Below are 141,846 nucleotides of genomic sequence, written 5' to 3'. Positions count from 1 at the left end.
GGACAGTTATGTCTCAGATTTAAGAGTGACAGGAAATCAGTTAGCCTGAATTTCTGTGACTTAAACCCACGATCACTATCTGCTGTTGTGTCAGGTGGAGCAGTACTTCAGCTATTTACAAATGACAAAGTATGGATCGAGCCTTTCGCAAAAAGTCTTGCTGGCAGCAAAATGCCTAAAAGCATGACTGCTGTATTCAATGGATTTTTAATCTTTCACAACACATAGGACTTAATAGTCTACATATTAAACACACTGCAAATGATTATTGACTGTGAGAGTGATGTATAGCAGTGATGTAAACATTTCAAAAACATGAATTAAAAAATATCTAATCTGATCTCTTGCATGCTGTATTCAATCTTGTATTCTTTTATCTTGTCTTGTATTAAAACTGCATTGTTGTATTTGATAAATGTTTCCAATAAACTAAATAAAAGCATAAGAACATGATTATACAAAATGATTAGCTTTCACTTTATTTTAATTCTATGTTCTACAACTAACAATGAAATATACTGAAAATAAAAGTTATCTGATTACAAAAATTAACGTTAGAAATAATTAATTTCTTATTTACAATGTTTATTATTTTATATAATATATATTTACTGTATATTACAATTTTTACACTGGAAAAAAATATGAAACCATTTTTTTTTCTCAGAAATCACTAGTAAATTTCACAAACAATTACAGAGAAACCCGAATCCACTAAAAAATTTTTTATAAATAAACGATCCAGTACAAGTAAGACATCTGAACTGGAACTTGTGAAATGTAGGCTTCTACAATAATCTTTGTTTTATTTACAACTTGGAAAATTAATTTTTGCAGTGTTGTCAGTAGAGCATATAAACTTACACTGTAAGAACAATTCAAATGGTAAACTATGAATACAGATTAGTTTGAATGCTGTTTTATGAAAGATCCATGGATAAGAGCAACACGTGCAGCACAAAAGAGGAACTGTGATTGTCATTACGTTTGCTTGTATGTGTACGATTATAGAGCTCCTTGTTTCAAGTCGTGTGAGTCCGGTTATCTGCTCGCTCCACAGCAAAAATGTTTGGTGGTCACCTCATTTTTAGAACCTATTTAGTGGGTATCCTTTGCCTCTCTCTGGTCTCTACGGACACTTGTCCTTCTGAAGGGATGCCTGGTTTTCCAGGTATCCCTGGATTTCCTGGACGTGATGGAAGGGAAGGGATAAAGGGAGAGAAAGGAGAACCTGGTAAGTTTTCCTTTTTTGATTTGAAATAAATAATTCAGAGTGTTTTAGTTTGTAGGAACCTGAACTTGTTCTATATTTTAAACATGCAAAAACGTTTTCGATTCTCTCACAAATTCGATTCCCGAACAAATGACTCTGATGAGTCGGTTCCTTTTAGTGAATCAAAATGGTACAGTGCAACCAGTGTTATGCAATTCCCAAATGACTCTATTGAGCAGCTGGTTCTTTTAATGAATCATACGAATTAATCAATCGTCACAAAGATACATGCATTGTATATTATATATGTTTATATTTTCTATATTTAATATTGTCTGCTATAGCCAATAATTAAGGCTATAATTAAGAACTGAATTGGATTTTAGACACCTGCAGCAAAAAAAACAAAAACAACAAAAAAAAAATGTGTGAACTATAGCTTTTTACCAAAACTCAGATCAAATAAGTAGTAAAACAACAAATTCAGTTTAAGAGAAGTGTGTTGTGTGTGATTGTGTGTAAGTTTTGTAGACGTATGTGTAGAGTAAAAAGCAACAATTCCCATATTACCAGTAAAACCAGCAATGACCAACATTGTGGGAATATTTGGGTGAGCCCAATAATGAAAACAAAAGGAGTAAATTAAATAACCTACTAATTAATAGTTAAAAATGCCAACCGATGTTGAGACAGTGTTAGGTTGTAGTAGTGCTGTACTTCTAACATGACATGTATCTAAACAGGAAAGCCTCTTAAACCTGATGAAACCATGAAAAAGGGGGCGACAGGGGTACCTGGATTCCAAGGAATTCCTGGAAAGAGAGGTCTCCAGGGGGATAACGGTGTAATGGGACCACCCGGCCCCACAGGAGAGCCAGGGGACAGAGGCAACTTTGACTCTCCTAGATCTCGTCTGCAGTCTGCTTTCAGTGTTGCCCGTGCCACAAGATCCCATCCTGATCCGAACTCTCTGATACGCTTCGGTACTATTATCACCAACATCAATGAAAATTTTAATACTGGAGAGAGCAAATTTGTATGTCAAATTCCTGGCACTTATTATTTTGTGTTTCATACATCGTCCTATGACAAACATCTGTGTGTAAACCTAATTCACGATGATAAGAAGCTGGCTGTTTTCTGTGATCACATACAAAAGGGCAACCAGCAGGTGAGCTCTGGTGGGCTAGCAGTTTATCTGAAAGAGAATGAGAAAGTCTGGCTGACGACAGGTGGCTATAACGGCCTGTTTGCAGAAGGTGAAAAAGCAGACAGTGTTTTCTCAGGTTTCCTGATTCATGCACACTGATTTATTGTTGCACTGTTTTTAAGTTGAGCGATGTTGATGCTTGTCAAACATGCTGTATGTCTTACTCATGGAAAACATTCTGAAAAGCTACTGATCAAATAAAATAATGCTTCAGTAAATCGTCTCAAGTTTTATGAATACACCCTATCATTCTTTTCAAAAGATCTGACACATAATCTTTTTTCAGAACCTGTCAACCTGTTAACAATTAGTAATAAGAACAGGTTTAGCAAATAAACATTATCTGATGATAGCAATTCAGTGTCTATGTAAGTAAGCTACGTCATATATCATCGAAAAAGGTTTTGTGATACAAACACTACCGTTTAATCATTCCATTATTATCAGTGTTGATAACAGTTGTGCTGCATATTTTGTGGAACCCATGATAGATTTTTCTCAGGATTCTCTGAAATCTTTTGTAACGTTATAAATGTGCAGTGTCACCTTTGATCAAAATAATGCATCCTTGCAAAGAAGGGAAAAATTTATTTCAAAACACCATCCGGTGTGCAGAAATTTGCTTCCTTTTTCAGTTTCTCAGAAAAGGGATATGGAACTTGCAAACATTAGCAAAATAAAACGTCAATAGCACAAATGAAAAAGGTTAATCTAAATCAAAATTATGATGAATATGTGTTTTTTTACTTTCCTTTATTGTGCAACGCTGCACTTCTCCTCTGAAACCAGGAAATCAAATCTGAGCTCTTCATGCAATCGGGAGAAAAACATTCAATGTGACTCTCATCTTCAAAGCCATCCATCTGTATTACCAACAACTTTCTTGGAAGATAAGATGGTAAGATAAATTATGAATCTTATTGTAATAAATCTGTATTTGGCTTCTATTTTCAAAAGTTCTTATTGAAGTACATCCTTTGAATTAAAGGAATATTTAAATGCTTGCTTATATCAGTCACTGGAGCAGAACTGAATTGTCCAATAACTTTTCCTTGAAATGGCACCTGTTTTAAACGTCTTTTTTTTTTTTTTTTTTTTTTAAACAGGCATTTATCTTCATGTCTGCACATACGGTGCTGCAGCTTTCTATTATGTTGTTGCTGGTGGCTTCCTCTGAGTCACAGACATGTGGAAGATCTGGAAGACCAGGTATTCCAGGAATTCCTGGTACCGATGGGAAGGATGGTTCAAAGGGAGAAAAAGGAGATCGAGGTATACTAATAGCATTTATTTTCTACATCCAAAAATTTTAATTAAAGTAAAAAATGTGTCTTCTGTTTCCCTCGACTGTCCTTAATAAAGGCAAAGAATCTAATAAATAAAATAAAAAGTCTTTTGACCCTTGTGCAGAAAATCTAATGCTTAACCCTTGCACTGGTGTTCTTTGGTAAAAAATGACCAGCCTTTTACAAATGGCTTGTAAATTGCCCATGATGCTATATTATTATTATAAAATCCTGGATTCACTTTTTTTGTCAACTTGATTTTTTTTTTATGTTCATTTTTGTAAGGGATTATTATTCATAGTCCTGCACTTATCTGAGCTTATGAACCTACGGAGTGAAAAAAATGCTTAATTTGTTGAATATACACTCAAAAACGAAGGTAGGTAAGCTCAAATCAATGAGGCCCTTATGACCTATTAGTTAAAAAAAAAAAAAAAGAAAAAAAAAGAAAAAAAAGAAAAGAAAACTAAACTAAAAGTGGATAAAATAATATGTCATAAGAAGAAATTCATATGCCATATCTCTTGTAGGCCAGTCATTTTGACCAGAAACACCAGACGCTTTTTACAAGATTTAAGAAGAAGGAGAAGAAAAGCATATTAATAAATAAAATAAAATGTATTTATTTATTGCTTTTGTTTGTTTGTTTGTCATACACTGTGTAAGCAAAATTGGTAAAGGAATAGTTGACCTAAAAATGAAAATTATTTAACATAAATGAAAAAAATAAATAATAATAATAATAATTTACTCACCCTCAAGTTATCCCAAACCTGTGTGAGTATCTCTCCTCTCAGATTATGACGAATGTTGGTTTCAGACAGTTTCTGGGACCCATCGGTTTCAACTGATTGTATGTCTATTTGGGAAGTAGAAAGATACTCATATGGGCTTGGAACAACTTGACGGTAAGTAAATGATAACAGTTTTTGTGGATTATCCCTTAAGTTTTAGTCTAATGTAAAAATATGAACTAGCTTTTTGTAGAAAAAGAAAATCCTGCCTGAGTCAAGATGACAACATGAAAGGTCTGCATGATTGCAGGTGAGGATGCAGTGCCGATAATTGGACCAAAAGGAGATCCTGGAATTCCTGGACTCCCAGGCAGGCCTGGTGAGAAGGGGGAGAAGGGACTACAAGGCCCACCAGGCCCAGTGGGACCGAAGGGAGACAGGGGAGATTTTACAGGGGTAGATACTCCAAACCAGTATTCTGTTTTCTCTTACAAAAAAAGTCCTCGGTCACAGAGAGTTCTTCAAGACAAAGTAATCGTCTTTGACATCCCACTGATCTCTGGGACAGGTGATGTCTTGAATAATGAGGGTTTCTTTGAGGTGGAAAAAGCTGGCATGTATTACATCAGTTACCACATTTCATCCAGTCAATCTGCCTGCCTAAAGATTCAGGTAGGGGAGGAGGAGAAGGTCAGGTTCTGCGATGCTCCTGGAATGATTATGGTAACTGCAGGATCTGTGGTACTGCCACTGAAAACAGGTGATACAGTGTCTGTACAGACAACTGCGGTGAGCTCTATCTTCAGCAGAGACACTGACTGCACCTTTACAGGCTTCTTGCTCTTCCCAATGATCGGATAAGATGATTTTATATAGCCGCAGCCTTGTTTTTACGCTTCCTTATTACAGTTGGCAGCCATCGCTTGGGAATATCTACTGTTATTGTTGATTAAAATTGTTGATGCCATCTTATATTGTTTCTTGACTTCTTTCACTATACTTTTACATTATTACTATTTTGATGAAATAAATGCAGCCTTGGTAAGCATTTGATAATAACTTCTTTCAAAACAATAAAAAGAAAAAAAAAGGGAAAGAAAATAACATACAAATGATATGTGTATATTCAGTATATATACAGACAGACAGACAGTGTTGGGGAGTAGGTACATACAGAGTTGTGCAATTTAATTACAAAATAAATGTAACTGTAATCTGTACTTGTGAAAATGTTAACAATTACAAAAGGGTTTACATCTTATTGAGGACATTTCATAGACTTCTGTTGATTTTCTGTCAAGCTTACCCAACCCTTTTCCCTAAACCCACCCCTCACAGGATCATGTGCAAAACACTAGATATAAATAAAAATAAAAACTAAGAAAATAAGAATAAAAACATATCTTGGCTGATTTATGAGCCTTTTTAACTGAGGACCAGTAAAATGTCCTCACTAGTGGATTGTCATGACTAAACCTTACAATAACATCAGAGGAATAATAAAAATATGTTTTCTTGGTTATCATCCATTGATAAATTGAGCCTTTTTTTAAGCATACATTTTTATTCAGGTTTGATTAAACTAAGAGTCTCATGCTGAGCACAAGTGCAATGTCTCGTCAGTCGTCAGTCTGTGCTATTTATTACAGAGCACTCATTGTTCTTGAGCTGAGTCCATCACACTTCAGGCTTTCTATAGAGAATGGAGCAGCTATGGCAACAGCCACTAACTGAGTGCAACAGCCATTCCCAAACATGCCACTGTGCTGCAAGAATGTCAAAAATCAGCAGGTACTAATATGCTCAGAAATCTAATTCACGGGAAGAAAACATGCCATGCATAAGGTGAGTTGACTTCGTTTAATTGGAGGACAAAGAGGACAAGGTAAAATCATTTTAAATTCTATAAAGGTTTTGAAATCAGCCAATAATTACTGTGAGTATATAGTGCACAATATCTCATTATAGAAAAGATTTAAGTGCGATTAAAATTACTGATTAAAAAAATTAAAACAAAACAAAACAACAACTTCTACAACAACAACAGTGTAGAATCCTTTTTACAAGTTCAAATATATTCAGTCTCACCAGTAACTCGAAGATGACTACTCATGAGAAGATGATCAGCAAGCAACAGAGACCAGCTCTAAGAATCCCACTGGGTCACCAACGTAGAACAGATATATTGCTCCTCAAAAACAGTCAAATGACGTTGAAACACCCACAAGCCTTTCCAATGCTGGGAGAACTTCCTTCTTTGGCAGGTAAGCAGTGAAACTTTTTGAGATTTGTTTAGCTTTCATTTAGAATTCCCAAAGAAATATGACCATAGTTAGGTCTATAACAGTAAGCAAGTGGCACATGGCAAGATAAACTAAAGCATACTTGAATCAGTGTCACTTACAAGAAGACAAATGCTGACAAATATTCTCCTCAGGCTTACTGCTGTATCCTGGTAAGCGGGAGAAGATGGTAACCACAACAGAAACTGAATTTGGACCCAAAACCTGCCCAAAGATAGAGCCAAAGAAGGTCCTACGGTGCAGCCTTACTCTAGATGGTATGGATCTCATTGGAATTTGGGAAAAATAACCAACTAGTATCTATTAGAAATGTTACAAACCAGCTGTTGTAAACGTACTGTACCTATATTGCAGATCTACGAGTGAAATATTAGCTATCGCTACATAACTGCTGTTTTATTCATTTCATTATTTAATAACTGATTTCCTTGGCAGACAAGATTAGAGGGCTTGATAGAGATATATATATATATATATATACACACACACACATAGTGCAGCCAATTACTCTAGACAAAACAGAACTAATTGAAATTCTGGAAAACAATGAATTAGCATTGATTTGGAAGGCTATACGCACCTTACCTATTTTGAAGATCTCTGAGCCAAATGTCTCTGTGTAATTGCAGGTGACCGGAGTTTCAGCACAACAAATAGAGAGGACTACCCTTATTACAAACCAGATGGCACTCCAATCGTGTGGCATGGAAAAGTCCCCGCAAGAGAAAACTGGACTGGCCAGGCACAGAGAGGTTCTCTTTACCAGCAGGACTTCCCTGCTCCAAAGAAAATCTATGTCAGGAGAAATCAGGTTGTACCTCATCCTGACAACCTGGGGATCAACACTTCAATGAGGCAAGACCACTGAACTCACTTCCATTCAGTTTTACTTAAAATCTTAAAAGAACATATATCAAAAGTAATGAATTGAAATCTTTGTTTTACAGAGCTGAATACAAAACCGTGCAGCAAGAGGCTTTCCCAGGCTGGGATGTCTCTGTGCACACGCGTACAGTGCCTGCCCGGCTCAAAAGAACAGCTGTAGATGACTGATGAAGACCAGAGAAAACCATCAAGGTGCATTTATACACTGGATGCAGAAATGACACAAACAGCTTCTTTAAACCACACATTTATGTTATGTTAACTTCTATGTCTTTCAACTGTACTACATGACATTTAATATCTTTAGAAATTCTAAGAAAACTGAATTTGTTTAAAACTTTTACATATGAAAATGTCTTATTATACAGTGCAGTTTAAAAGTTTGATGTCAGTTATATAAACGTATAAGTAAAACAATTGAAAGTGGGGCAAAACAAATCAAATTAAATATCACATACCGAAATACATGTTTTCTTCACAATAAAACAATATTGTGTGGTGCATCACCAAGTCTGTCTCAATTTCTGTTAAATAAAATTATTGGTTTTGAAATCAGCACAAAACAGATTTGATAAAAAAGTAGCATTTAATAAGGAAAGTAGGTTTCTTTTAAACAGTAGGACTGATAACTGCACACAAACATCTTGCTTTTGATGAAACATCCCGATTCTTGTTGGCACACAAAGTATTTCCACTTTGCAGTGTGTGCAGGTGCAGTGGGAACTGTATTAACTCAAGTCATTTCAGTTTTTAAATCACGAATGTCTACACACTCCTCTGGATTTACATGTCTTCTACACTCCACTTGTACGCTATTTCTTGGACAGCCTTCTTATCGGCAATCCTGCTGTACCGCTTCTGCTCAAAACCATTGGACCTAAAAGATCATAAGAAAAGTCATTTAAACCAATTTCTGGGTTGTGTTTATGATATTTCAAACCAGATATCATTCATCGAAACCTCTTACCTGTCAACTCCATCCCAGCGATAGCCTGGCATAAGGTTAAAACGATTCGGAGGTGGAGGTGGACCTTTATAACGAGGTTTTTCTGGTGAAAGATTGTAAAAATTAGTACTGTGGTATAATTATCGTATTATTATTAAAAGTAAGAGTCAAACACCAGGGATCGAATGTGGAAGCTTGGGCATTATTCCTCATATTTACCTTTGATTCCCTTTAATTGATTATTTTTCTCTTTCTTCTTGCGAAGCATGGCAGCCATCGGGTCTCCGTCCCTCTCTTGCTCCCTCAGCATCCGATCGAGGTCTTCATCGTCAATGTGTCTCGCTAGCGGCTTCTGAGCCTCCCGCATGGCATCTGTCACGTTCTGCTGCTGCATTTCACCCTGAACAAGCCTGAATGAGGACAGTGCAGTTGTCAAAGCTAGTGACAAGTAAATAAAATAACAAATATAATAGCTGCATTTGAACACCATTAAATGGAGCTCACCCTTTTCCCCATTGTGCATATTTTTCATCCTTCTCTGCTTTTTCTCCTGCTTTCTTGCTAAGCTCAACTCTCTCTGACTTCAGGTCGCGTATCCTACCCGACTTGTCTCGAAAGGTTGTCTCTGCGTTTCTTGACGCCGCTGAAAAAAGTAAAAACATTAATAATGCTCTTGCAATTAATGTTAGGAAATAAAACAACACTTTCGAACGCACAACATTATCAATTGCTTTTCAAGAGACCTTCAAGAGGCTGGTTGCGCTTTTCCTTTTTGCGAATTTCTTCCTGTTCTTTCCTCAAAATGTCAACAGAGACAAGCCCTGCAGCTCCACCAGACAGCATCCGAGGCGCCTGAAAATGATATTATCTATGCTTCAATTTCAATTTTATACACAAAAGGGGCATTTCTTAAAGCCAACACAACAACAAAAAAAAGACATTTATTTCAAAGTGTCAGAGACCCTTATAAATGGTCAGAATAAGACTAACATTAATAGTGAATGGCAGTTAAATAATTCAATGTTTTATTTTGAGATGAGTAATATTATACATTACTTGCCGTGCACTCAGTATAACCTGTTTAACTCACTGCCCAAAACAATAATTGAAGGCTAAAGCTTTTTCCGGATAAAACTGCTTGTTTTCAAACTATTTTAGTAACAAAAACTGGATAAATAAATAATATTAAATCAACCACAATTAATTCAGCTATTCCAGAAGATTTAAAATATGTATATTCTTAAGTAAAAAATTTTGAAGGATAAAAATGAAAAGTTACAAAAAATTATTTATTTCATGCAAAACTATTTTTTTTTCCAGTGTTTCCCACAGACTTGCATTCTATTTGAGGCAGCATATGCAAATTCATTAGCAGGAGGGCTCCCGCTCACAAACGCTGCTTTATCAGACATCACAGGCAAAATTAAATGAAAATGACATCCAACATTTTTTGGAGAAAGTCAGTTTCCGTCAGAAATACAGTGATATAAAAACACCATCGCCAGATTTCGATTTTGAAATGTGCAGTGCTTGTCGATGTAGTCAAAGCCTTTTCAGAAAATCTATTTGTGGTGGTAAGATTTAATATTGTGGCAGACGTCACACATAAATCAATGTATGGGAAACACTGTATTGAATTTAAATCACCCTGCACCTCCTTTAAAGTTTGCTAGGGTCCCCAGAAGGCCAAAGGCCCTGGTTGAAACAACTGACATAAAGGGCCCTCGAACATGAACCCTGAACTCACTGTCTGTCCATCAGGAGAGCGTGTCATCCGTGGTGGAGACAGGTCCGAATCCGACCCACGTCCCCCCTGTGGCCTCTTCCTGGGAGGAGAGAGATCAGAATCTGATCCTCTTCCACCCTGGCCTCTCTTTCTGGGTGGAGACAGGTCCAAGTCTGAGCTCCCTCGTCCACGAGGACGTCTGCGTGGAGGGGATTGATCGGAGTCTGAGCCTTTGCCTGTTCGTACTCGTCTCCTCGGAGGCGAAAGGTCATCCGAGGCGGCAGCTTTTGTCTTTTTTCTGTTCGGAGACTCTGAAAGAACAAATCACTTTTGAGCTACATAACTTTCCGTATAAATATGTTTTCTGATTTGTGGATATATTTTTGTACCTTTATCATGCAGCCTTTGAGGTCTGGGGGGTGTTCTCTTGTGGCTCGATCTTGGAGAGGAAGGTGATGAGGAATCATGCCGTCTGGTTTTGTTCTCGGCTCTGTGTCTCTGAGGTGAAAGATCTGGTGAGTCGTGTCGAGCTCTCTTAGGTGAGAGGTCAGGGGAATCGTGCCGCTCCCTCCGTACAGGAGAAGTCTCCGGCGAGTCATGTCGAACTCTAATAACTCTGTCAGGGTCCAAGCTAAACAAAGGAACATTTATTAGACTTTCTATGTTGCAGTAATGATAATAGAAAGAAAAAGAGCTAAAGAGGAAGGACAGTTTCTTTATACATTTTATCTGATGCAGGGTCCTGGGTTTCCTGGGGGTCGCTGTCTGTTGCTACAACATAAGACACAAATTTTATTAGATGCATTATTTTTAACAAGAAGTTCAACTGTCAAAATGAATCATTAAAAATGTTATAACTGTCACAAAACATTTCCATTTCAAATAATTGCTGTTCTGCATATTGATTAAAACATCATGACGTCTACAAAAAAAAAAAAAAAAAAAAATATTAAGCAGTACAAGTTTTTTAACATTTATAATAATAAGAAATATTTCTTGAGTGCCAAATCGGCATATTAGATAGATTTCTGAAAGATTATGTGAAGCTGAAGACTGGAGTAATACCACTGAAATTTCAGCTTTGACATCACAAGAATAAATCACATTTTAAAACAAAGATAGAAAAATTATTTTAAATTTTAATAATATTTCACCCTATTCATTTTCTACTGTAGGCCTATTCCTGGGGGAAAAATGCAGCCTTGGGGAGACTTCTTTTAAAAAATTAAGTACTCAGCTTCCTCTTTAGGTACACAAAATTTAGATCCAGTAGTTATTAAATTTGAAGACTTGACTAAAACTTGATTTAATTCTGACCCCTGACCCTGGTGAAAGACGAGTGATATCCACCATCTATGATAAAATACTCTCCCTTACTTCAACTCGAGTTGACTCGCTTAAACCTGGGAGCAGGATTTGTGGATTTGTTTTGGTTTCTGTTTTCTCTCATCAGACATTGTTTCATTATGGAACTGATGTAATACACTACGTCAGTAAAGAAATAAACATTATAAAAACTTATCAACCTCAAACCATTTAATGGTAGTGTGTCAAAAACACTATTTTACTATTCATAATACATGTTTTCCCATTAAAACCAGAGGATTTATTTATATATAAAAATAAAAAACACCATAAGTACACAAACACAGACATACAAGCACAAGCAAGTAAAAGAACTCAGAAAGTATTCACGTCTTGGTCTTACCTCCGATCACTTTCCACTTGCCGGTTCCGAATGCCTCGAGCTGCTTGATCTCTTCTGGCCGTTCATCTATCACTTCTGCAATCTAAAAAAAGAAAACATTCAAAACTGCTGCATAACCATGCATGAAACCCATTTTCAGAAACAAAAAGTAGTACCAAAATATTTATTTTCTTTTTTTCATGAACGCCAATGATCAGATTGTAATTCGGTATTTAGAAGTATTACAAAAACACCTGGTATGCATACTCAGTAGGATACTAGGATTTACACAATTAAACTGTTGTTTGTAGTAGGTTAAGGCTAAAAGCATGCTTTTACACACCACAGGCGCCTCTTCTTCGTCGTCTTTTTCTTCTTCATTCTGAGCTGCTAGTTGCCTCCAATCAATGTCGTCATCCACAATTTTCATCCTGTAGTTTAAAATAAATTAAATGGATGGAATTGAGCTCATTGTACACTTTTCTAACACTTAAGCAACCTTGTTGCAATTTTCTACTTTCTAAAATGCCGTGCATGAAGGCAACTCTGTAAGTAACTTAGTTGAGGCTCAGCCATAATAATGTCATTTGTTCTGTGGTAACGTTAGCTCTAACGTTAGATACAGCGCATTTCTGTTACGTGTGTCCGATTATATTTACCCTCTTCCCGTGGGTTTCGGCCGTTTCTTCTTAAGCTTCTTTTCTTTAGACTTCTTGCCAGCTTCTTCACTTGATAAATACCGTTTAAGGTAATCTGCTTTAGAGAGTGCAGCATTTTTGCTTAAGCCCGTGGAAGTAGCCATCTTGATTTTGTGTTACGTCTCTGAACGGACGCTGCTGAGGGACAAAAAGTGCGACGCAAATTAGAAATCAAAATGCTTTACCTTATTGTAAACCATAGACAGTAAAAGAAATCTGTAAACCAGGGCTGGTCTAGTGACGTGACGCTGACACTGACAAAAAGACGAAACACTGTAGCGGAGCTTTGTTTAAATTTGTAAATGTAAAAAAAAAAAATTCTAATTATTATTATTATTTAATAAACAAAACCAAAAAAAAAAAAAAAAGTATTCCCAAACTTCTTTATAAGCCATTTTTCGCGACTCTTTGAAAATCAACCCCTAGGCCTAGAATGATTTTATTAGCCTACTAACTTGCAATTATGATTATTTTCAACAAAGATTTTTCAACAAAGTATTCATTGGTGTAATACATATATTAAGTTCATTTCAGAATTCAATTTATCGTAACCCTCTTACAATATTTAGTTCGTTGTCTTTTTGCTTTTTATTGTTGTATCATTTTGCCCTATTGCAAAAATATGTTTTGTTTTGTAGTTTGCCAAGTGACATTCTCAGCTCTGCATTAAATGTGTCAACTTTTTGCATTACGAATCAGCAGCCAATTAAGTTAACAATACATTGAGCCTAAATATTAAAAACCTTAATATAGTAAAAGAGGGAGCTCTTTAGAACTTGTTATAGCATTTATGTCACACACACGTGGTAACTAACATTTCCAATAAATCTAATCAGTGAATACCTTTTAGATCAACATGATTTGAATTAGGTAACATTAGTATTTGTTGTTACAATTAGATGTTTGAACTTTGAATAGTTCCAAACGTCCGAATGTTCATCTCTGAATAGGTTCAGCTAATGATCATGTATTCCACCCTATTGATGAATCAGGAACTATATTTGGGTAATTCTAAGAATTCTCTTAATAAAGACAGCAAAACACGACTTGTTTTACCATCAGAAGAAAGCGGTTTGGCCAGGGGAGAACTCTCAAAACAACATCTTAAAATATTTGTATCATTCAATCAAGATATTTCGACACATCTGCCAACTTCTCTGATTTGTTACTTTTTGTGTCACAGATCTGTCTCACCTCCGATATATTTACATTTAAACTAAGAGTCTACTACTTATGTCTCTGTGTTTGATTCTCCTCAAGATTATAAAACATCTTCACATTCAGGGCAGCTAACTTAGATCTTAACACTCTTTAATCCTTTTTAGCTCTCTTTATGTACAAAAAAAAAAGTGGTTTATATTCATGTTGGAACAATTGACATAACGTTAAAATACATTTTAATAATAATGTTACTAAACTTAAATCTTAAAAACGTCTTCTTGTGTTTCTCATTATGAAAGTAAAGACTATTTAAGTTATATAAGTTATCAGCACCAGATATTTCTGCAAAGTTCTTCGGCCATTTCCTTCCAGAGTTTTATTTGCAAGTTCCCACATCCCAATTTATATTTGGCTTGTTGGATTAAAATTAAGATGCCTGCTTTTTTGTATTTTTATTTTTTTTCAGTCTCTGCAGTCTTTTTTAGTCTTAGTCTTGTTAGACCTGCTTGCATTCTGTTGGATTTAACTGACTATTTCTTACAACACTGGAGAAATAAAATAATGACAAACAGTTTTGAAGCAATGTAAGAATAAATATTAATGCAAAATTGTTTTGGTTAAAAAAAAGTATGTAAATATATAACTGAAAATAAAGAAAATAGATAGCCAGTGTTGTCTTGTCAAAGGTAAATTCTGTCCCTTTGTCTTTACATGGAAAATGTGGTGGGGGAAATAAATAATTATAAAATCAATTAATTCATATTGGACTGAAAAACAGTTTGCCATCCCAGATCAGAAGCACACCGCAGTGTTGCAAATAGTATCAGAGCAAACAAATCAAGCCAGTTTTTATTTTTATTAAATTTAACTTGGTTTTTGACTGATTGGCTGCGGCAATGTCATGACGTCTCTTTATAATGATGATTGACAGCGGGGAGGGCCAATGACGATTATCTGAGAAAGTGAAAGTAAAAGAGGAACATCCATAGAGGCAGCAAAGAAAATTAGAAAAGAGGGTTTTCGTCAGTCTGTTGATGGTATGCTTGGACGTGGCGTTTACCTCAGCCGGGATCTAGACAAGGCCCGTAGGTATCCTCTAAATATGCAAGAATACCAGAGAGTGGTTCTGAAAGTCAAAATCAATGTTGGGAGAGTGAAGAAGATTGACAAGCAGGGTCATCAAATGCAGAAAACGTGGCATGATCACGGGTTCGACACTGCCTGGCGCCCTCCCAAATGTGGCATGGTCCCAAATGGCCTTGAAGAAGACTGTGTTTGGGATCCACAACGGATTCAGGTCATTGAAATGATCTACCCATTTTTAGAAATTGTTTTACCCTGTCTGTTCTTTTTGTTGCTGATTCTAATTGAAATACTGACATAGAACTTACAAGAAGAAATTACAGGACTATGTAGCCAAAATGTTTTTCATTCTTCAAAGAAAAATAGTCAGTCAATATTCACTGTTTTCGTGTATTAAACTTTTTATGATCGCATATCCTCTGTATATCCTCTTTATGGATGAGGCATTTTAATGCAATTTCATATATGTCCATTGGGTGGCATGGTATATTAGGGCAACTGGTTAAAGAGACAACAGGTGTGTATTAGTAGTAGTGAAGCACTAAATACATTTTCAAAATGAACCCTGATTCCAACACGCAAATAGGCTTTTTATTGGGCACAAAATGCAAAGTAAATAGAATAGCTTGAATTTGAAAAAATAATAATAATTTTTGTATTTGCTGGTCTAGAGCAAGTTTTTATTGCTAGTGATCACAGTTTGTTTATTTATTTTTGCATGCTTGTATGCTTTTGCTGCAAATAAAAATAAATAAATAATGTCTGATTAATAATGTCTTATCTGATTAAATCTTATCAGGTTAGTTGTGTGAATTGTTCTTTAACCTGCCATGTTCAAAAATGTTATATCACAGCTGTGTAAATAGTTACTGATTAAGTTATGGATTTCCAGGCAAACTCGAATGACACTGAAACTGGGATTAAAAGGAAAATTGTGTATACTGTACTTCTTACTTTACTTATTTTCATTGCACTATTGCATTGTGAATTAATTAGAAATATTCATTTCATATCACTTTGGAAGTTCACATATTTTATAAAGTTAGTGCAAAACTGAAATCAATGCAGTTCCTGTTTTTATCGTACCCTGTTTACTGTATATTTATCAATATTTTATATTAGAGTCTTTCTGCTATCCGATGTTGGAATAAGCAAAAAGACAACATGGTTTTACCAAAAGAGCCTTAATCAGTTTTATAATTGTATAGTCCTTTAATTTCATAAAACTAAAATCAAATAATTGATCAACTTTACAGCAAAACTTTGCTAATTCTATGCATAAATTGTTTGATACAATCAATAATAGATAAGAGAAATTGAAGTTGAAGAAATTGAAGGAAATAGATAAAAGAATTAAAGAACGAGAGAGTGAAGTTCGGTGTTAGGAGAGTGAAGAAGATTGACTGTCAAAGCCATCCACTGCAGAAAACCTATTTGTTAATTATCTGGCTCTGGCTCAGTGTTCATCTTCAGTTCTCTCTTCACATCAGTTCAGTCAGTGTACTGTTTGAGTGCATGAATTACTCCGGGATATTGGTTTGTTTTAACTCAGAGGGAGTGTCAGCCATATTAAAAAAGTTAACAGCTTAAGTCATTTGTGGATTAATGCGTATTGGAGACGCGAACCGTTTAAAACGATTCAGTTCGATTTGGTGAACTGGTTCAAAAAGATCCGGTTACATCGAGTGATTCGTTCACGAACCGGATGTGACAAACTGTTTTGTTTTGAACTCTCTCTCACAACAGACACGGAAGAGAAGACAATGCTGAATAAAGTCGTAGTTTTTGCTATTTTTGGACCAAAATGTATTTTCAATGCTTCAAAAAATTCTGACTGACCCTTGGACTGAGAGCTCTCGGACTAAATCTAAAATATCTTAAACTGTGTTCCAAAGATAAACGGAGGTCTTACGGGTTTGGAACAACATGAGGGTAAGTTATTAATGACATAATTTTGAAAATTGGGCGAACTAACCCTTTAAGTCATTTGTGTATTAATGCTTATGAAGAAGCGAACCGTTTAAAACAATTCAGTTCGATTTGGTGAACTGGTTCAAAAAGATCCGGTTGCATCGAATGATTTGTTCACGAACCGGATATCACTAAGCTGCAGTTTATTGTAGTCCATGTGACATCACAGGGTCCATTAGAATTTGTTGAAGCATCGAAAATACATTTTGGTACAAAAATAACAAAAACTACCTCTTAATGCAGCATTGTCTTCTCTTCCGGGTCTGTTGTGAAGTCTCATAGACAGTAAAAGAAATGGACACAGCGACCCCATTGGAACTCAGCCCTGTTTTAGCGTTTTTTAAGCACTTCCGTTTCTGACGCGCAGACTCAAACGAAGCTTGACGACGTCAGCAACCTGTCTGACAGATGTAAATCTTCTAAGTGGCTGTGCGTGCAAACTGCCATCGTTAATCTTGCAGAGACGGCGAGCTTGAGCGGGGAATTCTTTGGCGTGAGTGAGCAGGAGTAAGTATTCTGATTAATTATTTTGTATAGTATTTTAAAATGTAACGCCAGTACTCCATATTACGTTAATTACGGTAATGCGACAGAGAGCCGAGTGGTTATGACGCAATCGTTAGCCTATTTTTTACAAAAACTGTTTATACAGGGCCATAATGTAACATAGAAGGTAATGGAGCCCTTTATACATTTTCGTGTATCTTTAGAAATAAATAATGGACAAACAGAGTCTTTAAATGCCTCAGATGTAAAGTTATTCGCTGTCAAAGTGACGCCAAAATGAATGGGAGTCAATGGGAATGCTAACGCAAGTGAAGTTCTGCTAAAAGATGGCAGCCCCCACCCGACTTCAACTTTCGGTCGACTTCCTTGCCCCTTGTGAAGTCTGTACTGTTCACTGCAGTGTAGTGATATCCGGTTCGCGAACGAATCACTTGATGTAACCGGATCTTTTTGAACCAGTTCACCAAATCGAATTGAATCATTTTAAACGGTTCGCATCTACAATACGCATTAATCCTCAATTAACTTAAGCTTTTAACTTTTTAATGCGTCTGACACTCCCTCTGAGTTAAAACAAACCAATATCCCGAAATAATTCATGTACTCAAACAGTACACTGACTGAACTGCTGTGAAGAGAGAACTGAAGATGAACACTGAGCCGAGCAGGCGGCAAGGAAGTCGACCGGAAGTTGAAGTCGGCTGCGTGCTGCCATCTTGTAGCAGAACTTCACTTGCGTTAGCATTCCCATTGACTCCCATTAATTTTGGGGTCACTTTGACAGTGAATAACTTTACATCTGAGGCGTTTAAAGACTCCGTTTGTCCATTATTTATTTCTAAAGATACACAACAATGTATAAAGGGCTCCATTACCTTCTATGTTACATTATGGACCCGTAGAAACAGTTTTTGTAAAAAATAGGCTAACGATTGCGTCATAACCACTCGACTCTCTGTCGCATTACCGTACAGACAGGAGGAGAAGCTCGCAGGCAATTAACTTAATATGGCGTACTGGCGTTACATTTTAAAATACTATACAAAATAATTAATCAGAATACTTACTCCTGCTCACTCACGCCAAAGAACTCCCCGCTCAAGCTCGCCGTCTCTGCAAGATTAACGATGGCAGCTTGCACGCACAGCCACTTAGAAGATTTACATCTGTCAGACAGGTTGCTGACATCGTCAAGCTTCGTTTGAGTCTGCGCATCAGAAACGGAAGTGCTAAAAAAACGCTAAAAATGGGCTTCAATTGTCTCAGTTGAGTTCCAATGGGGTCGCTGTGTCCATTTCTTTTACTGTCTATGGAGCCGAGCCAGATAACGAACCTGTTAAAGCTGACACACTCTTTACAGGAATGCTGTGGGCTGACAGAGAAATGAAACTTATTTTAAGTTGTTCCTCTAGAAGAAGAAATTTCAATATATTTTATTGCATACTTTTTTTTTTACTTTTCCACTCTTTATTCATTAATGGTAAAAACAAACAAGTTGAAAAGTGATTTATTTTTTATTTGAATTAAATTGTCTTTTAGGCACTTACAATTTTTAGATTGTAAAAATAAACATTACAAATCTATAACAATGTAAAGCTACTAATAAATAATGTTGCATTCATTTTCACGTTGTCACTTGTGATTACTCATGTAAAATCACCCTCCTCTGTGTGCATGAAGATGAACATAGACTTTAAAACTCTGATTAACTCAGCTCAACATATGTTGATTTGATCTTTTTGAGCTTCTCATCTGTGTATATGGTTCTTAACCGTGTCTGTTTTAGACTCAAACAGTCAAAGCTAGTTTCCGGTTTCCTCTAGTTTAGGTGGAGCATTTATAGGGAAACAGACCTGTAAAGTATAAATGAAACCAAAACTTGTTGTACTGTACATTTGAATTAGATTAGATTAGATCATTGGAGTTTAATTTTTTTTTAATGTAATAAACTGGGAGAGAAAGTTTCTTTTCAATTAGATTTTTAAATTATAATTTGAATGAAACATAGTATAAAATAAATAATTAATTTTATTTATTTCAAGTTCGATGCTTACTGTATTTGTGGCCCAGTTACATATGAGCTGCATACACATTTAGAAAAGACAAAAGGGGGGTTTCATCCGTCTTCTTGTGGCACGCTCAAGCCTCAGGCCTCCAAATATCCAAATATCCAAATGATACTAACAAATACTAACAAATACTAACATAAAATAATAATAATTATTATTATTTTTGTGCCTAAACATATTTCACTGTAGACCACTGCACATAATATTTATACTAAATGTATTGAGGTTTAATATGTTTTATGGTAATCTGTGTCACATTGCTGTCTTCTCTAAACCGATATACGCTTCATTCTTAAAGCTGCCTCTTGATTGTTGACTCCTCGTATTGATCATGATCATTGAAAACAACATTTATAAAAATATTTTCAGAAATATATATTTGCAAATAAACATACATTCTTTTACAATATAAAGAAATTACTATACCTTTCATTGGTCTTTTTGTTGTTGTTGTTGCTGCTGCTGTTAAAGGATTTTTATCATTTTATTATGTATTTATTTATTTATATGTATTGATATACATCTTATTGTTTATCTTATTGTTTATTTATTTATGTTTTGGTGTTGGTAATTATATTAAAAATTAAAAGAAAAGTAGTTGTATGAGTCATTTTTAATTAACAGTCCTTTTCAGCAAAAATGAAACTTAAATTACACTGGAGCTTTGTTCCGTAACCATAAAATCTCAGTGGAACACCTTTCATCATGGACACACCCTGACACATGTGCCATATATACTTGCTTTCAGCTGGAAGCAGTCAGCTTTAGAAGCAACATCAGAGGTAAGACACCACTTCATCTTTCTGGAAAGGCTATACTTTTGTTAGTCATAGTTTTTGTAAAGTTTAATAATATATCATATATGAATTACTTTTAATGCTATTTTGTTTCTCATTATGTCTTTCTTTGTAAATAAGTTTGTTAGTGATATTTGTGATTATTTAAACAAATGTTCTCATATTCCACCAAATGTACAGACAACAAACCATTATTCCTTCGTACTCACCTCCATCCCTTTTTCTGCTGCTTTATAACCAAACTTGAACATGAAAAGTAAATTTGTTATTTTTTGTCTTTAGGTTTAAACATGTGGGCAGAAAGTGACCTGTGTCCAGGTGTGCCGTGTCTTCAAAGCAGGACTGAGCCTGTGAATGGTAATGTATACCGAATGTACCATGGCACCACTGAAAGAGCAGCAGAACAGATCAAAATCTCTGGCTTTCAGCCATCTGCAGGTGGCATGCTGGGACGTGGTGTCTACCTCAGCAGAGATCTTAACAAGGCCAGCAGATACCCACTTGACAATCCACGTGAGAGAGTTGTTATCAGAGTGAAGGTCAATGTTGGGAGAGTGAAGAAGATTGACAAGCAACCTCATCCACTGCAGAAAACCTGGCATGATCACGGGTACGACACTGCCTGGTGTCCTCCGAACTGTGGCATGGTGAAAAGTGGTCTTGAAGAAGACTGTGTTTGGGATCCCAGAAGAATCACTATTATTGATGTAATTCCACCAAGCCTTCAAAGCGAGGAAAATCCAGTTGAAGGTAAAGACTACACAATGTTTTATGGTACATCTAAAGAAGAAGCAGAAAAAATAAAAGCTAATGGCTTTTGTCAATCTAATGACATTCTTGGGCCTGGAGTCTACCTCAGTCGAGATTCACAAAAGGCCTTTAAAGTCCCTACACATGTTCCTGAACAGCAGAGAAGTGTTCTGAGAGTGAAAGTTAATGTTGGGAAAGTGATACAGATTGATTATCTAGGTTATCTGATGCAAACAAATTGGCATGGTCAAGGTTATGACTCTGCCTGGACCATCCTAAATGGTCTTGAGCAAGACTGTGTTTGGGATCCAAGACGAATCACAGTCATTGATGTAATTCGTCCAAATTAAGGAGTATGTACTGTTTTTTTATGAGCAATGATAAACCTAGTATATGTTTTATAATGAAATATAATATTTTATTGAGAATGATCGTTATACTGTGCTGATGATGTCTTACAAGCAGTTCTGAGGCTGAAGTTAAAATCATTAAAAAAAGGCCTTTACTGTTCAAATTTTTGTTGTCTTGTAATGTTGAGTCATATACATAACTTTCTTACGTTTTCACTCATTGTTCATTAATGATAACAACAAACAAGATGAATAGTGATTTCTTTTGTATTTGATTCAAATTGTCTTTCAGGCACTTACAATGTTTAGATTGTAAAAATAACATTCAAAATCTATAACAATGTAAGACTACTTATAAATAATGTTACATTCATTTTCAATTCTTTTGATATAATTTGCTGTGAGTTGAATTATTCTTGTCTTTTTGTCTGTATTTAATTGTCACTTGTGATCGCTCATGTAAAATCACCCTCCTCTGTGTGCATGAAGATGAACCTAGACTTTAAAACTCTGATTAACTCGGCTCAACATGTGTTGATTTGATCTTTTTGAAAAACTCATCTGTGTATATTGTTCTTAACCGTGTCCAATTTAGACAAAAATAGTCACAGCTAGTTTCCGGTTTCCTCTAGTTTAGGTGGAGCATTTATAGGGAAACAGACCTGTAAAGTAAAAATGAAACTAAAACTTGTTCTACAGTACATTTGAATTAAATCTGGGTAGATATTCTTCTTGCTTCAAGCATAAGATAACTTAATTTTGATCACAATTTCTGAAAACAAGACTTAATATCTGAACTAATTTTCCTTTTTAATAAATGCATCTTGATTTTAGAATGTTTAGAAAACTGGACACATCAAAAATGCTGAATAAGAAGTAATTTTTGTGCAACATTTCTGAGATACAGTGCTTCTTTGAAACACTGTACTAATTTTGACTTGAATAAAATCACTCAATTTACATGTTTGCTACAACTTGAAAAACTATTTTAGATGACCATATTTAATTCAATGTATAGCCAAAACAGCTGTTCATTTTTTCACATTTAATCACTATTAAAACATCTAGTTTTCTAAGACTATGTTTAAATGTTTTTATGGTTAAAAGTCTGGTGATTTTCACTGCAATCAAAATCAGGCTGGACTAGGAATTTCCTCAGGATCAACGTCACATAAACATCTTTTCATTTAAATTCTAAATTCTGCATTTGTTCATGGAAAGGTAAAAGCAGCACTTTTATAGCACATTTAAAGTATACTTTATAAATACTATATATCTGTATACTATATCTAATATTTCTGATTATTAAGAATATTTACATAGACCTTTCAAAATAATGAACTAGAAAAGATATTACATTATAGATAATATTATGTCAACTACAGTTACATTTCTGTTTAATTGAATTTATTTCAAGTTCAATGCTTACTGTTTTTGTTGTCCAGTTACATGAAAGCTGCAAATACATTTAGAAAAGATGAGGTTTCATCTGTCTTCTTGTGGCACGCTCAGACCTCAGGCCTCCAAATATCCAAATGATACTAACATAATAATAAAAATTTCTGTGCCTAAATATGTAGACCACTGCACATAATTTTTTATACTAAATGTATTGAGGTTCAATATATTTTATAGTAATCTGTCTCACATTGCTGTCTTCTCTGACCCCATATGCGCTTCATTCTTAAAGCTGCCTCTTGTTAGTTTTACTTAGAGTTGACTCCTGGTGTTGATCATGATCACTGAACACAACATTTATAACAATTTTAAAGAATATATTTAAAATATCTTTGCAAATAAACATACAATCTTTTACAATATAAAGAACTTGCCTTTATAAATACATTTCATTGGTCTTTTTGTTGTTGTTGTTTAAGGATTTGTTTTGTAACAACTGAAATATAATGAATGAAATATAAAACATCTAAGTAAGTTGACGGCCATAGAGCTTCCTGATATAAACTAAAGAAAACTAAAAGGAAATAACAACAACAACTGTATATGATACTCTGTTTATCTTTATACCTCATCTATATTTTATTAACATGCAAATATTTATATTCTGGGCACAGAAATGCAAAGTTATTAGTTAAGAATAATTTTTATATTTCATTATACATTAAACATTTATTTAATAAGAGCATAATTTTACCACGGTACTTCTTCCCCCAAAAAATATATAGGTAGGCTATAATTCATAAACAACTTTTTTTTTTTTATGTTTTGGTGATGGTTATTATATAAAATTTAAAAGAAATGTAGTTGTATAAGTAATTTTTAATTAAGTGGGGCAAACAGTCTCTTTTAAGCAAAAATGAAACTTAAATTACACTGGAACTTTGTTCATAACGAAACGTTAAATCTCAGTGGAACACCTTTCATCGTGGACACACCCTGACACATGTGCCATATATACTTGCTTTCAGCAGGAAGCAGTCAGCTTTAGAAGCAACATCAGAGGTAAGACACCACTTCATCTTTCTGGAAATGCTGTGCATTTGTTGGTCATAGTGTTTTTAAAGCTCAATAATATATCTTAATATAAATTACTTTTAATGCTATTTTTTTCTCATTAGGTCTTTCTTTTCTAAGTCAGTTTTGCAAGTCATACAAATTCTGAGTTTTTATAATTTTTTTCGATTTGATTTGTCCAGGTGCAAACATGTGGGCTGAAGATGACTTGGGTCCAGGTGCTCCACCATGCCTTAATAGTTACATAGCACCAGTAGAGGGTAACATCTACAGAATGTATCATGGCACATCCAGGGAAAATGCTGAAAAAATCAAAGTCTCTGGTTTCAAGCAGTCTTCTGGTGGCATGCTTGGACGTGGTGTCTACCTCAGCCGAGATCTACAGAAGGCCTCCAGATACCCTCTGGAGCTCCCTGAGAGCAAGAGAGTGGTTCTGAGAGTGAAGGTCAATGTTGGGAGAGTGAAGAAGATTGACTGTCAAGGTCATCCACTGCAGAAAACCTGGCATGAACACGGGTACAACACTGCCTGGTGTCCTCCGAACTGTGGCATGGTGCCAAGTGGTCTTGAAGAAGACTGTGTCTGGGATCCACAACGTATCACAGTCATCGGTGAAATTCGCCCAAGAACACAAGGAGCTCAGGGTGCCTGTCAACAATATTACTGAAGTGTGCTTTCCCATGAAGTGTGAAATTAATAGTTATGAAATGGTTTTTTGAAAATGTTATTCCAGCTGTTGAATATAAACCACTCATGTGCTTTGAAATGATGATCATATTGTAATTAAATGAAATAAATGATGAACAAATTAAACATACTTCATAAACATATCCTTGAGTTATGTTTTCTTTAAATATATATATATATATATATATATATATATATATATATATATATATAACAAATGAATAAAGTTAAAGGACTATAAATATCTATAATAAACCAGAAAAATAAAAAATAAATCAAAGAGAATATTTCACGAGAACATGGCATTAACTTTCAATATCTGATTAAGCCACTTGAACGCAGGGCATGCATTTTCTAATAAAAATAAATCCAATTAAATTCACCTTTGCTTTTTAGACAGTAAATGATAACACTGACATATATTGCACACTGATCCTCTCCTCTCCAAAACTGAAGGCTTTGACCTTTTCATTCCCAGAAGAAATTCAAGCCAATCTATAAGTCAAACGGTTTACTATACCCTGTCAGTCTTGAACAACATGAATAACTTGATCTGCACTATACAGTTTGATGTGTTAATATTTTCTGTTTGAGCACATCAGATCAGCTGTATTTGTTTGTTAACCCGTGCAGTTCAGACATCCGCGGTCATAGCTGTGTAAATATCTGACTAGGTGGGGCATTTACAGGAAAACAGGCTTCTGTAGACAAAATGAAACTTACATTACATTGGAACTTTGTTTAAAAAAGAAAAAGATGGTTTTCATTTTAGTATAACTGAGCAGATCAAGTCAATTATCATTCCAAGTGTTTTATAAAGTTGAAATAGAGAGATGAATGCAGTTCCTGCTTTCTTTATAACAGTTTGATAAAGGTCATATCATACCCTGTTTACTTCAGACTTATCAATATACTGAGCTTTGAGAGAATTATAGAGGTGTTTGCTTTCCGGATCTTAGAGAAAACCAAAAGATGTCAGTTCCTATAAACAGTCTTTTAATCAATCTTATAATTGTACAATATTATAATTACATATTTAAAAAAAAGAGAGACTGGACACACCCTGAAAGATTACCTGCTTTCAGAAGGAAATAATCAGCTTCAGAAGCACGGTCAGAGGTAAGACACCACATTGTGTTTGTGGAATGTATTTGCTCTTTGGCTTTTATGATTATAAAACTTTTAAAAACTTCATTTTAGCAGCATAGTTAGTTACAGTTTTTTTTTTATTTGACACATTTCTCCAAAATCCGGTCACTGTTCTCAGAACAGTTTGCACAATGATCTGAAGACTTTTTAGTTGTCCTGTACAGATTGTAAGTTTTCATTCATTTCATACAATTACATTATCAATCATTATAGTTGTTCAAAACACTTGATGCAACTTTCAACATGGTTCTCCTCATTCATACATCATTGTAATAAATGACAGATGCTTGAATCATTAAACAAAATTAGAAAGTTATTGATGAAATAATCAACTCACATTTTTTTTTTAAATAAGTCAAAATAGATAAGGAAAAAAAAGATTCGCAAAAAAAAAAACACTATAGTAGTCCTACTGTAAAATGTCAACTGGAGTCTTCCTCACTGCACTTCTATGTTTTTACCAACCCTGTCTTGTGGATTTGGCCACATCATAATCATAATTGCACTCTGTGCTGTTGTTAGGAATTCTGAGTCTGCTGCACTGATTTTGCTGTCTGTCCTCCAAAAAAAATAAAAAAAATAAAAAAAAATAAATCACATTCAGTGTGGGCCAAGCCACCCAGCGAACATCATTCTGGGTCACTCTGAACCTCTCCTCCATGTCATGTCCAGGTTAAAGCCTGCCCCATCAAAAAATATGAATGGCTTTCATCAGCTTCCAGGTCCATCACCCTCTAAAAAGGGCATTTACTGTATTGTAGAAAAACAAATACAGTCACGGTGCGGTAAAGAAAGAACAGGGTCTGGGCCCAAATGCAGGGAAAATATCACTTTTTAATAAAAGAGAACAAAAAGGCCAACATGGCAAAAACAAAACACTGTGACAAGCAAAGATACAAGTACCAGGAACCACAGCATACACAAACAACGATTAATACAGCCAGACAGAGTGGTGTGTGAGACGAGAATATATAGTCCATGACAATAAGCAACAGCTGTGTGTGTGATTGAGAGACAGGTGTGCGGAGTGAAGGTAAATGAGTAGCAACTAAAACAATGATGAGGTAACAAGGTGGACGGGGTCAGAAAAAGACAGGAGAGAGCACATGGCACCAAACAAACGCAACACTCACAGAAAACAGTGACAGAAAGACAGAAGACTATGACAAATACTGATAACAAGGATATATAATTTTTGGGGATTTTTTTTCTCTCCCAACAACAGGAATCTTGAAACTGATCATACATGAAAATACTTAACAAATAAGTCTTAGTTGTTAAACATTTACTATTTATTCATCATTTTCCTTTAAAACTATGCTTCAAAAGTAATGCAACAGTTATTGAGCAGTTGTATCAATAGACAGTTAGATCATTGTAACAAAACAAATAGACACTCAATTCAGATGTAATGGGTGAGCTGCATTTTGAAATATTAATACTTTGATGTAAAATTGTGTCATTTTGAACCGGTGATTTAAGTTCAGTGGACAAAATCTCTGGTTCATGTGTATTGTATCCAAGCATTTGTGAAAAGTGTTTAGAAAAATTTGCATTTTGATCATCGGTTTGAATTATGTGTCTGGAGTTTTGAAAAATTACATAAAGTTTCTGTTATAAGTGCAAACATGATTGTAAAAAACTCTAATAATCCCTTACTTAATTAAACAACACAGAAAACCCTTACTTAATAAAACAACACAGAAAACATATTTTTTTCTATTTGTTTACACATTTATCACAATTACTTTCGCTATAATGGGGAAAATATACAAAGGGATGAAATATGAAAAAAGGGGACGGGTTAAAAAAGAGGTGTAAGTCTCAAAGGTTGTGGAGAGGTTAGAGAAAGGGGTGTAATGTGAGGGAAGAAGAGTTGAACAAGTAGAAAGAGATGTAGAGTGGAGGGTATTGATATAGTGGAAAGAGCAAGAGGACGACATGGACAGAGAAGACGTGGATAACAGGGTGGAATGAGAGGTAGAAGGTACAGACATTCAGCTGAATTTGGCATTCAAATAAATTTGACATTCAAACGAAATCAGGAAATAAATAATAGCCTTTCTTTGCAGAAGCTGGGAAGCAGATCTAAAGAGTTTATCAATACACTTCTATTATGAATATTGTGCTAATTGTTAATGCAGATTTGTAGTCCTCCTGAGAAAATGTTTGTTCTTTACATGTAAATGTCCCAAAAAAGGTTTCATAATTGAAGTTTGACAACATTCAGGTGGCCAATCAAGTTTATTTTGAATGGAACGAGACATGGTGGTCCTAACAACACCACCGGTCACAAAGGAAGAGGCCTGTGGAGATGTTGACCTTATCTCAACCTTTACACAATAATATGATGCAAGTACAGCAAGAATGTACCGTAGATAACATGCAGTGCAGAAGAAATTCTCTTCCAGATGTAAATGAAAGGTAAGATCAGTAATTTAGCATAACTCACATACAACAGCACAACACATGATTCTGATGGGATGCTTGGACGTGGTGTCTACCTCAGCTGAGATCTATAGAAGGCCTCCAGATACCTTCTGGAGCTCTTTGAGAACAAGAGAGAGTGAAAGTTGATGTTGGTAGAGTGAAGAAGGTCATCCACTGCAGAAAACCTGACATGATCACAGGTACGACACTGCCTGGTGTCCTCCGAACTGTGGCATGGTCCACAGTGGTCTTGAAGAAGACTGTGTCTGGGATCCAATGCTAATCACAGTCATTGGTGAAATACACCCAAATACACAAAGAGCACTTGGTTCCTGACAACAGTATTTACTGAAGTGTGCTTTTTTGAAGTTTGAAATTAATAGTTCTGGTTTAATTTTTTTTTTTTTTAAATATTATACCAGCTTATATTTAATAATTGAATTAGTATGTGACTTGACAAATGACTTGTATAGATATAAATATGTATCGTACACCAGCAAAATAAAACAAAGAGAGTATTTCAAGAGAACATGGCATTAACTTTCAATATCTGATTTAGCCATTTTCTTCTAAAAATAAATCAAATTAAACTTGCCTTTGCTTTTTAGACAGTAAATGATAACACTGACCTATATTACACTCTGATCCTCTCCAAAACTGAAGGCTTTGACCTTTTCATACCCATGAAGAAACTGAAGCCAATATAAGCTATATGTCGAACAGTTTCCACCGTGACACAGAGTGCTGATCATTTATCATCCCATACCCTGTCCGTCTTGAACAACAGCAATAACTTGATCTGTACTATACATTTTTCATTTTGTTGATGAATCATGAATGCAAAAAATATATATGCTAGGGACACCTTGTACATTACCCAGTAAATGGTTAGCCTGGGAAGGTGCATGTTTTATACAAAAGGCAATACAAACAAATTAATAGATCATACATAAGAGTATTTCATCATGAAAAGAGAATCTGTACACAATGAATTTCACATGGATATTCAAAACATAAACAACATATTGGTGTTAATAAATTAGATCTTTTTTACAAAAAACCAAAGGCATATCTTTTTCTGAGATCTAAAGCTTATTTTCTAGAATAGAGTCATATTTCTTCCTTCCTTTGAGACACCATGTTTTGCATGTAAAAAACAAGCAAACAAAACTTTGGAAGTGTCAAAGGCGTAACAGAATGTCAAGCAGGAAAATAAATATAGTAAAACATTTTGATGTTTTTTTTACTTTGTATTGGTATTAATAGTTCAGTCCAGATATGCTTACTTCCCCCCAGTTTGTTTTACAGCAAGTATTGTCTTACAGCAGAAATCAGTGTGCCAGATTGTTAAATTTAAAAGAAATTGTAGACATATTAACATGAAATTATAAAATAAAATCTGTGAAATGTCTTCAAGAGGAATTAAGACACAGTACAAATGCTATATTTTTTATATGTTTAATATTGCTAAAGTTCACACTGTTTCAAATAACAATTGTTGCGAAACAATAATTCAACAGTAAATCAAAATTGTTACATATTTTTAGCAGAATTGCAACTGCAGAACAGTTGAACAGAACAGAAGAATTTTAATAAATATTATCTGTTATATATAATTTCTAATGACTCTAAAGATTATAAAAAATATTACAAAACTTTACATTGAGAAAAAATATTACAGTGATAAATTCCAACTTCAAACAAGTATGGTGTTCAGCACAATCTGTTTCTAATGCCAATTAAAAAAAGGTTTACATGCAGTACCATGTCTTTACTTTTAGTAATATGATTAGCAGAATTTCATTAAATTTGTTAATTACAGTGCCTTTACCACATCTCAACATAACACACACACACAACATATATATAGATATATACATATACATATACAGACACACACACACACACACACACACACACACACACACACACACACACACACATATATATATATATATATATATATATATATACACATATACATGTATACATATACACACACACACACACACATATATATATATATATATATATATATATATATATATATATATATATATATATATATATATAATTAAAGTGTATATAAGTATCAATTAACTATTATTAAGTACTCAAGAATAATTACTTCCCTTTCCTTTGGCAAACATGATTTTTCATGAAGGGACATATGGATGCCTTACAGGACCAGCATTTCTCCATTGTGTGTTTATCCTCGGTTTGCATTCCACACCCTTTACATGACTTCAGATCTTTAACTTTCGGGTCCTGCGACTGGCTTTTCTGCTTTATGAGACTCTCCAGAGAACTCTTAGTACTGGAGTCTGTGCAATGGGCTATTCCAACCACAGTAATTCTCTTTGGGTCCCAAACACAGTCCTCCTCAAGTCCCACACCAGAGGAAGTGGCAGGCAACCAGGCTGTATCATATCCCTGCTGATGCCACGCGGTTATCAGGTTCAGGCTCTGCCCTTCAATCTTCTTCACTTTACCCACTCTCACTCGCAGCTTTAAAATGACTCTATCATTAGGAGCACATAATGGGTAACCCATTGCTTTGTTAATATTCCTACTACAGTAGACACCAGGGCCCAGAGTTCCCCCAGCAGAGGGCCGAAACCCTGTTGATATTATTGCTGGGGCATTGCTTTTGTGTGTCCCATGGTACATAATGTAGCCGTGGCTCTTTTTGGGCTCCTGACCTGGTTTAAGGTGCTTTGATTTATCACAGTATGTCTCCCATCCACTGAATTCCACTGGCATTTTGGCACTTACACAACTATTTGAGATTGCAATGATCTTTGGATGCTCCTTTATAAGACTGCAGTTCCTACAAAACACAGTTAACAATTATGAATTTAAAGCTGAATTAGCCTAAACCAGGGGTCCCAAATTCTGCTCCTGGCTATCGACTGTCCTGCAAAGTTCAGCTCCAACCCTAATCAAACACCCCTGAAGCAACTAATTAAGGTCTTCAGGATAACTTATTAAAAATTAAAGGCAGGTGTGTTTTATTAGAGTTGGAGCTAAACTTTGCAAGACAGTTGATCGACAGGAGCAGGGTTGGACACCAGTCAAAGCAACAGTCAAAACATAAAAATGGTCAAATATCCATTAGAAATGCCACGATAGACCAAGTTAAGATTAAAACATATTTTTAAGATTATTATACTGTGAAACCACATACTTATTTTCATCTTTTTTAATAAATGAAAAATAAATATAGCTACTGCTTTCGCATGATTTACAGTTTATCTCCATATGTGCATTTGGCATCAACAACACCTCAAGGTTTATTAGTCCCAGTAACTCGGAGGACGACATAGCATCGACATATTTAACATCTTCACTACGCAGACTATGTTTTAGCGGCTTTAAATTAATATACATAAAATGACGACGAAAATAAATTTACCAACCTTGAGAACGAGAATTCCACTTCCTTATTTATGTCTTTTCCAAGTGTGATATGAGCTGTATGCTAATCTGACGCGCAAACACTTTCACTTTCATTTCACTTTTCACTTAGTTACATAGTCAGGTTAGCCTATATAATAGCTACCTTTATATTATATTAAGTTAATTTTATACAAAATGTAAAGGAGCTGTAAGCGTCTATGACTTATCTCCTCTGAATCTGAACGATACTTATACATAATAACTGTAGATATCTGTATGTCTGATCGATGTGTCAGCCCTCTGGTCTCTCCAAACAGAGTTGCCAGGTCCCAGAAAAAATTCCAGCCCTAAGCATGACTTAAAACCAATGCGTAAATTTCGTCAAACAGTTGGGGTTATACTTGTAAGAACAATTTCAAGTTGTTGTGGTCGCACCGTGACACAGTCATGTCCCGTTGTAGACATTATTAGAGAGGGGGTTCAGCGAAAAATCGGCAGCTGTCAGCAGGAAGTGGCTGTCACTGGCAGCAGGAAGTGGCTGCCAATAAAACCGGATGGCAGCTGTCGCTAATACCCGGAAATTGGAGGAGGCTGCCGGCGGCGGCAACAAGACAAATAAATAATTATATACACTTATGATTATGTTTAATACTTTTTTAAATAAGTATAAAGGTCAGTATTGTATATTATTTGATTTAAAATATTGATCAAATATAAACAAAGAAATAAGATAATTTTGCTAAACGTTAATTTCCAGCTGAATGTTTATGCATGCATGTATCATTGTTTGTGTGAAATAAATGCACACAAACACATTTATATTTATTTATATATGAGAGTGGCACTTACTGGGTGTATGTTGTATATTTATTATAGGCTATATACACAAATGACTGAAAAGAGAGAAATCTCAGAGACCTTTATTTAAAATCATATTTTGCTGTTATATTTGTAGTATTTAAAGAAACAACTATATATATATATATATATATATATATATATATATATATATATATATATATATATATATAGTATAAAGTAGCTGTTAAATTTGTAACTGGGTTAGTAAGTTGTCAAAGTCAGTGCTTTATAATGTAAACAGTATAAAATATATCCAGTAAGCAAGCAGACTAAAATATCAATCAGAATCACTAACAACAATCCGGAGGTATTTTCAAGACTCTTAGATCAGAACTGATGAGGTATACGGAGTTACTCCTCCAGCATCTTGCACCAATCACTGTAAAACCCAGGATGGATGTGCATCTCTCCTCATTTTCCTCTTGTGGTCAAGTCAAGCATCGTTTATTTATATAGTGCTTTTAATAATACAGATCAAAGCAAAGCAACTTTACAATATTAAATAGGAAAATAGTGTGTCAGTCAATAATGCAGAAGGACATTAGTAAACTCAGTTTTTAGTCAGTTTAAAAGGCAGTTTATCATTGAATTCAGTGATGTCATCCTTCAGCTCGGTTCAGTTTAAATAGTATCTGTGGAATCGTTTGCAATCATGTCAATGATATCGCTGTAAATGAAGTGACCACAACGAAGCAAGCCAGAGGCGACAAGGAACCAAAACTCCACCGGTGACAAAATGGAGTAAAAACAAGGTCTTTACAGGGGATCTGTATCTGGGGCTCTAGTTGTCCTGGTCTCTGCTGTCTTTCAGGGCTGTAGAGGTCCTTTCTAGGTGCTGAGCCACCATCTGGTCTGGATATGTACTGGATCCGGGTGACTGCAGTGACCTCCGAATAAGAAAGAAACAGATTAATATAATTGAAGATGTTAATATCTATACGATGTTTGATAGGGAGCCAGTGCAGTGTTTACAGAACTGGGCTAATCCGGTCATACTTCCTGATTCTAGGAAGAACTCTAGCTGCTGCATTTTATTATTCATAAGAAAATGGTGACATTAATACCTAAATTGCTTTATTAACAGAAGACATGCATGCACAACCATATTAATGATTATTCCCATTGCATCTTGTCATCATGTACAGAGCAGTGGTTACATTTTCATGCATAATTTGCACACCTGGTAAGCAGTTGTTGTAATCCTCATCGCAGTGTCTGCAGGGTGTACATTTTGTTGAATTCCTGACATGGCTTAGACTTGTTCTCCATTTTGTTCCACCTGTATATTGAGATGAGGAGCATAAAAACAGCATTATTACAAAGATAAACATTCAGACATGGCAACTGAGAAATGTAATGTTATGGCACCTTTTTAAACCTCTAATCAAATATGTAAAAGAAAATACTCCATCAAGCCAGCTGGATTGTGCCCTCTTTCGAAAGGAGTCTGTATACAGTACAACAGACTTCTGAATTTGGAACAAACCAAAGACAGACTTAATAATGTAGCATCACCCTCCTCCAGGATCACGTAAAGAAGAATTTCCAACAGGACAGCATCTGGCAACTATTGGGTATTACAAAAAAAAAAAAAAAAAAAAAAAAAGGTGTCAGTGCCATGGTTTTTTCTCAAGATGCACATCAGTAATGTTTTTTTTTTTTTTTTTTTTTTTTTTCTAAATGCATGTTTACAAAAGCTACTTCAATGTTCTAAATTTAACTACAGCCTAATCCTGGCTTAATCCAAGCCCTGTCTGTGAAACTAGACCTAACAGTTATAAGGAATTATGAACCGGTCCATTATATTTTGTATAGATAATAAAAATGTAAAAAAATTAAAAATTGTTTTGCATTCACATGCTTACAACTTTAACTGGTACACAGAACAGTTCTGCGCATACTGCACATGCATAGTATTACACCTCATTAGTGCAAAAAATAAAAAAAAATAAAAGGATTCTTCTTTTAAGAACTCTTAAGTTAATGTATATCACACAATCTCCTGAAAGACTAAACATGCAAAAATATATGGTTAGTGTTGCACATTTATCTTCTATCATTCCAGTCAAACAACATTCTTTTATATTATTCAATAGACTGTTAACACGCTAACAAACGTTAATATTTAATGGTACGTCAAACGTAATTATTTGAAGTTAATGGTAGGCCCCTAACAAGGTACACAAACAACGTTGCTACCACTAATAACCAAAGTAGGCAAAATTACACTGTCGTTCACCAAGATAACAAAATAAAATCAAACTTACAACGCAATAAAAACATTAATTACTCCGATGACCAATTTCTGAATTTACCGTTTGATCAATAGCAACCATTACTGAAGCGTTTGGGTGCAGTAATATCTGATTGGTTGCGCTCACGTTGGTCGATACTGATTGGCTCCCACCGAATGGCAGGTCCCGCCTACCATCCGGCTGCCAGTTACTGCCTTCCGGCTGTCAATGGCAGCCACTTCCCGCTGCCAGCTGCCGATTTTTTATCTGAACCCCTGCTGACAGTGTTGCCAAATCCGCGCTTTCCCGTGGAATTGGGTTTCTTTGTCACTGTAACCGCGGGTCGTTTTTCATGTCGTGTTTTTATCCACCGGAACACGATTTTTACCCGGGGAACCCCTCGAACCCTTTGGCTAGTTTTGAGTAGCAATTGGGCTTGTTTTGTTGTGAGAACATACAATATAACATTATAAATAGTTATAGCCATTTACAGAAGACCATGTTAATGTTTTTAATTTATTTATACATTCGTGCGTTAGTATCGTTTAGCTGATTAGAGAATTAAATTAGTCTATAAGTTGTTCTATACCTTAAAGGAATAGTTCATCCAAAAATGAAAATTACCACATGATTTACTCACCCTCAAGCCATCCTAGGTGTATAATTTTTTTCTGTCTCACCTGCATTTCACAAGAGAAATGTGGTCCAGCAGATGACGTAGGATTTAGGCATAGTGTAAGCTTTGATGAGAATAGTCTCACAAGAACCAAGTTTTGTTTACATACAGTAAAAAACGTAGGGTTGTTTTTTAAACCTAACCATTGGGTTACACAATGTGTTGGGTTATCTTAAAATTTGTTGGGTCATTTTTTTTTCGTCTTTTGGTTTATTTTTAGTTATAACCCAACTGTTGGGTTTCCCGCTTCACTCCGGTTCAAATTTTAATTTTAATGGTGGACATCAGCGACAGCCTGCATTATTATGAAACGTTAATATAATCTGTTAATAATAAAATAAAATAAAATATGTTAATATAATCGTATGATGTATATAACTGTTATAACATTAAGTAATGTGTCTGATACTTAATTATTATTTTTTTATAGGCTACGTAAAAAAAAGCCTTTAGTCCGTTTGTTTCCCCCAGAGAATCAAATCGATTGTAAATGAATGCTATTCCTGTTGGTTCGCCAGCAAAAGATTAGCTCCAAAACTTTTTAAACAAGTATTACTTAAAGTTAATAAAAATGTCTGGTGAAATGTGAAAGTTTGACGAAATCATTAGAATTAAGCTAGAAAAGCCGCACGGACCATTTATTGGATCGGACCAGTCAAAGAAGCAGCTCGAGCAAGCTGAGCTCACACATCAGTCATGCAACAGACAACAGACTCCGTGAGAATCGTTTGAATGAACCTGCAATTTTCTGTTATAAAAGTTCAAAATCCAGACGAAAGAAAAGCGCGCAGTCGCGAGGCAATCCACTCTTTCAGCGAAAATTTATACCAGTGCCCCAAATTTACATAACGTTACTCCTACAACCAACTTTAAGAGGGGAGCGTAAAACAGAAGTCATATCCGTCTTAGTGCACCAGCACTAATTAATTGTACAGTAAACGTGTTTTAATGGTTTATTCATATTGAATATTGTTATGCATTTTTTAGAATATCCTATAATTATAGCAATTTCTCTAATGAAGCTAGATTGATTGACATGTTTTTTAAATGTGTTGTACTAACGTGAATTGTGTTTATATGTTTTAGACAATGGATTTTTTCGTGAAGGAAAAATTGCAACAATAGAATTTCTGCCTGTTAATTGAAACATTCAAGTAACCTATTTAAATTAATGATACATAAGACCTAATACTCTAATACTTAGACCTATGACTTCCAAAAATTATGATAAAAGACAAATGAGGTTAATGTGTACTGCTGCCGCATTCCATCCAACAAAGTTTCCTTTCATTTACAGTGTACTTTTGTTCCTCCCTACAAGTCCAAATCAGTTAAATGGTTAAAGGGTGGTAAAATTTACTCACATTAGCCGCAAATATTGCCACAAATTTTCTGGAGGGAGTGAAAACTGGTTTAGTCTGTCTCTAAGTGCAAATGATAGTAGCAGATCCCCACAAAGACTGTAAAAATGTAAACTGTAAGCTTAGTTTTTTTTTTACTTGTGCTTTCTCTGTACTTTTGTAATTTAAAGGCCTTCATGCAGAAATTGTCTTTAAAACCATTCCTGCCATCTGCACCATACCACACAAATGGAAAAATGGTGTGCACATCATACACGGAAATGAAGCGGTCCTTCATTGACATTCAACTTGTAAGTAAAAGCAACACTTAAAATTACAGTGCCCTGTGTAGTCAAGTCACCTTTATTTATTTACCTTTATGTAAGACACACGTTGTACAATACAAATCGTTCCAATAAGATATTTTGAAATACAAATTATGACAGAATTGTAATTTTTAGGTGAATTATCGCTTTAACCAATTTAAATTCACTATAGCTTTTAACTCATTTAAATTCACTCATTTGTAAAGTGAGTGTATCAATGAAATATCATCACAATGCATGTTAACTGAACTTTTTTTTAAATTCTTTTAAGGTTGGCACTAATTAGTGCTGTACTTGAATCATGAGACAAGCCAGAATCCACATGTCCTGGTGCTTGGTGACAAGGAAAACTCCTCCCAAGTTTTTATTATTTTAAACGGGGAGGCCATGGAACAGGAGATGATACTACAAGCAGTCGATCTGTGCTTCAAACTTTTCTTTGTACATGACATCTATTACCTAAAGCCCTCTGCTCCCATTTGAGAGTTTTTGGAACACACAGTCTTTAATAGTAAAAAACTTTTTTATTTTATTGATCATCAGTAGGTCCAGCAGTATATCTTTTATTATTATTACTTGATTTTATGATTAATATTGTAATATTTGCCAAGTATATGCTAACCCATACTCAGAATTGGTGCTCTGCATTTAACCCATCCAAGTGCACACACACACACAGCAGTGAGAAGTGAACACACACCCACAGCAGTGGGCAGCTATAGATCCAGCGTCCAGAGAGCAAGTGGGGGTTCAGTGCCTTGCTCAACGGCACTTCAGTCATGGGTATTGAGGGTGGAGGAGAGCGCTGTTCATTCACTCCCTCCACCTACAACTCCTGCCAGCACCAAGACTCAAACCTGCAACCTTCGGGTTACAGGTCCAACTCTCTAACCATTAGGCCACAGCTGTGAACTGTATTTGCACATTTGTGTGTTTTGATATGAATATGAATTGACACATTTGTACATCTTGAAAATGTCAGTTGTATTTTTACACATTCTTGTACATTTAAATAAAATATTTTAAAATATATTTGTAAATGTGTTATTTGCATATTAAAATAAAATCTGTAATTTACAACAAAGTAGTTTCAAAATATGGTTGTATTAAGTAATTTTTTATAAAAATACTGATGTTAATTAATATAAATAATTAAATAAACTGTTGAGTAACTTTTAACCCAACAGGATTTTAACCCAATGGGTTGGGTTGAAATAACCCACAGAAGGTGGGAAGGTGCTATACCAACCCATAGTTGGGTTACAGGTTAACATTTTTTAGTGTGCAGGAAAGGAATCCAGTTTTCTCTCAGCTTATATCGAAATCCTCTGACAATTAAAAAAATTATCTTTTTTCTTCGTGACCAGTGTTTTGTTTTGCTCATTCATCTGTGCTTCTGTTTTAGTCACTTCTCACCGGAGCTTACTCTAGGTCTATGTCCAACGTCATCCACCGGAACACCACTCTCTCATGAACGGGCATATGACAGTTAGCTGAAGCTATTGTTTATACATTTTTAAATATGAACATTTTTCTTACAGGAATTGATTTATTTCAGAAGCCCTTTTTACCCACCTCCCCCCCCCTCCCCCCCAATGTGGGGAACTTTTTTATGGTGGATGGATGCACTTTATTTTGCTACAAAATCTCGACCCCCATTCACTGATTTTAGCCATTTTGCCACTTCTAAACTATTTATTGACTTGCACTACTTAAAGGCCTTAATCTCTGAACTCGATTGCTCCAATGTATTTTATATAATAATAATAATAATAATAATAATTTATCAATCAAACAATCAATCACATGTGGGGGAATGAAGAGAGTGATACCATAACTTCTACAAAATTTCTAGAAACTTCTACAAAAATACCCTATACTGTGATCACAACTTCACATGTGTGCTTGAACATGAACATAACCTGTCATGTCAGGTCATTAATTTGCCTCCATCTGACACACCTGTAAATAGTTTGTGATAAGGTGTGGCATTTAAGGGAAAACAGTTCTGTGAAAAGAAACGGAACTTAAATTACATTTATTTTAAAAGAAAAACATTCTGAATGTCGCTATAACATCTTATGCTGTGGACACACCCTGCATGGTGTGTATATATACCTGCTTTCTGAAGAGTTGCCATCAACATTAGAATCAACATGAGTGGTAAGTCAAAGCTTTGTCTTTTAAAAAAGGTATTTTGTGCTTTCCTGGTCATTTTATTTATAAAGCCATTAAAAAAAAAAACCTTAAATGAGTTAGTTACACTTTATTAAAGGTGTCCTTGTTACAGTGTAATTACACATATAACTACTGAGTAATATTAATTAACTACATGTACTTACTATATGGTTAGGGTTAGGATATGGGTTTGATTTAGGGTTACTAGCATGTAATTATGCATAATTAATTGTTATTATAATATAAGTACATGCAACCTGTAATAAGGACACCTTAAAATAAAGTGTTATCAATGAGTTTGTATTGTACTGTATTTTAATTCTATTATCTATCTAAATTTTTGAGCTTGCATTGATATTTTAATGATAATGTGATTGTAGTTTATCCAGGTGCAAACATGTGGGTTGAAGATGACTTGGTTGGAGGAGCTCCACCACGCCTCCAGAGTGACAAAGCTCCAGCAGACAATAATGTCTATACAATGTATCATGGCACTTCCATGGAGGCTGCTGAAAAAATTAAACGTGAGGGTTTTCGTCCATCTGCTAATGGCATGCTTGGACCTGGTGTGTACCTCAGCCGAGATCTACAAAAGGCTTCCAGATACCCTTTACCTACACCACGCAGGGAGGGAGGGGGAGGGGAGGCTCATGCCGTTCCCCAAAAATTGGTCTACCCCCTAATCAGGGTGCCCATGCCAATGCATCTACTACCTGGGAGGCAGCAAGTGATTCTGAGAGTGAAGGTCAATGTAGGGAAAGTCATAAGGATTGACCGTCAAGGTCATCAACATCAACGTACCTGGCATGATGAGGGGTACGACACTGCCTGGTGCCCTCCAAACTGTGGCATGGTGCCAAGTGGTCTTGAAGAATTTTGTGTTTGGGATCCAAAACAAATCACAGTCATTGATGAAATTCGCCCAAATCAAGTGTGTGCATAACTGTTAATGAAGGCTGTTTTCCTATTTTTTAAATGTATGACTGCACATATGCTTTAAAATGTTAATCGTATACTATGCATTTTGTCCCTGAAGATGGGTATGAAAAAATTAAACATACTTCATGCACATATCTTTGAGTTATGTTTTATTTATTTAATATTTTAATCTTGAAATTATTAGTACGCCAACTTTTAAAGAAATTATTAGGATGCCATTAAAGCATTTTTCTTTCACACAAACATTAAACAGTGTGCAACTGTGCAAAATTAAACAAGTAAACTGTTAGGAAAAATCATATACACATGTATTTTCGTTGTGCTGGAAAAAAAAGCCTACAATGGGATTTATTTATTTATTTACACTAATGAAGTTAATTCAAATCATTTTAAGATGGAGTACAATTGTTTGACAACTTTATCAACAATTTTTGTACCCCTCAATAGCAGTCAAGAACCTTAAATATCCTTTAACTTATTGCACACAGGACAACTCCTCAGCAGTGCTTTGGCTAAACGTGTAAAAAGGTAAAAAAAAAAAAAAAAAAAGTAAATAAATACCTTCACAGAGGCAGCAACCAGCGCTTACTTTACAGTAAAGGCAGAGCAAGCAAGTAGATTGAACAACATTTCTTACGGAGAAATCTGCAGAAATACTTTATGTAGAGTCTGTAAATAGGATGCCGTAGCTGACTGTTTCTTAAAAGGTTACCCATAGCTGTATGATGCACAGAGGAACCAGAAGATTGAGCCGTGGATAACCCAGCAGAAACACACTGATGGCAGAGGAGGGCTCAATGCTGTCTGGAAGGCAAACACAAGTTTAGGTTTAGGCAGAGAAAGTATTCATGCTAGTTTTATATAGTGACACCATAGAGCTGCTTTACCTAATTCAACAAACAGAGTCTTCTGGATCTTGGTTACTTTACAAATGAAAGTTGTATTTTCAGTTAGAGTGATGCTCATAATAGTCAGCCTGAATCCGTATGGTTCAAGCTCTGAACTTGGGTTCAAGCATGATTCCAGAGATGTTGGTGTTTATGATGATCTCCTTTGGCCTTTAGACATGGAGAACTCATAGTCTGTGTGATAGTTGGGTCTGGGCTCCAGATCTGCAGTCCACTCTGAGGTCATTATCTTCCTTTTGGCATACTGTAATTACACTCTCTTCACCCTGACACAACACTGGCATCATCTGAACTGGAGATGAGAAATCATGAGTCCTGTTATTTAGACATTTGCATATTTGCATGATGCTTTGTAAACATAACTGTACAGAGAGGTCTTTTTTTTTCAGCTGTATGTGAGGTAATGTATTATTGATCGTGATACATGTTTGTATTCATAGAGAAGAATACTCTTAAATTGATATATTATATTATATTATATGTCATAATGGTATTAAATACTCTTTTAAGAAAATGAAGAATTAATTTTTCTTTCTTTTGTCAAGAAATAAATGAAATGAAGTTTGAAATATGTAAACCTAAAGTTATAATAGACATTATAACAGAATATAGGTTTTTAAATATATTTTTATAGAATAAAAACTGCAAATGGTTGCATTTTAAAAGCAACATTAGCCAAACACCTTCATAATTTTCTTACCTTCCAGAACAAGAATCCACCCAAACAAAGAGTTAAATGTGTTCATCGCAAAACTTTAGGTAGAAAAGAGGGAAAAGGAGAGTCATAAAACAGTTAAATATCCCAGAAAATAAACATTTTAACATATATAAATAAAGCATACACTGTCTGACTGTTGTATTAAAAAAATAATAATATTGTGTTTTTCCAGAGCATGTGGAGGTCTTCCTGTGAATCGCTGGTTAATTTATAATTTGCTTTGAAAGAACCAGCTACAGTCTCCACTAAATCTTGCCTGAAAAGGTTTGAAAAAAAACCTGCATTTTAAAATGTTTAGTCCCGACAGCCCTGTAGACCATCTATGAAACTGTGCTCTTCAGACAACAATGGTATTGCTGTAGCGCCACCTAACTGCCTCACAGAGCATTTCACCTAACAGCATGAAGCACTGCACTGCAGTGGACTGCAGCAGTCTCTCCCATCTGTGCTGCACTAATGCAACGTCTAAGAGCCAGGGGCGCGGCACAAGATCCCGGGACCCCCCCCCCCCCCCCCCCCCTGAAAATATATATCACAGACTTTTCAAGGGCCCTCCTCTCTTCCTTTCGACCCCTGGTAATCAGTACTGGTTTTATCCCCAGTCCGACGCCCCTGCTAAGACCACGACATATGAGAACATTATCATATGAGACAGATATCTGTTTGTCCATAATATGTCTATTCACCTATTTTCTGACAGGATGTACATGTAATATCATAAAACCTGATCTCTGTGTAATCCTCAATCACAGACCAAATCGTGTGTTGACTGAGCAGGCATGACATCATAGTTTCCATACATTTACCTTTCAGAGGCTTTATTTATGGTAGTGCTGTTTTAATCAAAGTCAGTGATGTTTTCATTGGGCCGGACAGCCTTTCCAGTGGTTCACAGCTCTATGGACAGTGAAGGAGTAGAAGGAGAGAGGATTAGAGAGAGAAGAGAAGGAAAACAGTTTGTCTCCCCCTTTCGAAGAACTAGAAAATGCTATTTACCAAATATTATGCAGATTTCCTGACATTTTGAAATGATTAATTTTGCCTTAAAGCTCTAAAGGAATTCCAAGTGTAATATCTATACATTTACAAGATGTTTCAGTATTTATGTTTGCTATTACACTACCCTTTAAAAGTTTGGGGTCCAATTTTTTAAATTGTTTTTAAATCTTGTGCTCACTAAGGATGCATTTAATTTATCAAAAACACATTAAAGCATTCATATTGTGAAATCTTGTTACAATTTAATTCACTGTTTTAAATTTGTATATATTTAAAAATGCAATTTATTACTGTAATGGAAAAGCTGAGTTTTTAAATTTGATGCTCAAGAAAAATGTATTATTATCAATGTCAATATGTGTGTATATATATATATATATATATATTTTGTTGTTGTTGTTGTTGTTGTTGTTGTTGTTGAGAAAACCATGATCAGTTCACATTCAGGATATTTCAATGATTAAAAAACTAAAAAACCAAACAAAAAAAAGCAGCCAACTTAAGTAACATAAATGTCTTCACTGTCACTTTTGATAGTGTAGTTTAATAGTGTAGTGTTGTATCTATGTTCTTGTAATGAACAGAGTAAAACTTTGACTGTACATCAGTTACTGAACAACACTTATACAGCATTTATTAGTTATATTAGTTATGGTCAATGTTAATTTTTTTTTTTTATTGATACATTTCAACATAAAATTACATATGTTAACATTTGTATTTCAAGTATTTTGAAATAAAATGACCTAAAAAATTCATATTTTTTAATTTACATTAAACAACAAAATAATTTAATGAAGATAAATAAATTATTGGTAAGTTCATGATACCTAATGCTGTTGATATGAAATGCCAATAATGAAAAACCTTTACTTTTTTATAACTAGTATATAAACATGTATCACTTTATGAAATAATTAAACATAAACACCGGCAGAATATAATAAAGAACATTCTTTCAATATTTGGAGTGGGCCATGATATCCAAAACATGATATATATTTAGGAGGACATATAAATATTGATCATATTATTCAAAATAAATATCTTTGCTTGTGCTTTTTGACCTACTATTTGACATTACTACATTATTCATTGAAGTAAATACGTCAGATCGGTCATTCCCTGGCAGCTGCCAATCATTTGCTTCTCTAATCTCTTACATTTTACTTTCAGTAAACACTGTGGGTTTGCTCTAGTGAACTATTTGTTTGTTGCTCTTTGCATTTAAAGTAGAGGACAAATTAGCATGTAAAAGGCCTTTATTGTCATTTTCTCAGATGGAGGCAGGTATATAATCAGAAGAAGACTGATGCACCTCAGACAAATGCAGTTTCTAGACAGGTGAATATCACACACCACAGTGTTTATTGTTGCATTACTTTCCATGGGAACAAATGATTATTTATTAAAGAGATTACAGAGAGTGGCATCTCTAGTGTTTCCTTAAGTGGCAATGTATGTTTTTTGAATAGCACTGACAGCTCATTGCTGAGGTTGAGAATTAATTCCACTGTTTTATTTTGAATTGTTAATTTGCCGCGGCTGATAACAAAGATGTTTTCCATTTGAAAGGATTTCAGAATAAGCCATGACAACCTGCACTTCACATCGAATGAAGAGATTAATTCAGCTCTACCATACAAATGTTGCTCATTAATGTATTGCTTTGGAGTCACTACAAAAAGATGAAAAATGCCTATTTAATTTTATTTAAATAACACGATAACAAAAATTACAACAAAGAATTTCATAATCATATTATAAATAGTATTGTAAGTAAGAATACATCCTAATCAGACTCTACTGCCATAAATAATGCTTTCATCATTATGTTATAATGCAAAAGCTTTTTTTTTTTTTGCACCTTACAATCGAAATTCCACCCAATTAACTTAAAAAAATTCAACTCAATTGTAGTAATTTTATAGAGTTTTCATTCATTCATTTTCTGAACCCATTGTTATGGCATATTTTCATCCTTGTGCAATTTACTGTAGTTTAAGGAAGCAATTCAGTTTTTATTTAGTGGGATGAAATGTTTACATTGCTTTGCAGTATGTACTGAATTATTAACAAAAAAGTATTCGGTTTTTAAAATACATGAATTGGCCTTCCACAGCATTTGCGTTAATGTTTTTACAAAAGTTAAAGTACTCCTATACAGCACTAAACTAGTGCACGATTGCAGTCGTTGGTAATATAAACTGTACTATATTTTACATTATATTAGCACATGAATATAGTCCTCACTTAATTATTGTTTGAGCATTCTGAAAAACAGTTCTGAAATTGCATGTTCTTTTACTGAGCACCAGAGGGAGGTGTAGGTCTAAGCCTTTAAGACGCGCACGCTACCCTAAATTTCATTTCAATTCATTTCCAGAACTAGAATCTGGGTGTTATCACACAAAGCTGATCAGTGATAGACAATACTGAACTATTCATAAGACTGTACTTTCTTTTACTTTTCATTGCTTCTGCTGCACAGTTGAACTCCTCCTGGAACTGTGATCCATAAATCGTCTTGGACGAATCAGCTAGACAAGAGCTGCAAGTTGGGCGCAACTTTGAATTCTGTGCTGGTTTGCGTCAGCTGACGTTCTCTAAATATCCTAGTTTAACCGGGACCAGGGTTTACTGTTAGGTGAAGTTAATACGACGAGTTTCAACGGAACAGATGAGGCTTTTAGAGACTTTTGTCAAAAGCGCATGGATGAGGAGGATAACCGCGCCAGGACGACAGGACAACAACTGAGCCAAGAAAATCCGCTCCCTCTTTAGTCTAGGCTGCAACTGGACAGAGACCTTAAATTGATGTTGATAAGATACGGTCACCCATTCTTCTTTAATCTCAGTGCTTTAAGCTGCTTTGTGTTCGATCAGCTGCCCACGCGCGCAGTTCAAAGCGCGTCTCGATGCGCGTAATTGTTTTACTCAATCGGTTTGAAGGGTTCGGTCCAGTGCGTGGTGACCGTCCGAACTGGACAATTGGACACTTAAATATCTTCAGTTTTCCTGTTACATCTTAATAAATGGGGAGCCTGGATAATTGTTCTCTAAGGGATTGTGCATTCTGTTAAACTCATACCGCACCACTTGTTTTGAAATCGGTAGACTACATCTTACACAAGATGTACATCATAAACATGATACTTTTGAAAGTGGTTCTTCCACTGATGTCCATCGTTTTGACACGAGGTAAGACAGACTCTTTCTTCTTCGTGTTCTTTAATGTATCTGTCTCAATTTGCTTAACTGTAACGGACTACTTTCTGCTATTTTTTAAAACAATCGATTTAGGCATTAATTAAAATAACTGTGTGCTATTCTTTAGAGGTCCACCATGCAGTTTATCATAGAACCGATATTAAAGAATACATTTTGTAGAAAATTGTAACTTGGTTAAAAATAAAACAAAACAGCCCTTTTGGTCAAACTGGTAGTTCGTCACTCTTCAATAGCGGTCAGTATTGTGTTCCTGACCAATACCAATTATTATTATGAGTCTTATAACCGATATGCAGAATCAGATTGTTGTTGTTGTATTCCTGCTTTTTGACACAGTATTATTTCAATAGCCCGTGTTTCCTGTAGAACGTACATGAATTGTTCATATGTCAGTAAAAATATCCATCCATGTAGGTCTTAACAGAGAACAACATAACGAATGGTTAAATATGTTGAAAGGTGGTTCTTAAAATTTCAGAATTATTTCACACTATCTCTTTATATTTACAGCTTTCAGCTTTTAGAGTTGAAATTATATCATAATTCATGTAGTGCAAAGGTCTGGTTGAGCATGAACTGCCATAATTATTTCCGTTCTGGCACTAAACAAGCTCTGTTGTGTTGAACTGGATTAATTTACCAATGTTGGTAACATCAGAATCATGTATTGTGATGTAACAGCGTAAGTCTGCAGAGTCTGCCTTTTTACAATCACATGGGCTGTCTGAGATGTCCTAGACATTTTGCTACATTTAAGAAACATCTGGTGAATTGTGATTGTTTTTTTTTTTTGGTTGTTGTTGTTGTTGTTTTTTTGTGAAAGTGAATGCAATCCGCTTGTGTTGTGGAATGAATCAACAGCTCAAGTGCAGTGTGCTGGATTTATTGCAGCAATATTTTTTGTGCTGTTTGTACTCATCTATTAATGTATATATCAGCACTGGAAAATTACATATTAAACATCTCTCTTATTTCTTCAAGTACATGAATCAACACACTTTTATATTAGGAAAACACAGACTACTTAACAACATGTTGTTGAAATGTTCACAATGTTGTTGTTGTGGCCTAATGTTCAGAGAGTCGGACTTGTAGCCCAAAGGTCACAAAGATGTAAGGCTCGGTACCGGCAGGGATTGTAGGTGGGGGGAGTGAATGACCTGCGCTGTCTTCCACACTGGAGCAAGGCATTTTAGTGGACTTTATAAAGGTTATTCAGCCCCAATATGTTTAAATGTAGTTGCAGTAAGAATTAAATCCTTATTCAAACACCCTTATCTAATCAACTGCAGTTAATGCCACAATATTAGGATAACAAATATTAATTTATATTTTGATTTATATGCGAAACATGCCACATGTGTCTTGGTCACAACAATATATATATATATATATATATATAAATTAAATTAAATTTATGCATTTAGCAGATGCTTTTATCCAAAGCGACTTACAGTGCATTCATGCTAACAATTTTTACCTATCATGTGTTCCCGGGGAAATCGAACCCCTAACCTTGCGCTTGATAATGCAATGCTCCACCAATTGAGCTACAGGAACAAAATAATATATATATATACACACACACAATCACCGGCCACTTTGTTAATTACACCTTTTCATTTGCTTGGTAACACAAATTGCTAATCAGCCAACCACATGGCAGCAACTCAAGGCATTAAGGCACCTAGATGGGGCGAAGGCGACTTGCTGAAGTTCAAACTGAGCATCAGAATGGGGAAGAAAGGGGATTTAAGTGACTTTGATCGTGGAATGGTTGTTGGTGCCAGAAGGGCATGTTTTTGGCAGATTTCAAGAGATGCAGCCTTATAAGTCTTATTTATTTATTACTTGAACAAGCCTTTAAAAAATGTGCTAGTGTTGAAGAGATGGCAAAATAGGTCAAAAATATTTGTATGTTTGCATGACACTTTTGGATGGACATTTGTCAGATTTTTGTGTGATTCCAACAATTTATGCCTAATATTTTTTTAATTACGTAAAATTAATTTGTAAAATATTTGTAAAGTCTTGAATTGCTGTGTGTTGAATTGCTGTGTCTGAAAAGGCTCTCATTTCATTTGCTACTTTTTCCTCGAGGAGATCCCTAAACAGAACATCAAACTTGAGTATGATTTCTGAACTGTTGTCAGTAACAACCACAGAAACTGGTTTCGTGTCATCTTGACTTAATGTCAGGACACAGCTAAGGAAACAGCAGGATGTTCGCAGCTGATGAAATTCTTAAGAACACTCTCAGATGATTTCAAAATTGATTAACAACATCAGAAATGTGACGTGTGTGAAGACTGCAAGTTTTTTCTTAAAACACCTGAAAAATAATTTTTAATAAAAATCACTTTTTTTCCACTTACTTTAGTATGAAAATATTTGCTAAAAACATAACTAAATGTAATATGTGAAAGGTCATGTAGAAAGTGCTCGACTATTTGAATAATGAACTTGCATATTTTAAATCCCTGTGAAATATAAATGCGTTCTTCCTTCTGCAGCTTTAATTAGAAGGAATTATTGAATAACTTGTCTGTGTGTGTGGCCTGTCTGATGTTAAGTGATGTCTGGTCCTGCTGTGGTTGATCCTGACCCACTTTCCCCTCTTACTATCAGTGCTCCCTCTTTAACTGCCACTGAGCACAGGATCCCACCATCTGTTATCCCCTGGCCCATTGCCATGGCAATACTGGGAGTCTTTTCTAAACGGGTAATGCCGTAGTCCGTGGGTAATGTAGTACAGGGCTGAACTTCAGCAACAGGTCATTGTAATAAAACCACAGCGTTGGCATAAGCCAGCTCAGTACATGTGACGCAGCCCTCTGAGCTTGAGTAATGATGAGCTGTGATTAAGTTGAGGGACTAATCACTAAAATGGTGAAAATACAAAGTTCTGTCATGAAACTCTAGATGGCACAGGCCGATAGGTCTAACCCAATCTGACAAAATGACATAATTTACGATCATTTATTTTTCTGTCAGCAGCCAATGAGCTTGCTGCTCAAACATTCAAAATACTCGATTAGTGTTCACTGTAGCAGATGCAGCACACTTCAGAAACCCTCCACCTTCCCCAGCTCCACCTGTATAGTTCTCTGCAGCAGCTGCGTAGCAGATCTATTCCACCAAGACCAAACACACTGACATTGCCGTGTAACAATGTTAAACTCTCAGAGAGTTGTCATGGCAGAACCGTACCGACCCACCAGATGCAAATGAGTAACATGGGAAAAAATTAATCAGAAATGGCATCGAATAAATCTGGAGTAAGAGTGTTCTGTGGTGGTGGGGATTTTGATTCATCTAAGTGACTTTGGAATCCATTCACCGATTGTCAGGGTTGGCAAGGGAGGAACTCAAGTGCAGACAGGGATCACAACACACAGGATTTATTTAATACAAAAAGGGGAAAACAAAACCCACGAGGGGGAAAACAGCTAAGGCGGAAACTAAACAACTTAACAGGACAGGATTGACATGACAAACAAACTCTTAACACTAACTACAAACAAACTCTTAACACTAACTACAACCAAACACTCACGGTAATACAAGGACTTCAGAGGTACAGCACAATCACAAATGTGGAACAATTTCAGTGGAACAATCACAATGAACCAACGCAAGACAGAGCACACTAGGAGATCTAAATAGGGGGAACAATTAAGACACGACAGGTGACACAGATAGGACAATCACGACAAGACTAGGATAACAAGGGGGGCGGGGCAAGGGAACGAGACAACACAAGCACATGGCCCAAAGACAAGGCCATGTGCTTGTACACAAAACACGGGTCTGCCATGATCCTGCCTCAAGACTAGGAAAAATCAAGGACACGAGGGCAGAATCATGACACCGATAATATTTGTTCAGGGTTGTTTAATGATTCATTCAGTTACCCTTTCTTCAGGTCACTGTTCTGTGATGAAATGAATGATAGAATGATAGAATGTTAGAATGAGTCAATGAATCGACTCATTCTAATTGATTCATCTTTCATGACTGAAACAAGTCTTAGTATCCTCTAATTTAATTTGTGTGTTTATAAATAAAAAAATCCATATAGAAGCCCTCCATAAGCATTCCAAGCAAGTTATTCTGTTTTTTTTCACTCAAAGTTAAGAAGTTTTTTTTTTTGGCATATGCAGCAAATGAATAAAAACGACTGAGTTTTTACTCTTTTAGAAGAGTTTTTTTATAACGTGCGGTCACATGTGGATTGAAAAAGTGTACAGGATCCTTAATTTTTCTTCTTCAAATGCTAGGTAAGATCAGCATTATTTTAGTGTTATTTATAGTAAAATGATTTTTTTTTTCTGAATCCAAACAGGACTTTGTGTTCTGTGCCGTGTACTGATGTTATTGTCTTGTATTCTCCAGTTGTATCATGTTCTGATCATTATGTTCTCTTGTCCTTCTCAAATTTTGCATGACTAAGCATAATGACTGCAGATAGCTAAATTAGAAAAAAAAAGATCAGTGATGCTGTCCTCTCAGACAAATGTGAACAAAAAAGACTTGACTGTGAAAAGGATGTGTTTTCTTCAAAAACTGTATAAGCAAAACTGATCTCATCTCATCTGGCTGTCTTTGTCTGTATGTCTGAGCTGACTGAGTGTATACAAATCCAACATTTCCTATATAGAGAAACCCAATAAAACCAGTCAAAAGAGAGATATCAAACTTGAGTGTTGTAGAACCGTGTCACTGTATGTAATAGTAGGTCCACTGGTGAAAGCTGATAACCCTGCCTCATGGTATTATTCACAGAGAGGGCTCTCACGGCTTACTGGCACATCATGTTAAGTATGAAAGCTTGCTTAAGGCAGTGTACTGCTGTAGTGCTCAGCTCTGGTTAGCTTCACCCAGTACTGGTATTAAATCTGTAAAGTACTGTATATATTATCTGCACCTCTAAAATCACCAAACAGAATAATGGTCAATAATGGACAGTATTTCTCTGTATTGTCATTGGATAATCCTGCCTCCAAACCGACTCCACTGGTTGTGTATAGAGCCAAAGTGGGCGATCAGTCTATGAATAGCTTAACTATTATTGTTTCTGCATATCAAGCTGGAATAGAGTATTTTTACATTAAAATTAAAATATTATATGGTCAAGGCTGTGTGGGTATGTTTCTGTTCCCTTTTATGTTTGCTAGCATCAAGTGAATATGATGATTTTTGACATACCTGCAGACTTATAAGTATGACAGTATATTTTCAAAGAAATGGCTATAAGTAACCTTTGTGTATTTCAAGAAGTGATTATCACAGATCATGTAATATATAAACTTATCATTGGTGGCTGCATCTGTGTCACTGAGTTTGAGACACTACGAGTTAGTTTCTTTTTGAAAATTAGGGACAGACTTGATGGTTGTTTTTCTGCTACTACAATGGCTTTTTGGCGTATCAAAGCGATTCACACCTCTTTTGCTGATTATTTCCAGCTTTGCCTGTCTGCTTCTAGATTAACAGCCTAGTGCTTACAGATAGAGCAAATTGTGATGAGTATCATGATGGACGGCTCTCAGGGAAAACGGCAGCGCAGCAATGCTTCTGTGTTTCTGATGGTACTGTTACAATAATCGCTATTTCACACATTCACAAGAAGTAAGGTAGCTATTTTAGTCTTCATGAGCTGTTCACAGATTTGGCTTGAACTTTTTGTTAGAGTGATGAAGAATATGGAAATCCTCTCAACCTTTGACTTCTCATCCCTTATCACTGCTTGGTTTTAAGTTGTTTCTTTCTGTAGGTATTTCATCAGTATTAAACCTGTGAGATACTAGATCCTCACGATTCTAAAAAAGGGGAAAATGAAACAAGAAAGTTATTTTTACTCTCCTGAAGACCTCTGATAACTGCCCCGCTAAACTAGTGTAATAATCATAAATCCTCTTGAACATTCCTATGGAAATCGACAGGGCTCAGCTTTGAGGGTAAAAAGTAAAAGGTAAGCTATGCTCACTCTTGATCCTAACACACAAGTAATGAAAAGGGGATTTCAAAATTTAGGGTGTGCAAGAGTGCTGGGCAATAGCAGTCATGTCAGTGTGGTACTAGAAACTAAATGATTGATCACTCATCATCATTATCATCAGCAAAATTACTAAAGGAGTCTCAAAAGCACTCTCAGTAAACAAAAGGTATGAAAGCAATCCCTGGGGCAGTTCCTTTTCAAAAGGTACTCTTTTGTACCTTTTAGGTACCAATATTTAAACTTTAGGTACTAATATGGACGCTTTAGACAAAAGTTTCCTCCTTTCATACCTTTATTTCAGAGTGTGAGAAACTCATCATGACTTTATTACATTAAATGAAATGTCAGGTCCTTTATTTTATTTTTTTACGTTTATATTATTTTCATAATGTAATTAATACTATTTTATTATTTTGATAAATTATTGAATAATAAAGTTTTGAAGTGTTTCTGATGTTGAGACAAACTATTCTCTCTCTCTGCATAGCCAAGTTGTGCAGAAAAGACCCTTTAATCATATGTATACAATGTCTGTGATGTTAATGTTGAACTTTTTATTAGACATTGTGAGGACTTTTTGCAGTTCAGTATTTGTTGTATACAGATAAGATTGAGCAAACATTATTCATTCTACTCATAAAATGATTGGGAATGTTCAGTAGTCTTGTTCATATAGGTGTTGGATACACTGTAGCTCTCGTTCCACAAAGCTTTTAATCAGCTCAGAGACCAGAACTCATCAGTCCACCAGCAGAGTGTTTTATTTATTTAATATATTTAATATATATTACAGTTTTGTTTAAATTATCTTGTTATTTTTGGATTAAATATCTTCCAGTTCTGTTTCGTTCGTATGTATTTGCTCCACTTGTTGCGCAAGCCTCTGCTTGCTTTAGAAAACGTAAAATTATATCTGCATATAGCAGATGGATTTTATCTTATCTTCACTAATTTTAAATTCAACAATGAATGCACAATTAGTGTCTGAACACTTGGAACATAGCATACTTTTATAGTGCTTTTGCATAATTTCAAACCTTAAAAGATTGTTCATTTCATTGTGGTTCCTTGGAGAAAAAAACGAACTGCATGAAAAACAGTCTTGTTCATACAGGTTTGGAATGAGGGTGAGTAAATGATGACAGAATTTTGGGTGAACAAATCTTTTAACACCATAAGAGGCAAAGCTGTAAAACTCTGTTTGCTTTTTTTATCGTGCAACAAATGTCAGAACAAATTCTGAGCTGATAGTGCATGCTGTGTGGAAGTGTCTTTTCCGATTGACTCACAAATACAGTGAGGAGACTGGACAGCTGAACAGCAGTTTGGACTGTGTTCTTGGTCCCATTTGTTGACGGAGGGCTTTCATTTTTCATTAGCCTTTGTACTCAGTGTCATGACAGCTGACTTCTGAAGCACAGTGCAGCCCCCCGTGTCAGGTCAACATGTCCAGATGACAAATCTTGTTTTAGTTTAGTAGGTCCTTGTGAAAAATTTTGTTCAGTTTAGTTCTTCTGTTGAAACTGGCTTCTGTGGTTTTGTGCATTTTTTAATTGACATCTGCAAATCAGCTGATTATATTGTCTGATAATGTAAGATTTCAGTTTGTTATATTACGTGATTATACAGTACTTCCTGATTTCAGCCATCTTTCTTCTAATACATCAGAAATTTGAGAAAAGTTAGGAATGTTGTAAGTCTTCTTTGTGGAAGTACAATAAATGAGAACTGGAGCTTTCAAACAACATCATCACAAATCAGCCTTTTCCCCCTCACAATTATGAGAAAAAAAGTCAGAATCTGATATAAACTCAGAATTTTGAATTTATTTTCCACAATTCTGAGTTTACTTCATGCAATTCAGATTTGTTCTCAGAATTCTGAGGTTACATCAGTTTTTTTGCCACAAAATACAAAAAAATGCAACTTTGACTTTATCTCACAATTCAGACTTTTTTTTCTTGCAATTGACTGTTCATATTGGGGGAAAAACTGAATTGTGAGATAAAATAATAAAGTAATAATAATAATAATTATCAGACTGATCTGGTTATTGAGTTTAGCTCAGTGCTGTTCTCAAATCATCACAGTTTGCTAGAAGTAAAGAATATGAATGATGACTGAATATAGCATAAAAATCTCAAAAAATGTATGTGTCCTAAAATAATTATTACTTACTGTAAGTTTTGAATCTTTTCATAAAAGGGAAACAGGTCAGTTTAGATAAAAAACAATCATTTAAGATTTTATAGGGAATTTGGACAGAAACATTGTTTTACGGCTAATCAATGAGCCAGCAATTAATTAAACAAGCAGTACAACATTAACTCTGCATGGATATTAATATCCAAAATATATTAAAAACACTATTAATTAGCATAGAAACAAGATTGCCAGTTAAATACATTAACTTGTAAGCAACAAAACACAAGATACTTCTCTTTACAATAAAAACAAGGGCTTTATTGGGTAAATCTAAGACATAAAAACTAATCTAACACATAAACATACACACTCATATATTCACACAAGTTGCAGAAAGAGAGAAAGTGGGGAAAGAATGAGTTTAGAAGAGTGAAAATATGAAATCCAAAGTTTATAGCAATGTAATGCAATTGCATAGACCTGAGTAACCATCAAACTTCTAATTAACCCTCACATTGAGTCTCTCAGTGAGGCTATAAACTTTATATTAAATGCACCAGTACAGCTAGAATCTGGAGTTTGTACTTGCATTGCCTTTGTGTTAAGGGATTCCATATTGTCATTGTTGCAGAAAGGGGTTTCAAAAGGTTGCAGATTGTCTTGAAGTTCAGTGGTCGCTCATCGGCTGAAGTTGTAGAGTCTTGGCCTGTTTGAAGTTTTAGACAGGCACTCGAGGTCGGACTCGGAGACACTGCGTTGTGGCAGAACTTAACTCAGAACATTAAACTCTCAACGGAAAAGAAAAGAAATTAAAGTAGAAGCGTGATGAGACTAGATGGCATTTCTCCTAATGGTTTTAGAGGAGCAGCTGGCGTGTAAGCCATAGCATGCTCAAATAACATGGTGGCAAAAAGGCAAGAAAAAGCTAAATTTGATGGTGTATTTAAACATGGCTGTTGGACACATCCCAAATGGTGTCTTGACCAATTAGACATTGTCTTAGCTCAGGGTGTTGCTATGTTTCTCCTCCCAATACATATATTTTAGCTTATTATCAGTCACATGGTCCACATTTATTCCGCTCTTCAGATTATAATTTGAACATGATTTCAGTAACAAGAATATGATATATTTGAAAATAATTTATTGGAAGAAACAATTCAAACAAGAAGATTCAACAGACCCATAATAAACATGATTATGAACACTTAAGCTGTTCACTAGTTATTAAAAATACATCACATGGATCACGATGAGGGATTAGAACATTATAGACAAATATGTGGGTTACATACAGTTATGCAATTCACTGTTTTTCATTAAAAAAAAAATCATTAAGATACTTTTAGTCTTAAAATGGTTTGGATCCGGACAGATTATTGACGTTGTCTTGTTGTCCTGGGCATCTGTGTGGAATTTGACCCTTTGGGTTGTTCAACACCAATCTGATCAAATCTGAGATTGTCTGATTCACTCTGATACTCTACAAAGGTGATAAAATATAATCTCATAATTGTTACGACGTCTGGCTCAAGGGGAAACAACAAAAGACGGACACACACAAGCCAAAGCTGAGCTCAAAAAGAAAAGGCTTTAATAAGAAGAAAATAACTTCAAAAATAAAGAATACTTCATCAGTTTCGTCAGTATGCAGGGTGTCTGTATGAATATATAAAGCAACCCAAGCCCAAAACAAATGGGGGAAAAATTAATAAGACTAAAGAAAATCCAAAACTAAACAAACAAAGAACGCTCCATCAACCTCCAAGCCAACTCTCATTCCCCCAAATTAACTCATCCAGCAATCTCTTTTAATAGGAGCGCCCCAGCCAGAACGACAGGTGCAGTCAATGAAGTCGTAGGCGGGGCAACCAATCACCACTTTCACAAAGTGAAAGTGTAGGGACCGTCACATAATCCTGACCTGACATGCACCATTGGTTCTTTATGGTTCTGTTCCGACTAATGGGTATCACAAACAGTATATGATTTCTAGAGTAAATGTTTATCTTTTAATGACAAAGGATGTGTGGATGGCATTCTGTGGCTTCTCTCTTTATGCAGGTATCTATGCAGGTTAATGCAGCATCATGCATAGGGCAGTGCACTATTATTCTTTGTTCTGTGGTTGGAAGCAGCTTCAATATCCTGAGTGCTGTAATCTGCTGCTGTCGCTAACATCCTCTAACCTGTCGTCCAGCAGCTCCCATTCAGCAGGGCTTCTCTGTTTGCGCAGGCTCTCATGAGTAGCCCTAAAGCCTGGGAAAGCCAGTTCCCCCCTCCTCCCGCTGTCTGCTCTAATCCAGGAGGCTTTCTGCCTGCCATTGACTCGCAGTAAAAAAAAACATGTTCATCACTGTATAAACGGATTCATATAAATCAGCTACATTCTTTTTCTTAAATTTGATACATTATTTTATACCCTCTTTTTTATTAATTATTATTCATGTTTCAGATTTTAGTGGGTGTATTTTTTTAATAGGCTCCATTCTCTTTCTATATGAACAGTTTTATTTAACCATGTTGTCAGTTTTGGTATTGATTATTATACATTTTAAAATGAACCACAAAGTAATGCATTGTCCTCCCACTCAAAATCTGTTTCAGTCAATAATTGTTTTCAATTTTTTTTTATAAAAGCACTTTGTACTATGATCATCACAGTTTAACCAGTTTCATCTACACTGCCATGCAGCTACATGCTTAATTTTATAAATTATATTAATTATCTGCATTTTAAGTATCTTTTTACCTTTTATATATGAATTATTTTTTAACAGGTTACATTCTCTTTCTATGTTAAGACGTGTTGTGTACCTCCTACTCAAACTTTTCTATGTCAATTATATATAAAAAAAAGAATAAATAAAAAATCCTTGTGTTTTGAATCCCATATACATCACTTAAAACATGCAAATACTACTACTGACATATCTGATCCTTCGTGCCTCAGAAAGGACTAGAATTTTCCCAAAAAGAGGGGAAAAAATGTTGTGTTTACTGTTATGTAAGGGACATTGCCTCAGTAAAATGCAGCCTTATTTGAGAGAGGGATTGTTTCCTGTTTTAAGTGGTTTAACAGTAGGACTCCTCTGGCTACGTGTAGGTTTGGGATTGGAGTATCATGCACACGTCCCACAGGTAAACACATGCTGTGTTTACAGACATCCTTTAGCCAGGGTGGGTGAAGTACCTCTCTGTATCTTATTGTAGCCGTGGTTCTTAAACCCTCCTATTTTTAGACAGCTAGATTTAAGCCCAGTCTCAGAGGCAAGGAGCTGCTGCACCTTATTTACCAGCAACAGGCTCACAGCAAAACGTCTCGTCTCCATCTTTCATTGCTCCTTGTCCTCCACATGCTATTGTATTGGTAGCTGGAGAAATCTTTGTAAGCTGATAAGATGAATGTACCCACCTCGGATATTTACTAGGTTATTTGGTCCAGTTCTGAAATCACAGGACCCATATTTACAGTATATCTCAGGACGGAGATATATATATATATATATATATATATATATATATATATATATATATATATATATATATATATATATATATACTTTTACGCTATATATCTTTCCATTTCATCCACATGTTGTTTGAAATGACTTTATTTTTCTATTCCCAGGTGTTCATGGTCAAATGGTCCAGATGGACAGCAGTAAGTCAGGATTTGTGGGCACACAGGTAGAGCTACGCTGTCAGTTTGTCAACAGCAACCCACCTGTAAAAATCTCACAGGTCACCTGGCAGAAGCTTGTCAATGGCACCAAGCAGAACATTGCCATTGCCAATCCAGCCCTGGGGGTGTCGGTACTGAACCCCTTCAAAGAGCGTGTGCATTTCAAGAACCTGGCCATCCGCCAGCGCACGCCATCCCTGGAGGACACCACCATAGTCTTCAGCAAACTAAAACTGTCGGATGAGTCCACCTACATCTGCGAGTACACAACCTTCCCAGCTGGCAACAGGGAGAACATGGTTAATCTCACTGTTTATGGTATGTAATGCTGCTGTTCTTCTAATACAAACTGTACAGAAATCTTCTCAGTCCACCACTGTCACAAACGCGGACTGTATTATGCATTTAAAAATACGACTTCAGATGAGATTTAAGAATTACTGAATGACTTCAATATCAGTTGGCAAGTAAAGATTTAAAAGAATAGTTCACCAAAAATGAAAATGTACTCACCCTCAGGCCATCCAGGATGTTTGTTTTTGTTCATGAGAAAAGAGGCTATTTAGCACTACATCACTAACGGATCCTCTGCAGTGAATGGGTGCCGTCAGAATAAGAACTCAAACAGCTGATAAAAACATCACAATAATCCAATTGGAAAGCATAATGTGACACAGAAATATTACAGTAATCCAGTGGTTGTCTGCAGTGCATGAAATATCCCAGTGTTCTAAGCCTATGTATTTGTCCTGCAGCTCGTCCTACGATCCAGATGAGTCTGTCCACACCCTCCATAGCAGCAGGAACCAAAGATCTGAAGATGACTGTTGCCACGTGCGTTTCTGCCAATGGGAAGCCACCCAGTGTGATCACATGGGAAACTGATTTAGATGGAGAATCCAACACTCAGGAGATACGCAACCCTGATGGGACAGTCACTGTGCGCAGTGATTTCTTGGTGGTTCCCAGTCGAGAAATACACCAACAGTTGCTCACCTGCATCTCCACATATAATGAGGAACAATACACAGACAGTGTGATGCTCAACATTCAGTGTAAGAAACCAGCTATACACTACTGTTCAAAAGTTTGGGGCCAGTAAAATAAAAAATAAAAAGATAAATAATACTTAATCAGCAGGGATGCATTAAACTGATAATAAGTGACAGTAAATACATTTACATTGTTCCAATTTCAAATGCTGTTCTTTTAAACATTCTATTCGTTAAAAAAAATGTCTCAGGTTTCATAAAAATATTAAGCGTTTTCAACAGAAATGTTTCTTGAGCATCAAATGTCTACTGAAAATTCAGTTTTGTCATCAAAGGGATCAATCATTTTTAAAATGTATTCAATTTTAAAACAGTAACATTAAAGGGTTACTTCACCCCAAAATCAAAATGTTGTCCTTAATCACCCATGTCGTTCAAAACCCGTAAAATCTTTTTTCGTCTTCAGAACACAATTTAAGATATTTTGGATGAAAATTTACTTGCCAGTGAATGGGACAGTCACCAGCCTCCCGGTTTTCATCCAAAATATCTTAAATTGTGTTCCGAAGATGAACGAAGCTTTTACTGGTTTGGAACGACATGGGGCTAAGTGATTCATTTTCATTTTGGGGTGGAGTATCCCTTTAAATTTCCCAATATTTTTAAAAAAGACTTCTTTCAAAACATTTTAAAATCTTACTAACTCCAAACTTTTGATCCAGCATTTTTTTTTTATCACCTTAAATTAAATTATTAATTGAATCATTTATTTCAATGTATTATTTATGTCCATTACTTATTACATCTATAATGTTTTATTTTTCATTTTAGCTTAATAGTAATTGCAGTTTAGCTTTTTATTTAAAATATATTTAAAAATACATCATCATGAGTTATCTCTTAAAATTATTTTATTCTAAATCTAAATCATTACTGTTCAAATCCATTTTATTAAGTGTCCACTGAAGGAAAGGGAAAAAAAGGTTCTGGAATAAATGTATGCCCTTCTTTCTCCTACAGATGAACCAGAGGTGATAATAGAGGGCTTCGATGGGAACTGGTATTTGAACAGAGAAAACGTTCAGCTCACCTGCTTGGCTGATGCCAACCCACCCATCTCTTTGTTTCAGTGGAGATAGTAAGTCACTTAAGTCTACGTAAATAACAATTCTGTGCTAATTTATTTATTATTCAAAGAATGTTCAGTTAAAATGCATTGAAATGGGTGATGATCTCAAAATATACAATAGCCTTATTATAAAGTATCAATATCAAAGAAATGTGTTGATTACCACAGAAAATAATGTAAACTGTTTGCAATGCACTTACTGTAAAATGGAGATCCACGGGGCAAGGCATTTCTTGTGAAATATGAAGCTCATAGTTTTGTTGAACTGCTTATCTTGTTTCTTCTAGTCTCATGGCTGTACAGTACATGTGTGTTTTAATAGAAGTGCATTACTGTAAACACAATTATTGAGGGTCAAGTCAGAATTATTTTCTGTGGAAAATTTCAGCCTGATATAAATGTTATTTCACTTTGAATTAATTTTCAGTATTAATTTCAGAACACTCATCTATCATATTACAAACATTAATGCTTTTTTTTCAGTTGTTGTTGGCATCTTAACATCAGTCAAATCTTTCGCAAGACCTGAATTCAACCATATCTCTCTCTCTAGCTTGAATGGAACTATGCCGAGTAAAGCAGAGCTTCGCGATGATGTGCTAATCTTTAAAGGTCCCGTAACTTATGACATCGCTGGCACATACATCTGTGACGCCACCAACAGCATTGGGACAGGCTCTGCGTCTGTTGAGATCATTGTCACAGGTGCGTTGTTTATACTTCCTACTCGACTGAAAGCATGTGGCTTAACTGCTTCTGTGCATGTGGATATGCATGTGAATCTTTAGTCTTACTTTCGACTGCCTCTGAAACATCACCTAATCATGCCATTGTTTTCTAAATAAACAATGTAGATGGTCACTACTTGAAATGTGGAAGCTCAGTCTCCTGCCTGTATTTAGTTCTTCAGCTCTAAGGTGTTTTGCTTTGATTAACTCGCTTGCTGGCGCAGCACTTTGCATGTGGCTACAAGTTGTCTGCATGTGGCTCCTGAATGAACCTTGCTCTGTGAGGATCTCTTGAATCCTATTTTCTTCTTTCCATGCTTTGAGCACAAGGTGTGGTCTATAGAAACTTCATGTTTGCGTTTACTTGTGTGTACATGTACTTTATGTGTTGTCCTGGCCTGCTGCATGTTTCAGTTTCTTTGCCGTAGTGATGGCACCTGGGATTGAATTTCCATGTGGAAGAAATACAAAGAAATGAAAAGTTTCCCCCATTCCCACTCCCTCTTTCTACCCATGTTGGTTTTTTAAAGACCTCTGTTGCTTTTAGTCCCTTTAATCTCTATTATGTTAGTGCACTCCTAAACGTTTTTACACTACTGAACAAAAGTTGGGGGGAAGTGAGTTTTTACTTTGTATTTATTTATTTATTATTTTTTTAAGGATACTTTTCAGCATGGACACATTCAATTGATCCAACGAAAAACATATACAGTATAATATTGTTACTAAAGACTTTTTATTGATCAAAGAATCATGAAAAAAGGTTTCCACAAAAATATTAAGCAGGTACATTGATAACAAGAAGAAATGTTTCTTGACCACCAAATAAGTATATTAGAATGATTTCTGAAGGATCATTTGACATTAGAGAAGTTTATAATAAGGAGTAATGACTTCAAATAGAAAACAGTAATAAAATTCTAGTAATATTTCACAGTATTGCTGTTTTTTTTCTGCATCATTGATCAAATAAATGCTGCCTTACTGAGTGGAAACGTTTATATATATTACAAAAAAAAAAACTACCATCCCTTAACTTTTGAATGGTACTAGTGTAACAGACTATGGGCTGTATAAAATAGATACACGCCATTTGATATGATCCTAGACCCCCATTTCAAAAGGAAAAATTACATCACAGGAGAGAAAACTGTTGAGAAGGTCTTTAACAACCCCATATTGTTATACTTAATGGGGGTGATCTCTTTCCTTACCCAGAATTCCCTAGCTACCTACACGAGGTGTCTCAGGAGCCACAGCAAGCAGGTGCCATCATTGGTGGAGCTGTTGTTTGTGGTACAGTGCTGTTGGCCGCTATTACACTCCTGGTAGTGTTTTTCTATCGCCGGAGATGCATGTTTAAAGGAGATTACAGTACCAAGAAGCAAATCCTTGGAAATGGTTACAGCGTTGCTGGCAGCGCGCCATCACACCCCTCGCTACCTCACAGTCTGACCTTCTCCGAAGACTCGGATGAAGAGAAGAAGCTGGAAATTTACAGAGGCTCCAATACCTTAGGAAGAACTGTTCAGGAGTTCCATTGCCATGACAGCAGGATGAAGGCCTACCACGCAGGACTGATCGAGGACCATGAGAGATTCGAACGTAGCGAGCAGACTTACATTTATGATTATGGATCTGAGGTGGAGGTCTCAGTGGATATGATTCCTCAGATGGACGGCTCTGTCATCTCTAAAGAAGAGTGGTATGTGTAGAACTCAAGTCTTTGCGCTTCTCAGCATGGTCCTTTTCCGCTATCTTCTCGTTCCTTGCCATCTCCTTCCTTTTGAGAAGGCTTTGGGATTCAGACTGACAATGGATTCAATTCACCTAGAGGACATTGTTGATATGAAAATCCAAACCAATGGTGGATGTTTGGAGATTGACCAGAGATTGGCCATGTTGGTGACTTTGCCTGATAAAATGTCTCTGTTTCCAAACCTAGCGAGCTGTTTACTGTATCCATCATAATTATGCATAGTTATTTGCACAATTATGCTGCCTCTTGAAATGCCTCATTTTAGCTAAAATCTAAATACAAAATCTCACATAGAAGACTGTCCCATAATACACTGTCATTAGTGATATACATATTTAAATGTAATTAATTATTTGACCAAATATTTGTGTATGTTTATGCCTATGGAGTATTGTGCTGTGAGCTTAGCAACAGGCTGACTTTAAACTCTAGTGAAGTCGATTGTGGTCTGTGTTCTTCAGTACGAAGCACTATTTACGGTGCACACAGAGTTTCTGCCTATGTTGGTCACTCAGACTGATCACTTTCACTGTTTTTTAGGATGCTGGCTCACAAGGTTTTCTAACAGTGCTGTTAGCTTAGCAATATATTAACTTCAAACTGTATTTGAATCAAATATGAATTGCGTTCTCCCTTTCTGTGACACTATATTTCTATCTTTGTTGGCATCCCTAATTGGTCACTGTTGTTCCGTCACAAGGTTTTGAACCAGTGTTGTTAGCTTAGCAACATGCTAACTACAAACTATATTGACATCAGTTGTTTGTTGTGTTCTGTGCTAAGTGTTTATGCATATAGACAATTGTGCTGTTCGCTAAGCAACATGCTAACTTCAAACTTTATTGAAATCCATTGTGATTTGTGTTCTCTAGTACAGAGCAATATTTACATGGCATGCCGAGTTTCTACATATGTTGGTGTCTTATCAGTTATTTTCCATTACGTTTTGGGACGTTGGTTCGCTAGGTTTTGTAACAGAGGTAATATCTCTAACATAATCTAAGGCATTTGTTTGGAAGAGAATACATGTCTTGACAGTGCCGTTGTAATTAGAAAGAATTTTTGCCTCAGGATAGTGTTTACTTTTAAGAGCAGTTGAAACTTCACTATAACCTATGAAGTGTGTCTTACACTGTGTGCATTTTTTTGTGGCAGCATTGCCAAGTTTTGTCAAACATTGTTTTCTTTTAATTAAAACTTAATTTTTGGCTGCTTTAATCACAGGTTTCATAATACAGTACAATAAACTGTACTTTCCTGGACTGCAGTAGTCAAAAACCACCTATAAAGAATATAAACATGTGGATAATCACACAAATAATCGGTGTCTGTACAGTAGAATTAAAGAGTCAGTGATTTACTGCATGTCTCAGTGGCTGCAATCTACAATAAGAGTTCACGTTTGATATTTGAAGTTATTTAAGATGATATAGTAACATTGTACTAACATTGTACTAAATAAGTGCTTTCACAAAAAGATAAATTATTTGAATGACACTGAGGAACAAACAGGTTGAATGTTAAATCGGTCTGTTGCAGGTGGGGTTCAGCTAATGTACTTCGATATGATGTGCTGTAAAATTTGTAATACATTGTGTTTTATGCTAATTGGGAAGATTTATGAGTTTCTTCATTTGTAAATTTCTTCTAGCAAAGAGGTCATTTTCACAATAATAAAAGTAATTGCCCTGTTGGTTCAGGACAGTTTGTAAAACACATCTTGTTAACTTGTTTAAAGGGGGGGTGAAATGCTCGTTTTCACTCAATATCCTGTTAATCTTGAGTACCTATAGAGTAGTACTGCATCCTTCATAACTCCAAAAAGTCTTTATTTTTATTATATTTATAAGAGAAAGATAGTCTGTACCGATTTTTCCCGGAAAAACACGAGCACCTAGAGGCGTGACGTGTGGGCGGAGCTAAAGAATCACGAGCGCGAGTAAGTTTTTGCGTCGAGAGCGTCTGGAAGCTGTGACACAGATCCAGAGGCTGAAATTTAGCAAGAGCAGCATCAGCAAAGGCGTCTCTATGTGGTATGTACTGAAACTGTATATATTTGCTTAGCGGTTTTGGAAAATGACTAAGTTCCACTTTATGTCGTCTTTTTTTAAGCTGTACATGTGGAAAGTGCAGTTTGATGCCAACATCGCATGTTGTTTACTTGATGTGCTTACGCGCTGATAGCTAAGTTAACAACACAGAGATATTTGAAGCAGTTTTACTCACCGCATGCGGTTCCAACACACGATCGTGACCCTTTTTCGTTGGGACTGCATTATCCTTAAGAAATAAACGATGTGCAATCCGAAATGCAGGGAACAAACAAAAACACTTGCACAACTCCGTTGATGCTCTGTAAAAATAAACTCCAGCCACTGGTCCCTTAATGCTGTTTCTCTTTTGGTAATCTGTGCAGGGTTGTCTTGCCCTGGCAACCAAAAACACACTTCTTTTCTGACTTTTCAGAAAAGATTGTCAGTGATTGTCTGTGCTCTGCTATACGGGAGCGCGTGCTCTTCTGGCAGACGTGCCTCAGGACCCATATAAGGAAATTCCGCTCCTTCTAACGTCACACAGAGCCATACTCGAAAAAAACTTTCCGAAACTTGTGACAAACCGGAAGAGGTTTTTTTGGAACAAAAATACTCCTTCAAACGTACAACTTAATTTTTGAAACTTTGTCCATGTTTAGCATTTGAATCCAACTCTTTAACAGTGTAAAAAACTCAGTATGCATGAAATAGCTTTTCACCCCCCCCTTTAACTTATTCAGGAAACCCTCGATGTGTTTTTGTGTTTTTTTTTATGTGTTAAAGTTTATTATCAAGACCAACATATTCCAATATACAGTGTTTATGTTTGCTGTTGTCCTGTTATTTGTATTTATTGTGAAAGCACACTTGTTAATAAGTCTTGTGAATTCTCTGCTGAAATAAATAAAAAAGTCAGTTAAGATAGTCAAGATAAAATGAAAATTTTCTTTGTCTGATTAAGAATAATTTTTTGCTTCTGATATATCAGAATCAATAAATGAACAAGCACAATTTTCCAAGCAGAGCAATTCAAGTGGTTCGTTTGGGGTCATCTGATCAGGACATTCTTTGTGGTGTCAGTCACTTATTTGTGGTTGGGTATTGTTTCGAGTGGACACATTATGCCATTAGCATCTCTTTTTCAGCCATTAGACCGCCCCACAACATATCCAGATCCCCACAGTTGGCATTTACATCATTGTTGTTTTATGTACACAGTGCCATGAGGGAAATCTCCCATGAATCCCTTCCATAGCAGCTCCATTTGTTGGTTTTGGAGTTTGCACAAAAGAAGGGCATGTGAGTCGGATGTGTGTTTGTTTCTCATCAACACAAAACAATAAGACTACAATACGAATACAATAGAGCTATTCTCGTTAATGTTAAAGATAAAACATGTTTCAGAGGCATGTCAGGTTTGAATACTTAAGTACAACTGAGTATTAAAAGACAGTGACTTGTGTTATGGAGTGTATATGGTGGAATTAGCAAAGAGATGCCAAACATGTATTTTTCCAGCAGAGAATCCCCAGCCACTGAGCGCCTCAGAGACGGTGATGGGTGTCCTTGGATGGGTGATTGCACTGGGCATCATCCTCAGTATAGCTGGCACAATATATCTGGTCAAAAAACAACAGCGGCACAAACACACAGGGTCAGACAATGACTCGTAAGTATTTAACTCATTCCCAAATGCTACATTTGCAAGGATACGTATATACAATTCTGAGATTTCTTTATTGAGGCGTAAGGAATGACTAAAGTGTCTACAAAGCAAATTTTCTCAGTTATTGACCTTGCTAAATTTTGCAAAACATTGTATGTAATTTATTTCATTTATATTTCATATCAGGCCTATTTAATCATATTTATTTAATAATATATATTTTAATTAATACTTAAAACATGCTTAAATGCTTATATATAATAGACTTTATATATAAACCTTAAATATAATATATATAGAACTTAAATATAATATTCATTTTTATATTTCATAATAAATAAATATTATGTAAGTTATATGTAATATATATGTTTAATGTATATATTATTGTTTTACATGATTAGTATTAAACAATAGCAGAAGTGTGAAAAATTAAAAAATATTAAATGTAATATTATAATGTATGTATATATGTACATATATTGTTTGTACAGTAATATTGTTAATGACTTTTAACATTCTCGTTGTAGTCTTTTACATTATTGGACAATGAATTATGCCAAAGCTAAAATATATATAATTATATTACTTATAACTAAGCGCAAAGGTAAAATGCTTTTTTTTTTTTTTCAATGTTATGGTGTGGTTTTAGTAAAAAAAAAATCTGACATTCTGAGACATGAAACAAAATGCAATGTTTTATGGCATTGTTTTAGTTAAGACTCTCTATCTCTCCCTCTCTATTGTTGCAGAGATAGTTATTTTCCTGCCCACAAAAAGCCTTCTTCATCTAAAAAGAGGGCAACTGATGACTTCCAGGTAAGAAAGCACTCAGTAAAGCCACAGAAACACCAGTGAGGGCCATTTTATCAGATGAAAAGATGCACTAATGTACCATGGTATGGCTACCGACCTGAATAGAGGAACTGAGGCTTTAATGATAACCTGAATTTCCTCTGGCCTCATTGATATAGTGAGCAGAGAGTGCCTCCTTCTGGAGAAGAAAACTTCCCCCTGTTGAGTTCTAATAGTTAATCATAACAGAGTATGTTTTAGCAATGACTCTGTATAACTTCCTTGAACTTTGCTACTTTTGAAACATTTATGTATTCTGAATTTGAAAAAAGGTCCAAACTTGATTGTGTCTGCACCAGCATACGTAATATCAAAGTGACAGTGTCAGCCGTGTGCCTGAGTGCACTCATTAAATATGCACAGCGCTCATTCTCTCGCTCTCTCTGTCTGACCTTGTATCTTTGTTCCCACAGAGCCCCGGGAGGTTCTACGATGAGCTCCCAAACACGGCCGACTATGTGAGTTACCGTTTGGCATGTAACAAAGAGGATTATCTGGAGCAACACTCTCCTCCCATTCAACCTCCCTTGACCTTCCTGCCCCAAAATCCCTACACTCAGCACGGTAACAAGACCGCCATATTCACGTACCCCACACCCCCCGGCCCAGTCTCTTCATACACCTTCCCGAAAGAACAGTATGTATAAATATATTTGTGACCTGTCTCTTTTTGTCTTTCTTCAATTGCTCTGGTCATTGTGTAGCTACTTTTCTTAAACTGTGAATAGATCTTTAAAAAAATTATATTATTCTCCAAGCATAATTAGATTTGCATGCATTTTTTAAATTTTTGATAATAATATTAATATTAATATAAAACGTCATTGTCTTAAAGTAGGTCAGTGGTTTAATCAGTCTGGACACCCCATTTATAACAGACCCATATTGTGTATTGTATTCTGTACAATTATGCATCACTCCATTGTTTTATGTCATTTCTGAACAGGTCTTTTTGCTGCTTTCGTAATAGTACATTTGAGACAATAATATTGTAGCAGTAGAAATATATTTCCTAAGCTAAATTCTTAAATATAATTAAAATAAAGAAATATTGTATGTATGATTTGTTTTTAATAATATCTACTACTGTATTTAATTGTGTGAAACTTGCAACAATCACATGATCGGACCAATATTTCACAAAATAATCATTATTCACTTTTCTTTGCATCTTTAAACTGTATATGCTGTATTTAAATGTATGTGAGAGTGTTTTTGTTTTTTTACATGCACACCAGCAAATTCCAGGAAGCATTTATGTAGAACTGTGATTCTCTTTGGTCATTTGTCCTTTATTATTGTTTACATTATACTTTGTGACAATCATGCACTATGGTTTAAAGTTCTTCCATACACTGCAGTTCTAATCACTGCTTAAGGAGTATTTAAATAGTGTATAGAGCATGAGAAAGTGTGCAAAAATGTGACAGATTATATTTTATGTATTGTTGTATTGTTACAGTTACCATAAGGTATTGGAAAAGCTGTTATGTAATATTTGAATATTTTAACCACTTGGGATTTTTTGTTTCTTTTTTTTCTACTAATAAATACATAAATAAAAAAATGAACATTGGCTTCAAAATAATAATAATTTTTTTTTTTTTTAAGGTTTAGTATGTATGATTATAACTGATGAGTCTGAATATTTCTTCTTGCATTTTAGCAGGGTATGATGATGCAATGCAGTACAAAATAGAAGTGCTTGTGATTTACACAAGATTTATAATGAAGTAGTAATCTGATTAAACCTATTTATAGATTGCATTTAATATACATGACATATTGTATGCCATCTGGTGTGAGCAAAATATTACAGATCACAGCTGGTTTGTAAGAACTGATTTCCAGTAATCACATAATTCATATTATGAAGAATTTATATGAGTGATGCAGCTGTAAACTATTTGTGCTCAGACCCATAAAACTTCAAAGAAGTATTGAAAGCTTCTGAATGTCATAGCATTAGATAACAAAATATCAAATTAATGAGTTTAATTTAAAGAAATATAAGGGTTTTAAATGAACAGTTGAATCAAACAATACATCTAATGTTTAAAACTATCATATCTGTACTAATTTAGACACTTTGAGAAACGTTAATGGAGCATGTTTATGATTAATGTGATGAACTGAAATACTTGTGGTTATTCTGAGGTGAACTGCCTCTCTACATCGAGAAAAAAATCCCCACAACATATGTTCAACAAAAATACATATTTGTATGCAAACACAATGGACATGTCATATCATCATTTTCATTGGCATCTGTGTACACTATATGGGTGTGCACCCTTGCATTCTTAACTGTCCTATGTGGTGTGTTTATGCACTTTATATGGAAGTGTAACATGAGAAACTCATGAATGAATGTACAGAGCACTCCGTTTCCTCTGCTTGGCTGAGCTGTCATGAATGGAAACACACACACACACACACCATTATAATTCTGACCTCAAACCCAGAGAGGGATGAGATCAGAGAAGAGCCAGAATCTGTGATTAAACTGCATCTCCTTGGGCTGTGAACTTGGCTAACTAACCCCTGAAAATCTTTTTTTTTTTTTTTTAAATGGCACATTAGCCACAACCTAATTTGGATTAAGACTTTATATGCAGTCTGCATTAAAACATTTTGGCAGTTATACATGGATTGTGTGGATGGTAACCAAATCCAGATTGATGAAAAATATGTCTTACTGATACAACTTACTGAATTAATTAATGCTATAAGATCATTATTAATGGACTGCAATTATTAGAATTTTTTATTGATATTGGAGAATTAATCATTGTGTTGGAACTCAGCATGTATCAGAAGTTTTTATCTTTTCTCACTGAGGGTGATGGAATGCAAGAACGGCCATCAATCCTGCCACCTTCAATAATTTATGAGACACAGCTATCACTGTGTCATCCTAAACCTTTCTGCTTCAGTCCACTGTATTCTTGTACATGGCGGTCTGTGAATTATTAAAGCCAAATCAGTTTAGAAAGACTCGGTTGCTTCTTTCTCTCATTGAGCTTGTGGATTCGGCAGTAATCATAAGCTCAGAGAGGTCACGTAATATTTATTGGATATCTCTCTCTCTCTGTCTTTTTATTAATTTGTAGACGGCAATTGTACTTTTTTACATCTTGGTCAAGCCATTGGATAGGAGAGTCATGGCACCATGGTCCACAGAGTTTTAGGGGTGCCTTACATTTGCCTGACTGTTTTATTTCTACCCCTCTACCTTCAAGGTAAGAATATCAACAACTATTTCAAATATATTTTCAATATCTTCTGTTCAGTGCTGTCAACCTATACTTCCAATCATATATTTAACTGTACCATTTGATTGGAAGTATTTGTTGATACTCGATACTCTGATATGCAGATTATTATTATTTTTTATTTTTTTGTGGTTGCACACCAAAATTAGGAAAATTATATATATTCACACAGTTAAAGCGCAAGTGGAATGAAATCCACTCACAATGTAACATTTATAACTCAATCACTGCTAATAATAACCTGGAGTAATGCCACCTTCAAAATTTTGTGTTTGCTCTTCCAGGCGTAGAGATCTTGGATCCGGGGCAGGTGGTTTACAGTTAGACCAGGACCAATGGCGTGGTGGGACGTGGAGTGATCTTGGAGTGTGGCCCTACCTTGCCCGATGTCTTTATCTGGGGCTTCACCAAACCAGGCACAGACATCATCCGTGCCGTGGTTTACAACTTTGGAAAAGGTCCTAAGATACAGAAATTAGCCAGTGACTTGGGTAATCTGACAGTAATCAGCAAAAGCGCCTCTCTGTCTATTGAGAAGCTTCCTCTGGCTGCAGAAGGAGTGTATACCTGCCAGGCGCTGTATGATACCCCTGAAGGAGCCAAGCTGTATTACTACTACGTATTTCTGCGCGTTTTAGGTCAGTGGTAATCAGGGGATGTATAAGTACTGATTTGAACAATGGCTGACTTGGTTCATTAAGGTTGGCCTTGACATTTAAGGTGGTGCAGAAACCCTAAATTACCAGCATATGTTCTCCTTAACTAGCATATACATATAACAAACTATTGTTTTTATATCGCTAGTTATGTATAACTGGTTGATAGTATAAGTATAACTTAAAAAGATATTGGCATGAACTCAAGGCTGCATTTTGTAATTATTTTAATAGTGCCTGTGACCAAACCTTACATTGTGATGAGCGACTCTTCACCAGTGGAGGGAACATCAGTGACCATGCGCTGTGGCCTGGAGAATGGCACGGGGCCTATTAATTACATATGGGAACAAGAGAGCCGGGAAAGCCAGCTCACCACCGTGGCTGAGATCTATGACAACAACCAATTTAATATCAATGATGTCAACCGAAATCACACCGGATGGTACAGGTGTATTGCCAGCAACCAGGTTAACCAGCAGCGCAGTGACCGAGTCTCGCTTGACACCATTTGTAAGAGACTCCCAAGTACTCTTTGAAATACACAACAAAGTTTGGTGCATCATGTCGTTTTAGTGTGTGAAATGAAAATCAATTTCAAAAACAATATCCTAGGTAAGACTGTATGGCTCTTTTCCAGTTGGTCCAGACCAGCCTCAGATCGATGTCACCCCTTATTCCGTGACGGAGAGGGGTTATTCTGCCTTGGAAAGAGAGACCGTTTCTCTCCTGTGTCAAGCTTCTTCTAATCCCTCAAGTCAGTACGTCTGGTTCTACAACAACTCCCAGGTGTTCACAGGTCCACAGTACACCATCACAAGGGTCCTACGCATGCACACAGGCCACTATGCATGCCTGGCTCAGAACACTTACCTCAACACCCGCTCCAGGAAAACCATCACGCTCACAGTCTACAGTGAGTGCTCCCACAAATCCCTGCCTGGATTCTGGTGGCCACCTTTTCTGTTTCTTCAACCTGTTTTTCTATAGCTTCCTCAAGTTCCTTCTGTCATTTCTTGCATTTGCATCCTCTTACACCTTTTATTTCACACAAACACGCTCACACAAAGGTACAGTTATGTAAGCAAAGGTGTCAGACTTCCAGAGTGGCCGACTGTCGACGTTCATCTGGAGGAGGTGAAGGACGGTTCTGAGAGCTGAAGGTATATGTCTGGTGTAATTGTTTCTGTGCTATGACAAGTCAAGAAAGGACTGGTGGCCTTGTATTGTTTTGTCATAACACCTTAATCTTCCCTTTATTCTTTGAATGTTACATCTATTCTTGACTGACCTTGAATGATATGACTTTGAAATTTGGCTTAGTTATGGTAGTAATTATAAGACAGATCCTAATGGGTGATGTTTTTTTAACATACCAATGCAGTATTTCAGTACTTCTGAACTTTCTACAAGTTGACTAGCTGTTACCACTGCATAAATAACAGACACCTAATCTGACCTCTTCATTTGGCTCAATTTCAAGAAAGCCTCTCTGCCTCTCTCAGTTTCCTAAATTGGCCCAAAATTTCCTAAGATCCATTTCACTGCCCTGTGTTACACAATGATTTTGTTCCCACAGATCCTCCAGATGGCGCTCAGACTTGCTCAATCTTACCAGTAAACAATCACACTGACCGAGACTTAGGTCTCTGGAGAGCAAAATTGGGCGTTAATCACCATGTGGGTGTTTTCAAACTGCTGGGTGTTTCTAAATCATGCAATCTAAATTATCCCCCTTACCCAACCCAAGTATAGGTCTCTGCAGGAAAGTAATGGGAGTTACAAGATCAAGGTGTTTTTACACCATGATATCTGATTGGTTGATGCAATAGTTGACGTTAGGTTTAGGGGTGGGGTTGGGTAAGGGGGATCATTTAGACTGCATGATTCAGAAACACTCAGCAGTTTGAAAACACCCACATGGTGATAAACACCCACTTTTGCTCTGCAGAGACCTAAGTCTCACCCAACCCCACCCCTAAACCTAACGTCACTATGACGTCAACCAATCAGGTATCATGGTGTAAAAACACCCTGATCTGGTAACTCCCATTACTTTCCTGCAGAGACCTATACTTGCACTGACCTGGCCCTCCAATGTACCTGGGAGGGTGGGATCCCTGCAGCCTCTTTGAGATGGACCCCATATGTGTTTGGAAAAGAGAGCGAGGGACTCACAAATATCTCACTCATTGGTTATGCTTTATTTTTAAATCGACCTGTTTCAATGTACCCAATGCCCCCAAATATAAACATCAGTAGGATTATTTACAACAGTCGTCAAAGGACAGATGTTGACCTAGAGTGGAAGCTCCAGACTGAGGGTAACCTCACTGGGTTCTTTATCGAGCGCCAGACGCTTCCTGAACCTGTGAAGACAAGAAACATTGACCTTCACTGGCAGAAATGGGCAAATCCAAAGTCAGATTCCCGACAATACCAAATCAACAATCAGGATCCCGCCGGAACCTATGCATTTCGTGTTACTGCCATCAACCACTGGAAACCCTTCAGAGATAAAGAGCCCAGGTGAGAACACTCAGGGCATTGAATATCTGACAATCAATGGATAACAATTATTTACATCAAAATTCCCAAGAAAGGCCAGATATAAATTGATGCTGTTTGAAGTTTTGAGTTTTTTTGTTGTTGTAAAAATGATCTTTTAACCATTTTTTGAAATAGTAACTGAAAATCTAATGCTGTCTTTTTTGTTGTCCATTCAGGTGAAATGCACAATCACTTGACCACTTCCATACCCACACATTCTTCTGATCCTTTCCGCTTACATGATCTGCCTTTTAACTTGTCCTTTGATCTTTCCTGAGGTTACTTTGTCTACTCATTCTGTCTGATAACTTGCCTCTAAAGAAAGTGTGTATAATCGTATTTACTAATGTATGCTGTCTTCCAGCCGTCCCTCCCTTCAATGCCTACCCAGCTGTGATCGGAGCAGCCATCGGGGGCATAATCATAGCCACTATAATCACTATTCTGCTCTTCATTTATGTGGTACGGAACCGCAACAATAACCCACGTGAGTTACAAATCTTTAATGTTTCAAGAAATCAAATATTGCATAGTTAACACTCTAGCAAGGTTGCATGATAATCTGACTTTCCCATTTTACAGGGATTCATGACTTGATATTTGGAAGGTACGTTTAACAATTGATATTTTAGTTATTTGATTGTTTATTTCTTTACTATTTTAATATTATTTGTGATTTTAGGCAGAACAGCCAGTCTAGAGAGAACATTAACTTTCCTGAGGATGAGGTTAGTGGAACAGCAGAGGGGGAGAGAGGCGAAGGACAACCAAGCCAATCAGCTAGTCCAGGTACCTCATACCGTTGGCATGCTCATCCAACTCGAACCAAAAAAATAAATAAAAATAAATGATAAAGTTTCACTTCAAAAATGAAAATGAAATACTTTTTCTTGTAGCGGCATCAATGGCACTGCCAAGGCCAACTGCAACACCTGCAAACCTCCCCCCCGGCGAGGAGCCAGTCAACGTAACTATAACTGTCATGGCCTCAAGCTAAACTTAAGGTTGATCCTAATCATGTTTATCACCATACAATTACTACAGGATGATGCACTTTGGGGATCAGAAACACATTTTCAGCATCAACAGAAGTAAATAAAGAGGAACATTTTTGTGTGTTGAATGTAATTTTATACTAATATAAATTTTAAGAGTTTACTAGCAAGCCTCTTCCATTAAGATAACAGCTCCACATCAGTTACTGTAGTTACCTGGTTTTGTTACAGCTAAAATACGAGCACATTTGGTCAATTAACAGGATTGTTATAATTTTTGCTACATTTAACTGTTTACTTCTGAGGTAATAAAGCACATTTTCAGCAATCCTTCTACATCAATGCACATTACTTGAGTACCTTTGCATTCACTTTTCATGTGTCTATTTACAATGAACTAAACTGATTCCAGCTGCTTCTAAATCACATGGGATGAGATGACAGTTTGATATTTTTGAACAAATGGTCTTTGCATGCAAAATGCACTCTTTTCTGAACTATCAACACTTAATAAAATGAAGGCAGAACATTACTGGTGCTAATTTGATTCTCTAGACAGTGAACTGTCTGAAGCAAGTTGCACTATGGTCATGTTACATGCTCCAAAAAAACAAGATTTTTTCCTTTCTTAATTTTCTAATTTAAACACCTGACTAAGCAAACCAGCATGATTAATGACAGATTTATTTTCCTTTATTTTATTTGTTTATTTCATTTCATAAATTCAAAGATTTATTTGTTTTTCACATTCAGAATCTCACATGTTTTTAAGGGGCAGAAATTAAATCCTCTCTTCATAAGTAACTGACTACAAATCAGCAGCTTCTCCTCAATCCTTCACACACAAAAGACATATAAAACTACAAACATAAATCATTCCCCGATCAAAAAACAACTTAGTGTACCTGTGTACGCATGTGTGACAGCAGACTTTGCTTGTACAAATGTGGACTCGCATCAATTCAAAGGCAAAATCTTTTGGTTACTAATAATCTCAGACAGCTTCTGTTTTAGTTTCAGGAACATCCTCTTGAATTCCAAACCATCACCCTGGAACACAAAAGAATAGTTTTAATAAGACAAAGCTTAACTATTCAAATCAATGATATTATAAAAATTACTCTTCACTCAAAATTTCTTTGATATTAGTTTTACTTGTATGTCCAGTTAATTTAGAATCATCATAGCATAGAAGTAATTCAGTGGTTTGGCTTGTTTTCACCTTTGACAGGCGGAAATCTACTAAAATCCGTTCCTCCATTTCTAGGAAGTGCACTATGAAGATCAGCTTGTTATTACGGCGATCCATTGTAGACACTGTCGCCTATGAATCAAAAGAGAGAAAAAAAGAGATCAGATCAATGCATTATACAATTCAAGATTTAGTGCTAAGGATTTCAAATGATTTTAACTGATTGTTTTATCAAGTTACCTGATTGGTGCAGCTCTGTTTCCATGTGTGACCCATAGCAATACAGGTATCACGGAGAGCAATGCAAGATGGTTCTGCCTTTACCGTAGTAAAGAACCTGGTCATCCTTCTCACCAACCGCTGCCATGGGCTCTGAAAATTAATAACAAATATCCATTATTCATTAAATAAATGGGTACACAAATATAAGAAATTACCCATAGTCTATTAATTAAATCTTTAGAAATTACTACAATATGGGTGACACAAAATTGAAGCGCTACTATTAAATAAGAGCAAATATTTTTGACAGAAATAGCTGAGCCATAATAAATACATCAGCATAATGTCATTAACATTCATTTACCTGACTGGCACCCGGTGTGCCAAGCAGTTGGCTGCCTAGCAGCATGTGGTCAGGACAGGTAGGCTGTGAAAAGCTGACATCAGTGTGCACTGTAACCTCCTTCTCCTCCCACAATCCCTGCGGCTCAGGCTGAGAGCTGGAGATCTGTGCTCTGTCATCACTGCAAAAACACACAGGTAGTGATGGATGAGCTCCTTAGAACATAATACAGCACTTAGTGTACAATTTGTATTTGTACTAAATATCAAGTCAGCTATCTTGTCTATTCATTTGTGGTACTGACCTGTTTTTTCGTCTCAACTGTGAGAGCTCAGAGTCAGCCCTTTGCATCTTGTTTACTGGTGTTTCACTCTGTCGTTTTACTGCTGTGGTCAAAAATTCAGATCCAAAAGAATCAAAAACATTCTTGAAAGACTCACAAAAAGAGGTAGACCGATGTATCGGTTTTGCCAAACACATATTGCCGGAATTGCGATAGTTTTTCCAGATTGAATCCACTGCTGGACGGTCTAAGAAGCTCTGCTGTATGAGAACGGCCTCTAAAGGCAGAAATCACTGACACCATGTGCTGTTTGTTTTGACATGTGACCCTGCTATGCACAGCAGGGGAAACTTCACAAGGACAAATGTCTGATCTGATGCAAATGTCATGATTGTTACCATATATTTGCATTAGTTTATATCCAGATGGTCACATAAATGCATTTGTTAGCAGCAAAGCTGCAGATTTGAAGCTGTGACGTGAGAAATATGAATACAGCTGAAAGAAATCGTTTTCCCCATTACATTATATTTGTTCCAAATCATTGTTAATGTACATAATGACTTCACCTTAAAATTGTGTATTGTGGAGTTTTCAGTGAAACGTTTGTCTTTCTGTGGGCATAAGATAGTCTATACTTCATGTAAAGAGCTATAATGTAGATGTATGTTTTAATCTGTGTTTTCTACTGATTCTTTTTTTTATTGTTTAAGTTTAATGAACAATATATAATTAACATTTATTGCAACAAAAAAATGTATTAATGTGCAAAGTATGGTTCAAACTATCGGTTGATTCATCTGTATCGGCCAGTGTGGTCCAACCTAGTTATCGGTGTAAAATCCACTATGGGTCGACCTGTACTCACAAACATAATTACTGTGCAGATCTTTGAAAGAAGTACCTGATTTGAAACTTCTGCTAAACCAACGATGTTTCTTAATTTCAGGAATAGTGAACCTGTCCTCTGGATTTTGCAGTAATATCTTAGATAGCAGACCTGAAAAATAAAATGAAACACAATCTTCAGCATCACAGGTGTTTTTAAACATGTTTCTCTGCATTTGTGCAGGTGGGTGGTTGCTTTCTGACCCAAGTCAAAGGAGCCAGCAAGTCTGGTCTAAATGAAGACTGAAGGAAAATTAAATGAAATACTGAAATATACTGAATTAAATAACTCTCAAGAAGCTTACTTAGTGGAACAGCATCAATTTTCTTCCAGGGCGTGAGGTAGATTTTATTTTCTATCCAATGCAAATACTCTTGACAGTTTTCACTCGGCTGGTCCCATGGTAACTCTATTGGAAAAAAGCAGTTTACAATAGTGACTCTCCACAAAGATGCAGTCTCTGACTGACACACGAAGGTTACTGTTGTCCTACCTCCAGCTAACATTGCAGTGAGCACAATGCCACAAGCCCAAGTGTCCGCTGGTTGAGCATGGAATGCTGAGCGTGACATCAGCTCAGGGGCCACATAGGGCAGAGTTCCACACAGACGGGTCAACACCCGCTCCCGGCCACGGTGACGGAATATGGTAGCCAGTCCAAAATCAGAAATCTTCAGATTATCTGACAGAAAACATAAATAGTATATATAAAAATGACATATCTAGTGTAATTTATAATACACAAATGTTATTCAAATTTGCATTTATACATTTATCCAAAGTAACAATATTCATTATGCCAGGTTTATTTGACAACTACATTAGGTAAAATGCAGATTAGAAACAGAAGATATTGAAAGATTGAAAATATTGAATTACAAATATTATTTTAATTTATAAAACAAACTTATTAGATGCATTACGTCTTTCCACTAGAACCGGAACAAAGGTTTTTAATCTTTTAGATGCCACAGACCCATCTTAAAATTATATACACACACACACACAAATATATATTTTTTTCTACTATAAAGACCCAAATTATACTGTGATGTAAATGTATTATTTAATTACTTATTTTTTATTTTGGTCAATTTGAAAAAATATATTTTTAAGCACTAAAGCTTATTTTTTTTAATATTTATTTTATGTATTTATTATTTACACTATTATTATTGTTATTATTATTATCATTTACATTTTTCCAATGGCTCCCTATCACTTCCTTGCCCTCTGGGAGCCCCCAGACCCCAAAATATATATTTCCTGACATTAATAACAGAATACAATTTCATGTTTTAGACATATTAGTGTGGCTGGAACGTTCCACTGACCAATCAGAAGCCAGAATCTGTTTAACAATCACATTTAATACGAGACCATTCAGAGCGGTTTATCATTATTAACCTTTATCATCAAGAAGAATATTCTCAGGCTTTATGTCACGATGCGTAATCCCAACACTGTGAAGATATTCCTATAAGTGAGAGAGAGATCTATTTTTACAACAAAGGAAGCTATAGAGTGAAAACTGTGCACAAACACACCACTTAACACAGACTCAAAAATTAAAAAATAAATTAAATAAAAATAAAAATCGCAAAACTGACACTTACCACACCAGCTATTAGCTGCTGAAAAAACCTCTGCGCCTCCTTCTCTGGCATCCCAACATCTGGCTCTGTGAGAAATACAGAATCTTCAATATTTGCTCATCGCAAACATTTAGACTCCTCAGATCTACATTATACTCCCACTGGACAGACCCAATGAATATGTATTAATCTATGCTTAGCTCACCAATTCTGTCAAAGAGCTCTCCTCCGCTACAGTACTCCAGGAAGATGTACTGTGTCGTCCCCTCACTCCTGTGGCCAAAGAAACGTACGATATTTGGGTGTAAAAGCATCTTGCATATGCAAACCTCCTTCTTTACATTCTCTGTACAATCCTTAGCTTTTGCCATGTCCACAACTTTCATCGCCACAGCCTCTTCTGTCTTCTTGTTGACCAGCAGTCGCACCCTACAATAATTTGAAGTAGATGAATACATTTTAAGATGATTCAGCTTGAGACTGATCAAAAGGACACTGGTCACTTACTCTCCATACGCCCCCTCTCCAAGGGTCCGCACCACATCCCAGTCTTTAACAAAAGGCACAGCCATGATCTGACCTGGGGGCACAGGTCAGAACATCCTTGTGTAATGCAAACTAGTAGCAATAAGCACTATTTGTAAAAAGAACATAAAAAGCTAAAACGACTAGAGAACGTACATTATATATATATATATATATATATATGTTCTGAGTAAATTAACATAATGACACACTTGCTGAATAAGACTAGGTAAAGTTACGCAATACAGTGAAACGTCAAATCGCATAACAACACTGGGCTGTCAGTTGTCAATTTCGTTTAATTTGTCAAACACACATACCTTTTAAGAGTCAGCTATAACAGTGTTGAAGCTGTCCCATTTGATGCAGGTTATTTATTTATTTATTCTGTTTGTATATTTACACACACCCGTTATGAATGTCTACATAAGAGTATACATCCGTGGTGATAATAATTCAAGCGAGTCCGTCTAAACTTTGGCGCGTTCTGGATACGTGACATCACCGGAAGCGTTCGGAGAGATCATTTTTCAAATAAAAGCTGACATTAGCAGCGACTTTAAAAATGAGGGGAAGGGTTTTGTATTAACTTGATTATTTTATGGTACTTTCATGTTTGTTTCGTTCGAATTGTACTGTAAAACTGTTCAGTAACTAAGACCACCGGACCATTAAAAATAAAACATCGTAGCAGATATATAAACTAAATTAGAATTTGAGTTAAATGTGCTATTTTATATGTTCCCACACTTTTTATTATAGTTTTTAAGTAATATTGGTTAGGATAAGATGTGTAAATGTTTGATTGCCTGGGTTTTTATTATTATTATTATTTTCGTACAAGCAATAAAAAGTCTTATAAAATTTGAGGGCTTTTAATTTGTATAGTTTCCTGCGCTTGAAAACTATACAAAATAAAAGCTACCCTGTCTCGGTGATCACGGCAAATAAATTCACATTCATAATATTAAGGCACTTTTTGTAATACGATATTTAATTTTAGTATTTAAATGTATTATAAATCATAATTATAAGTTGTCATAATCACCATCGTAATTATCACATAACAGGAGCTGAAAGTAGACTTGTCTCGCATGTCATTGCTATGGCAACATCAGTTCGGTTCCCTAAACACTACTACGCTGGTGGTTATATCTAAAGCTAGCTGGACTCTAAGAAAGTGATATAACGTTATATATAAAAAAAAAAAAAAAAATGTTGACATCCCAGCGAAACAGGACACGATGTCGGGAAGTAACTGGACCTGGACATTCAGTGGCATTGGTGAGTTATTATTATCATAGACGTAACGTTAACGTTACATGAAAAGTTTTATCTTTCTTTCCAACTTACTGTAAAATTTGTCTTTCAAACTTTTCAATCAACATTCCTGTCAATGACTTTCAAAATAATTATAGTTACGATAATTAAAGATAATGTAAATGTAAAATGATATGCAGATATTTAATGTACATGCATATTATTGAATTTTGCTTGTGTTATTATTCAACTCAAATATGTGCATTTCAGAGAGCAAAACATCCTTTATCCAAAGACGTAGATGACCTATTTCTGAGGAGGAGGAAACAGGAGGCAATCCAGAATGAAGTGCTGGAGTTTACTAAGGATCAAAGCTCCTGTGATGTGAGAATGCGATGGGAAAAAAACACACACCGCAGGATGGTGTCAGCCACCATTAACAGACGTCTACAGGAAGCAAGAGAGCAGTACCAGATGGACATTGATGAAAGGAGGGAAAGGTCTGAATGGAATAATCTCAATTATTATTTAGAAATCGTCTCATTGTATAGTTGTATGACTTTGGCTCTTTTTACAGGCTTCGTGAGCTGCTAGAGTCAGAGGAGAGGGAGATCTTCAGGGAGATGGAGGCAAAAAAGGAGACAGTGTTGGAGAGGCAAGCTAAGATGCTTGAAAGAGCCCAGACTCTTCGAGAGAAAAGAGAGAGCGAGAGACAAAGACTTGCAGCTGATAAACTCGATCAGTTATTCAGGTTAGAATGCCCTATCATTAGTGGTTGGACAAACTTGAACTTTGATGCAGACTAAAAGATGTTCAATCTTCCTGTGTTTTAGAGAGCAATGTGAGGAGCTGCGTGCCGTGGAGATGATGCGCAGACAGGATGAGGTCTGCTCTGAGCGTGAAGCTCAGATCCGAACTAAGGAGGAAGTGCAACGGATGCAACAAGAAGAAGACAGACTGTTCGTCCAGATGTGGGAGAGCGACAGGCTGGCCAAAGAGGAGCGTCATAACCATGAGGTTCAGCGTCAGAGAGAGAACAATCTCCAGCAAAAGGCATTCCTGCAGGCACAGATGGAAACGACTGAGCAGCAGAGAATGCAGGCGAAGCAACTGAAGCAAGAGGAGGCCCAGTTACTGGTACTGAGCATATAACAGGATGATGAACCAATCAAATCAACCCACAGTTATTATAGGGATGCACAATATGTCTGTACCATATTGTTTACTGGCCAATATTAGAGATTTTTTTTTAATTGAATCATATATATGGCATTTAATATACACTTATTATATTATTACATATAAATAAATATAAATATTAGAACTGATGTTTTTAAATAATCTAAATGTATTTACAAAGTATTAAGTATACAACTATACTATTAAAAATGATATGTAAAAACTAAATAATAAAAAAGTATCTCACTTATAAATATAATCTTTAGCAAATCTCAGAAATGTTTATACATTTTACAAACCGAACATTATAATGCCTTGATGGATGAATTTTTTTTTTTAAATACAATAAAACTTTGAAGCTGTGGCACTGACTCTGTTGAACGTTGTGCTCCTCAGAGAGAGCACAGGGAGATGCTTCGCCTGGAGGCAGAGAGAGAACACAGACAGAAGCTTCAAGATCAGGAGAAACGACGTAAACAACTGGACCTTTCACTTCGGCTGAAGATGAAGCGCCTGGCGCGAGATCGGCAGGAAGAGCTGGCACTGGATATGAGCATCCTGGAGCAACTAACAAATGAAGAGCGAGATGAAAAGCAAGATGAGGTCCTCAAAAAGGTTAGATTTCAGCCCACACTGTGGCCATTTTTGTCCATCACTTACAATTGTTTTGATTCTCTCATTATTCATACATTGTTTTTACTAAACAGCTGGAGCGTCAAGAGGAGCAGCGCAGGTACCGGGAGCATCTGGCAGAGCAGCTAGAAGAGCAGAGACGGCAAGAAGCTGAGACGGAGCAGCTGTTTGAATCAGAGCTGCAGCAGGCCTGGGCCCGCAGGGAAGCACAGTGGCGTCAGGAAAAGGCAGCGAGGGACCGACTCATGAAGGATGTCATTGACACTCGTCGATTGCAGATCCAAGAGAAGTGTAAGGAAATTGCTTTAAGATCAGCCATTTTCACACACCCACACACGTTTGTTTTTGTGAAAAGTGGGGACATCCCATAGGCGTTATGTTTTTTTTTATACTGTAGAAACTGTATATTCTATAGCCCTTCACCAACCCTAGCCCTTAACCTAACCCTCACAGGAAACGTTGTGCATTTTTACTTTTTCAAAAAAAGGTATACTGTATGATTTATAAGTTTTATGAAAAAAGAAGACGTGGGTTATGTCGTCATAAGTCACCCTCTCCTTGTAATACCTGTGTCAAACCCATGTCATTATACAGTTGTGTCCTGATATGTCACAAAAACAAGAACACACACACATAATAAACTATTACTTTAAGCTAGGACACATTTAATTGATTGACATTGCTATAAATACATTTGTGATGTTACAAAAACATCTTTTTTTAAAAATGAGGTTATTTTCCATTCATCAAAGATTTCTGAAAAAAATGTATCATGGTTTCCACAAACTATCAAGCAGAAAAGCTGATTATTTAATGATAATAATAATTACTGTTTTTGAAAACCATGTCAGTATATTTTACAATTAACAAAAAAAGTTTGTAATATATACATATAATTATATACATTTTATTATATATTTATTACAAATAATAACATAGTTATTACATCCAAAAATACAAGTTTTTCAGAATGTTAAGTTTTAATGCATTTTTGATCGCATAAATGATCTTAGTGAGCAAAAGTATCTGGCAAATTTTTTTTTAATCTTGTTTTTTTTTTTTTTTTGCTACCAAATGGTAGCATGTTATATCTATACATTATTTTTTTTGAAAGTGCTATTTTTCTCTTTAGTGAATGAGAATATGCAGAAACAGGCTGAGCCTTTCAAAGAAAGAGAAGAGCTTGACCGAATCCTTCAAGAGAACAAATTGCTGGATGAAGAAGAAAAGAATCGGTAGGTTTTTGTCAAAGTTTTGTCAAACTTAATCATACTTACACCAAGACATTAAAAAATCATATTTTCTTTCACTAATTTCTAGTTTACGGGAGGCCACTCGGGAATATCAGGCTGATTTATTGGCTCAGATGCTGTACCGCCAGCGCATTCGTGAAGCAGAAGAAGCTGAGAAAGAATACGAGTTCCAGAAGGGTCTGCTGTACCAGGAGCAGTACAATAAGAAGATTCAGGAAATCCTTTCAAGGCCAATATCTGGCTCCACGGCAGTCCATCCCTTCAGGAGACGAGAGCGCCCCTGCTCCAGCTTTGGTGCTCAGTTGGCATAATTCCAACCAATTCTATTCACAACATAAGTAACATTCATAAGTATGAAATATTCTAAAAATGATATAAAAATAGAAAATACATTAAAAAAGAAAAATAAGGAACTTCCTGTGAACTTACATGCTTAAATACCTTGATCGTTTCTGAATAACTATACATTGTATGTTTTACACATTTGTGTGATCTGTGATCAGATTCATTCTCCATGTGCTGAAGTTTGTATTCAGACAAGTCTGACTGGATTAACTTGTTTCGAGGTAGATATTTGCACGTTGAAAAGTTAATTACTTAAAGGAAGCCAATCATTTCAATGAATAGTGTCCTCTTTTTGCAAATCAAATCTAATCTAAAAACAATGGAAAGATGTCCAGGGTTGCTATTAAGCTTGTACACTACATAATACCAGGAGAGGTCAAAAGGTTAAGGTTTAAAAATGACAGTTAACTATATACATTTTTCCTTAATGATTTAACAACAGGGTTTTAGACCGGTAAGCTGCTGGGTTAATTGATTAGAGGGTGAATGAGTGTATGGGTAACTTCTGATGCTGCACAAACCACGACAGCTTGTGTATGGTGAAGAAGTTAGTCAACACATAATACCTTACTTAGGAGTGGTAGGGGTGTGGAGCAATTGGTCTATGTCATTTTTGTCTCGTTTTCTCACTTGGCTGTTCAGACAGGTTTAACTTTTAACCCAAGCCAGTTTGGAACTACAAAATTCGCGCAATATACAATATACAATCTTTTTAAGCTTGACATGAGGAATATACAACATCTGAATAATTCAGAGCGCCGATAATCATTGTGTCTGTGGATATTTGCACAATTTTTAAGAGAAAATGCGTGAATATGAACTGTATGTCAAGGTAGGTCAGGTATTGCTACTCTTTAATTCTAGATTTGAATGACAGTATGTGGTCCACTAAGATTTACAGGTTCCAGCTTTATAAATAAATCAATTAAAATTTACAAACCAGGGTAAACATAGCTAAACACATTTACACATCCTGAATGTCCTCATTCAGGATATGAACACTACTTAGGTATTCTCATTCTGAATAAATGTTTCATCCTGTAGTCTACACATGGCTTGTGTTCACTCTGCACCTTGCAGATAAGAGTACAGAGAGGCTGCTGTGTTGCTAAGCCTTGTGTCTTTGATTAATGATGCAGACAGTGCACACTATCTGATTATTCTAGGCAGCTTCTGCTTTCAGATATTTGTGAGAAACTCAATAAAAGTACATATATATATATATATATATATATATAAAATATTTTGATAAACTTCACATTGTATTATCACAGTGAAATAGGTCCAGTCATCTTGGTGCACTGCAATGATGTGTTTCTTTGTATTTAATAGCTTACACTGTTTGTGTACTAATAGTAGACTATTTTATGTCTTAATGTCTAGCTGAAAACATTAAAGCAAAAAATGTATTATTTCATGGAGTAATCATTTATTAAGACTAAAATGCTCTCAAATGACTGACAAAACCACACTGAATAGTACATGTGGGTCAGTTATGTGATTATTATGTATTTTTTTTGGTCTGGATCTAATAAGTCATTCAAATGATATATAAACAGATAAATAAAATATTTTATTATTATAATAATAATTAATTTATGATTTAAAAGATACTTTAGAATTCTACTTTTTAATATATTTATTTATTTATTGCTCTAAAGGCAAATATGAGTGATATAGCTGCCCAGAGAAAGGAACATGATCTCTAAAAAAATATTATTTAAAATGTTTTGTTATTATTTATAAAAAAAAAATAAAAAAATAAGCTGCAGCTATTTTACATTTAAATTTACATTTAGTCAATTAGCACATACTTTTATCCAAAGTGACTAAAAAAGTGAGGACCAACATAAAAAATTTATCATAAGACCCAAATTCAGCTTTCAATACATGGCACATAATGCCAAGTGTAAGCTAGTGAAACAACCTAGGGCATATAGTTATATATAAGAAAACAATTTTGATGTCATGTAACAAGAGAGAAGTTTTTTTTTTTTTTTTTTTGGCATCGTTATTGGTCATTCACACATATGTATATTTATTACATCTCATGTACAACTATATGAGGCAAGTGCTTGTAGCTTTGCATTTGTTTTCATTCGGTTTTGAGAACTAATTTCACTGTAAACGACACTTTTACAAAGGCAAACGCTTTTAGAAAAAGCTCTAGTAATATTTTCGCATTGCTGTTTAAACAGAAACAAGCGGACATTCTTTGAAACTTCAGCATTTAATCAGGGCATTCTCATTTCCGGGAGCAATGAGCATGTTATTTTTCGTGCAGTGCTGTAATTAACCAGAAGGTGTCGCTGTAGACACACTGAACTGTGCCATTGATCCATGCGCCTCTGCCGCTGCGGTCATGTCAGTCAGCACGATAGAGTCAATGGAGAAGGGAAGAAGGGAGGGCAGCAACTACTGCATTTTGACATTTACACATTTTTCTCTCATTTAACTAGTTCATTTAAGTCATTAAACTAAACTCAGTGAGTTGTCGTGGCCATCGTTTATTTTAATGCTTGATTTTTATGTGGAGGAGGAGATGAAAGGGGCTTGTCAAACTCATCTTCATTTATGGGAACATACACCTGCCGCGATCAGGCGCGGCTAACGCGCTAGCATTAGCCGTCAGAGGGAGTTCAAAAGTACAAACACGCACACCGGGACGACATGGAATGGTGACAGGACACAGAAAACCTGGATTATAAAACTTGTTGGGAATATCATCGTATTCAAACGGAGATATTTTAACCTTACGTCTGCTGATGTAACTAGTTTTGGTGGGTGCAGCTGTATTTGGGATCATGTCTGTGACTGAACTCTACTCTAAGGTGAGTTGTTGGAATTAGTTTTATTTCACCATTAAATGGATAAATAAATTGTTAATAATATGTGACCGGTGGACAGTAATATGTAATTTATTATTTTGTGTGAGAACGTAAACGACGCGACGTGTTCACCAATTTTCGTTTTTTTATGTAACGTTAGCAAGACTAACGTTAGCTTAAAATCATTTAATTCATTTCAAAACATCATAAAACCTCACAAAAGGTAATATTCAACTACTTGTCGCCCTGCAGTTCTGCTTAACTGCCTTTAACTTCCTATAAAACAAAGGGAAGTATCGCAGACAGGTGTGTTTCTGTTGGTTTCGGTCTGCAGGTAGTTTCGGTGTTCGCGATGCTCGAAAACCGAGTGAGCTCCCTACCTAGACAGCATCTTTGAGCGCGATCACATGCGTGTTTGTTGTCACATAATACCGTCTATGTAGGCAGCGTACTAAGATAAGAGATACAGCCAGTGTTTATGACGAGCTCTTCCTCTTTTGAGGACTTCAGTTATTCTGATAGTGTTATATATAATATTTCTCTAAATATGCTGCAACAGGAAATACCTTTGTTTGCGTTTTAGATGTACGTTATCTGTCAAACCCCAACTATTTCAGTTTATTGGGTATTCATTTACTATATATATATGTGTGTGTGTGTGTGTATTTGTGTGTCATAATTTTATTTATTATGCTTTTTTTTTCTAACTGTGCCTTCCTGTAAATGATTATTTAGATAGTAATTGGTACAAATGAGAAAGTAATAGAAATTCAGCAGTTATGCTAATCCCACAAATATGAACTGACATTTGTTTATTCATATTATTTTATTTTGACCTCTGGTGGAGATATTTCACAGAGGGAAAGCTGTTAATATCATTTTACAGGTTAGGAAAGACCTTTGTAATATTTATGGCCACTTATGCTGCAGGTGACTCAGTATTTCCAAGTTGTTTGGGCTTGTATGCAAAATGATTTTTTTTTTCAGGCTTGGACAGACTGCTCAGTTCAGCCTGATTCTCATAGTGTCACCACAAGGGTGGATTTATATTACATCAGTTCAGTCCAATATTTCAGCCTTTGTGCTCTGGTATTGTTCTGATATTTTGCCCTAAAAGTATTCCACAGCTTTCAGGTTGTATGATTAGATTGTGTGCTGTTACCTTAGCGATCATAAAAAGACCAAACCAGTGATGTCATCGTAACCACCCTGCCCATGTGTGTCACTGATTACACTGAGAACAAATAGTATTGAATTGATGGTCAAGCATTTTTCCAGTGGCCACTGGTTCAATGAGGATGGAATGGACTGGATGTTTTCCCCCTTTTTTTTTTAATACAGCCAAAGTCATCTGTGGCACCCCCCTCTTTCTCATCTCCTAATTAATCTTGCTAATCTGCTTTTTTGATAATCTTTATAGAAAACAATGGAACAAATTTACCATCTGTTTTTTTTTTCATTAACAAACCTGCTACTTTTAAAGAGGCTGATCCCTTCGATGTGTCCCACTTGTAGACTGTATAAAAACAGGTCCCACCTAAAACATAGATTAAAGACGTTTTGAAGGACAAATCATTTAATATTAAATCACATTGTATTGTTTGGTGCTGCCTGCTGTGAGTGTGTAAGCTACCATGTAGCATGTTGTTGGAGCTTTGTGTCTTTCTTTGGTTATTAGTCTCATAAACAGGATTAGTTTGGGGCACAATGCACCCCTGCTGAAGTTTCTTCCCCTCTCATTTAGGTGGGAGGTTTGTTGAATTGACCCCAACACAACCTAGATTTGATGGGATGGACAAAAAGAGTATTTAAGCCCAAGTAGACTCCATGTGAGCAGTCTTTTCTTCTTTTGTGGTGTTTAAACAAAAACACCCCTTGAACATTTTTTGTAATTTATTGTCTTCTGTTTCCATTACTGCATCTCCTTGATTAAACTGTATGTTACATCACTGCTGAGGTCTCTCAGTGCCTCAGGGCAGGTAAACAAGTCATGTGCAGATCCAGGGGGAGTATTGGGCTGGATATGCGATCACACTCCATTCACTCATGGTTCGGCTAGTGCCACTGCTAAAGTAACAATAGTCTTTGTGAGTGTTGGCTGGGGAGAGAAATGTGAGTTTGCATTGCGTCTGGTTTAAAAAATTGCTTATGACCAGTTCTGGTTTTCACATACCTGGCTTCATCAACACAGTTTAAGGTTAAACGATTAACCCAGTGGTTTTGAGTGTAATACATAGATGTCAGGGTAATACTGATTAAATGTTGAGGTGTTTGACGATATACAATATATTACGATATTTATATAGTTGTTTTTTTATGTGTTGGGGTAAGTATTTTTTGAATAAACCATTATTTCAACCTAAAAGATGTTTGTTGCAAATTAGAATAAATATTTTTAAGACAAAATTGAAATAAAAATAAAGGTAAAAATAATAGGGGTGCATATATCGGCCGATAATTCATGCGCGTGTCGTCAGTAAAGCCGGTTCTCTAATCAGCGGTAAATTCCATCGGATGCGCGATTTCACATAGAGCAGCTGTTACTACACAGAGCCGTTGATCACAGACAAGCTGCACTAATCCACACTGATAATGAACGAGATGCGCATTAATTATCAGCCGATGTTTATTGTGCATCCCTAAAAAATAATCAAGACATGTTAATCACTAAAAGAACACAAGAAGAAAAATTACATCATTTTATTTAAATGCATATTTATAACTATATAGCAAACAGTATTTTTGTAATAAATGTGAATATTGTTAATAATAATGATATTCATTTTGTGTTAAAATTATAAAAATTGTCAAACGAAATGAAAAAAAAAACACACAAAAAACATGTATTGTAAATATGCAATATCTCTCAGTTGTAATGAAATATATCACTTAATGCGTTCACCTTAATGCATGTTGCAGAAGATTTTTTGCAGGGTGACTTGCATTGCGTTCAAGGTACACATATTATCAGTTCTCACTTTTCCTGGTGTTCGAGCTCATGATCTTGGTGTTGATAGTGTTTGAGCTGCAGCAAGGCAATGCAATATATACTCCCAATTTGTTTTTATTATGTCCATATACAGAATTGGGGAATGGGGTGCAATGAAACCTTTATTTGGTGCACCTGCTCTCCTCCTGTAACTTTTCATTAATTTAACCGGAAGTCTCCCGGGGCAGTTCACCTGTTAACCCCTGCTACAAAGCCTCACTCCTGATCCGTCATTGTCAGGTACTGGTGTCAGATTTCAGAGTGATTCAGACAATCGGCCAGATATTCCTGGACCGTGAACAAAGATCACAGGTTGAAAAGAAAAAAAGTGTGACGCGTCCACCGGGAAACACCTGATCTTTCCTTGTAGGGCTTTTGTGCGTGTGCTGCAGTGATCAGGGTGTGTCTGGCACAGATACAGAACTAACCCTTTACCCTGAAGCCTAAGGGGAAAGTCTAGTGAATCCAGTGAAACCTGACCATTCCCCCACAGGGATATAGTAGGAATGTAAAAATAGTTTATTCGTAATAGTTTCTGTTATTTATAAATGTTTTTACATTGTTAGCTTTCTATTCAAGCAGTCTTTAAAGTCAAAATGCAATGGATTTCTTATTTTAAAAAAAATGTATCTGTGCATTGTATTTGAAATGAAATTATGAAAATTTTCATAAATGTGATTTCTAATTATTTAATGTAATTTATTTATTTTTAACATTCAAACATTCAGCAGTAAGATTTGAGGACAGCTATGCACACCACCAGGACTACAATTACAGTATAATCCAAAATACATTAAAAGCAGTAATATTGTGAAAGATTACAATTTATTTTTTTTCTAGTTAAATGTCCTTTTGAGTCTAATTTCTTTATTGAAATTTCAGCAGCCATTACTCCAGTCTTCAGTGTCACATAATTCCTCAGAAATCATTTTAAAATACTGATATGATGCTCAAGAAACATTTCTTATTGTTATTAGAGTGCTGAAAAGATCCTCGAAATTTGTTTTTCATGATTCTTCAATAAATAGAAAGTTCAAAAGAACAGCATTTATTTGAAATGAAAATATATTTTGTAACAGTTTATGTCTTTACTGTAAATATCCTGTTTTACCTTGAAAACACAACAAATGTTGTAAAATGCAAATCATGTTTCATGTTGAATTGAAGGTTTTTTGGTGGAATTGATTAATAAGTTGTTTCCAAACACTACTGATCTTTCTGATAAACTGGTAGCTCTGGATAGCAAATGTGCATTGAATATTTAACCTGTTAACTGTCACCCCGTCCCGAATACGGCTACGTTGACTATACTATATTACAATCAAATCTAATCTAATCTTGACAAACTATATATCGTTGGAAAGGTCTAAGACTCCCAAATATATATTTTGCCAATATTCTTTGTTAAAAATTATGTAGGAAAATAATAGATTAATTTATGACAAGAGTGCACCCTTAGAAATCTACATTACAAAAGGAGTTTTGACCTTTGTTTAAAAAAAGAGACTTATTCGTTGCCTTTTTCTCTATCACATTTAAAAATCATCAGAAGTTATATATCACTTGAAAACATCAAATCTCAAAATTCATCCTTTAAAACCTATTTTAAAATCAGACATTGCATTACCATGTAAATGGCACATCAAAATTATGTTACAAAATGTTTTCAGTCATGAATTATACAAATGTAGGTTTGTATCATGCACATTCAAGTCTATCTTCAAAAACGTGAGTGACAGTTAGTTAAGGGACAAGTAGATTCCTTAACCACAATTTTCAGACCCAGTTTTAAGTTGCTTTTTCTGTTATCATTATGGATCCTTTGATTTCCCTTTTTGACCAAAATAAAATCTTTAGAGCTGTCGCAAACACTCACAGCTCAGTTAAAAAGCTGACGTGGATGTTTTGTTACACTGCTACAAGAGACTGCGCAAAACCAGTCGTGCAGGTTTGACCCCAGTCCTGACCAGCTCCCTTCCATCACAGCTTTTCCTCTCTTTATCTGTGGCCTTCATTACCGTGTCTTTCAAGCCACACTGAGAGCTAATGAAACCCAAACCTCACACTTCTTCACAGACAGCGGAATTGTTTGATGCTTGTACTGTATTATTTGTGTCAATATAGCACACACACACACACACACTAGTCAGATTAATGGTTGCCCTTCTTGGCTTTTATCAGTTTCCGTCTCTGCTTCTTCATGCAGTATCAGCTTTTATGGTTCAAAGATCATACCTGTTTCAGATTGATTTTTCTGTTTAAGCTTTTAACCAAGTATACATTTATAACATATTCCAAGTGTTAGAAACTCATAAATTCAGCTTTCCTCTGAGGATCCAGTATTTATTAATCCCAGTGAATAACAGAGTCCTTTATAGAAGCTTCACAGTCTAATAATTCTACATTTAAATATGTGGTCTGATAAGCTAATATTATTTAATTTGGATGAAATTATTTTGTGTAAGTACTTTTTTGTTTCTAAAGAAAACGTTCACAATCTGCATTCCCTCGATTTGACTTGACGGATTTGTTCAAGTGCATTGTTGAACATCATGTGTAAAGCATATATGCAAAGCATCTTACTTGGTGGTATGTGATGAGACAGCATTCATGTCATTAGGAGATCCAGTCTTTTTATGATGTCAGTTGTTATGATGTCATAATATGGGTTCAGGCAGCTATAAAGGGATGATGTAGCCACTACAAGCTGTCAAAACTTGATTCTTATCCTTAATCTTCCATAATCTGCCAATCATGCATTCTTTACCTTAAACTGAATCTTTCCACGTCCGTTTACAGAAACATTATATAGTCAGTACTGATTGTACACGGACACTATGGGTGTGTTTTGATGGGGTTTTCTTTGTCTCTGAGCGCTTTTTAAAATGGGACATGCTCAGCACTGGAGCACAAAGTGATATTAATTAGTGTTAATGTATTATTTGTGTATGAAAGGGGACCAGTGTTTCTCCCCAGGCCCTCTTGTTTCGTTGGGGTTCACCCCTCCTGTGTCTATAGCGTGGTTCATTATGTTGTCATTGTATTGGTAATGAGGCATTTGTCCATTCACTATGTTCATAAATCCAAAATTAGGCCTCAGTTTATATCATGGGATTGTATCACACATGTGCTGTTTAACACTAAACGTAATTATGAACATGACCGTATCAACTTCATCATCTGAAATCTCCACAAGAGTATTGATAAAATTGAAAAAAAATATATAGATATTTTCTGTATATAAACTGTAATTCCACATTCTGCCAAATATTGTCCCCCAAACATTGTATATTAAATAAAAAAAAAAAAATTTTTAATTAAAATGATAAAAAAAGATTTTTAATTAGCCTTAGTTAGTTTAGATATGCTTTATTAAATTTTCTGAGACCTGAACCAGAAATTGGATTTCTTTAAAACATCACATCTGTTTAAACAAATATGTTTGTTTTATTGCTGTATATTTTAATTATGTTAATTAACCCAAATACAGTGATGCTGATCTGAGAACACTACTGTAATGCTGTGCCCTATAATGGTTTAATGAGCTGCTACAAGTGATATTTTGTTAGTCATTACTGTACAGTACATACAACACCATAATTGTTGTTACTTCCTTGACAAAGTAGAAAAGCGCCCAGGCCTCCCGTCACGATCCTCCACTGAGGCTGTCGTAATAGACTCCCATGTTTTGTCATCGGAGAATGATTTACAAGCCAAATAAGTGGATGGTCTTGCGCAGCAGCATTTGCATGTGGCCTGCTCTACTGAAACACCTCTATATTAGGGCAACTGAGAAAATAATGAGGGCATAGCATCATATTTCAGTTAATAAATTTTGCTTTCTGTACACACGCCCATCTCTACTGTATGTACCTAAAGCATTCATAGTTCACCCAGAAATGAACTCATCATATTTTCCAAACCTGAATGACATTTAGTACATACTGTAAAACACAACACGTTTTACTGCACAGTATCCAAGTTGCTATTTTCCATAGAATGGAAGTGAATGTACTACAGCCATCAAAACAAGATTTCCAGTGAATAACGCACATTTCTGCCTATTTTTCACACAAAGCTATTCATTTAATATGTAGCACACAATATATTTTGTACTTATTGGAGCTTGGCAGCCTATAGTCACCATTTCATGTTAAGTTGTATTGAAGAAACCGCATTAAATGTCTTAAAACATCAACAAAACATCATAAAATGTTCTATGAGTTTAAATGATTTGAGGGAGAACTTTCATTTTATGTGAACTTTCCCTTTAAATATGTGAAGACTGTTAAATCCGGAGAGTTTCCCAAAAGAGTTTAATTTAGCCTGTAGCTCTAGTAATTGTCAGAAGTGATGCAGGTCTTCATGGAAATAAGGTACTTTTGCTCATCACACCTATTCCAGATTCCTTGTACTTGCATAGAGTTCCTGAAATGTTTGAGGTGTGTATGTGTTTTGAATATTCTCGTATGGGCGGGTTTCCTGGGTTTATCTATTGAATATGTTTTTCATATGACTGTTAAAACAGGTCAGTTTTGATCTTTATCAGTAATAACAGATTGCTTGGATAACAAACCAACAGCAGTTTTAAAGGGTTAGTTCACCCAAATAGCAAAATTATGTCCTTAATAACTTGCCCTCATGTTGTTCCAAACCAGTAAGACCTCCGTTTGTCTTCGGAACACAGTTTAAAATATTTTAGATTTAGTCCGAGAGCTCTCAGTCCCTCCATTGAAACTGTGTGTACAGTATACCGTCCATGTCCAGTTGTGAGAGAGAGTTCAAAACAAATCAGTTTGTGATATCCAATTCGCGAACGAATCATTCGATGTAACCGGATCTTTTTGAACCAGTTCACCAAATCGAACTGAATTGTTTTAAACGGTTCGCGTATCCAATGCGCATTAATCCACAAATTTCTTAAGCTGTTACCTTGTTTAATGTGTCTGACACTCCTTCAGAGTTCAAACAAACCAATATCCCGGAGTAATTCATGTACTCCGTAATTCATGTCTGAGTTCAAACAAACCAATATCCGCGAGTAATTAATTTACTCAAACAGTACACTGACTGAACTGCTGTGAAGAGAGAACTGAAGATGAACACCGAGCCGAGCCAGATAATTACTCGTTCACGAGTCAAGAACCGTTTGCATCGGTTTTCGGATCATCAGTAGTTCTTTCGAACAGTTCGATTCAATAAACTGGTTGAAGAAAACCGTTCACCAGTCCTTTTGCGCTCGACGTAATGGCATCATTGGTGATGATTCCCTTGATTCAAGCCTTCCGTTTACCAGTCATTGTGTCAGTTCTGGCTCGGCTCGGTGTTCATCTTCAGTTCTCTCTTCACAGCAGTTCAGTCAGTGTACTGTTTGAGTAAATTAATTACTCGCGGATATTGGTTTGTTTGAACTCCGAGGAAGTGTCAGCCACATTAAAACAGTTAACAGATTAAGTCACTTGTGGATTAATGCGTACTAGAGATGTGAACCGTTTAAAACGATTCAGTTCGATTTTGTGAACTGATTCAAAAAGATCTGGTTACATTGAATGATTTGTTTGCGAACCCGATATCACAAACTGCTTTGTTTTGAACTTTCACAACAGACACGGAAGAGAAGAAAATGCTGAATAAAGTCGTAGTTTTTGTTATTTTTGGGCCAAAATGTATTTTCAATGCTTCAAAAAATTCTAACTGACCCTCTGATGTCACATGGACTACTTTGATGATGTTTTTCTTACCTTTCTGGACATGGACAGTATACCGTACACACAGCTTCAATGGAGGGACTGAGAGCTCTCGGACTAAATCTAAAATATCTTAAACTGTGTTCCAAAGATAAACGGAGGTCTTACGGGTTTGGAACAACATGAGGGTAAGTTATACTAACCCTTTAAGTCATTATTCTGTGTGTCTTGCACAAAGGTTTAGTCAAAGGTAGTTTCCAGGCCACAGATCCAGTCCAGTTACGCAGCACAATCCTAAACAACAGGACATCCCTTTTTATTTAGGTCTAGTTTAGTTTTGTAAGGTTTTTATTACTACAAAGGCCACGAGACATGCACTTTAGCACCAAGGTGCTAAAGTTTGATAAGATTAAAAACCATATTTCAGAGTATTTATGCAACTGTTGTGCAAACTCGTTTGTGTGAGAGGGCACACATGAAATAAGCATTATGAGGCAGTGTAGCTAAACCAAACCTTGTCTTGACCTGCTGTGTTCTGACAGAAAATGAATTCTTTTTTTTTTCTTTTTTTTTTGGTAAATTTAAAAAAAAAACTCTGATCATCTCAAACTTTTGTTTTGTTTCATTTCATTCTATTTTTTTTTTTTTTTAAACTTACTGGCCCCAGACTTTTGAACAGAGTTTTTTGGTAAATGTTTGTTTAAAAGTTGTGCTTTGTTTCTCTTTTTTGAAAATAAATATAGATTGTTTAGAAATGATGTTTTGTGCATCATTCATACATTTAAGAAGTTGAATAAATCATCTTATACTCACAGCATTTACATATTTTTTTTATCTTTTAAGTTGCTCTATAAATTATAAAAATACCCTCTTCAACTGTCAAGCAATAGTGGGTAGCTAATTGTGACTTACTGGTTGCTAACATTGGACCCTTGAGGGAGAGCTTACTTATTTTCCACTTCATGAAAATTATGCAGTGCTCCGTTAAAAAGTTTAAAATGAGCCTTTGCTGTCAGCTTTCATATCATCAAGCTGCTTGCATCTCTTGAGCCATATTTTGTGCTGTAGCATCCTTAAAGGGGTCATATGACTTTGCTAAAAAGAACATTATTTTGTGTATTTGGTGTAATGCAACGTGTTTGCAGTAAAAAAAAAAAAAAAAAAAAAAAAATATATATATATATATATATTAGTGCTGTCAATCGATTAAAAAAAATTAACTAATTAATCGCACAATTTTTTAAAATTAATCGCGATTAATCGCGATTAATCGCAATTAAAAGACTGAAACTTTTTGGATATGTAAATGTAAAATGTAAATAATTAATGTAAACTCAAGACAAAGAAACTATTTAAATTCAAAATATGATTGTTTATTGGAATTTTTGTTTAACTTGTAACACAGATTTTCTCATGTAAACAACATACCTGCAATAAACCATCAATATCCTCCAAATTAACTGTTGGCTTGAAAGCCATATTTATTACAGAAATAAAAACACAGGCATGTAAGTACAATTTGAATTTCAAAACAATCAATGCCAATAAAAAACAAAAATGATTTCCATGTTGAATTCTAAGTGGACTGCAAAAAAATTCCAAAGTATAGTCATTGCCAGTGCTTTAAGTGGGCCAGTACGCACTAGTACTCAGTACCGCCACTTCCAAATATAGCTCTTGAGCGTACTGCCACCTCTCCGTGCGCCCAGAACGTGCTTGTAGCGTACCGGTTCGCTCATTTGGACATCTGTTTTAATAGAGGTTTTAATCTTTTACCTGCACTGCCGATTTTCACAGCGCCCTTCACAATGCAAGCTTCCTAATTCATCCCACCCAGAGCAGAAACTACATTACCCATTCACCCTTAAGTTACACAAGTGAATAGCGCATGTGTCGCTTTTCCCACTGTTAAGTGTCAACAACTCAACGTGGCCGGAGAAGGTGTGTGAAACTCGTTGTGAGTTATACTAAAGCAAAATCTTGAGTATTTATTGTCTGATAAACATTAAAAACTGTCCGCGGAGGTTGAGTCGTCCTGCAGCCCCCGCTCGCTGCTCATTGGCTGCAGCATCTTTTTTCTAAGTTCTAAAAAAATACCGTAGACGGCAAGGCACAAATTTAGATATTCAATTATCTAATTAATCTATAGCCTATGCACAAAGACAATATGATCTTTTTGTCCCCTTTTTGTTTTAAAGCTTGATGAAGAGAGAGAGCGCAAGTTGCTGCAGCTGCGAGGAGGACAGTGATGCACGCGTACAGGGGTGATTGACAGTTCGCGGCACTGTGTACAAAAAATACTCCGCTACACAATTATTTCATTATTTTCGTTTAAGCTCATTAACGTTAGCGTTACAGAAAGGTCTGATTTACGCACTGTTACAGTCATTGTTTTTTTTTTTTTTTAAACAATGACATTTGAGTTCATGATTCTAATGTTGCTGTTTCTTGTGGCAGACTGAATGAAGAGTAATGTTTCTTGTGGCAGATTGAAGAGTAATCCGGCAGAGTTTTATACTGAAACTTTCCGTCTAAAAGTCCTTCCTTGGTCTTATCCATATTTCTTTGCACGTTGAACACACATAGGCCACAACTGGAAATAAAAAAAACTGCAACCGCGTTAATTGCGTTATTTTTTTTTAACGCGTTAAATATTTCAAATTAATCGAATGCGTTAACGCGCTAATTTTGACAGCACTAATATATATATATTTTCCACATACTGCACCACTTGTTGTTCCTCTGTGCCCCACCTTTCTGAAACGTGTTGATTTTTATAAAGCTCATCGGTCTGAAAGGTGAGGTGTACACTGATTGGCCAGCTGTCCAGTGCGTTGTGATTGGCAGAATACCTCAAGCGTGTGACAGAAATGTTACGCTCCTTAACATACTGCGATGCCATCTCCCGGCGCACCGAGACAAAATTACATTGCGTCAAACTAGCGTTTGAATAATCATTGTTAAATTCAAAATGAAAACGTACTTACAGGCTGTGAATCAGGAGCGACACACTGTCCTTGCAAAGCTGGAATTTCCCCACTTTATAGAAACAACTTTTGTGCACAGCCGGCATTGTGGGCTACTCCCCAAGCTTGGTGCAGTGTTATGCAAATCCTCCCACACAGTGACATAGATGTGTGGTGGGGGGGCGTGTTAGAACGAGCCAGTTTTAGGGGTGTGTGGACGGGTCTTAACTTTTAGAAATAATATCTCTTTTGCTTCAGGGATCTTATCTATTCAAAAACCGCTTGTAACACTCTAAAGAGAAAGGACAAATTTGAATTGTATCGTATGACCCCTTTAACGCTACACTGAAAGATTACAGTATAAGAAGGTGACCCCTGCTGTTTGATCAAAACATTAAAATGTTTCTGCTGTGTCTTTGGTGTATCTCACTGTTCGCTCTTAGTTTTTCTTTTTATTTCTGCCTGAAGCTCAGCAAAGACTCCTAAAAGGGAGACAGTCTGTTCAGTTCATCCTGACATTTCGCTCATCTCAGTTAATGTACCCACCCATTGTGTCAGACCAGATCAGATGAGCACAAACTCTAAAGCTGGATACACATCATGCATTTTTTTTTGTCCTTTATTATTATTTTTTCAGATTGTATGATATGATCCCAGTGAGATATTCCATTACTTGTGTTTCAAATAAATTGGCACTCAATCAGGCTGCAGGTGTGACTTTAAAAATGTAGGCTTTGCTAGTTGCCATGTCTTTGTTAAACTCAGGTGTGATCACAAGTACACTGTTCAAGAATAACAAAATTCACCTTTGCCTGCATACAATGTTGACATTCATTTTAGACATTCAGGGATGCACGTGCTTAACTAACTCAATGTGAAGCTGTCACATGGACACTATCAGAGACAGCACACTTAAATTCAGCACCCGATTCATTCATATCTCCAAATTAGGGCTGGGCGATAAATCGATATTATTGATTAACCCTTTGGAGTCGATTATCGCTTATACGCGTTATGAGCAATTTTCTCCTGATAAACCCGAAAAGAACCTAAATTACACCTTTAGTTTTGATCATACAGATAAGATCAATACATCAATCGAATCTGTAAAGGGTCTACTTTTTTGTATACAGACATAATAACAACAAAACTTTGTGCATTTATAAAATAAAGATAACATAAAGTGATGTTGTCTACACTGGATGCTGCGGTATGCGACATGATCCTCATCAGTAAACTGATGGCTCGTTCTGTTAAACTGTACTGATACTATGTTCAGATTATTTGCAAATGTAGACTTTTAGCGCAGCCCTTTTTGTATTGCATTGCATATCAAGGATGACAGATTGATAAAAAGACATGCTATTTGTGACTAGATGTAACTTTTGATACTTTTTTGATGCAATAAAAGTGGCTCTCTGATTGACTGTGCCCTATCAGTGCGGCTCCCATGAAAAAAAAAATTATGAAGACGTATGACAGTCTTACAAACATTTACAAACTGAATCCAATATGATAAGAATGTTATGTTAGATTTTATGTTATGTAATGTTTTCACTGTTTACAATGGCTGCGCCTGCCAACTTGTCTTTTCGGCTTGTTGTTTCTGATTGAATACTGGTTTTAAGTAGCATGGGGGAAAAAAATATTTAAATTATCATATTTTTCGTGAATTATTATTTTTTTATAATAAAAATCTACAAATCATCTTGCAGTTTCTCTCACTCCGCCTCTAACAGGATTCAAAACACTGTTGTTAGCTGGGAAGGCTCTGAGAGATTTCTTTGGAAAAGACTGTGCAAAGTTCAATCTCTGAGTTTACAGGTGTAATAGGAAGGACTGAGGTGTCTTTTCCACAGTACTGTATGCAATTGACCCTTCACAAAAACCTGCCTCCCTTAGTTACTGTTGCTATGTCCGACAAGCCATGGCATTGTCATACTACACATCATGTTATCACACAGTGAAAAATACATTGTGGCCCAAAGAGAAAACTGAAAATGCGTTGACAGACAAGAAAGAGCAGATTACATGTGGTCTTAACTTTCAAAATTTGCCCTTTTTAAAGAAATGCAAACAATAAATACTATTTTGTGGTTCTTTCATGTAGAGTCTCAGTATAAGTGGCTCGTGAGCCGATCTTCCTTCCTCTTTACTACTAGTTATGGCATGAAATAAACATGAATGAACATCAGAAAGTATCTCTTTTCAACCACGGAAAGGCGGCGATACACACCATTTTCAAGTTCAAGTCCATAAAGCGATTCTTGTCTGGTTTGTTTGTCGGACAAAATGGCAGATTCGGCATTGTGATTGGTCGGATAGCCTGTCTCTCGATCATGACTTCCATTGAATGAAAAAAAAAAAAAAAACATGAAACATTCTTCAAAATATGTTCTTTTATGTTGCACAGAAGAAATGAAGTCATACAGGTTTGGAACGACACAAGGAAGACCGAATTTTCCTTTTTGGGTCAAATATCTCTTATATTATTCATCCTGGTTCCAACAGGATACCGAGGACTTTATAACAGTGTTTGACAAGTTGCTGCTTAATTTGAGAGAATGATTAAGTTAAGAATTTATTAAAGCTGAACTAAAGCCCCAACTGTGTCGGGGTGGATTTAGCGACTGAATGTGCTTCTAATAAACTTTGAGCAGCTTATACACACTGAGTTTTTTTTTTTTTGTGGTTTTTTTTGAAGGTCAAGAGCCGCGTTCTTTACACACGCCAACAGAAACTGACTCCTAACTGCCTTCAGGAGAAATAACAGCACTCTCTCATTATATACTCTAAGCCTTCAGCTTGCTTTCAGTTTATCACCAACACACAAACATTGCGACATTGAGCATCACTAGGAGCAGAAGACATTTAATATTAGTATAGTTTAATATTATTTGTCTTTTCTTTAATATCTTGGCTAAAGCTCAAGGCTAACAGGAAGAGAATCCATCTCCATTAGTCCTTTGCAGGGAACTGCAGACCTCTCTCTGTCTCATGATGGCCAACTAATTGTCCATCAGGCTACTAGTATATTAACTCCATGACTATGTGCTTGAATACCACTTGAATACAACCAGTAGTTTTTTATATTAGAGTGTATAATTTTTCAGGACAGGGAACCATAAACACATATGCATCTCATTTGAGTAATTTTCTTCTCTAAATAGCATTCAGTTGCATTTTATTTGAAGGATATAGCAAATTCTACAAACATGTTTTGCATTCAATCCTGCTGTGGTTCAATTACTCTCTTAACTCTACGGCCTGTAGTGCTTATCCTCCAGTTATATACAGAGTCTGCTGATAAATGCATTGCAGCTCTTCTGTATTCAGCTTTTTTCCTATTTTTTCTGTTCCTCACTGGGAAGATGGATGACCACTGGGGTCGTTGTCCTCTGACACAAAACTATATGTTCATATTACATTGATAGACACAGGTGTGTTGTTTTGATGTGATATGCGTTATGGTGGGATGTCAGTGGTTTCTTGTATTTAAAGCTGGTTTTCATCTGTGTTTCAGTACACCCGGGTTTGGATCCCGGACCCAGAAGAGGTCTGGAAGGCGGCTGAAATCATAAAGGATTATAAGGAGGGAGACACAGTGCTTCACCTCAAATTAGAAGATGAAACGGTAAGAGTTAACCCTTCACTTTATCTTTCACCAACATAAGTAGCATGAACTTTACAGATTGTTTTATTGGTAAATAAAGAAAGAAAGAAAATTAGAATCAAAACTATTTATATAAATAATTTTCAAACAATAAATATTGTAATGCTTATCGTAGTCTATTTTAAATATTTTTAGATAGATTTTCATACATTTAAATAGAAAGTCTGGGTCTGGAACAATGAAAAACGTTTTGTAAAAATCAGATTTCATCCAGTTCAGACTAGAAAACAACTACCGCAAAACTTTTCAGTGATTTTAAACAGGCTGAACAATAGTGGGTTTAAATTCTCAGTCCCTGAGAGAGGAGGTTGTTCACCATATTCTCGAAGTGTACTTTCAAAGACCTACGTTGGAGAAACCTGAATAAAGCGGTAGATGAAATAAAGATCAGCATGACTTATTGAAGCTCTTGTGAACACTCTCAGGCTGCCAGAAGATACTTTTTTGACTCTTGAAGCACATAGAGTTAATTGACATTGTGGTTTGAATCCAATCAATTTCTACTCTTCTGTTACTACAGTATTAATGGCATTACTTTTTCTATTCCTAGACATTAGAATATTCAATTGGTCCCAAAGACAATCCACTTCCATTTCTTCGGAATCCTGATATTCTGGTAGGAGAGAATGACCTCACAGCTCTCAGCTACCTCCACGAGCCTGCTGTGCTCCACAACCTCAAGGTCCGCTTCCTCGAGTCCAATCACATTTACACTTACTGCGGTAAGTCAGTGTGTGTGTGTCTTAAAGAGAAAGTCTCTGATATGTTGGCAAATATATTTGTCATTTATTTGTGTTTAAATGACCTGATATTTGTCCAGTAATTATCATCAATTGATAACTCACTTTACATGGCTGATTATTGGAATGTGCTTCATTTTTGGTAGCTCTAAAATCCAAAAGTGAGATAAACACTTTATTTTCAGGAATTGTAAGTAAATACATTTCAAGTTTTTACTTGTTTTGTTTTGACCTTGTTTGACAGACCCTTAGCGTGCACTTGTTAATAGGTTGTGGCATTTTAGGGTTGCATCTTATTTGAGGGGTTGATTGTTTCTACTGAGAAATTCTTCAGAAAAAAGACACATTATGTAATGTATGTTTGAATCCTAACACGGGATGACGTGACCTCTCAGGCAATCAGAAAGAGTGTATCTGTTGTTTTATATACACATGGTCACACAGTCTCATAGATATTACACGTCTAAAGACCGCCCGGTTGTTGTTTGTCTTGTTTTATTGTTGGGTCCGTTGGTTGTGCTTTGTAATTACTGAATGATTCCCATTATTGTCTCTGTCAGGTTACAACAATGCCCGTTTGCTCTTTACTGTTTACTTTCACAGACGTGTGTCTGTCTTGTGTTGTCTCTTTGAGAATGACTCATCATGCGTTCACATCATTCTGCTTCCTGTGACATCATTCCATGATTAGAGTCTCCTAATATTTAATTAACTCATTTATTTTATCTGTGTCATCAAGACTTTGTCTGAATTAATTTATGCAATAGGCTGTAGGTGTAAAGCCATTTAAATCTCTCTCCTTAGGGATTGTTCTGGTGGCCATCAACCCGTACGAGCAGCTTCATATCTATGGAGAAGAAGTCATCACTGCGTACAGCGGCCAGAACATGGGGGACATGGACCCGCATATATTTGCTGTAGCAGAGGAAGCGTACAAACAGATGGCCAGGTTTGTGATCATTTTTTTAATAGTAATAGTCTTACAATATTAAACATACCCCCTCTCTTCAAAACCACACCCTCACACTGAGCCGTTGGTTGCAATTCTCAGTCTCACCGCTAGATGCCGCTAATAATTACACAGTGCACCTTTGTCTGACAGCATACGTATATCAGAGACATCTATTTAACGTCTCCATGATGTTTTTTTTAGAGTGTTTGCTCATCTACAATAAGTCAGAATAGGACATTTCCTATTAGATGTTAAATAGACGTTTAGAAGATGTTTGTGATTTAGAATTTATGTAAAACGGATGTCTTAAAGACGTCTATCAGATGTTTGTACACGGCAGATGCTTTCCAGATTAAGCGATCTTTAACAGACATCTTGCAGACGTATGTATGCTATCAGAGTTTTGTTTGTGATAAAGAGCTCAGGCTTCAGATTAGTGATTTCCACTGGCTGTAAACAGGAAATGACATCATATTCTTTGAAAGCTGTGAGTGATCTGATCTGATCTGATCAGTTCAGTTTGACTCCGTAATGAGAAGAGTGGGCAGATAGTCCCAGCACACGCAGCATCATTCTTCAAATCTTTGTATTTACATGTGGGGTTTTTTGTCGCTTGAAACATAAGAGCCATTTGCACATCAGGTTTAAGATGGAGACATCATGACTTACACACACACACACACACAAATAATACATATAACAAATACAAATAACACATGAACACGTCAATTATATAAGAATGTGTCAAAGTGGCACTCCGCTTCATTTAGGTTTCCCCAGGTTTTTCTACTTGCTGTGTCCATTTTAATATAAATACATTTTCTCTAAATTATTCAGAATGATTTGATTATCACATTTTCCTGAGAATTTTGGACCTGCTTGTTGACTGTGTTTTATTAGAGGGTCATATTGTGTCATGCAGTATATATGTAACATGAATATGTTTGATGTGCCTCTCATTTCTGTAAACATTGGATTTACAATGGATTTCCTTTATCATGCATATCATCTCAGATATTCATAGGGCCGCTGTCTTCACACATGTAAACCTGAACTTTCATCTGCAGGGATGAAAAGAACCAGTCGATAATCGTGAGTGGCGAGTCTGGAGCCGGTAAAACGGTTTCCGCAAAGTACGCCATGCGCTTCTTCGCCACAGTGGGAGGTTCAGCAAATGACACCAGCATTGAAGAGAAAGTACTGGCCTCCAGCCCCATCATGGAGGTATGTTATGACATAGGACCACTGATCTATATATAACTGCATCGCTCATCGCGTTCTAAACTGCCAACAGACAGTGAAGCCACCGGAAGTGTTCGATCCGCCATTTTACTAATCCCTACCAGCAGAGAGCACCATTGAGACACATTCAACTGACTTGTTAGGTGATGTTTTCTCATTAAAATAATACAATTTCCTATTAATTCAATAGAACGTTTACGCACACTAGGGATTACCAATATGGCGGCGCGGCGGCTTCACTTTCATGGCGTCATGAGCAATCCAGTTCTGTATTATAAGATCAGTGCATAGGACTCATTACCAAAATGATTTGTATTTAATCTAATAAACGTGTACCACCAAGTGCTTCCATCATGTGTGCAGCAGCTGTAAAGGTGTCCTCACTTCACTCATCACTCCATCTCATAGCAACATTGTCACACTTGAGCTCCGAAATTAAACTCAAGAATCAGCAGGCCTGTTTGAACAGATAAGAGCGAAGCGGAAAGATAATCTGAGTGCCAACAGTCAGTTTAGAGATATCATTACTGCAGAAATGAGCATCGGTAATAGAAGGGCCTCTTAGGATCCGAACCTAGAGATAAACCAACCTAATACTACAGCTGACTCATAAACACCCCAGCTCCGACAAACAATTAATCCATATCACGATAATAACTCAACCTACATGATGCTGCAAACAGGATTTAAGGGTTAAGCCTTCTCCATCGTTTTGCAACCTCTGTTGTGAAGTTCTGTCTCCACGCTTTTTATGTTCTATTATGCAGTAATCATAGTAATTTGATGACCTCTTTTTTCATATTAAACCAAGCAAAGAGTGACTCAACTGTAATTAACTCTCTTTTTTCTATCTGTGCAGGCCATTGGAAATGCAAAAACCACCCGCAATGACAACAGCAGCCGCTTCGGGAAATACATCCAGATCGGCTTCGATAGGAGATATCACATCATTGGTGCCAACATGCGAACATATCTGCTTGAGAAGTCCAGAGTGGTATTTCAGGTCCGTCTCACGCAGGAAGGACAGTTTAAGATTGTTTTGCAGCCCCTTGTGCTTTTCCATGTTCTGAACAACACTTTATTTTTACAGGCTGAGGACGAGAGGAACTATCACATCTTCTACCAGCTCTGTGCTTCATCCTCTCTGTCAGAGTTTAAAGATCTTTCCTTGAGTAAGTGGCCAAATGAAGTGTTTTTATTTACCATTGACTGTGGTTGGGCAGTAGTATGATGGTATATACTGTCAGAAATGTAGAGGAAAAAAACGTTTTAGGAGAAACTGATGCTTTTTGTTCAGGATTCTTTGTACAGACGACAAACTTTCAAATGGCAATGTACTTGATTTTGATCATAATGCTACTACTGACCATCTTTAAGTCTTATTCATTCAAATTGTCCACTCACCTTCTTATTTTAGCCAGCGCAGAAGACTTTACCTTCACGTCTCTTGGTGAGAACATTTTTATTGACGGAGTGAATGACGCTGAGGACCTTGTGAAGACAAGACAGGCTCTTTCAATGCTTGGTGAGAACTACGGCAGTAAACATGTCTTTAACCAAGGCTTTGCAACAAGACATACCAAGTAGCAGTCATATTTAATATTTATCATGGTGATACTGTGTGTTGTGCAGGTGTGAAAGAGATCCATCAAATGAGCATCTTTAAGATAATTGCCTCCATCTTGCACCTGGGGAATGTGGAGATTGTGTCGGAGAGAGATGGAGAATCCTGCCATATCAATGTAAGTGCACAGCAAATAGTGTGTCTTTCTGTATGTTATTTATTTGAGCACATTAGCTGACTGCTGGCTATCCTGCACTTGTCTAAACCATTGCAATCTCTTTTTGCACCTGCAGAGGGACGACACTTATTTGCGTCATTTCTGTCGGCTGCTGGGTATAGAGCAGGAGCAGATGGAGCACTGGCTGTGCCGCCGGAAGCTGGTGACCACTTCCGAGACCTACGTGAAGAACATGTCGCATGCCCAGGCGGTCAATGCCCGAGACGCCCTGGCCAAACACATTTACGCCCATCTCTTTGACTGGATCGTAGAGCACATCAATAAAGCCTTGCACACCTCCACCAAACAGCACTCCTTCATCGGTGTGCTGGATATCTACGGGTAATGCTTGTGATTATAAGAGGGCATGCAAGTAAAGATTTAGAAACTTTGAAGCCTCATTGAGTTTTTAGAGTCAGCAGTTGCCTGTAAGCATTTCTGTCCATGGGACTAATTACTTCCTCGAAGAGGGGAATTTATTGATCAGCATTACAGTAAAGAAGCAGAGAATTGCCATGCTTAAGGATGCAGAGAGAAGTGTTGAGTTTGTTTTAAGGGAAATCTTAATGATTTTGTTAACGTGGTGTCCTCCCAACAGATTCGAAACGTTCGAGATAAACAGCTTTGAGCAGTTCTGTATTAACTACGCCAATGAGAAACTACAGCAACAGTTCAACTCGGTCAGTAATGAATTATCAGTACATCCAAATATTTAGTGTCTTTGGGGTTACTCATACAGTATTTTATATATATATATCACTCATACAGTATTATATATATATATATATATATATATATATATATATATATACAGTATTATAATATGTATAATATGTATCTTAAATGTATGAATATATTGGATAGAATTATATTCTATCCAATATAGAGTTATATTCTAAATTTAAGGTTAAAAAAAAAACATATTTTTAAAATATGAAACTATCTTTGTGCAGTGCCCATCTACAATAAAAAACCTGGACATTTCTTAAAGGATAATTCACAATGAATTACACAGGAATATTGTTTAAATTGATAATCAGTTTTTTTTTTTTTTTCAAAGGCTTTCAGTACTACTTTCTATCCTATTAGTCTTTTATATTATTAGTTTAAATAACTAAGGCCAGTTGCGTAATGACATCATCTTCCAGGATATTTTAGCATTTAGAATTGCATTTACATTTCAGAATTACATTTCTGAAATATATAGCTCATATAGTATATAAATGAATTCATTTTTAAAAAGTTAGAAAATGTTCTGCACGACAGAATGACCTGCGTGATGGTGTCATGACTCTTGGCTGGATTAAGTTTCAAATGTAATGTATTTGTTGCATTTACCTAATGCATACACATCATATACCCCTCAGCATGTGTTTAAACTGGAGCAAGAAGAGTATATGAAGGAGCAGATCCCCTGGACGCTTATAGATTTCTATGATAACCAGCCGTGCATCGACCTCATTGAAGCCAAGCTTGGTATTCTGGATCTTCTTGATGAAGAGTGTAAGGTGAGTCTCAAGCAGAGAGAAAACAGCTGTTGTACAGTAAGTGCGATAAAGAGAATTGGAGAGGGATGCTGTCTAAACAGGTCTCCGAACAGAGTGTCTCGTTTAGTTTTAAACACCGCTGCCTCTTTGAAGTTTTTGAGTATAAATCAGAGCAGCTTCAAAAGGGTGATCATATGGTATTTTCGCTGCAGGTAACCCAAATTATGTTTTTTAGTTTCCTTCCAGTTCAAAGTATTTTTTTCTTTACTACATCTGACAGGTGCCTAAAGGAACGGATCAAAACTGGGCGCAGAAGCTGTACAGCAAGCATTCAAACAGTGGGCATTTCGAAAAGCCCAGGATGTCCAACAAGTCATTCATTGTGGTACACTTTGCAGATAAGGTGGGTTCAGTTTATATTAAGTGCACTATAGGGCTCAGGATGCTGCTGGGATATCATGATATCACCAAAGCATCATCCTTAACTTCCTGAAACTCTTTTACAAATAGATAAGGCTTTTTACACTCTAAGCTCTCAACTATTTTTAGCCTTTCGACAGATTTTGTTTGCCTGGACTGAACTTGACATGACGTAAATGCGTTTTGTAACCCAACCGAAACCCAACTTGTGTGAAATTGTGTTACACAACACAATGATTTGGTTAATAATGCATCATGAATGCAACAAAAATATGGGGGACAAAAATGATGTAGCATGTTATTTTCAGTGTGGTACTGATGTGTGAGTAACACTTGTGACATTATGTCCCCCCTGACAGGTTGAATACCAGTCTGATGGTTTCCTGGAGAAGAACAGAGACACTGTTTATGAGGAGCAGATAAACATCCTCAAGGCCAGTCAGGTGAGCACTGGGTATTTTTGGGAAGTGTAAAATGTTATGTTTAAAAAAATGATAATAATTCCATCCCCGTCCAGCGTGAGCCTCTGTTTATACTTCATGCTTCCTCATGTCTGCTGATGGGAATCACTCTTTAGCTCATGTTTTGCTCTCTGGTCTGTTAAAGCAGTTAATTGTCTGAGGAAAGTTCTCAGACAAACAGAGGCCCGTCCTTGTCCACAACTAGCACTGAATCACATGAACAGCCGGATCCATCTTAACCAAGATTTAATAGTATATCCATTGTCTTTGTCAATACTGGTCTCTCTCGTAGTGTTTTGTCCTGAGGTTTCTTAGCAACAGAATACACTGGAATCTGAGCTGGAAGTTCATTTGCAGACAGCAGCACGTCAGCGTCTACAAGTGAAAGACCTTCTCTGCAGGGCAGTGTTGAAATGCTTTAATATTTAAAGCATATATGTCCTTATAGGAATGGTTTGGCCAAAAATGTACTCACCGTAAGGCCATCAAAGATGTAGATGAGTTTGTTTCTACATCAAAATAGCTTTGGAGAAATGTAACACTACATCGCTTGCTCACCAATGGATTCTCTGCAGTAAATGGGTGCCGTCAGAATAAGAGTTCAAAAAGCTGATAACAGCATCATGATAATCCACAAGTAATCCACACGACTCCAGTCCATCAATTGATATCTAGTGAAGTGAAAAGCTGTGTGTTTGTAAGAAACAAATCCATCATTAAGATGTTTTAACTTTAACTAGTTTCCGGGACAAAATAACAGTCCATTGATCAAAATTTTGCTTCCTCCAGTCAAAAAATAAATAAAAAAAATCCAGCCCCTGTTGTCCTTTCACATCAAAATCTGTCTAGATTTTTGAAGTAATGCTAAATGTCTCAAATCTGATCTGGTTAAAAAACTAACTCTAATTAAATTTTTTATTTTGAATTAAATTAGGGTAAGTAAATGTTGTCATTTTGGGGTGATCTATTCATTTAAAAGTATAAATGATTTTATTTATTTATTTATGAAATGAATTGAATTTTTAGCTTAAACATAATTTCACAGTATTTTTATACAACCTTGTACAACTCTGGATACCATTGCTGTCCGCACCTTTAATTTGTATTTAGTCTCTGGTCCAGCGTCTCTGTCTCTTACAGTGACTGCAGTTAAATGATCTGTATTCTGTATACTGTCTTCGAGTCCTGAATCTTGGCAGGATCATGGTATTAAGGATGCATTAAAACACACTGTGTACCTGCCTTGCGGTGGATGCTTAGGGAGTGGATTTCAAAGGGATTCCAAGTGTACTTTGAAGTGCTGCTGGAGCTGAATACAAATTTTATGCAAATTTTAGTCTAGCTGGAATAATAATAAAAAAACATCTGGGGTTCTCATGTCTGTTATGTAAGATGTGATTTATCTGTGATATTACTGGATAGCTTAAAGCATTCAAAATTTCTTCATGTGACACTTATCAAATGTATTCTTGTGTCTTTACCAAAATGTTCTTTCTTTCCTGAAAGTCTGTTGTGTTTTGGTGTGTGTGTCTTTTGTTTTGTACAGTTCCAGCTGGTTGCAGATCTCTTCCAGGATGGTAAAGACTCTGGTCCTCCCTCAGCCACCAGCAAGAGCTCCAAGATCAACGTCCGGGCTGCCAAACCAGCTCCAAAAGGCCACAACCGTGAGCACAGAAAAAGTGTGGGCACCCAGGTGAGGCCTAGTGTCAGAGGCCAGATTTAGGTCCATATTTGTGCTTGACAGTAGATCAACTGACGATCAACTGATTATGAAGATGAGGTGCTTAACATAATGATGAAATAAAAACTTTCTTTCACAGTTCAGGAACTCTCTACATCTTCTGATGGAAACGCTGAATGCTACCACCCCTCATTATGTGCGCTGCATTAAACCCAATGATAATAAGGAATCCTTTGTGTAAGTTTTATTCATCCATTTGTACTTCGTTTATCTTGTCTATAAATAGAGAGGTATAGCTAATTAATTTAAGCTGCCAGAGAACGCTAGAGTCATGCTGGTACAGAGACGTTTGATCGACCTCAACTGCACCCTAACAATCAAAGCTTATCTGAGAATTACTGTAGCCGATTCGGTTAGATAAAATATAATTAAACTTGGTTTTCTCACATGAAAATCAGTTGAAGTGGTCCCCATCTTCAAAGTACTTGCCGAGTCAACACTTTTGTTCATTCTTTTCCCATCAAATGTTTGAGGTGAATGAAAACCTGACACAACATTGACTGATCTGTGCCAAATACTATAATATAAAGAAATTCTTAGGTCGCCGGGGTTTATTTGTAGCAATAGCCAAAAAAAAAACATTGTATGGGTCAACGTTATTATTTTTTTATTTTATGCCAAAAATCATTAGGATATTAGGTAAAATTCATGTTCCTTGAATATATTTTTTCAATTTCCTACATTAAATATATTAAAACATAATATTTTATTAGTAATATGCATTGCTAAGAATTCATTTGGACAACTTTAAAAGTGATTTTCTTAGTATTTTGATTTTTTTTGCACCGTCAGATTCCAGATTTTCAAATAGTTGTATCTTGGCCAAATATTATCCTATTCTAACAATTTAAAAAAATAGACACTTAAGACTGGTTTTGTGGCCCAGGGTCACATATGGTACTTGTCAGCTTTGTAATGTGTTACACTATATTCATCCTCAAACAGTCATGTTTAATGTATATTTGCTTATTTTTCTCGTAAACTTCACAATTCTGAGAAAGGGTCTCGTTTTGCTCTGTTTGTATCCTCTGCAAATTCTGAGCAATTCTGCTAAATTGAGAGGGATTTGTCAGTCACATGCTCTTAAGGTTGTGAACACACAGTCACAGAGCTCTGAGTCAGATAGCCTCCAGTCTCCCAATGCCTCTCTCACGGGAGATGTGCTCTATGCTCAAAAGAAGGGTCAGGTAGGTCTAGATAACAACCCCAATCTTTTGTGGTGAGACATGCTCACTTTTGTACCCAGAAAAAAAATGTCAATATCAGATGTTATGTTGGTTTTTGTAAAGATTCCTCACTCCTTGACTGACTCTTGCGTTCTGTAGGTTCGATTCTAGAAGAGCTGTTCAGCAACTGCGAGCATGTGGAGTCCTCGAGACTATCCGCATCAGTGCTGCTGGGTATCCCTCCAGGTAACCGTCTGCAGCTTCTTTTATAGGGCTTCAAAACAAGGGGGCTCTTGTCTTATGCTTTCAAGCAAGACATTAGTAAAGAGTTTGGGTGCTTCCTCATATATACATGCATAACCTTGACATTGGAAATTATGTAAACATTGAAATCAAACCACAAGTACAAGATTATGCAACATGTGTTTTTTCATTTCCTCATCACATTTGATGTCATTTCTTAGGTGGACCTATCCAGATTTCTTCAGCAGATATCGAGTGCTCATGACAAAGAAGAACATGACCATTGCAGATAAGAAGCAAGTTTGTAAGAACCTGCTGGAGACCTTAATCAAGGTAAGATTACGTGGCTAGAAATAGCTCATATGTAAGTTTTTATGTGTAGCACTCACTCTCATCCTGGTATTGTGGTAATACCATGTTTGTCTGGACATTTACCACAGTATTTTTGAAGTACCTTGTACATTTATTACCATGGTATTGCAGTGGATTAAAAAAAAACATAAAATCAAACTGTCTTCCTATATTAAAAATGAAAATATTTTGTAAATATTTTTTTTTAATTAATACGTATTATTTAGCAAGTATGACTTCAATTGATCAAAAGTAAATAACATAATATTATATATTTCTGTTTCAAAGAAATTGTGTTCTTTTCAACTTTCTATTCTATTTTATTTCCATCAAAAAATCCTGAAAAATTATCACGTTTACCACAAATATGTTAAGCAGCACAACTGTTCTTCAACATGGATAAGAAGAAATGTTTCTTGAGCACCGGGTCGGCACATGAGAATGATTTCTGAAGGATCCTTTGACAATGAAGACTAGAGTAATGATGCTGAATAGTTAGCCGACTTTGCCATCATAAAAATAAATTAAAAGATTAAAATACCCATATAAATAAAAAATTGTAAAGTTATTTTATGTTGTTATATATTACTGTTTACTTTATTTCTCACCAAATAAATGCAGCCTTGGTGATCATGTTTTCCAAAAACATAAAAAGTTAAAAACTTGCTGACCCAAGAGTTAAGTAGTACATTTATCTCAATAAACCCAGTTTTTTTTTTTTTTTTATAGCTTGCCATTTTTTTACTTATTGCTTTTCCAAAATAGCATTTGGTTCTCTTGGGCAGTGCTCAGGGCTTAACAATTCCTTCTTCAACATTATTATTTTTTTTATTATTGTTTATTCAAGGATATTTGTCACGAATAAACCTGTTAAATGTGACTCTTATCTTAATTTCTCCTTCAGGATCCAGATAAGTTCCAGTTTGGAAAGACAAAGATTTTCTTCAGGGCAGGTCAGGTGGCCTATCTGGAGAAGCTCCGAGCTGATAAGTTCCGCTTCGCCTGCATCAAGATCCAGAAGACCGTGCGAGGATGGCTACAGAGAATTCGCTACCGCAAGATCCGCAAGTCTGCTATCCTTCTGCAGAGATATGGCCGGGGTTACTTGGCTCGCAGGTGAATGTTTGATTAGAAGGCTCTTAGATTGAACTTCACTGGCATGTTTGTGGCTCCACTTACAGCCTTTGTTCTCTCGTTCTCTCTCAGATATGCAGAGATGCTTCGTCTGACCCGAGCTACACTTATTTGTCAGAAGCAGTACCGGATGAAACGAGTTCGACAGGAGTATCTGAGGACCCGTCGGGCTGTGATAACCATTCAAGCATTCGCCAGGGGCATGTTCGTACGCAGGTTATATCAGGAGGTATCTTTCTGTCGCTTTATCTTTTTGTTTCACTCTCGTCAAGCCATGTTTCTTTAAAGCACAGTATTAAGCAGCATTTTCTGTCTTTTCAGTTCTTGCTCCATCACAAAGCCATGATCATACAGAAAACGGTCCGTGGTTGGCTCGTGAGAAAGAAATATCTCCATGCCCGAAATGCTGCCATTGTCATCCAGTGTTTCTACCGCCGCGTCCGTGCCAAGCGCCAGCTCAAACAGCTCAAGATAGAGGCCCGTTCGGCCGAACACTTTAAAAACCTCAATGTCGGGATGGAGAACAAGATCGTGCAGCTCCAGAAGAAGATGGATAACAAGGTACCGGAAGATAATATAATGCATAAATGATTGAAGAATCACCAAAAACAACGGACGGTGTTGAGTAGTTATCTCTTTTCTTTACAGTCAAAAGAGTATAAAACTCAGAACGAGCAGCTGATCGTTACTAACACTGCTCTGGGATCAGAGGTCACCAAGCTCCAGAAAGAACTGGAGACTCTTCGCACTCGGCAGACTGCTGGCACTCAGGTGACATCACTGCAGGAAGAGCTTGAGAAGTTGAGGGTGGAGCTTCAGGAAGCCCACGCCCAGAAGAAGCAGATAGAGGAGGAGTTTAGCAACGAGAAACAAGGACTCGAACAGGTGAGAAAGGATGCTCAGATAGAACTAGTTCATGTTGTTTGTCCCAAGATTTGTTTTCTTATTTCTGCATCATTGAAGTTGTCTGAGGTTAAATAGTTGAATGTTACAAAAACAGATCAATGCATTTAGCTTTTCACTTTCTGCAGAAACAATTACACTTTAGCTCTCATAACAGAGCGGCTGTTATGTAACTTATGTCTGTCATGCACAAGCAAAGTAAAAAATGCATGGAAATTGTTTAAGAGGATTGACCAGCTCACAAAAGGTCTTTTGAATTGGAATAATCAGCTAGTTTGTCTTTAATGTGATCCTCTCCCTCATGTTTTGATTGTAGGAGTTAAAAATAATAAATATAAATTATAGTAATGACTTAAAATATATACGCTGCACTCAAGTAGTTTGTTTAATCTGTTATTTTCTTTTTTTTTGTAATAGAAACATAATAAATATGTTTCTATATACATACACTACCATTTAAAGTTTGCGATCGTAAGTTTTTTATGTTTTTGAAAGTCTCTTGTGTTTATACTACAGTTAAAAGAGTAACATTGTGTACTATTATTACAATAAAAAAAATAATGTTTTCTATTTGAATAAGTTTTAGAATGTTATTTATTTCTTTGTTGGCAAAGCCAAATTTTTGGTAGCCATTAATCCAGTCCTCAGTGTCACATGATCTTTCAGAAATGATTCTATAATGCTGATTTGATACTCAAGAAACATCTTATTATTATCAGTGTTGAAAAGAGTTGTGCTGCTTAATATTTAAAAAGCCTTTATACATATAAATGCAATTTAATGCATTCTTTAGTATTAGTATTAATTTATTTTAAAATAATCTAATTGATCCCAAACTTTTGAGCGGAAAGGTATATAATCACAAAAAGGGACTAGGGATGTCCCAACCCGATCTCAAGGATTGTGATCGGGAGCCAAAAAAGCAACTTTTTTAACTGAATGGTATCTGCTCTCCTCAGCCCGATCTTTATTTTACGCCAGATGTCATGTTGTGCCCAATTTCGACCTCCTGCCAAATTATTACCCACACCTTTGTTCAAATCACTACCTGATTGGCTAATTCTAACCCCTCCCCGACACTTGCTCTTAAACCTACCAATACTGGAGCGGTTCTGGAGGGGTTCTTACAATATTCTGCTTATTGTACATATTAAAATAAAGAAGTTTCTATCAGTAGTCCCATTTTCATAAATATGACATGCACGCAGTGTGGGCATATAAACATTTAAAGAGACGAACGTGTGGCGTGACTTTCCCTTCTTTTTGTAGAGGGTGGAGGAGCTGGAGAAAGAGAACACGCTCTTGAAGAAGGAGAAAGAAGAGATGAACCGCAGACTCCAGAACCCCTCTCAGGGTGAGTTTCATGCTTCAGAGTCACATGCACACTCGGAACATTTGGAGGAAGGAGTATGGGGAGCGAAAGGATGTGTGGCTTGCCTGGAGGGCTGGGCTGGTTTTGTTTGACGCACAAGAGGGTCTGTGTGCAGAAGTGGGATGAGGGAGACAGAAACTGCATTGGATTTCAGTGGAGGAACGTGAAACTGCTTCTTTACCTGCACAACTAAAAGCTGACCATTGTATCAAGCTGGTCACGTGCGAGAATGCTATTTGAAACCCGAGGTTTGGTCTCAATCTGCTTTCTATTCGTTAAATGTCGCCTTAACGAGTTTGTTCTGTGTTTATTTTCCTCGGTGCTGTTCTGCTGTCGAGGCTGTTTAAGTTGTTCAAAATGCTAATCAAAGGACTGTTATGAATGTAGGGATCGTTTTGACAACTTTCGTCAATTTTTGTTAACGGTGTCTTTGGTAGGAAACAAAATCTGTTTTTTTTATCTGGTCTTTACTTGGGCCAGTCTAAACAGTCTATTATTTTACTAAGGGTAAAGGTGACCCTTTTCATTTGCTGACCACAAAAAAAACCTTTTGTCCATACAGTGTAAGTCTATGGAGTCCAGTCAGTGTTGTCTGGGACCCCATTGATTTTGTATTGTATTGACAAAAACAGTTCTTCAGAATACCGTCTTTCGTGTTTTACAAAATAAAATAAGTCACACAGGTTTGAAATGACATGAGGGTGAGTAAATGGTGACTGGATTTCGGGGTGAACCATCCCTTTAAAGAAAAGTCTTGTGCAATTCATGTGAATAGGACAGTTAATGCTAGAGGCACAACCAAGCTTTCATGTGGTATTGATAAATCAGATCAATCTCACGATAACCAACATGAAATACCCCTTTGTTTTGTAATTTCTGTAACAGTTAAATAAAACAACAATATATTGGAGGATCATTTACAAAAAAATTAAATACAGAATACGCCTTGCGATGGCGGACCATATTTTTCTAGTATGTCTGTAACGGAGCTTCACTCATTCTTAAAGTCAGTGTTTCAAAATAAAAGGGTCAAAGGAAACTTGTCAAAGGTTTATAATAGTGATGAACAGTGGTGTTTCGATTATAATATGCATTGTGAATGCAGAGTGCAAGAGAAGGTGCTTAGTTTATTTCTGTTAAGATTACAGAATCAAGAACATATTGTAACCTACACATAGTTGCTCAAATGTCTTCCAAAAGAATGGTAAAGATCTTTTATTGATCAATAAAATATCATTCAAGCCGAAGTTCAATAAAAGATTGTTAAAGTGTTATCATTATCTTGTGAAAGTTGATGTAAGTGAATGGGAGCAGCGTGTCATCTGGCTCATTGCTGTACTCCTGTGTGTGAATGCCTTTGTTTTGTCTCTCAGGTCAGGGCGGCGATGTGCCTCAGAAAGAGATCCGTCTGCAGGTTGAACTGGATGAGGAGAGGCAACGATATCAGAACCTGGTGAAAGAATATTCCAGACTGGAGCAGAGATACGAAAATCTGCAGGAAGACTTGTCCTCCATGAAGGTAATGCTTTGACAATAAGTCTGAAATTCTGGATTTATTTTTTGGTTTTTAACATCTTTATGGTTTTCCACATTCTAGTTCCATCCTGGCCACCGAAGGCACCCCTCTAACCAGAGCAGTCTGGGCTCGGACTCCAACTACACCTCCATCAGTATGTCAGAGGTGGGAGACACTGATGACACCATCCAGCTGGTGGAGGTAAAGTTGTTTTATTGAATCTGCCAACAAACACCAGCAGTCACTTCAGAAAGAGCATTAATGTGGTTATGTCTCCCTGCAGGAGATGGGCATAGAGAAGGCTGCCATGGACCTCAGCGTTTTCATGAAGTTACAGAAGCGTGTACGAGAGCTGGAGCAGGAAAGAAAGAGGCTGCAGACCAATCTAGAGAAAGTAGAGGAACTGAGCAAACGCAAGGCATGGTTATTTCTTATGTCTTCTCTGCTTTTTATACAGCACATTGCTCACAGTTGCCACAAAATACAAGAAAACAAAAAATAGAAATTACATTTTTAACACTTTAAAAAAAAAAAAAATTAAATACAAAGCAATTACTCTCTTTATTACCAATATATTTTAAGACATTTAAAAATTCACAGTCTCAAGCTGTGACTTAAGATAAAGTCTGCTGGCCTTAACGTATATCAACACAGGAAAGAAAACTAACTGTCTAATCATTTGACAGAGTGAATGTATGGGTTAATTAAAAAAAATCTTAAATCAAGATTTGCTAATTGTTATGTGTTTATAATTTTCTTTTTATGCTTTCATGACGTTTGTAGAAACACAAGTTAATCTAATTGACTGCTAAAGATTTCCCACTTTTTGGCCTAAGGTTACAAAATAGCTGGCCGGTCATAAACACCAGTTATCTTTTCTGATGGTCCCTCATCTGGACTTGCAACAGCATGGTCCTCTGCATTATCAGTCAGCTTATGTTTACTTAAAAAAAAAAAAAAAATTATTCATTTTTATCTTATAGGGAAATGAGCCCAAGAGCTCCACGTCAGAGGAGGATATAAATGCAGACCAGGCCTACAACAGTCTGAAGGTAAGAGTCAGTCCAGCTCAGTGTGTTGGTCATGCCGCTCTGCTTCCAGTCAAATGTCTGTCTTGGTGCTCATTGCCCTGCCTGTTAAACTCTGGATGAGTGGTACGATGGGGAAATTTAAAGACCGGGGCATTTTTAGAAAGTTGAACTATGGCAGGAATGCTTCATTTTGTTAAGTAAACACTTTAACTTTCAAACAAATCTTGAAAAGTTTTTAATATTGAGAAGTCAATCAACACACAAAGAAACGGAGGCAGGAAATAAGTGTTCGGCTTCTCAACATTATCTTGTGATCTTAAACACTTTGAAGGTCTTATGTCTGAATTTCCTCAATCTCTAATTTGCTTGGAAAATGATATAGCATAAAAACTTGAGATCAAATAGTGCTAACAAACAATATCAAATAAAAAGAAGTGTTAAAAAAATAATGGAATTAATGGATTTTAATTCTAAGAAATGCATAAATGCAAATATATTTTCTCATTCTTTCAAATTCAGTTACATACATTTATTACTATACATTTTTATTTGCATTTTACTTTTTGATTATATATATATATATATATATATATATATATATATATTTGATATATACATATAAAATAACAAAATATTATATATAATGTAATATTATGTATACAGTTATAATATCCAATTAAAATAAATATATATATATATATATATATATATATATATATATATATATATATATATATATATATAATTTTGATTGAAAATAAACTATAGAATGCTAGATACATGCATAAATGTACAATAATCTTGGTCTAGTCTTGAAGACGCACACAAGCAGATGGCTAATAAGAAACCAGATTTAATCCTTTGTGTCCTAAAGTTTTTGTTTTTGTTTTGTCAGATCTAATTTTTCCGTCATGTGATTGTGATTGTGATCTTCCTCAGACACCTCACAAGCATTTAACACTTTATTATCAGCAATCAGTCATTTATCTGGGCACGAGGGCAGGCTCCGTTTAACAGCTTCGACCAGAGAACAAAGTACAAGAATAAAGACACCAGAGCCAAAAGTTGATCTGCTGGCTGTGCATCTGAGTGTGGAGCTCAAGGCAGTAGAATTACGTCACTGATTTGTTTGTTTTCTTAAAGCGCACCCAACATTGCACATTGAGTTTATATAATAATTGCTGATGGTTCTTGTTCTGTAGTGCTCAAACTCTCTGTGTCTGATCAGAGCTTTAGTTACGGTTGTTAGATTTCCTCGGATACAATTACTGCAGTTAGTATTGCTTGTTTTTTGTTAGTCCCTCTCTTTCGGTTTCAAAGTTTCTTTCTCTCATACTAACACACTTTTCTTTCAGGCTTATTTTCAACTTTTTGCCTCCGTTCACTGTTGATGGCTTTTATTAAAAATAAATCCTTTAAACACAGACTATTGACCCTCTTTCAGAGTGTTCATAAAACTTCTTCTGTTTACAGCGGCAAGAGCTCGAGACTGAGAATAAGAAGTTGAAGAATGACCTGAATGAGTTGAGGAAAGCGGTGGCCGACAGGGCCTCTGAGAACAACTCGTCCAATGAACTACAAGAGGGCTACAACCTGCTGCTGAATCAGCTCAAAGCGGCCAATGAGGAGCTGGATGTGCGCAAGGAGGAGGTCCTCATTCTCAAGACCCAAATCGTGAACACCACGAGGCAGTCAGAGAACTTAAACCACATTGTGAGTCTGAAAACATCACCACCCCCAAGTTGACATTTTATAAATTCGATCTTTGTGAGCTGCTGTTCCAGTTTTTTGCAGCTGTTGTCTTACCAAATTAAGCTATTGTAGTATGTCATCAGACTTTCTAAGCCATTAGTATCCCATCAGGCTTCAGTGGAGGTGCCTTGAATGGAAAGCTTCTTCATCTTTTATAAAAGCAATCAGAGATGGAGACATTGCACTGGATAAGATGGGATATAATGGGCTTTTATAGAGCGCAGAGTAATTTACGTTCAGGGATAGTTCAGTGTAATAACGATGGTGTGTCTGAGCTTTACAAAACTTGCACTGCTAGTGAAAATGGCTTTGCCTGCCTGTCTGAATCTGCTGAGGATGGCAAATCATTGTCAGCATTATGCGAGAAAAGAACGTTTTCTTGTTTTATTCAAACAGGATTCCAGTGATGTATCAGAATGGACCAACAACAAGAAGCCTGTGGACGAAGTAGACAATGTTGCTGCAAACGATTTAAAAAAGTAAGTCCGTTCAACGTACATAATGCAAGGCTTTCATCAGCTCTCCTACACGTGCTTATTTGACTTTTTTAATAAAGATTGAATCCAGTTGTATTGACTGTTCATTTGAGTTCAGAGCCGTTCTGATTCAGCTCTTCATGCTCTGTCTACTTTCATTTACAGCAGTATATCTCTGTTTTCTGACCCACATTCCTGGAGATCTAATCACTTCTCATGAATTAGCATAGTACTGCCTCCAACAAGCACAAATTTTAAAAGTCATCTGCAGTAATTTTATCAAATTTATAGGCCACTGGCGGGTCGGAGATAATTATCTGGCCATGCATATTTTTATGCCAAGAAACTTTATTTTGAATTCATTCTAGTTCAAACTTTGTATTCAAAAAATTATTTTTTTATTTTTCTACTCTGTTGCACTACAGTGTCAGGTCTAATGATATAAAACAAAGGTGAGCTTTAAAGATAACCAAGAAAAAATTTTCAGACCCTGATTTTTTTATTTCTTGGTAGAAATTGAGTTATAAATTGGAAAAAATAGACACAATTTTTTTTTTCTCCAACTTAGGAACCACACACATGATTGTGGTATATTATAGGCAGCAAATGATACTTCTTAAACCATCAAGATGAAGGGTTTTGCAGATTTTAGGTGCAGCCATGGAGTTTTAGGGAATTAAAACATTGCTACTTCTTAAAGATAGATTTTAACAAAAAAAGTAAACAGTGATTTAAATTAGAGCCCGACCAATACATAGTTTTGCCAGTTTTTTTTGGCAGATATGAGACTGTCACGATATATCAGTATCCGTAAGTTACGGGTGGTTTAATTTGAAGTCCGGCGCCGATTGATCTAGCGATCCCGGTGAGCAACAGACGTGGAAGGTGGCATTAGAGACAGCTCCTTAGGCTAAAGGTGTCCCCCGAATTTGATGGAGATCTGCCGCCACGTTCACAAGATAGTGAAACCGGCCAACACTTTAATTTCAGTAAGGAGGTCTCTTGTTCAGTCAGCAGCGTTCAAGCATTGTCTTATTCGACCGTAAGTGCCTTGCATAGTGGACTTCACGTGAAATTCCGCCATGAATTACACGTTATATTCAAATTGCATTAAAGTGCACAAGATGTGAATTTAAATTATTTATTTGCATAGGTAGGCTATATTATGTCACTCTTCACACGTGTCTAGTAATTTCGCCTGTATGTGAAGACAGTAGCACAAATCTGTGAATGTTCCGAAGTAAAAAATGTGTTTATGTATATACTGTATTCTATATATAGAACCAGTCAAATGTTTGGAGACACGAATGGGAAAGTGTCCACATTTTTGACTGGTACTGTATAATATTATACACAAAGAATATCGGGCAATATATCGGTATTGGGCTTGGGTTGTTGTTTTTTTTTTTTTTACACTCTAACATCGGCATCTGTATCGGCCCCAAAAAAATCCATATCAGTCAGGATCTCATTTAAATCACATCACAACCATTTGGGGGCACTAAGATAGTTTTTTTTTTTTTAGATTAATACTTTTATTCAGCAGGTATTCATTAAACTGATCAAACGTGACTGTAAAGACTAAAAATAACTGTATATTTTAAACGGTTTCCAGACTATCCATCAAGGCTGTTCTGAATTCATGACACTGTCTCTGTCACATTTTTAAAGTGGGCTTTTGAAACCGAGAGTGACCGATGTTAGATGAGGTACTCATTACCTGTGAAAGAATACATTATCGTACTCCGTGATCTCAGGACTGGGCACTTTAAACGCCAGCTGATTTTTTCATGCATACATTTTTCCTCCTTTCTCTATTTCTCATTTCCTTTGGGTGCCACATCTCCTTACAGAGACATTACTTGGGCAGACAGCTCACCTAAAAAATATGAAACATTATGTCTCCAAGAAATAGCCAAAGTCACAGCAGCTATATGACCTCTTTGCTTGAAGATAACATGGATGAAATGGAGATGGGTAATTCAGATGTGCCCTCAGACTAATCTAACTTGCCATGCCTTGCTTTGCTACACTAACTGGCCCTGCCATCTTGTCATTCTTCTCTTTTGCTTTCTCTCCTCTGCTGCTGCTTCTCTGTTTCTTTGGCTCTCTGTTACTCGGACGCCAGTAAAGCACAAGATTGGGGTTATTTGAATGAAGATGGAGAACTTGGCCTTGCCTTCCAGGGTCTAAAGCAAGTTGCCAGGTTGTGCTTTAAATTCCTTGGATTTCCCTCTAGGTTTAACTCTGGGTTTGAAGTGTTTTGAGGGCTAACCAAAATATGTAGACAGCTTACACTCCCTTATACTATAGTGTGGCATGTTTGGATGTATTCAGGCTGCTGGAGTCCCAGCTGCAGACGAAGTCTCGACAGCACAAGGATGAGTTAGAGGCTCTCCACACGCAAATCGAACTGCTGAAGGACAGTCTGGAAAAGAAGCAGGAAATGCTGGACCACTTTTCTACACTTTCTCCTGAAGCTCTGGTGGAGTTCAGCGTGCAGCAGGAGATCACGCGCCTCACCAATGAAAACCTAGTAAGACCTTATCTTAAATAGAAGTGCTATTGTCTTAATCTTTATTATTTATTATTAGTATTTTATTTATTTATTGTTTAAAAATGTCTAGATATCCTTTAAAAATTTTCAATAGGATGTTCAGAGAATTTAGTTAGAATTAAGCATTTTTATTTTACCTTATTGGCTAAATGTTTTTATTGCTTTAAGCATAAATCTCTGCATTATGTTGCTATATATTTATGATAAAACAAACTGTTTGCCATTTGGATAAGAAAAATAAAACAAGCAGTCTAAATAAAATCAGTTTTGCTAAAGCATATCTTGTTTTAAGAATATTTCCATATTTTGACAATTATTTTTCAATGAGCCATCAAACTATTAGCCATTGGTTCAAAAAGAGCTGTAAAGTATCATTATACCCAACGCACTATAATACTCACTTAAGATGATGATGATGATTGTTCTCTAGGATCTAAAGGAACTTGTAGAGAAGTTGGAGAAGAACGAGAAGAAGCTGAAGAAGCAGTTGAGGATCTATATGAAAAAAGTGCAAGAGCTGGAAGGTTGTACATCTGCCTTTCATCTGTGTATTTAATGGTTTCTCTTAGTACCGCTGTTTGCTGATGTGCTGTTGTTCTTCATACAGTGTCTCAGGCCACTAGGAGCAGACCAGAGCTGACACGTCAGGTCACCGTACAGAGGAAAGAGAAGGACTTTGAAGGCATGCTGGAGTACTACAAAGAAGATGAGGCGTTGTTGGTCAAGTCATTAGTTACAGGTATGTGTGGTTCCATACAGGCGTGTTTTAATGTGGAGGTGTCCTGTAGCTGGGATAAACACAGGTCTTGTCTTTAGACATGAAGCCCAATGTGGTGTCCGCCACCGTCCCCTGCCTCCCTGCATACATCCTCTTCATGTGTATCCGTCATGCCGACTACATCAACGACGACCAAAAAGTTCATTCACTCCTTACCGCAACCATCAATGCCATCAAAAAGGTCCTGAAGGTATGTATACTGAATGTAATCACATCAACACAATCCCAGAATTCAAAGCAGCTGCACTACTATACAGACAAAAGAGAAATAAAAACTTTTTTCAGTAAGGATGCATTAAATTGATCAGAAGTTTTAATAAAGGCATTTAGAATGTTACAATCGAATGTGAAACTGAAGACTGGACTAATGGCTGCTGAAGATTCAGCTTTGCCATTACAGGAAAAAAACTATGTTTCATAATTTTTTTTTCTTCTCTCCAGAAAAACAACGATGATTTTGAGATGACCTCCTTCTGGCTGGCAAATACCAGCCGACTTCTGCATTGTCTGAAGCAGTACAGCGGGGACGAGGTCAGATTTTACTGTGATGATTTCAGCTGCAAATATAAGAGCCAGTTCCATTTACCGTATTTGAACATATTTAACCAGCCATTAAGTAGAGATGATGTGTGAAAAGTGTGGTTTTAAGCCTCAGGCGCCCCCGTCTAGATCACTAGTATGATTTGGCTGTTGCTTCCTGTCATAGGCGTTTATGACGCAGAACACTGCCAAGCAGAACGAGCACTGCCTGAAGAACTTTGACCTGGCCGAATATCGGCAGGTTCTGAGCGACCTCTCCATCCACATCTATCAGCAGCTCGTCAGAATAGCAGAAGGCATCATGCAACCCATGATTGGTGGGTACAGAGAGACACCGGACCAATACAAACACCAATAATGGAATTGTTTGCACATTCTGAGACGCAAACTTCATAATGCATACATGTTTTTTATGTTTGACTTTGGCAGTTTCTGCTATGCTTGAGAGCGAGAGCATCCCCAGCCTGGCCGGAGTGAAGCCCATGGGCTACAGGAACCGCTCCTCTAGTTTGGACTGTGAGAGTGGAGGTCCAGCGGGCTACACGCTACAGGCCCTGGTCAGGCAGCTGGGACAGTTTACTAACATCATGGCGGACCACGGCCTGGACCCTGAGATCAGCCAGCAGGTGGTCCGCCAGCTCTTCTACTCCATCAACGCAGTGACCCTCAACAACCTGCTGCTGCGCAAAGATGTCTGTTCCTGGAGTACCGGCATGCAGCTCAGGTACACATCTGATGCTCTCAGGCAAATCTGTGGCCAGGTTATAACTTCAGAAATGTCTGATGAATTGGTGTCGTTTCAGGTACAACATCAGTCAGTTGGAGGAATGGCTGAGAGGAAATAATCTGCACCAGAGTGGAGCCGTAGCCACCATGGAACCTGTCATCCAGGCCGCGCAGCTGCTGCAGGTGAAGAAGAAGACCTCCCAAGATGCTGAGGCCATTTGCTCGCTCTGTACAGCGCTCAGCTTGCAGCAGGTAGACATTTGACATAAATTCTTTCATTATTCATTGTTTTTGTTTTCATTGACTTCATCATGCTATTTTACTTCACTTCAGATTGTGAAGATCCTCAACTTGTACACACCACTCAATGAGTTTGAGGAACGAGTGACTGTGTCTTTCATCAGAGACATACAGGTAAAATACATACACACCGTCTGAGTAGTCCGTTCCAAAATCAGTAAAACCACACTCGTGCCTAAAAAGTTTAATATGAACTAATTCAATATGTAATTAATATTAAGGAATATTAATTTACTATTTACTTTTGATTTATTATAATTTATTATTTGCTTTAAAAATAGTACAGCATTCTTTTAAAACCGAAATATGTTGCGACAATGTCTTTACTGTCATTTTTGATTAATGCATTCTTGCTGAATAAAAATACTAATTATTATTAATGATAATATATTATTATTTTATTGTGTTTTTATAAAGTTAGTAATGTCTTGTTACTGAAAAATCCATATTTTCCGCCGTGTTTGGTGGCTCCTCTGTGAGCATGTTCAATAAATACTCATTTCCTTTCACAGAATCGCCTCCAGGACCGTGCAGAAAACAACCAACTGCTGGTCGACACGAAGTACACCTTCCCTGTGGTCTTCACTTACACTCCATCAGTGCTCAGTCTGGAAACCGTACACATTCCTGCCTCCCTCAGCCTGGACTTCCTCACACGGGTCTGACATCTCAGTCTCTCTGTCTCACTCTGAGCTCTCAGAGCAGCGAGCCCGTCGCAGACCTGCTAACCCACACACTAACACCACCATACCTACGGGATTTACAGTATCCACAAGACGGACAATCTCCCTGACCGACTAACTGAGGTGTCGAGACACGCTTTTAATAAGGGGATACTAAATCTAAATGATGCTGGTGTAAATACGCTGTCTGCCTTTTGACTTTTCTTCTATAACATTCAACCAGTTCTCTGTAGGCTCCCGTTTAATCAAGCAAGGCTATTGTTATAGAAAGTTAAAACACTATATTTGGATTGGGATGTGTTTGTCTGTGGCTAATTCTCCATGATTAAATAAGTTTAATCTAAATTAAAGTAAAAGGGTTTTGGGCTACTGACATGAAACACTAATGTGAGATTTATGTGTTCATGCATCTGTATTAGTGTGCACTGATTTCTTTGTGTTTGTAATGGAAAAGTGTCTTTTATTTCCCTTGCTTGTGCTGGAGCACAGTTTCATCTCAGAAACATGGGCTTCCACTGAAGCAACACCACCATCTCTTTTTTTTTTTTCTTTCTAGGAGAACTGTTGAAATTGGCTGCCAAAATTAATTCTCACGACCTCTAGCAAAAATAAGCAGGAGATCTCTGCATTGCAGTGGCTTTTGCCAGTGACCTGTCTGGATTGGTCTTTTTAAGCTTTTTTTTCTCCCCACGTGTTGAAGAAACAGATGCAGAGACTTGGGACCCTGAATGACAGGGCCAGCAAATGTGTCCGATCGTGAAAGTGACCATGACCAGTTGAAGGATGTGGAGTGGAGAGAACAAATATGATCAGAGGAGTTTGATCTGGATATTTAATATTCTGTCAAAATAAGTAATCCTGCAATTGTTGGTGGAATCTAGAATGTGCTGGAAGGCATGTGCAAGTACTGTAAAATGAAGAAATGTATCTTAACAGACGTCATATAGACTTAAGACGAGTTTTATGGTGTACAGAAAAGACATTCTGAAAACTATCAGGTTACTATTTAATGAAAGCAATTATCACAATTTACTTTATACTTTTTGCACAGCTCTGTTAAAGATAAAGTGCAATCAAATAACAATAACTACGCACTGTTTACTTAATTTTATACAATCTCCACAATTTTCCCCTCATTTTGTATGTTGCCGACAGAATGGGCTGCTCTGCAAGAATAGTGCATCATGTCAATTCAGGATACTGTATTTTGTTTCAAAGAGGTAATTCATTTAGTTTTAGGTTTCAAAATGTATACTAAGCTGTCAAATTCTCATGTATTGCACTTTCTGGATTGAAATAGTTCTTTCAGTGCCAATAAAGTAAAAACTGTCAATTTTTGTAGTTATATTCTTGTATTGTTTGGTAAATTATATATTGTATATATTTTTCTGGCTATTCGTTTTACATTTACCATAATGACTTTTCATACAACAGTCCTTTTACGTTTTATGTTTTAAGGGTAGTTTTTATTTATTTGTTACTGCCCTCTACCGACCATATTTGTAATATCTTATCTAGAGTTGAGTCTGCGCAGAGCTCTGAAAAATAATGCGCCTTGTATTATTGCTTTTGAACACCTAATACATCGGAGTTCGAAATGATGTATATATTTCATATATAATTTGCCTTTTTTTCAGTGCCACTCAACCAATGAGTAGGATTTTGCACTTTCTCACATTTATGCATGCTATTTGTAGCACAAAATTCACACTTTTTTTAAAGCAGATCACACCACCACTGTAGTTTATTCGAGCTTTATTTTTGTGCACAAAAATATCGCACTCTTTCATTAAATTATAACCAAGATAAAACACGCACACGAACACATTACAGTTAAAAATACCAAGTGAAGTCTTGTGAATAAACTTCACGGCTAAGAGGACGTTGTTAGTTACAAGCAGCAGGGTCTTCCTAATTACTTTTATATCAAAAGTATTATTTTTGTAACTTCAAAAGCTGTATTATTTATCGAATGTCAGTTCAAATGCTGTATGAACAGCATTTAGCAAATCTGCATTTAACACTGAGTTCATACAGGGCTGCCAACTCTCACGCTTTGAGGCTCTGTCTCGCGCTCTCACGCTGCCCATGTAAATCTCACGCCAAAGTGACAACACTGCTTGCAGTATGAAACCGTCTCAGTTTTTACGTTTTGGAGGACTTAATGTAGCGTTCTAGTTAAAGCCAGAACCATGGAAACACGGAGACAAGCTTTGATCTCGCCGGAGTCAACGCGCGGTCACGTGATCCACAGAGCTCTCTAAACAAATGGGTTGAAGTAGGATGAAGCTTCTTTATACAGTTATTATTTGCAGCAATTTTTGCTAAACATTACAGCATATTATGCATTGATTATTATGTCGATGGCATTTACAGTATCATTTTATTCTGGAAAGTGGTGGAGAGGCAATATTAATAGTATTGCTTTCTTATAATGTGACCATACAGCTTAACTATTTATTTTTTCATTTAAATAAGTGTTGTATATTTTAGTTCAATATTTATTTCATATTCTGAGTAGATCTTTTTATACTAAATACTATTTTTGCAATAATAATGGTACATTAATGACTTGCTGGTCTTACTTGCTAAATTGTTTTTTAAGTTTTTCATTTGAATAAATATTTAGACATGATTAAACACTAGATTTTTAAATGAGAATTTTTAAAAGATAAAAACGTAGGCCTTCTCCTCCTTTTTTAATAATACTTGCATAATTACAATGAATGCAAGCAAATACTGAATTTAAACCTAGTTTAAAATGGTGCTAAAAGGCATTCAACTGGATTCAACAAAAGATTTGTTGAATGCATTTATGTATTAAATCTTTTGTAGTCAATAAAAACATGAGTTTGTGCATCCAAAAAGTGATAGTCTCCCACAGAATGCTGCTGATCACCACCTTGCTTGCATTTCAGGGGTTTTTAGGAGCTCAAAGATCCCGACCTCAACCAAAGATAAAGGAGAGAAGTGCAGAGACATTAAAAAAATAGCACCATATGGTATATGAGCCTCGAGCGTAGGGTACAGACAACAACTGTATGCAGAGAAACCACCGATGCTGTTGTTGTGAGATGTTTTTGTGTGATAGGGGCCTTACAGCGATAGAGTGTGGTTTCAGAGGGGAGGAGGAGGAGGAAGGGGCTCTTACAATGCAACTCAAAGTGCTTGTCGCATCACTTTGCACCACGTTACTCTACTCCAAGAATGCCCTTCAGCCACGTGGTGACTTACCAACCTCTCTGGTTATCGGCACTAACAGAAGGAAAAGATGTCTCACTGTTTCTGCGGAAAACACAAATGACTGAGCTAAAACATACGTGTACTTTCTCTCCTTTCTCATTCTCACATTATCATTGCTGAGCGACGGTATGTAAACCGCAGTAGTCGCCCACGGACGCATTCGAGAGTACTTACACTAGCAACCCTGAAACCCTCCTCCTCCTCCTCCCACTGATGCTGAATCCTAGGCCTTAAAATCTTTTCACAACGTGGGACTTTTCTGTCTTTGTACACATTTTTGTCATATAACTTCTGATGTGGCATCATGATGTAGGAGAGACCATGGCTAGTTGCAATAAAGATTAAATGACGGTAACTGTTACTGTAAACTGTAAAAGTAGCAATTCATTTTTGCCAGCTGTTGTTTTGCCATCTTCTTTTGTGCTACGGTGGCTGTTGTTGTTCTCTAATATCAGTCACTGTTTTCCACAAAATAAAGGTTTTTGTTGAAGTGCCTTGATTATTTTATAAAACATGCTGCTAAACAATATTTCCGAAAAAAAAAATCAAGCATTTATGAGTTTTCTCAAATTTTGATCACTGTGTGTGCATATTCTTAAAAAGATTGTTTTTGTTATTGTAACAATAATAATAGACATGCATATGCATATATATATGTGTGTGTGTGTGTGTGTGCGTTTGCAAAACAATTTTCTTTTTTTTTTTGCAATTTTCTATTACAGGTCCTTCTCAAAAAATTAGCATATTGTGATAAAAGTTCATTATTTTCCATAATGTAATGATAAAAATAAAACTTTCATATATTTTAGATTCATTGCACACCAACTGAAATATTTCAGGTCTTTTATTGTTTTAATACTGATGATTTTGGCATACAGCTCATGAAAACCCAAAATTCCTATGTCAAAAAATTAGCACATTTCATCCGACCAATTAAAGAAAAGTGTTTTTAATACAAAAAAAGTCATCCTTCAAATAATTATGTTCAGTTATGCTCTCAATACTTGGTCGGGAATCCTTTTGCAGAAATGACTGCTTCAATGTGGCGTGGTATGGAGGCAATCAGCCTGTGGCACTGCTGAGGTGTTATGGAGGCCCAGGATGCTTCGATAGCGGCCTTAAGCTCATCCAGAGTGTTGGGTCTGGCAACAACTTTCTCTTCACAATATCCCACAGATCCTCTATGGGGTTCAGATCAGGAGAGTTGGCAGGCCAATTGAGCACAGTAATACTATGGTCAGTAAACCATTTACCAGTGAGTACCAGGCACTGTGAGCAGGAGCCAGGTAATGCTGAAAAACGAAATCTTCATCTCCATAAAGCTTTTCAGCAGATGGAAGCATTAAGTGGTCAAAAATCTCCTGATAGCTAGCTGCATTGACCCTGCCCTTGATAAAACACAGTGGACCAACACTAGCAGCTGACATGGCACCCCAGACCATCACTGACTGTGGGTATTTGACACTGGACTTCAGGCATTTTGGCATTTCCTTCTCCCCAGTCTTCTTCCAGACTCTGGCACCTTGATTTCCGAATGACATGCAAAGTACTTTGGACCACTGAGCAACAGTCCAGTGCTGCTTCTCTGTAGCCCATTTCCTGCACACGCCTGTGCACGGTGGCTCTGGATGTTTCTACTCCAGACTCAGTCCACTGTTTCCGCAGGTCCCCCAAGGTCTGGAATCGGTCCTTCTCCACAATCTTCCTCAGGGTCCGGTCACCTCTTCTCGTTGAGCAGAGTTTTTTGCCACACTTTTTCCTTCCCACAGACTTCCCACTGAGGTGCCTGGATACAGCACTCTGGGAACAGCCTATTCGTTCAGAAATTTCTTTCTGTGTCTTACCCTCTCGCTTGAGGGTGTCAGTGATGGCCTTCTGGACAGCAGTCAGGTCGGCAGTCTTACCCATGATTGCGGTTTTGAGTAATGAACCAGGCGGGAGTTTTTAAAAGACTCAGGAATCTTTTGCAGGTGTTTAGAGTTAATTGGTTGATTCAGATGATTAGGTTAATAGCTCGTTTAGAGAACCTTTTCATGATATGCAAAATTTTTGAGATAGGAATTTTGGGTTTTCATGAGCTGTATGCCAAAATCATCAGTATTAAAACAATAAAAGACCTGAAATATTTCAGTTGGTGTGCAATGAATCTAAAATATATGAAAGTTTAATCTTTATCATTACATTATTGAAAATAATGAACTTTTATCACAATATGCTAATTTTTTGAGAAGGACCTGTATTTTTGCCAGTAGGCAACAGACTAGTTGTACAATATAAAATTAACTAAAAACATTGCACATTGCACATGCACATATGTAGTATCAAATTATTGATATTTAAATGTATTTAAATGTATTAAATGTATTTTTTACACAGGTTTTATTATTATTATTTAAAATTTTAAAGATTAGATGATTTTAGGTGGATTTTATTAAAAATGTGTAGTCTTCAAATGAAATGCTTCAGCATTAGCACTGAAATAAACTGGTCACAAAAAAGCTTTGTCCACATTAGGAGAAGATCTGAATTACCACATTGTTTAACAGAGAACGCACATGTTTTCTGCCAGTTTCAACACATAATGCTGATTTCCTGCAGGGTTATCAGTGTTGCCACACCACATCTATTTATGTGGTTACTCGATGGGTCAAAATCCGAATCAACAATGTGTATCAGCAATGATCAGTTGTAAGAGCTTTCTCTTCTTGCCAGACATAAACACTTGTAGAGTCATCCCATGAAGATCTAGTATTGCTGATTTTTGGAAGATTGAAACTTACATTTTTGGAAAATCTTTGAATCAAAACTTTTTTTTTTTTTTTTTGCATTTGAGACTTCATGAGTCATAACCAAAGGCCAGTGTCCTCTCTGTAGGTAAATATTTAGATTTACAGCTGGGCAACCACAGTCTCTCCAGAACACAATCACACTTATATAGACAACACTAAATGATTAAATATTGTTGTGTATCTGCAAGACTTCTAATTGAAATCAGTCATTAGTTCGTGCAAGTTTCAGAAGCCTTTAAATGCTCATGATATTTTTAAAAGTGCAATCTGCAGTAGTTTTTTTTTAATGGCAAGATTATTTGAAAAGACTTTTAATATCAACCTTCTATGTCATTTTCTTGTAGAGAAAATCCAGTTTTGCCTGTGACTTGAATTCTTTGTTTACAGGAGAAGAGATAGCAGTTTAGACTGACGATGTGCTGGCCTCATTTTTACGTAAACCCATTTGCTAGAGGCGACAGGAAGTGGGTTGTAATAGGTTAGAACTTGTTTTTGTTTTTTAGATTGACGGTATATGCTGATAGGGGACTTTTTTAATTTCATCTTTATCTGCACTTCTTGTGAATAGTCTGTAAGCAATGCCTAAAAAACTCTAAAAGAAAAAAAGAAACATATCAAAGCATATTTGATAATCTTACTGGAAATATGGTTCAAATATTATCAATAATAATTAATAATAATGATTATTATTACAAATAAAAACATTTTCATGCAATAAACTGAATACATTGTAATCTCTGATATGTAGTTTAAACAATTTTTACAGTGTTTTGTTGTTGTTACACACTTTATTTCTTTTTATTTAACAAGAGGAAGAAAGCATGTCTCCCTTTTTCAGGCATCAGTTTCATTCCAACAACCAAACTGTTTGCAACAGTTTCAGTCAAACCCACAACCTCTGTCTGCTTTGGTCTCTCATGGTTTGACCTAAATAAATTGCTGTCTGTTCTCCTTTAAGATGAAAAACTTGATGTAACTGCTATAACATCTGTTACGTATAGTAAAAAGTGGTGGTCCTCAGCTGGTGGATGGCAATCTGAAAATGTGTCGCGGGTTTGTTCAAATCCAGTTGCAGACAAAAGCAGAAAAGCGGTCTAATTTTGCTTAGACTGTCATGTAAATTTCATATGTTATTGTAAGGACTTAAAATCTTTTGTATGCTAAACTGGTACTGGTCTCCTTATCTTGAATGAATGGAAATTTTATCTAAAACTATCTCTTACTGTCAGGCACTGGAAGGAAAGACCCAATCGCAGAATGTCAAAGTACAAGGGTTTATTGACAAAGTCCAACAGGAAAGGATACTGGCGTAATGACTGGAGCTAAGGGTGACCACTGGAACCAGCATATGGTGGCAGCAGTTAGGACCACTGCTGAGAAGATGGCAAGACCAGACAGAATGGAGATGACCAGGCAAGGCACAAAGGAGCAGAGAACTGCAGCTTGAAGATCACCCGCTCAGAACCAGTGCAGCTGCCAGGATGAGGGAACCAGTGGACAGGGAACCACAGACGGCCGGCAGGGCTGGAGGGGGAGAAACACAGACAAAGACACCACGAGACAGGACAAAACAATTAGCACACTAGACAACACAAATAAGACAGGGAACAAGAAAACTATTCCCCAAAAAAACTGAAAAAGAAAATCACGGAAAAATAAAAGATCAAAACAAGAGGAAAAGGGGGGAAAAACTAGGGAAAATGACAAAGAAATAAAGAGCCCATATAGGTAAATGCTAAGGGAAAAAACTAAACTTGACTAGAGGCTTGAACCTAGCAAAAGACTAGAGAAAAAACTATTGGATAATAGGAGAAAAAAAGAAACTAAAACTAAGAAGAAACTAAAAGAGAAGACCTAGCAAAAAATAAAAAATAAAAAAAACATATCAAAGAAACAAGTAACTGTACTCAACCAGAATAAACACTTGAGCGAGTTGTGTTCAACCAGCTCTCTATGCTCCTTGTACAGAATAACCTCCTGGACAGCAATAAATCTTGCTTCAAAAGTGGCCACTCAACTGAAACTGCCCTGTCTCGGTTACTGAAGCCCTGCGACTGGCAAGAGCAGCTTCAAAATCCTCAGTACTCCTCTTGCTGGATCTGTCTGCTGCTTTTGACATCGTTAATCACCAGATTCTCCTATCCACCTTCAGAAAGATGGGCATCTCTGGAATCGCACTCATGTGTTAGGTCTCAGGTAGGTACTTCAGGGTGTCTTGGAGGGGTGAGGTTTCTAAGTCTGAGGTTTCTAAGTCTTTGCTACTGGGGTTCCTCAAGGCTCAGAACTTGGACCACTTATCTTCTCCATCTACATGACACCATTAGGATCTGTCATTCAGAAGCATGGCTTTTCTTATCACTGCTATGCTGATGACACTAAACTCTACTTCTCATTCCAACCAGATGATCCGACGGTAGCTGCTCACATTTCAGCCTGTCTGAGAGACATTTCTAGCTGGATGAAGGACCATCACCTTCAGCTCAACCTTACTAAGACAGAACTGCTTGTGGTTGCAGCTAACCCATCGTTTCCTCACAACTACTCTATACAGCTGGGTTTGTCAACCATAACTCCTTCCAGGACAGTCAGAAACCTAGGAGTTGTGATCGATCATCAGTTGCAGATTTGCCTTATTCAACATTAGGAGGATTAGACCGTTCCTGTTCGAACAAGCCGCACAACCTCTTGTCCAAGCTCTTGTTCTCTCCAGACTGGACTATTGTAATGCACTCCTGGCCCTTCCTGCATGTACTATCAAGCCTCTGCAACTAATCCAGAATGCAGCAGCGAAGGTTGTCTTCAATGAGCCAAAAAACGTTTTCTCATTGGTCTGATTGCTTCTATTGTTTTCATTTGTAAGTCACTTTGGATAAAAGCGTCTGCTAAATGATTAAATGTAAATTTAAACAGTTTTTGTGCTGTGTTGAGTCACCACTTGTACAAAATAAAAGTCCTGGTCCTGTTCAAGTTGACAATTTTACTTTTGAAGTTACTTGAAACGTATGTACATTTTTAACTGTCATAAGTGCACAGATTACAATACACTTGCGTTATATGGATTCACAGAGATGGATTTTTTCTTGAAAATATGTAAGTCATACATCTGGGATGGCATGCCTGTGAGTAAACGATAAGATAAACTTTTTTGCTGGTCACTTTTTGGTAATATTATACACTCCAGTACCACTTATACCCAGTAACTTGTGTTGCTAATACTGTAACAGAAACTACTGAAAGGATAGACATATTCTGTATATTATATACTAGAGCATTTTTATATTGAGCAATTTATGTCTATTATGAGCATTACATGTGCAAGTGTTTTGTGGGTTCTGGTCTTTCCTGTCACAACATAACTGATCCAAGACTTTCACTTTCACTTGTACATATACTGTAGTGACAATAATGTCAGTATAACTGAATAAAGTCGTATTTTTGTAAAAGTCACAATTAATACTGTTTTGGTAATTGTTAAATTAACATATTTCCTATTTTAAATATAAGACAATAATATTTAACTAAATAAAACTATCATCAAGATAAAAACAATTATCAACCAAAATATTGTGTAAATGTAATACCCTTGAAAGTCTAAAGCCTACCAATTAAACCTCCCTAGACTTACACCTAACACCTAATTTTCTATCGCATTTGATCTTTCACGTGGACAAATACTGTTCTTGAAAATTATGTAGACTAAGTAGCAGTATAAATTAAATGCAGTCAAATAATAAATAAATAAATAAAAACTCAGATCTTTATGTCATTAAAATGAAATAGGAGGCCGAAACTAACACAACACTGAAGTCTTCACGTCCAGGTTAAGAAGCCGTCAATCAAAAACTCGCCAGCCAATGAGAACCCACCGCTGCTAGCCCTGCCCCCATAGTGGATTTGCGTTAGTGGGTGTTTTCAAACTGCTGGGTGTTTCCATAGACATCATCATATGCAATCAAAATGATCCCCCTTACCCAACCCCACCCCTAAACCTACCATCACTATGACGTCAGCCAATCAGGTATCATAATCTAAAAACACCCTAATCTGGTAACTCCCAATACTTTCCTGCAGCCAAAGGAAGCGTAAACAAAACTTCAGCATAAATGAAAATCCTGGCAGGGCATTTCAAAGTACAGATCAGCGTAAGAAAGGACAGAAAAACAGTTAGCAAAAATGCAGTATATTTAAATACGATTTTTCCCCCGTCGTTTTATTAATTTTCACTTTAGATTTTCATTAGTTTCTTGAGAGGTTGCGTTAAAAATTAACGGCAAAAATATGTTTCCATAAAGGGGGTGAAGTTACGTGGAAAGGAAGCAAGGAAAGGAAATACAAATAAGAAATGAGACACGCTCTCTCTCTCGCTCTCTCGCTCTCTCTCTTTCTTCTGTCCTCTGAAAGTACCATTGTGAGCTGTCACTTGGTGTATGAGTAATGAAGACGTGAGAGATCTATGCCTGTACTGCTGGATCAGAGAAGAGATGGCGGGTGTTTTATGGATGCTCTTATTTGTTTTCTGTCCATTGGTTCTGTCTGAAAGTGGAGATGATGGTGAGTAATTTCAGATTTTAGACTGTGAGTAACAAACTAGAAATCCATGGATTTTCACTGGGAGTGGTTATTGTAAATTTAGTCTTTATTCAAATCGCTGGCGTGCACTCCTGCATAATGACTGTAAATGCAGCTAGACTGTATCTAGTGACATGATTATGATCATAAAGAGATATATGTCTTTGGGGGTAAATTCATGTGAAACCATTTAGGCTAGTTTTCAATGAAGCACATTTACATAAGGTGGAGACTTAACGGTGACTAGAAAAAATGGTCAGTTTGTTTCCTTGCTCTTGGTTCCTTTTAGATGGGTCTGATAAAGATGTGACCTGCACATCTACTTTGACCCTCAGGCAGAGTAACCTCACCTGCTCGCTCAACGACGAATCCACCGAGGAGTTCATATTCACCAGTCTCTGGTATTTACTCGTTTCTGCCATTAGAGTGTTTGAATACCATATGTAACAATGCTTGCTCAACCTAGACAATGTTGACTAAACTGGAAATAACAGTTATTTCCCCCCCTGTTTAGCAAAAAGGAAGGTTCAAAAAGATTTTGTACAAATGCTACTTCTGGACCACGAGACATTATCTTTAAGGATTTGTCCATTTCAGCAAAATACCAGCTACGAATAAGAGACGATATTTTTGAAAATATCCAACTGTCAAAAATTGGCAAGTCTATACATCTATCTATCTATCTGTCTATCTGTCTGTCTGTGTCTGTCAGTGTTTATAATTTGTCTTTGGCTTTGCAGTCAGGATCCCAGCTCCTGAAATGAAGCTGGCCACTTACATGGAAGACACAGAAGAAGTTTTCGTTTGGTTTGAACACAGTCATGAATATGTTATCCACCCTGAATTCGAATTGGAAATCTGGGGGGACAGACTTGACAAGGTGCTTCTCACAATTCGTTTGTTAGACTTGATCTTTCCTAAAAAATCGTTTTGAGTTAACAAATAAACGTGATATTTAACAAATGAAACATTTAACAAATGAAGCTTATGTTTTCTTTCTCTGCAGCCCATGAGTGCCACTATAAATAATAGGAACTTCACCATCAGCAGGGGAAAACTTCGTGGTGATGGTGTTTACTATACACGTGTTAGAGCAAAGCCTATAGATTATTTTGATGGCAACTGGAGTGAGTGGAGTTCAAATGTCAATTTCACTATAAAAAGTGAGTGGATCTGACTGGAGATGTCTGTTACATGAGAAGATACTATTGTTATACTATGTTTAATATGATAAACACTCGTTGGCCCTTTTTGGCTCATTATTGGGTTGGTGGAGAATCAAATAGCTTTAGGATTTACAAAAAATGCAAAAAAAAAAAATTTGAACTGTTATTAATCATGTCTGATATATTGTGATGCTGGAAATGATGACAGGTTCTACCATGGAAAATAATCATGAGCTTTCAAAGGTCGGTTACATAATCACCTTCTTCGTCGTTCTGGTACTCATCATCGGTTTGGGGACCTTGCGATGGAGAACACAGTTGAGTGTTTTACCTCATTAAAAAAAAAAAACACAAGAAGCTATTTCATTTTTTTTTTTAAACATGTACTATTTGTTTTCTCACCCAGCATAAAAGACTACATTACACCAAACATCCCACACCCAAAGTCAACTCTTGCGCAAATGCAAAGGGTAACTCAATTTATCATGTGTGTTGTTGTTTCAGTGAGGTTGTGCAAGATCAGTCACAGGAGACTCAGCGTCCTCATACGGACTGTTTTTATGTTTTCAGGGTCTTCCTTTCACTTTCAGTCCTGAGATATTCAGCGATGTCTTCATACACCGTGTGGATTACGTCGATGAAAAGCCATCTGCTCCTGAGCTTCAAGATGGCCTGGATGAGCACCCCTACAGTCAAGCCAGTTCCTCAAGCACATCAGTGAGTGAAATGGACATGAAAGCAGATGTATGGGTTCCGAGAGAACAATCTCATCTTAAAATAAGACTATTAGACGAAGCAGATTTGGTCAAAGAAAGAGAAAATGTCAGCTCTCAGAGCACAATGGCCCCTTGTCGAGAATGTAAAGATGAAGCCTATGTCACTATGTCCAGCCTTTTCAAAATGCAATGAAGAGATTCAATTCCAGTTCACTTGTGATTTTACAGACCCTTGGTTTGTATATTATAAAAGATTACCTAAGATTGTATATGATGCATTTAATAACCCAAAAAGCCTGTTACATAAGTATGAGGCGCTTTTCCACGTCACTAGTCTTGTCCAGTTTGTAGCTCTGATGCTAATCAAGTTTGTAGATATCATAGCAGTGATCGACGTGTTTCATTTTCAACCAAGCATCTTGCACAGCTGTGGTCTCCATTTTGGTAGCCAACTTCCTTCTGAATGTTTCAGAAACCCAGGCATTAAGAGTGATAAGAAATAGAGAAATCACACATATACCCAAACCTCATGTAACTGCTGCTAGCCTCAGTATCCTCTGCCAGACATTTATCCACGTGTATCTTCATCTGTAAATATACCTGAGTAAAGCTGAGAGGTTGACAGAGGTTCTGTTAACCTCACGCACAACTTTCAAACACAGTACAGTGGCACTTTTTCTGTAATTATAGGATTTATTTATAATGATCAGAAGAAATATATTATGTGTGTGTGTGTGTGTGTGTGTGTGGGTGTATATATATATATATATATATATATATATATATACACAAGTTATCTATATTAATCAGATATGTAATAAATGAATGTAAAAAAACAGCATATCCATAGAATGTTTTACATTTCATATGAAGAGATTTTTCATTTTAATAACCATTGTAAAACATTTATTAAATGAGTCACATTTTGTAAAATAAGCTCTGCCATTGTATGCATAAATAAATCTTAATTACAATACTTTCATGTATCAATATATACAACATATATGATGGATGCAGTAATTTTACCCTAAACATATTTTGTTACTGATAAACACATTTTACACAGAATTTAGGAATTTAACTTTTTTGCCAGATTCATTTTTAGTATCCTTAAAACTCCTCATAACTTCCATGCAGTTTTCATCATTGAAATAAAATATACAACATCAACAGAAGACTCCACAGTAATAGTTCCAGAATTCATCTTTTGTCACCTTTAAATGGACAAGAGAAAACGTGTTACTGGTAGATTTTTCAGAGACCCTCATCACCAAAACAGCAGAAGGATAAACCCAACCTGGAAAGAAAGAGAAGAATTTCAGAGTGAATTAATTACAAACATAATTTGTGTTTGAGTTTATGAGTGTTTCTCACAGGAATCCGCGCAGGTGCGAAGACAGCTTTCAATAGCCACATAAAGAGGATGCACACAATCTTAAGACTCAGACAACAATACCACACCACCTGCGTTTGTCTGATAGTGTGGATGATTCTGGAATAAAACAATGCATTCATTAGTGCAGCTGCTTGTCTAGAGTGAGAAACACTTTGTGCAACAAGTAATAGTTTTTTTTCTTTGATCATGTGAGGTAGAATCCCAAAACCTCAACGTTAATAGCTGTTAGACACCAAGGGTAAACACATGCCACCTTATTTTAGACTGAACCCTGTCAAAACTGTGCCATTTCCTTTTAACATCTCATGTGCTCAAAATGTGTGTATATAAACTTTAATATATGTATATACAGTATATATACAGGACATACTTTTGCTGAAAGTTGCGCTATCTTTACCCAAAAATAGATGTTTTAGAAGTTTAGTCAAGCTTCCTTGCATTTTTCACCATTACAATGTCAATGGATGGGCTCACGCTGGAGTAGTATTTCAAAAACTCCTCTTTTGTGCCCTGATGTGTGAAGACAGCATGATCAAAGAGAATGCTTTGAAAATGAAAATTACTTTTTGATCCCATAGGGGGAACTTTGTGATTGTGAAAGCTAAAAACCAAAGAACTTATTCTACAGACAGTCTGAATACACTATTATGATTGATACTTGATACTCCTTTTTGGCATTAGACATAGGTGTGAATAGTGGCGGGAGGAGCAAACGACAGACACAGTGGGCGTGGCATCAGGCCTCTGAGAGGCTTTTTTTAACAGAAAATAAAACAAAGGAGGAAATAAACGTGGCCAAAGAAGAAGAGTGTCCAAAACAAACAGGGGATCTGGTGTCCTCGTCGTGCTGCGGGGTTCGTGTGGGTCTATGGAGCTAGAATTGTGTCTTCATTACATGCGAGAAAATAAAAGATCTGAGAGAAAAAAAGAAAGTTTGAGAGAAAAGGTTCTCTCAGATCTTTTATTTTCTCGCCTGTAATAAAGAGACAATTCTAGCTCCATATGGGTTGGGCAGTGTTCATGCACGGGGAAGAGACCGGTCTCCCGAGGAGAGGCGCGTTGGGCTTTTCAACAGCTGCGGTGATGAGGCTCCATTTCCTTCAGGTCACACGCCGCCAGCCCTGGCTCATCCAGCGCCCCTCCTCTCTCACACACCCACTCCTGTCGGGAGCCTGGTGAAGGACGGCGATTTATGACAGGGTGCCGATGATTATCAAGAAGGGGGCAGATGACTCGTCACATGACTCGTCACAAGTCGTGGCCTAATGGTTAGAGGGTTGGACTCCCAATCGAAGGGTTGTGAGTTCTAGTCTCGGGCCGGACGGAATTGTGGGTGGGGGGAGTGCATGTACAGTTCTCTC

At 36.4% G+C, this 141,846-nt stretch overlaps 13 protein-coding genes and 1 long non-coding RNA gene across 20 annotated transcripts in view; 10 read left to right on the top strand and 4 right to left on the bottom strand.

Moving 5' to 3' along the window:
- Positions 1-340, top strand: part of c1qa (complement component 1, q subcomponent, A chain) — a 1,259-nt gene extending 919 nt beyond the window's left edge. For both annotated transcript variants that reach the window (XM_052537310.1, XM_052537311.1), the window contains exon 3: positions 1-340. This exon is cut by the window's left edge and continues 359 nt beyond it. In XM_052537310.1, the coding sequence (XP_052393270.1) occupies positions 1-228 (228 nt within the window). In that variant the 3' untranslated portion in view covers positions 229-340.
- A 644-nt stretch (positions 341-984) lies between these two features.
- On the top strand, positions 985-2,641 carry c1qc (complement component 1, q subcomponent, C chain). Its single transcript, XM_052537312.1, has 2 exons — positions 985-1,234; positions 1,957-2,641. Exons 1-2 carry the CDS (start codon positions 1,066-1,068, stop codon positions 2,520-2,522), a joined length of 735 nt encoding a protein of 244 aa, XP_052393272.1. The 5' UTR covers positions 985-1,065; the 3' UTR covers positions 2,523-2,641.
- Positions 2,642-3,135: 494 nt separating this feature from the next.
- c1qb (complement component 1, q subcomponent, B chain) lies at positions 3,136-5,415 on the top strand. The gene is made up of 3 exons (XM_052537309.1): positions 3,136-3,321; positions 3,530-3,695; positions 4,754-5,415. The coding sequence occupies exons 1-3, from the start codon at positions 3,148-3,150 to the stop codon at positions 5,302-5,304; spliced, it is 891 nt and encodes a 296-aa protein (XP_052393269.1). The 5' UTR covers positions 3,136-3,147; the 3' UTR covers positions 5,305-5,415.
- Positions 5,416-5,558: 143 nt separating this feature from the next.
- Positions 5,559-8,134, top strand: si:dkeyp-69c1.9 (uncharacterized). The gene is made up of 5 exons (XM_052537313.1): positions 5,559-6,288; positions 6,526-6,707; positions 6,881-7,003; positions 7,376-7,601; positions 7,694-8,134. Exons 1-5 carry the CDS (start codon positions 6,275-6,277, stop codon positions 7,797-7,799), a joined length of 651 nt encoding a protein of 216 aa, XP_052393273.1. The 5' UTR covers positions 5,559-6,274; the 3' UTR covers positions 7,800-8,134.
- Positions 8,135-8,198: 64 nt separating this feature from the next.
- bud13 (BUD13 homolog) lies at positions 8,199-12,842 on the bottom strand. Its single transcript, XM_052537308.1, has 11 exons — positions 12,650-12,842; positions 12,334-12,421; positions 12,012-12,093; positions 11,026-11,074; positions 10,693-10,934; positions 10,325-10,614; positions 9,321-9,429; positions 9,082-9,220; positions 8,797-8,987; positions 8,599-8,680; positions 8,199-8,508 (listed from the first exon to the last, which is right to left on the bottom strand). The coding sequence occupies exons 1-11, from the start codon at positions 12,790-12,792 to the stop codon at positions 8,415-8,417; spliced, it is 1,509 nt and encodes a 502-aa protein (XP_052393268.1). The 5' UTR covers positions 12,793-12,842; the 3' UTR covers positions 8,199-8,414.
- Positions 12,843-20,181: 7,339 nt separating this feature from the next.
- On the top strand, positions 20,182-40,071 carry gig2e (grass carp reovirus (GCRV)-induced gene 2e). The gene is made up of 6 exons (XM_052537984.1): positions 20,182-20,261; positions 20,559-21,371; positions 23,744-23,836; positions 24,031-24,510; positions 39,509-39,727; positions 39,812-40,071. The coding sequence occupies exons 2-6, from the start codon at positions 20,567-20,569 to the stop codon at positions 40,069-40,071; spliced, it is 1,857 nt and encodes a 618-aa protein (XP_052393944.1). The 5' UTR covers positions 20,182-20,261; positions 20,559-20,566.
- LOC127941866 (uncharacterized) lies at positions 30,167-31,799 on the bottom strand. The gene is made up of 2 exons (XM_052537314.1): positions 31,534-31,799; positions 30,167-30,944 (listed from the first exon to the last, which is right to left on the bottom strand). The coding sequence occupies exon 2, from the start codon at positions 30,875-30,877 to the stop codon at positions 30,239-30,241; it is 639 nt and encodes a 212-aa protein (XP_052393274.1). The 5' UTR covers positions 30,878-30,944; positions 31,534-31,799; the 3' UTR covers positions 30,167-30,238.
- LOC127941870 (uncharacterized) lies at positions 32,818-33,967 on the bottom strand. The gene is made up of 2 exons (XR_008149159.1): positions 33,555-33,967; positions 32,818-33,261 (listed from the first exon to the last, which is right to left on the bottom strand). It is a non-coding gene; the product is annotated as an uncharacterized LOC127941870 (long non-coding RNA).
- Positions 40,072-45,077: 5,006 nt separating the features above from the next.
- Positions 45,078-68,487, top strand: LOC127941472 (nectin-1-like). Of its 3 annotated transcripts, none has more exons than XM_052536535.1 (8): positions 45,082-45,893; positions 57,701-58,072; positions 58,510-58,809; positions 59,767-59,884; positions 60,429-60,580; positions 65,917-66,064; positions 66,814-66,880; positions 67,330-68,487. In XM_052536535.1, the coding sequence occupies exons 1-8, from the start codon at positions 45,827-45,829 to the stop codon at positions 67,561-67,563; spliced, it is 1,458 nt and encodes a 485-aa protein (XP_052392495.1). In that variant the 5' UTR covers positions 45,082-45,826; the 3' UTR covers positions 67,564-68,487. The 3 variants fall into 3 exon arrangements, with proteins under 3 accessions (XP_052392493.1, XP_052392495.1, XP_052392494.1); XM_052536534.1 differs by having other exon boundaries at positions 65,914-66,064; XM_052536533.1 differs by lacking the exons at positions 65,917-66,064; positions 66,814-66,880; positions 67,330-68,487 and adding an exon at positions 61,822-65,579 and having other exon boundaries at positions 45,078-45,893.
- A 1,437-nt stretch (positions 68,488-69,924) lies between these two features.
- On the top strand, positions 69,925-74,544 carry LOC127942305 (V-set and immunoglobulin domain-containing protein 10-like 2). Its single transcript, XM_052537983.1, is given in 11 exon segments — positions 69,925-70,158; positions 70,476-70,829; positions 71,082-71,360; positions 71,488-71,763; positions 72,427-72,492; positions 72,914-73,346; positions 73,348-73,376; positions 73,762-73,884; positions 73,980-74,004; positions 74,080-74,186; positions 74,294-74,544. Coding segments are annotated over 11 exon segments (1,863 nt in total). The 5' UTR covers positions 69,925-70,088; the 3' UTR covers positions 74,395-74,544.
- Positions 73,029-79,935, bottom strand: LOC127941762 (serine/threonine-protein kinase Chk1). Of its 2 annotated transcripts, XR_008149140.1 has the most exons (14): positions 79,762-79,935; positions 79,424-79,496; positions 79,122-79,345; positions 78,938-79,002; positions 78,729-78,798; positions 77,815-78,003; positions 77,626-77,730; positions 77,337-77,432; positions 76,454-76,535; positions 76,171-76,330; positions 75,825-75,956; positions 75,615-75,716; positions 75,298-75,442; positions 73,029-73,216 (listed from the first exon to the last, which is right to left on the bottom strand). XR_008149140.1 is itself a non-coding variant. In XM_052537143.1 (13 exons), the coding sequence occupies exons 2-13, from the start codon at positions 79,486-79,488 to the stop codon at positions 75,350-75,352; spliced, it is 1,383 nt and encodes a 460-aa protein (XP_052393103.1). In that variant the 5' UTR covers positions 79,489-79,496; positions 79,762-79,935; the 3' UTR covers positions 74,724-75,349. The 2 variants fall into 2 exon arrangements, 1 of the variants encoding a protein (XP_052393103.1); XM_052537143.1 differs by lacking the exon at positions 73,029-73,216 and having other exon boundaries at positions 74,724-75,442.
- Positions 79,936-80,244: 309 nt separating this feature from the next.
- cfap53 (cilia and flagella associated protein 53) lies at positions 80,245-84,386 on the top strand. Its single transcript, XM_052537142.1, has 8 exons — positions 80,245-80,725; positions 80,972-81,201; positions 81,279-81,452; positions 81,535-81,838; positions 82,277-82,495; positions 82,588-82,804; positions 83,646-83,748; positions 83,834-84,386. The coding sequence occupies exons 1-8, from the start codon at positions 80,657-80,659 to the stop codon at positions 84,075-84,077; spliced, it is 1,560 nt and encodes a 519-aa protein (XP_052393102.1). The 5' UTR covers positions 80,245-80,656; the 3' UTR covers positions 84,078-84,386.
- Positions 84,387-84,509: 123 nt separating this feature from the next.
- Positions 84,510-127,939, top strand: LOC127941759 (unconventional myosin-Vb). Of its 3 annotated transcripts, none has more exons than XM_052537140.1 (40): positions 84,510-84,943; positions 102,105-102,215; positions 102,805-102,976; positions 103,799-103,943; positions 105,014-105,170; positions 106,048-106,191; positions 106,279-106,360; positions 106,606-106,713; positions 106,821-106,930; positions 107,046-107,311; positions 107,568-107,649; positions 108,337-108,477; positions 108,737-108,859; positions 109,236-109,319; positions 110,884-111,030; positions 111,158-111,255; positions 112,404-112,490; positions 112,709-112,820; positions 113,743-113,954; positions 114,045-114,201; positions 114,294-114,533; positions 114,621-114,857; positions 116,145-116,229; positions 117,621-117,766; positions 117,845-117,964; positions 118,047-118,181; positions 118,747-118,815; positions 120,268-120,507; positions 120,943-121,025; positions 123,151-123,228; positions 123,360-123,558; positions 124,010-124,103; positions 124,187-124,318; positions 124,396-124,547; positions 124,799-124,888; positions 125,064-125,214; positions 125,327-125,621; positions 125,701-125,875; positions 125,957-126,037; positions 126,436-127,939. In XM_052537140.1, exons 1-40 carry the CDS (start codon positions 84,917-84,919, stop codon positions 126,586-126,588), a joined length of 5,520 nt encoding a protein of 1,839 aa, XP_052393100.1. In that variant the 5' UTR covers positions 84,510-84,916; the 3' UTR covers positions 126,589-127,939. The 3 variants fall into 3 exon arrangements, with proteins under 3 accessions (XP_052393100.1, XP_052393099.1, XP_052393101.1); XM_052537139.1 differs by lacking the exon at positions 84,510-84,943 and adding an exon at positions 86,471-86,942; XM_052537141.1 differs by lacking the exons at positions 84,510-84,943; positions 123,151-123,228 and adding an exon at positions 86,471-86,942.
- Positions 127,940-136,784: 8,845 nt separating this feature from the next.
- On the top strand, positions 136,785-140,065 carry il7r (interleukin 7 receptor). Its single transcript, XM_052536220.1, has 8 exons — positions 136,785-137,189; positions 137,497-137,608; positions 137,722-137,864; positions 137,948-138,087; positions 138,214-138,370; positions 138,582-138,690; positions 138,780-138,843; positions 138,944-140,065. The coding sequence occupies exons 1-8, from the start codon at positions 137,066-137,068 to the stop codon at positions 139,280-139,282; spliced, it is 1,188 nt and encodes a 395-aa protein (XP_052392180.1). The 5' UTR covers positions 136,785-137,065; the 3' UTR covers positions 139,283-140,065.
- The last annotated feature ends 1,781 nt before the right edge of the window (positions 140,066-141,846 follow it).

The sequence above is a fragment of the Carassius gibelio genome, chromosome A21 (genome assembly GCF_023724105.1).
Source record: "Carassius gibelio isolate Cgi1373 ecotype wild population from Czech Republic chromosome A21, carGib1.2-hapl.c, whole genome shotgun sequence".
Taxonomy (NCBI): domain Eukaryota; kingdom Metazoa; phylum Chordata; class Actinopteri; order Cypriniformes; family Cyprinidae; genus Carassius; species Carassius gibelio.
Note: the sequence above shows the minus strand (reverse complement) of the source record. Positions and strands in the feature narration are given on the sequence as shown.

Coding starts and splice junctions, on each gene's coding strand:
- c1qc (XM_052537312.1), top strand. CDS start 1,066: ATGTTTGGTGGTCACCTCATTTTTAGAACCTATTTAGTGGGTATCCTT. Junction 1,235..1,956: donor GGGAGAGAAAGGAGAACCTG/GTAAGTTTTCCT, acceptor GTATCTAAACAG/GAAAGCCTCTTAAACCTGAT.
- c1qb (XM_052537309.1), top strand. CDS start 3,148: ATGATGAATATGTGTTTTTTTACTTTCCTTTATTGTGCAACGCTGCAC. Junction 3,322..3,529: donor CTTTCTTGGAAGATAAGATG/GTAAGATAAATT, acceptor TTTTTTAAACAG/GCATTTATCTTCATGTCTGC. Junction 3,696..4,753: donor GGGAGAAAAAGGAGATCGAG/GTATACTAATAG, acceptor GCATGATTGCAG/GTGAGGATGCAGTGCCGATA.
- si:dkeyp-69c1.9 (XM_052537313.1), top strand. Junction 7,004..7,375: donor GTGCAGCCTTACTCTAGATG/GTATGGATCTCA, acceptor GTGTAATTGCAG/GTGACCGGAGTTTCAGCACA. Junction 7,602..7,693: donor GGGATCAACACTTCAATGAG/GCAAGACCACTG, acceptor TTTGTTTTACAG/AGCTGAATACAAAACCGTGC.
- bud13 (XM_052537308.1), bottom strand. CDS start 12,792: ATGGCTACTTCCACGGGCTTAAGCAAAAATGCTGCACTCTCTAAAGCA. Junction 12,094..12,333: donor ACGAAGAAGAGGCGCCTGTG/GTGTGTAAAAGC, acceptor TTCTTTTTTTAG/ATTGCAGAAGTGATAGATGA. Junction 8,509..8,598: donor CGCTGGGATGGAGTTGACAG/GTAAGAGGTTTC, acceptor ATGATCTTTTAG/GTCCAATGGTTTTGAGCAGA.
- gig2e (XM_052537984.1), top strand. CDS start 20,567: ATGTGGGCAGAAAGTGACCTGTGTCCAGGTGTGCCGTGTCTTCAAAGC. Junction 21,372..23,743: donor CATTGATGTAATTCGTCCAA/ATTAAGGAGTAT, acceptor GTTAAATCTCAG/TGGAACACCTTTCATCGTGG. Junction 39,728..39,811: donor CCGAGATCTACAAAAGGCTT/CCAGATACCCTT, acceptor TCTACCCCCTAA/TCAGGGTGCCCATGCCAATG.
- LOC127941866 (XM_052537314.1), bottom strand. CDS start 30,877: ATGCCAGTGGAATTCAGTGGATGGGAGACATACTGTGATAAATCAAAG.
- LOC127941472 (XM_052536533.1), top strand. CDS start 45,827: ATGTACATCATAAACATGATACTTTTGAAAGTGGTTCTTCCACTGATG. Junction 45,894..57,700: donor GTCCATCGTTTTGACACGAG/GTAAGACAGACT, acceptor TTCTATTCCCAG/GTGTTCATGGTCAAATGGTC. Junction 58,073..58,509: donor GGTTAATCTCACTGTTTATG/GTATGTAATGCT, acceptor TTTGTCCTGCAG/CTCGTCCTACGATCCAGATG.
- LOC127941762 (XM_052537143.1), bottom strand. CDS start 79,488: ATGGCTGTGCCTTTTGTTAAAGACTGGGATGTGGTGCGGACCCTTGGA. Junction 79,003..79,121: donor AGAGCTCTTTGACAGAATTG/GTGAGCTAAGCA, acceptor TATTTCTCACAG/AGCCAGATGTTGGGATGCCA. Junction 77,731..77,814: donor CACTGCAATGTTAGCTGGAG/GTAGGACAACAG, acceptor TTTTTCCAATAG/AGTTACCATGGGACCAGCCG.
- cfap53 (XM_052537142.1), top strand. CDS start 80,657: ATGTTGACATCCCAGCGAAACAGGACACGATGTCGGGAAGTAACTGGA. Junction 81,453..81,534: donor AAACTCGATCAGTTATTCAG/GTTAGAATGCCC, acceptor CCTGTGTTTTAG/AGAGCAATGTGAGGAGCTGC. Junction 82,496..82,587: donor AAGATGAGGTCCTCAAAAAG/GTTAGATTTCAG, acceptor TTTACTAAACAG/CTGGAGCGTCAAGAGGAGCA.
- LOC127941759 (XM_052537140.1), top strand. CDS start 84,917: ATGCGTGAATATGAACTGTATGTCAAG. Junction 121,026..123,150: donor GCTGCAAACGATTTAAAAAA/GTAAGTCCGTTC, acceptor CTCGGACGCCAG/TAAAGCACAAGATTGGGGTT. Junction 125,876..125,956: donor CAGCGCTCAGCTTGCAGCAG/GTAGACATTTGA, acceptor ACTTCACTTCAG/ATTGTGAAGATCCTCAACTT.
- il7r (XM_052536220.1), top strand. CDS start 137,066: ATGAGTAATGAAGACGTGAGAGATCTATGCCTGTACTGCTGGATCAGA. Junction 137,190..137,496: donor GTCTGAAAGTGGAGATGATG/GTGAGTAATTTC, acceptor GGTTCCTTTTAG/ATGGGTCTGATAAAGATGTG. Junction 138,088..138,213: donor GGGGGGACAGACTTGACAAG/GTGCTTCTCACA, acceptor CTTTCTCTGCAG/CCCATGAGTGCCACTATAAA.